Source organism: Triticum urartu, chromosome 4A, assembly GCF_056163025.1.
Source record: "Triticum urartu cultivar PI428250 chromosome 4A, HENAU_Tu73, whole genome shotgun sequence".
NCBI lineage: Eukaryota > Viridiplantae > Streptophyta > Magnoliopsida > Poales > Poaceae > Triticum > Triticum urartu.
The window spans coordinates 121,787,778-121,931,956 of record NC_141876.1 but is presented as its reverse complement, the minus strand read 5'-3'; positions in this window follow the sequence as shown (position 1 = coordinate 121,931,956).

Genomic DNA, 144,179 nt, shown 5'->3' with positions numbered 1-144,179 from the left:
ACACTGGCATCATGAGCTAGGTCTATGCGTAGTTACTATGCACGAGTAGAACACAAAGTAGTTGTGGGCGTCGATATTGTCAATTTGCTTGCCGTTACTAGTCTTATCTTGATTCGAAGGCATCGTGGGATGAAGCGGCCCGGACCAACCTTACACGTACGCTTACGTGAGACCGGTTCCACCGACTAACATGCACTAGTTGCATAAGGTGGCTGGCGGGTGTCTGTCTCTCCCACTTTAATCGGATCGGATTCGATGAACAGGGTCCTTATGAAGGGTAAATAGAAATTGGCAATTCACGTTGTGGTTTTGGTGTAGGTAAGAAACGTTCTTGCTAGAAACATATAGCAGCCACGTAAAAACTTGCAACAACAATTAGAGGACGTCTAACTTGTTTTTGCAGCAAGTGTTTTGTGATGTGATATGGCCAAAGGTTGTGATGAATGATGAATGATATATGTGATGTATGAGATTGATCATGTTCTTGTAATAGGAATCACGACTTGCATGTCGATGAGTATGACAACCGGCAGGAGCCATAGGAGTTGTCTTTATTTATTTATGACCTGCTTGTCAACATAAACATCATGTAATTACTTTACTTTATTGCTAAAGCGTTAGCCATAGTAGTAGAAGTAATAGATGACGAGACAACTTCAAGAAGACACGATGATGGAGATCATGATGATGGAGATCATGGTGTCATGCCGGTGACAACGATGATCATGGAGCCCCGAAGATGGAGATCAAAGGAGCAAATGATATTGGCCATATCATGTCACTATTTGATTGCATGTGATGTTTATCATGTTTTACATCTTATTTGCTTAGAACGACGGTAGCTTAAATGAGATGATCCCTCGTAAAAATTTCAAGAAAGTGTTCCCCCTAACTGTGCACCGTTGCGAAGGTTCGTTGTTTCGAAGCACCACGTGATGATCGGGTGTGATAGATTCTAACGTTCGAATACAACAGGTGTAAGCCAGATTTACACACGCAATACACTTAGGTTGACTTGACGAGCCTAACATGTATAGACATGGCCTCAGAACACAGAAGACCGAAAGGTCGAGCATGAGTCGTATAGAAGATACGATCAACATGAAGATGTTCACCGATGTTGACTAGTCCGTCTCACGTGATGATCGGACACGGCCTAGTTAACTCGGATCATGTTATACTTAGATGACTGGAGGGATGTCTATCTGAGTGGGAGTTCATTGAATAATTTGATTAGATGAACTTAATTATCATGAACTTAGTCTAAAATATTTACAATATGTCTTGTAGATCAAATGGCCCACGTTGTCCTCAACTTCAACGCGTTCCTAGAGAAAACCAAGCTTTAAGACGATGGCAGCAACTATACGGACTGGGTCTGGAACTTGAGGATCATCCTCATAGCTGCCAAGAAAGATTATGTCCTAGAAGCACCGCTAGGTGACGCACCCGTCCCACAGAACCAATACGTTATGAACGCTTGGCAGACACGTGCTGCTGATTACTCCCTCGTTCAGTGCGGCATGCTTTACAGCTTAGAACCGGGGCTCCAAAAGCGTTTTGAGAGACACGGAGCATATGAGATGTTCGAAGAGCTGAAAATGGTTTTTCAAGCTCATGCCCGGGTCGAGAGATATGAAGTCTCCGACAAGTTCTTCAGCTGTAAGATGGAGGAAAATAGTTCTGTAAGTGAGCACATACTCAAAATGTCTGGGTGGCATAACCGCTTGACTGAGCTGGGAGTTAATCTCCCGGATGACGCGGTCATTGACAGAATCCTTCAGTCGCTTCCACCGAGCTACAAGAGCTTTGTGATGAACTTCAATATGCAGGGGATGGAAAAGACCATTCCTGAAGTATTTTCAATGCTGAAATCAGCAGAGGTAGAAGTCAAAAAGGAACATCAAGTGTTGATGGTGAATAAAACCACTAAGTTCAAGAAAGGCAAGGGTAAGAAGAACTTCAAGAAGGACGGCAAGGGAGTTGCCGCACCCGGTAAGCAAGCTGCCAGGAAGAAGCCAAAGAATGGACCCAAGCCCGAGACTGAGTGCTTTTATTGCAAGGGAAGTGGTCACTGGAAGCGGAACTGCCCCAAATACTTAGCGGACAAGAAGGTCGACATCATGAAAGGTATATGTGATATACATGTAATTGATGTGTACCTTACCAGTACTCGTAGTAGCTCCTGGGTATTTGATACCGGTGCGGTTGCTCACATTTGTAACTCAAAGCAGGAGCTGCGGAATAAGCGGAGACTGGCGAAGGACGAGGTGACGATGCGCGTCGGGAATGGTTCCAAGGTCGATGTGATCGCCGTCGACACACTACCTCTACATTTACCCACGGGATTAGTTTTAAACCTCAATAATTGTTATTTAGTGCCAGCTTTGAGCATGAACATTGTATCAGGATCTCGTTTAATACGAGATGGCTACTCATTTAAATCCAAGAATAATGGTTGTTCTATTTATATGAGATATATGTTTTATGGTCATGCTCCGATGGTGAATGGTTTATTCTTGATGAATCTCGAGCGTAATGCTACACATATTCATAGTGTGAATACCAAAAGATGTAAGGTTGATAATGATAGTCCCACATACCTGTGGCACTGCCGCCTTGGTCACATAGGTGTCAAACGCATGAAGAAGCTCCATGCAGATGGACTTTTAGAGTCTCTTGATTACGAATCATTTGACACGTGCGAACCATGCCTCATGGGTAAAATGACCAAGACTCCGTTCTCAGGAACAATGGAGCGAGCAACCAACTTATTGGAAATCATACATACTGATGTGTGCAGTCCAATGAGTGTTGAGGCTCACGGTGGCTATCGTTATGTTCTCACCCTCACTGATGACTTGAGTAGATATGGGTATGTCTACTTAATGAAACACAAGTCTGAGACCTTTGAAAAGTTCAAGGAATTTCAGAGTGAGGTTGAGAATCAACGTGACAAGAAAATCAAGTTCTTGTGATCAGATCGTGGGGGAGAATACTTGAGTCACGAATTTGGCACACACTTAAGAAAATGTCGAATAGTTTCACAACTCACGCCGCTTGGAACACCTCAGCGTAATGGTGTGTCCGAACGTCATAATCGCACTCTATTAGATATGGTGCGATCTATGATGTCTGTTACCGATTTACCTCTATCATTTTGGGGCTATGCTTTAGAGACTGCCGCATTCACTTTAAATAGGGCTCCGTCGAAATCCGTTGAGACGACACCGTATGAATTATGGTTTGGGAAGAAACCTAAGCTGTCGTCTCTAAAAGTTTGGGGATGCGATGCTTATATCAAGAAACTTCAACCTAAAAAGCTCGAACCCAAGTCGGAAAAATGCGTCTTCATAGGATACCCTAAAGAAACTGTTGGGTATACCTTCTACCTCAGATCCGAAGGCAAGATCTTTGTTGCCAAGAATGGGTCCTTTCTAGAGAAAGAGTTTCTCTCGAAAGAAATAAGTGGGAGGAAAGTAGAACTTGATGAAGTATTACCTCTTGAACCGGTAAGTGGCGCAGCTCAAGAAAATGTTCCTGAGGTGCCTGCACCGACTAGAGAGGAAGTTGATGATGATGATCATGAAACTTCAGATCAAGTTGCTACTGAACTTCGTAGGTCCACAAGGACATGTTCCGCACCAGAGTGGTACGGCAACCCTGTCTTGGAAATCATGTTGTTAGACAACGGTGAACCTTCGAACTATGAAGAAGCGATGGCGGGCCCGGATTCCGACAAATGGCTGGAAGCCATGAAATCCGAGATAGGATCCATGTATGAAAACAAAGTATGGACTTTGACTGACTTGCCCGTTGATCGGCGAGCCATAGAAAATAAATGGATCTTTAAGAAGAAGACAGACGCGGATGGTAATGTGACCATCTATAAAGCTCGGCTTGTCGCTAAGGGTTATCGACAAGTTCAAGGGGTTGACTATGATGAGACGTTCTGACCCGTAGCGAAGCTGAAGTCCGTCCGAATCATGTTAGCAATTGCCGCATTCTATGATTATGAGATATGGCAAATGGACGTCAAAACGGTATTCCTTAATGGTTTCCTTAAGGAAGAATTGTATATGATGCAGCCAGAAGGTTTTGTCGATCCTAAGAATGCTGACAAGGTGTGCAAGCTCCAACGCTCGATTTATGGGCTGGTGCAAGCATCTCGGAGTTGGAACATTCGTTTTGATGAGATGATCAAAGCGTTTGGGTTTATGCAGACTTATGGAGAAGCCTGCATTTACAAGAAAGTGAGTGGGAGCTCTGTAGCATTTCTCATATTGTATGTGGATGACATACTGTTGATGGGAAATGATATAGAATTCTTGGAAAGCATAAAGGCCTACTTGAACAAGTGTTTTCAATGAAGGATCTTGGAGAAGCTGCTTATATATTAGGAATCAAGATCTATAGAGATAGATCGAGACGCCTCATTGGTCTTTCACAGAGCACGTACCTTGACAAGATATTGAAGAAGTTCAAAATGGATCAGTCAAAGAAGGGGTTCTTGCCTGTATTGCAAGGTACGAGATTGAGCACGGCTCAATGCCCGACCACGGTAGAAGATAGAGAAAAGATGAGTGTCGTCCCCTATGCCTCGGCCATAGGGTCTATCATGTATGCTATGCTGTGTACCAGACCCGATGTAAACCTTGCCGTAAGTTTGGTAGGAAGGTACCAAAGTAATCCCGGCATGGAACACTGGACAGCGGTCAAGAATATCCTGAAGTACCTGAAAAGGACCAAGGAAATGTTTCTCATTTATGGAGGTGACGAAGAGCTCGTCGTAAAGGGTTACGTCGATGCTAGCTTCGACACAGATCTGGATGACTCTAAGTCACAAACTGGATACGTGTATATTTTGAATGGTGGGGCAGTAAGCTGGTGCAGTTGCAAGCAAAGCGTTGTGGCGGGATCTACATGTGAAGAGAAGTACATGGCAGCCTCGGAGGCAGAACAAGAAGCAGTCTGGGTGAAGGAGTTCATTACCGACCTAGGAGTCATACCCAATGCGTCGGGCCCGATGACTCTCTTCTGTGATAACACTGGAGCTATTGCCCTTGCCAAGGAGCCCAGGTTTCACAGGAAGACCAGGCATATCAAGCGTCGCTTCAACTCCATTCGTGAAAGTGTTCAAAATGGAGACATAGAGATTTGTAAAGTACATACGGACCTGAATGTAGCAGATCCGTTGACTAAACCTCTCCCTAGAGAAAAACATGATCAACACCAAAACTGCATGGGTGTTCGATTCATCACAATGTAACTAGAATATTGACTCTAGTGCAAGTGGGAGACTATTGGAAATATGCCCTAGAGGCAATAATAAAATGGTTATTATTATATTTCTTTGTTCATGATAATTGTCTATTGTTCATGCTATAATTGTGCTATCCGGAAATCGTAATACATGTGTGAATACATAGACCACAACACGTCCCTAGTGAGCCTCTAGTTCACTAGCTCGTTGATCAAAAGATAGTCATGGTTTCCTGACTATGGACATTGGATGTCATTGATAACGGGATCACATCACTAGGAGAATGATGTGATGGACAAGACCCAATCCTAAGCTTAGCTCAAAGATCGTGTAGTTCGTTTGCTGTAGCTTTTCTGAATGTCAAGTATCATTTCCTTAGACCATGAGATTGTGCAACTCCCGGATACCGTAGGAGTGCTTTGGGTGTGCCAAACGTCACAACGTAACTGGGTGACTATAAAGGTACATTACAGGTATCTCCGAAAGTGTCTGTTGGGTTGGCACGAATCGAGACTAGGATTTTTCACTCCGTATGACGGAGAGGTATCTCTGGGCCCACTCGATAATGCATCATCATAATGAGCTCAATGTGATCAAGTGGTTGATCACGGGATCATGCATTACGATACAAGTAAAGTGACTTGCCGGTAACGAGACTGAACAAGGTATTGGGATACCGACGATCGAGTCTCGGGCAAGTAACGTACCGATTGACAAAGGGAATTGTATACGGATTGATTGAATCCTCGACATCGTGGTTCATCCGATGAGATCATTGTGGAGCTTGCGGGAGCCAACATGGGTATCCAGATCCCGCTGTTGGTTATTGACCGGAGAGGCTTCTCGGTCATGTCTACATGTCTCCCGAACCTGTAGGGTCTACACACTTAAGGTTCGGTGACGCTAGGGTTGTAGAGATATTAGCACACGGTAACCCGAAAGTTGTTCGGAGTCCCGGATGAGATCCCGGACGTCACGAGGAGTTCTGGAATGGTCCGGAGGTAAAGATTTATATATAGGAAGTCCAGTTTAGGCCATCGGGAAGGTTTCGGGGTCTCCGGTATTGTACGAGGACCACCGGAAGGGTCCCGGGGGTCCACCGGGTGGGGCCACCTATCCCGGAGGGCCCCATGGGCTGAAGTGGGAGGGGAACCAGTCCCTAGTGGGCTGGTGCGCCCCCCCTTGGGCCTCCCCCTGCGCCTAGGGTTGGAAACCCTAGGGGTGGGGGCGCCACCCTTGCCTTGGGGGGCAAGGCACCCCCTTGGCCGCCCCCCTAGGAGATTGGATCTCCTAGGGCTGCCCCCCTAGGCACCCTATATATAGTGGGGGGGGAGGGAGGGCAGCTGCACCCAAGCCCCTGGCCTCTCCCTCTCCCTCCCGTGACACTCCTCCGTCTCCCAGCGCTTGGCGAAGCCCTGCCGAGATCACCGTTGCTTCCACCACCACGCCGTCGTGCTGCTGGATCTTCATCAACCTCTCCTTCCCCCTTGCTGGATCAAGAAGGAGGATACATCTCCCAACCGCACGTGTGTTGACCGCAGAGGTGCCGTCCGTTCGGCACTAGGTCATCAGTGATTTGAATCACGTCGAGTACGACTCCATCAACCCCGTTCTCTTGAACGCTTCCGCTCGTGATCTACAAGGGTATGTAGATACACTCCTCTCTCCCTCGTTGCTAGATGACTCCATTGATTGATCTTGGTGATGCGTATAATTTTTTTTAAAATTTGCTATGTTCCCCAACAGGAACCTCCAGTGGTTCCGGGCTCGGGCAGGCGGCCTCCTTTTAAGAGGGGCGAGACGCCTGTACCGGTGACCTCTGTCCATCCAGAGGTGCCGGACAATCTGCTGGAAGCGCTTCGCAGCGCTTCCTTCGACGAGGAGCACCGCACTATCATGAGTGCGGTGATCCAGAAGGTTCAGTCCGCCAAGAGCGGATTGACTGAAGCCTGTGCCAGCCTTCTAACAGGCTTTGAGGTAAGTGTTTGAAATATAGGAAAATATTACCGCATAGACAGTAGCCCCTGATGCTCTGTTCGGTGTTCACAAAGAAAAGCCAAACAGAGGATCAAACAACATCGCAGGAGTCTAATATGAGTATGTCAATATGCGTATGCAGGCTTCGCTGCTGGCGTCCGCCGCACTGACTGCGGAGGTCGCCATACTAAAGCAGGACCTCGAGGGGGCCAAGAAAGAGCTCGGCCTTGCCAAGAGGCAGCTCGAGGAGAACAAGGGTAAGTAATACCCTGTATATAGATATGTATATATAAAAGAAGACGCGATTGCAAAATGACAGGATCATCGTATATTTGCTAGGGGCCATGACCGAGGTGGCGACCCTGAAGCAAGCGCTAACTAAGGCCGAAGATAAAGTGGCCAAGGAGCGCACCGAGTGGGAAAAGCAAGAGGCTCGTGTGGGCGAGGTGCAGCAAGAGCTCCAGGCTCTCGTGACGAAGCACGAGGCGTTGGAGCTTGACTCAAAGACGCGAGAGTCTGAGCTTGCCGCTGCCCTCGAGAGCGCAAAAAGTGCCAAGGCTGAAGCCCAAAAGGCCCTCCAGGAGATTGATGCGATGAAGAAAATAGCGGTGGGTAAGGCATTCTATACGCAAAGCAAGCATGTGAAAGTAAATTACCTGTTACTTACCCGAATCCGAAGCTCTCCAGGAGCATTCGCAGATTTGCCCCGCAGCGTGTCGGATGCCGCACAGTTTTACCAGGATGAGGAGGGGAGCTCAACGGAGAAGCTGTTCTGGTCTCAGTATACTGGGACCGAACACCCGGTTCCTATGAGCGACCAGCTGAAGCAGCTGGTCGAGCTACATAACGCAGCCGAACAGGCCATGAAGGGCCTTATAGTCCGGCTGTGGCCTGGCGACGCCCTTCCGAACAGCTACTTCGGCCTGGTGAGGCGGCTTGTGGATGCCCACCCACGGCTGGAGGTTGTCAAGCAGTCCGTCTGCATCGAAGGTGCACGCGGGGCTTTCGCCCGTGTGAAGGTGCAGTGGGCCAAGCTAGACGTTGTGAAGCTGATCAAGGAAGGGCCGCCGCAGGGCAAGGAGCATCGCACCCCCGAAATTTATTATGAGGATGTCCTGAAGGGTGCCCGTCTTGTAGCGGACGAATGTTCAAAGGATGTAATATTTGAGTAAACTTGCTCGTGTGATCCTGTATGATGAAAACTTGTTTCATATGCGCTATGCAACGCTTGTGTGAATCTAAAATATTACCTTCTGTTTGGCTGTTTATCCAATCTGAGAGATAGCTAGTCCTCGGCTTCTGCCCCATGCCACTAGTGCTGGGGTGTTCGGGATAAACCTGAGCACTCTTGTTCCCATGTTTGGGTCCTTCGAGGGAGGTGCTCAGCACAACGAACCAGGCAACCGGACTAATAATGCTTTATCACTCTCACTTAGCCATAGAATTCTATAATTTTAAATTTCGGCGAAGCCCCTGGTATTCGGAAGGCCGAATTCGGGGCGCGATACATGCCTTTAAGCCGGACAGGGCCGGCCCCTCGCTCTAAGCGGCATAAGTCTTTAGGGACTCGAAAACCTCGCCAAACAGCAACCAGTCTCTCGCCTTATCATGACAGTCAGTTTTAGCTTTCTCTACTGAGGTGCTCAGCCCAGCAGAACCGGGGCACAATCGCAGTAGTTCTCCTAGCGCTACCTTAGCCGATAGAGCAGAACGTAAGGTACCAAAACATAGGATTTGGGCAAACCCAACATTTGACGAAAGACATGATTAGGAGCTGATGCATATAATGCTATAAGTTCGGGGTGCCGCACTTGTGAAAGTGTTTGGACTTTTCACACCATATTGTGGGGTACGTAAGCCCCTGGTGTATTGGCCGTACCAAAGTGTACGGTTGCAAGGCATCATTAATGAACACATATATATAACAAGAATGCAATAATAGTCGTAATGTTATGCATTGTTTATTCAAAAAGGTGCGTTGAAGCAGAATGATACAGATGGTGCGATAAGCAAAGAGTAGGGCTATTTCCCTTCCAAGGGCAAGCTGAGGAATAGTATTAAATCAAATATTTCGCTCGTTATTGTAATCCACCTAGGAATTCCGTGGTGTGACGTAGCTTTCTGCCTCCTTGGTTGCTGCATCATGTGTTCGTCAATAGTGCTGCCGGATAGGGTTTCCAGAGATTAAGGTCCTGAAAAAGAGAAAAATAACCAAACGGGAAGCCCCTAGTGCAGTTTAAGCCGCGCCTTTGGGGCGTGCCGCAGTTGTGCCCCCCTCCCCACCTGTGCCCATGGTATTTGTAATACGTAATTATGTACGTGTGGCACAAGTTTCGCCGTTCGGCTAGGACTGGGGTGGGGGCCGCATTGCTACGCGAGCTCAAATCGCGCCAGGCGGTCGAGTTGTCGATTGCTCCGAGCGCGCTTGAAGGTGTTCGGGTCTTGAAATGCCGAACTGGTGGATTGCCTTGAGAGGCTGCTTTGCGCTTCTGCTGCGATGGCTGCGGTGTGCTCCTCTGTTCGGAGAGAGCGCTCTGTGTTTCCATTGACTGTAATAACCCCGCGAGGTCCTGGCATCTTGAGCTTGAGGTATGCATAATGCGGTACTGCATTGAATCTCGCAAATGCGGTTCGCCCGAGCAGTGCATGATAACCACTGCGGAACGGGACTATATCGAAGATTAACTCTTCGCTTCAGAAGTTATCCGGGGATCTGAAGACCACTTCTAGTGTAATTGAGCCTGTGCAATGGGCCTCTACACCTGGAATGACGCCTTGAGGGGTCTATACCCATTTTGCGCACTGTGTCCTGATAAAGCAGGTTCAGGTTGCTGCCGCCATCCACGAGGACTCGAGTGAGGTGAAATCCATCAATGATTGGGTCCAGAACCAGTGCGGTGAATCCGCCATGACGGATACTAGTGGGATGGTCCCTGCGATTGAAAGTGATCGGATAGGAGGACCATGGGTTGAACTTTGGGGCGACTGGCTCCAACGCATATACGTCCCTAAGCGCACGCTTCCGCTCCCTCTTGGGGATGTGGGTTGCGTATATCATGTTCACCATCCGCACTTGTGGGGGAAACCTCTTATGTCCTCCGGTGTGTGGCTGCCGGGGCTCCTCCTCGTCTTCGCTATGTGGCCCCTTGTCCTTGTTTTCGGCAATTAACTTGCCGGCCTGCTTGAACACCCAACAATCCCTGTTGGTGTGATTGGCTGGCTTTTCTGGGGTGCCGTGTATTTGACACGAGCGATCGAGTATACGGTCCAAGCTGGACGGACCCGACATACTTTGTTTGAATGGCTTTTTCCGTTGACCGGGTTTAGAGCCTTTGTATCCGACATTGACTATCGTATCCTCGTTATTATCGCTGTTAATGCGGCGCTTATGTTTGTTGCGACGTGACCTGCTATTGCCATCCTTGGTATCCGAAGTACCATGGTTCTTTGATATGTTATTACTGCGAGCCAGCCAGCTGTCTTCTCCCGCACAAAAGCGGGTCATGAGTCTCATGAGGGATGCCATAGATTTCGGCTAGCCATTCGTCGCGGATGTTGTGTTTGAAAGCCGCTAGGGCCTCTGCATCCGGACAGTCAATGATTTGATTTTTCTTTGTTAAGAACCGAGTCCAGAATCGCCTGGCCAATTCTTCTGGCTGCTGAATTATGTGGCTCAAGTCGTCGGCATCTGGTGGCCGCACATAAGTGCCCTGAAAGTTGTCGAGGAATGCGGCTTCCAGATCTTCCCAACAGCTGATGGACTCTGCTGGCAAGCTGTTAAGCCAATGCCATGCTAGTCCCTTGAGCTTTAGTGGGATGTATTTGATGGCGTGTAAGTCATCACCGTGGGCCATGTGGATGTGGAGGAGGAAATCCTCGATCCATACTGCGGGATCTGTTGTGTCGTCATATGATTCAATATTAACAGGTTTGAAACCTTCTGGGATTTGATGATCCATTACTTCGTCTGTGAAGCATAAGGGGTGTGCGGCGCCTTTGTATTGGGCTATATCGCGACGCAACTCGAATGGGTCTTGCCCGCTGTGTTCGGCCCGGCCGGATTTACTTTTACTATGTCTGGCGTGACGTTTATCGTCTCGCATAGTGGCGCGCCCCCATGATCCGTAGATCGATCTTGCATGCTTTGCTTTGTCCTCCAATATGTCTCGCAGGTCTGGCGTATCTCCCCATGCCTTTTTATTTAAATGGCGTCGGGGTGCGGGCTGAGTTTTTGGCTAGAATGCCTCTCTATCGCGGCCACGAGGTGGCCGATCAGCTGTGTCATACGCTTCTTCCTCCAGTCGGGTAGCAACCTGCACTTTGGGTAACTCTTGGAGGGGTGCTCGAGTTTATATTCCTCGGCCGCGAGGACTTCAGTCCATCTGTCAGCTAGCAGATCTTGATCAGCTTGAAGCTGCTGCTGCTTTTTCTTAAGGCTATTTGCCGTGGCTATAAGCCGGCGTTTGAAGCACTCTTGTTCGACGGGATCCTCTGGCATGGCGAATTCGTCGTCGCCGAGGCTTGCCTCGTCTTCGGAGGGGGGCATGTAATTATCGTCCTCCGTCTCTCCATGTGCCACTCTCTCAGGAGGGTTGGCTCCTCCATCCTCTTGCTCTAAATCTTGCTGGAGGGGATTGTTGTTGTCTTCGGCACTGTCTGGAGTGTTATTATCTCCTGTGCCGGTATCACCACTTTTGCTTTGGCGGGACTTAGAGCGGCGCCGCTGATGTCAGCACTTGGGTTGCTTCTTGGAGGGGTCATCCTCCGCTATCTCGTCGCCATTGCCTTCTTTGGGTGTATCCACCATGTTTATATCGTATGATGAGGTGGCTGTCCAGTGCCCTGTGGGAAGTGGTTCCTCTTCGTCTCCTGCATCGTCGTCCATACCGTCGATGTCTTCGGAGTCGAAGTCAAGCATGTCGGTTAAGTCATCGACAGTGGCTACTAAGTGGGTGGTGGGTGGGCCGCGAATTTCTTCGTCGTCCGCATCCCAGTCCTGCCGGACATAGTTCGGCCAGGATCCTCCTGACAAGGAGAGAGACCTTAATGAGTTCAGTATGTCGCCAAAGGGCGAGTGCTGAAAAATATCCGTGGAGGTAAACTCCATGATCGGTGCCCAACCGGATTCGATAGGAACGGGCGCGGGCGGTTCGGAGTCCGTGGCCGGAGAGGGATCCGGCAGTTTATCAACACGGCTCTCATGCAAGGTAAGGTCGATGTTTGGCTCGATCACCGCTGAGGGTAAGGCCTCCGTGGCAAGGTCCATCCACCCGTCCACGGACGACGCAACTGGCTCCGAATTGAGGGTCGGGGCGGCTGCCTGTGCGGTCTCCTGAACACTGCCCGATGGTAGAGCTAAATCGTACTCATCGTGACGCACAAGGCAGAGGCTCGAATCCGTCGAAGATCAAGTCTCCACGGATATCGGCAGTGTAGTTTAAGCTTCCAAACCTGACTTGGTGGCCAGGGGCGTAACTTTCAATCTGCTCCAGATGGCCAAGCGAATTGGCCCGCAGTGCAAAGCCGCCGAACACGAAGATCTGTCCGGGGAGAAAAGTCTCACCCTGACTGCATCGCTGTCGATGATAATAGGAGCCATCAAGCTTAATGGCGACGACATAGAGGAACTCTCAATGAAAGCACCAATGTCGGTGTCAAAACCGGCGGATCTCGGGTAGGGGGTCCCGAACTATGTGTCTAAGGCGGATGGTAACAGGAGGCAGGGGACATAATGTTTTACCCAGGTTCGGGCCCTCTTGATGGAGGTAAAACCCTATGTCCTGCTTGATTAATATTGATGATATGGGTAGTACAAGAGTAGATCTACCATGAGATCAGAGAGGCTAAACCCTAGAAGCTAGCCTATGGTATGATTGTATGTTGTCCTACGGACTAAAACCCTCCGGTTTATGTAGACACCGGAGAGGGCTAGGGTTACACAAGGTCGGTTACAAAGGAGGAGATACACATATCCGTATTGCCTAGCTTGACTTCCACGCCAAGTAGAGTCCCATCTGGACACGAGACGAAGTCTTCAATCTTGTATCTTCATAGTCCAACAGCCTGGCCAAAGTATATAATCCGGCTGTCCGGAGACCCCCTAATCCAGGACTCCCTCAGGATGACACGGAGCCGGGGAAGACGCGGCAGTGGAAGCCCGCGCAGAGAAGAGTATGAGGGTTCACTGGTTTGGCTGTGGTGTGAGGTTGTCGTCGCCGCAGAATAACAGGGGGTGTGGGTGAGTGGAGGGATGGCCTGGACAGCAGTGGGAGTAGTAGGGGGCGGTGAGGCCTCCGCAGCAGCACAACCGGCCATGGGAGGCAGGAGCAGGTGGCATGACCGGCGCTGCTTTGGGCGGATGGAGCAAGAAGACCAGAGGTTGAAGAAGCACTACGGCCGTTGGATGGACATCGTACGGTCACTGCATCTAGATTGTTTATATTGACTAAGTTGACAAAGCCCTTGGTACGCGTGAACTTAGTAGGCCCACGGGTCAGCCTCCGAAACAGTGCGCCCAGATGTTAGGGGGAGGAATCATTTTTTGGGCGGCCAAAGCTAGAATATCCGAGATTGAAGAAGAAGCACGACATCCGTTGGATAGACATCCAACGACCACTGCTGCTAGAACCGTGTGTTGACTATAATAAGTTGACAAAGCCTTGCATATGTGTCAACTTCTTTTTTAGGGGACGCGTCAACTTTTTAGGCCCACAAGTGTGTGGCAGAGAACTTATAGCCCATTTGCGATTTGTAAGAATGTACAACCCATTTTTGAATTCTAATGGAATTTACTACAGCCCATTTACAGTTTGTTAAAAGTACAGCCCATTTTCTAGCTAGGACAATGATTAATAATTTCAACCAACTGTTCAAGATTTATTCAAAAAAAACCAATCGTTCAAGACAGAATTCAATAAAATTTCTCACATTTTGATGGGATCCGAAATATTTTTATCCCGAGATTTCTAGTCAGATTAACTACAATTTCAATATAAATTTATATTACGTAAAAATCCAACAAAACATTGCGCTCACAACAATTAATGAAATTAAAATTTTCAATATCCAAAAATAATATTTTATAAAGTAATTACGTGTTTGGTGCATTTTTTATAGTTACTGCCTAGTTTTGATAATTACATCCCATTTATTATTTCTTAAAGCCCATTTTCTTGTTAAGCCCAATGCATCCCTCCTAGGAAAGATTTGCAGCCCAGCGGGGCGGAGAATAACAACTTGACCTTGTCTGGGTATTCCTAAAAAAGTATAGCTGGGCTAGCCATTTTTAGCTTGAAAAAAATTAATATCTGGGCTGGATATCTGGCCTGGGCTAGACGGGCCACAGCCCGCCTAGTTAATAATTGCAGCGATGTTTTCGTTGTTGTTCAGAGGAGAAAGATTAATATCTGGGCTAAACATCGCTGAAGAAAAACTTTGCAGTGCTCACACCTCAAAAACACAAATACTACTCGAGCTGCTTGGTCCCAGCTGTCGGCCGCTTCTTGTGCAATTCTCTCGTTTATTGACTACATAGGTTGACAATGGTGTGAGACCGCGATGTCACGAAACCAGGAGGAAGCAAATTTTTTTATAGTTTTATATACTAATAAGGAGGCACTTGCGTACGTGCGGCTATGGCACTGGTGGGTCCCCACTGTCATCCTCTCCAAATAAAGTCATCTCCTCATCCTCATGTCCGTTGACCATCTTGACAACGCAAGACGGCGGCGCCACGGCGAGCGCAACAACCCGAAGGACGACGGAGAGGGCCTCGCGTGCCCTATGGATGGTCTGATATAGCGCCCGCTGCTCATTTGGGAAGCCAGGATCATAGGGCCACATGTCCACGACGGCATTGTCGTTCGCTTATTCACCGGTGCTCGTTGAGGAGACGTAGGTTGCAGCACAGGTCCTCCTGTGGTGGTAGCTCTTCCGCCATTAGGGCGTCGAAGTGTGGCCGCACCTGCTCTATGGTGAACATGGCATGAACCGGCTTGGACGGTGGCGCAGGCTCCTGGTCGGAAGCTACGTCCATCGTCTGATTGTCGTCGCTCAGCTCGGCGAGCTAGCTGGCGAGCCAGCATGTCCGACTGCTGGACCGACCCGCTGCCAAACACGAGTCTGGCTGCCCTGGCCCACCCAGACCGCCTCCCTCGCCCGCACGCGCTTTCCGCCCAAAACGGCCAGCGCCGCCCGCCCCGCTTCCCGGTGTAGGCGATTGCTCCGCCTTCAAACGTCACAAGTGCTGTCCGTCCATCCTTATGCTGCCCACATTAATGATATGCGGTTGCCGAGGAGGCTACTCTCGCGCCACACGTCCATCCCTCCGCCGCCCACCATTGTTATATAAACTGCTACGCCGGCCATAGCCGCAGTCATCTGCATCCGTTCCCTTTCTCCTGTCCACACCACTACTTCCCACCATGGCTTCCTCGCGCTCCAGTGCTCTTCGGGACGGGCGGATGACGGACCACAAGGAGATGGTAGCCATTACTGCCGACTGGCAGGCCGGAAGGCAGCCGGAGGACAACGACGTCCCAATGGAGAAAATGGTAGTCGACGATCCGGCGCCAACCCCCTCCCGCGCGCCATCCTCGCCGGTGCATTGCACCATGACCATCGGCGAGGCCCGTGCCCAATATATGGGCATGGTGAGGCAGAAGCATGAGGAGCAGTTACGGGAGGCGCAGGCCGACGCCGCCTACAACCACAATCTCCTCCAGGAGCACCTACAGGCGGAGGAGCAGATCACCGCGCGGAGCGGGCGGAGCAGGAGGCTCTGATCGACTCGTACCGCTCTGCCCGCGAGGGCTGCCTCGAGCGCTGGCGGTACCGCATGCGGGTGGTGGAGGCTGCGGCAGCCTACAAAGAGGGCGATGAAGCGAGCGAGGCGCTGTTTGGCAAGACTGAGGACGAGGCAGAGGACAATGCCGGCTCCGACGAGTCCCCGCTCCGCCGAGGCCCTGCGGCACCAACAACGAGGCAAAGGACACCGCCAGCTCCACCGAGGCCCCACGGCGCCAACAACGAGGCAGAGGACACCGCCGGCTCTGCCGAGGCCCCACCCTGCCGGCAACGAGGGGGAGGATTTCCCCCGCTCCACTGAGACGCCGCCCGCTGGCAATGAGACAGAGGACATCACCGGCTCCGCCGAGGCCCGGCCCCGCTGCCGACGAGGCCGCGCCACACAGAAAACGAGGAAGAGTAGAACACGATAGGTCGCCACCGCTCGGGTCCAAGTAAGGCCACCGCTGCTACCCTCCGGTTGTTGGCACCGAGTTGTACATCATGGAGCAATTCTATGATTATAGGATGACTGAAGACCGCTCCGTGATTGAGCAAGCTCATGAGATACAGTCATTTGCTAGAGAAGTTGAGCACTTCAGTTGCATGCTACCGGACACAGGTAGGTAGCTTCGGTTAATTAATTATACATCCAACGCACCCCTTTTTAGTTGAAGCATGTATGAAATGTAATGAAATCTGGCATGTTTATATGAAATCCGACCGTGTATGAATGGATTTATTTCGATTAGTTCAAATTCTTGTATCACTGTCATTGGATGAACATGCAAAACAATACATACTAGCATTATTCCCAGGGTGATCACCTCGTTTGCAGCAGTTTCACATGTACTCCCTCCGGTCCTTTCTAGTCTGCATACAAGTTTCGTCTGCAGTCAAAGTATTCTCTACTTTGACCAATATTATAGAAAAAAGTATGCACTTTCACAATGTGTGAAGTAAAAAGGAACAAAAGGAGTACAAAGAGTTTGAGCTGCTTCTTAGTGTTCCTGTACATTGCAATCAAACACACAAGCCTGGAAATTCATTGAGAACATTCAAAATAATCGATGATTATGCATCTCAGTTATTCACATGTCAGAGCCAATATTTACTTCACAACTAAAGAATAAAGAAAAAAAATGGATCGACGCTGCTGACAGCAAAGGGTGTCCCATTCGAAAATATCAAACACATGTCTTCTTGCTAAAATCAATGAGCAAAATTTGACAAGGTTGTACCATTCCAAAATATCAAATGCCTATGATTGTGGAATGGGCAGGGTTTGCCATCAGTTCGGACATTGACATGGCACCTCATGCTAAATAAACCAGTTGTTCTTCTTGTGGAGTTCCACCAAAATCAACCAAATTCGCTCGGCACCTCCTTTCTTGTGGTGGAAATGAATGATTCGATGTATTAATGAACATTTTGTGCAGTTCCCATTGAAACCAAGCTGAGCACCCCTATTTGCACAAATACAAAAAAAGTGATTAGTATAAAGCAAACTGTACTATGAATTGACAGTTTAAACAGGCACCTACATGGTCCATGTAGAGCACACTTTTAGAAAAATGGAACTCACCGGAAAGAATCCTAGAACAACATTGTACTCGCGCATCACAGCAAGAAAATGGAGATGTGTTAGTACTTCTGAGCTGAAGTTAGTTTGGTCTTGTGGGGGGTAATGTAACCATCCTTCAACTGCTCCTTCTGATGAGAAGATAGACAGGGCTTCTTCATCCTGGCATAATCGGAACTAGTCACTTCACGTACTCCATATTCTTCTTCAGAGGAGGATGATCCTGTTGTGCAAAGACAACAAGACAACTAAATGCTAGCATCCCTATTTGCTCGAAAAAAGGAAATGAAATATTTAAAACAACACAGATGAAGCACTTCTTAAGGACAATACCACTTTTTGATGACAGTATCTAAATAGTAGCACAACACCAATAGAGATGACAAAGCTCAATCATATGGACAAAATCAGTGGGCGAGTACCAACCTTTGTCAGGAGGCTTATTGTGTAGAGCATACAGATGAAGCATTTCTCCAGAACCATCTGTTGCTATCTACTGTGGTGGCCATGCTTACTATATACTCCTCGATTAGTTTAATTTTTCCAACATCTTCGTGTGCAGTTCCACTAAAATATATGGTATCTTCAAAGAAGATCCCTGTTTGCACAAGTAGAGATAATTATGTATTACATTAAGAGTGGCATCAAATCAGTGGCAAAACAATTGCTCGTTCTAGCCATAGCAATAAATTAAGATGCAAAACTATATCATTACTTGTGTCACCATAGTTCCAGTGCTTCATTAGAGCACCGGGAGTTGATTTTTGTTTTTCTTTCACTTGTTCTTCCCCTTCATCACTTGGTTCAATAACAGACAAGCTTCGCCTTCAATGTAAGATTTGGCATGTCAATTAGGTTGCACAAGTATAGCACTAAACAATGACATTAATTTTCGGATGAAAGTGGCAAAATACAGGCCAACAGTTGTGAAATATCCTTATCTTTCCTCAATGGGATATTACGGTGCACATATAGATTGGAAGTCTTGTCTCCATTTGTGCAGTTCACTAAAATCAAGCAACATTACCGTACAAGTAGCACAACATATGAAAGCACACTACAGAATCATGTGAAAGAAGGCTAGTACCGACCTCTCATGACACAGAATTCAAACAACTCACAAGAAGAAGATCTAAACCAAATTTGCCAACACGGATAGGAAGTAAGATCTCCTCTTGTGTAGTTCCACTAAGATCAATTAATCAAGCAACATTGTCGGTGTAAAATTTTGGTTGAACTGCACAAAACACTCTTAAAACAAAAGTGTTTTGTGCAGTGCAACAAAAGGTCACAATGGCAACGAGGTGAAGTAGATAGCCCTGTTTACACAGAGGTGCAAAGGAAACAACTAGTGGTCAATAACGGTGGATGACATAGAAGCCAGCAAAAAGAAGCATCTACCTTATCTAAATGAGAAAGAAAGCAAGACAGTAGCATTTCTCAAACGGTGGCATTGATTAATATTAACAGAGAGATTATATTAATAATAAAATTCGTTAAACATGTAATTTGCTTTTAACTGTAGCATTGCATCAATGCCACCATTCCTTTCCTCTTTGAACCATGCCCTAGATTTATGCTATACAACTTTCCCCACTACTTTCCCACATTCCTTTCCACTTTGAACCACGTCTTAGATTCATGTGATACAACTTTCCCCACAACTTTCCCCCTTCCTTTCCTTTTTGAACCACGTCCTAGATTCATGCTATACAACTTTTCCCACTACTTCCCCCCATTCCTTTCCTCTTTGAACCATGTCCTAGATTCATGGTATACAACTTTCCCCACTGCTTTCCTGTTTGATCCAACACCTAGATTCGAGTGCAAAAGCGGAAAAAGCCCACATGCAGCTAGAGCAATGCATGTGGAATAAGTAAATTATACCTTAAGGTTCTTGGGGTGTGGTTTGGTGGGCGACCGGAGGCCGTTCGGCCCACACTATGTACGGTGGCGAAGAAGAAGGGGTCGGAGGCCCTCCCGCGCCGCCGCTGGGTGAAAGTGAATAGCTGCGCCGGTAGTGGATTCCCTCCCTCGCCGACGGTGACAGCGTTAAGCCTCCTTCCCTTCCCGGCGGACGGGTCTCGCCGTCTCTTTGACCAGCAGTGAGGGGGGAGAGAGAGAGGCTAACGAAGTCTTATTTAGATCTGGAGAGGGTGAGAGAGTGTGAAGAGAGCAACTACAAGCAGACCAGCAGTGAGGGGAGAGAGAGAGAGAGGCCAACGAAGTCTTGTTTAGATCTGAAGAGTGTGAGAGAGTGTGAAGAGAGCAACTACAAGTGGTGAGGCTCCAGCGTGTATATATATACTCGAGACAGTGTGAAGAGTGCAAACCCTAGAAAACAATCGTCGAGGCTGCAGTTGATCGTATAGCTCCGTATCCATCCATTTTGAGCAGTCAAAGAATCCTCCTGGCACGAACTATGCTCAAGTGTAGTTATCGAACCTGAGACCTCAAGTTTGATGAGCGAACAGGCTAACCAGCTACACAACCCTCCTGTTATGTTCAACGAGAGGAAAATAACCTTTTATACATTCCTGCATTCGTGTGACAAGCATGCTGTGTTTTTTTTGTGTGGGAGTCATTGGGATTTAAATCATAATCGTGTCATGTGGCTTTGGTGGTAAGACTATCCATAGTGGTGCAGAAATAATGCAGCCTTAGTCACCTTACCTCTCCACATAGTACGTTGGGTCCCACCAGTCAGAGGGTGAAACAAACAAATTAATAAGAAAAATTAAAAGCACCAGCGGTGTATCTTACCTCACACACCTCGCTACTGCTCGGGAACACTGTCCAATTGATCTCTCTGTTCGCTCACGTACTATTTTAAGTCAATCCTTATTATAACATGCACACAATTTTAGGCACTTGTATTCGACCTAAGTCAGTGTGCCACTGTATCTTGTACGACTCCCTCCGTCTAGGTGTAATAAGTCACGTTAGAAGGTGCAGCGGGACCAAGGTACAAGCAGATTGGAGGAGAAGGAGAAACTTGACCTGTCATTCTCACAATCAAATCCCTGATTTCTGTCTCTAAATGCAACAATTAATCCAAACAACTAAGAGATGCCATTTTAGCTACCATGCAGGGCCACGTATTAACTCGCATGCAAGCTGACTTTGATTTCTTGACTGATCAACGCGTAGTTGCGCTCCATGCATTGGGTTTTCGGGGGAGATAACAAGGCAGAGTAAGGAGCGTTTGGTTACATTGCTTAGGCTGGTCATAGTGGTGAGTAACTTGGACTAGTAACATGCATATGTTACTAGTATATGTTACTACTACGCGAAGTTTGCCGTCATAACCGAGCCGATCTGGCTCTCCTGAGCTAGCAAGGTTTTTCTAGCCCACCCAAGCTAGCTGGCCCACAAAAGCTAACATATTTTAACAGTTCCAAATGCCTAACCTTGCCCGGCTATGCTATAAGCTGTTCTTGCTAAGGATCCAAACGCTCCCTAAGTAACAGCGCTCACTAGCAACGAGTCCAGGAGGGGATTGAGATGCGAAGTTAATGGACGACGCCTAAACATTTTGGGAATATCTGATTTCCGTAAGATGACTTAACACCTAGACGGAGGGAGTACTACTCCTTAGACCAGGTTTGATGGAATATTCGTCACCTCTTCACTTCTTGTACGTACTCCATTTGTATCTCACTTCCTGTGGCTTCGCACTCGCACGATTTTCCTATTCTATGAACCTATGTGTGTGTGTGTGTGTTTAACAGCATGTGTGTGTTAGAGAGAGCGACAGATCAATCTACTCCTACAGAGAGATGGTGTGTAGTGTACGATTTTATCCGCGAGAATCGGTGCATCCTCTCGTTTCCGAGCGTCCGGTAGACGGACAGGCGGACAGCTGCCACGCCCGCTCCTGAATAGCCTGGCCCACCCAAAGCCCCTCCATCGCCCGCGTGCGCTTCCCGCCAGGAACGGTCAGTGTCGCTCCACAGAATCGGTGCCGCATTCATGCCCGAGCAGAGCGGACGCGAGCTCTCACTGGCGCCTGCGTTGAAGGGAGAAGCGGATTCAAGAGTGATGGTTGCTTCGTCCGTCCAACTTACTGCTGGGTCTATGTGATTTGACGGCTCATTGGTCATTATTACTAAGGTGGTAGGACTGCTGGATGTCCCACGCTTTTGGCGAAAGGAGGTACAACTAGATTACAATTTTCTCCATTCTTACGGCGGAGGAGTGCAAGAGCAGTGAAAACACGCAGGCTTAGTGATTACATGGCCCACCTCACACTATCACCATATTTTCTGGACACCATACGACACCTAACTCTTTACATAGTACTCCCTCCGTTCCTAAATATATAAGTCTTTGTAGAGATTCCACTAGGTGGACTACATACGGAACAAAATGAATGAATCTACACTTAAAATGCATCTATATACATCTGTATGTGGTTCATGGTGAAATCTCTACAAAGACTTATATTTAGGAATGGAGGAAGTACTAGTATAGTACGTACTGTAATTTATCGGCAAGATAGTACAATGCTATGAAGCTTCCAGCTTCTATTACATGTATCTTGCGTCCAAGGTTGCCCGTTGCAACATTTCATCAAATACAAAGGATACTAACATGCATGCTATTGCATCTCAATGATTGACAGATCATAGCAAATATGTACTCCCTCCGTTCCAAAATAAGTGTCTCAACTTTATGCAGGGGGTGTTTGTTTCCAGGGACTTTTTAGTGTAGGGACTAGAAAAATGTCCCTCTTAGGGACTTTTAACCAAAGAGGAGGGACTACTAGGGACAAAAACTTGCTTTTTGGGACTTAATGAAGACGACTCTCAAGGAGAGTCTTTTTTGGGACTTTTCCAACAATGCCCCTCCCTGCACCCATTGCCCTGCCGCCCCATGGTGTTGTTTGGTTGTTATTTTTCTGTATACTGGGGGTAACATGGTCATTCAATAACCTCTAGGGAGGGACTAGGGACTTTTTAGTCCCTGAAAACAAACAGGGAGGGACTTTTTAAGGAGTTGGGACTATAAAAAAGTCCTAGGACTTATGAACCAAACAGGGCCTCAATGTGGACTACATACAGAGCAAAATGAGTGAATCTACACTCTAAAATACGTTTATATACATCAGTGTTTGAAGCATGTACTAGTAGTTCATATTGAAATCTACTAAAGGACATATATATTCCAAACAATATGATAATATCTCTAACCAAGGTAGTAGGGACGAGGAGTAAATGGAGGGAGTAGTAAATTTTTCTCCTCGTCCTGCGAGCCACCGCGCGCGTGGGCGAGGGAGCGGGCGTAAGGCGTACGATACTTCTACTAGTGAGCAAGCTTCACCTCATCCTGCGAGCCACCGCGCCCGTGGGCGGGGGAGACGGCGTACTAAGCAAGCTTCTCCTCGTTCTATGAGTTGACGGGACACATCAAAAGTACTCCAGTGTATAGAGCCTTTCCTCTAAGGTAGGCCCCACATGGTTTGCCTCTTTTTTAACATAACGCGTCAAGTCGCAATTTGTTTGTTTACCCATGGTAGACGATCCTCCCTCCATCTAGTGGACAACCAGTACACGTGTCAAATTACCACGTGGGCTGCTTTTTCGTACAGAAATGAGCTCCAACGTGTACCCGCGCGGGTGTGGTTGGGAAAGAGACGGGAGTACGTGCGCCATGCATGCACCTCTTCTCTTCGTGCATGTCCCCCACCTACGTGGGTGTGCGTGAGAGATACAAACCTAGAAAAATGGCTTGTGCGTTCGTGAGTGTTTTTTGTTTGGCGGGGGAGGCTGATTTTGTGAATGTATTTGTGGGAATATGTGTCGATGACATCTCAAACAAAATTTTACATGCAATGTGTGTGAAATGGAGGCTTATCCATATCATATATAAAGGGCCGGGCGATCCACGAGAAGAGAGGGAGGGGTCATAGATATCAATAGAGTCGAAGAGAGGATCAAGTAGGTGGGTGCGAGATCGATTATGAGAGCCATCGAAATTGTGTGTGTGTGTGTGTGCAAGTCAAAGATATAGGGCGACTGACCTACCGGAACGTCAGAGGGCACAGGTCAAGTTTGTGTGTGGCAAGGATACATGACTAGAGCGCTCGATGTATCCGTGTGTGTGTGTGAGGGGGGTGGGGGGAGGGGTAGGCAGAGGCCTAACTATAGAGGTAGAACGACTCATGTATGTGTTGAGAAGGAGAGACCCAGCTATGTCTTGAGGGAGATCGGTCGACATCCATACATAACTGAAGGACAGGAAATTGGATGGGACAAAAAGAGAGAGGAGAGAGAGAGGAAGGGAGAGGGGTAGAGTGCTGGATGGGTGATGGAGTTGCTTCTCGAAGATGGTGGGAGAGGCCTACTAGACAAACTAAGGGTGGAACTGCAATATTGTCAATAAGAGTGAGGATGTGTTTCTGTGTGTGCCTGTGCGTGATAGATCTGTCGGGACGCATCCATGGATGATGAAGGGGAACCATGTGTTTGGTAACCAAACCTAACTAGATAGGTAGATCAATTGTTGTTTGTCGGAGGAAGGGAGAGACATAACTAATGAGGTAGATCGATCGACGCGTGGGGAATAACAAGTTATAAGGACCTAGCTAGCTATATGTATAGCGGGAGATCGGTCGGTGTACGTCCATTTGTTAGAGGCAAATAAGGCCCGGCGAGACGGATAGACAAAGAGAATGGAGCTAGGAGGTGGTGTGAGAGGCCCAACTACTAGCTAGATAGGGGGAGGAGTGTGCGGTTGTGAGATCGATGAAAAGAGGGGCGAGAGTTTACATGTGTGTGGGACCGTATGAGAGACACGAGGCAAGGACACATAAAGGAGGAGATTGAAGGTGCGTGTGTATGTTGTAGGCAGACATCGCTGGAGAGGTTTATTGATCGGTGTGTGTCGGAAAGGAGTTGTGGAGACTGTGGGAGAACGACCTAAAGAAAAAAAATGAATGTGCGCGATGGATAGAATGCTGAGGGAGGGGGAGGGCGAGGAGGGCGTGTGCATGCATGAGAGAAAGTTAGTGGTAGTGATGACCCACAAGTATAGGGGATCTACCATAGTCCTTCGATAAGTAAGAGTGTCGAACCCAACGAGGAGCAGAAGGAAATAATAAGCGGTTTTCAGCAAGGTATTCTCTGCAAGCGCAGAAATTATAGGTAACAAATAGTTTTGTGATAAGATAATTGGTAACGAGCAACAAGTAACAAAAGTAAATAAAGTGCAGCAACGTGGCCCAATCCTTTTTGTAGCAAAGGACAAGCCTGGACAAACTCTTATATGATGTAAAGCGCTCCCGAGGACACATGGGAATATCGTCAAGCTAGTTTTCATCACGTTCATATGATTCGCATTCGGTACTTTGATAATTTGGTATGTGGGTGGACCGGTGCTTGGGTGTTGTCCTTACTTGGACAAGCATCCCACTTATGATTAACCTCTATTGCAAGCATCCGCAACTACAACAAAAGTATTAAGGTAAACCTAACCATAGCATGAAACATGTGGATCCAAATCAGCCCCTTACGAAGCAATGCATAAACTAGGGTTTAAGCTTCTGTCACTCTAGCAACCCATCATCTACTTATCACTTCCCAATGCCTTTCTCTAGGCCCAAATAATGGTGAAGTGTCATGTAGTCGACATTCACATAACACCACTAGAGGAGAGACAACATACATCTCATCAAAATATCGAACGAATACCAAATTCACATGACTACTAATAGCAAGACTTCTCTCATGTCCCCAGGAACAAACGTAACTACTCACAAAGCATATTCATGTTCATAATCAGAGGGGTATTAATATGCATATAGGACCTAAACATATGATCTTCCACCAAATAAACCAACTAGCATCAACTATAAGGAGTAATTAACACTACTTGCAACCCACAGGTACCAATCCAAGGCTTAGATACAAGAATTGGATACAAGAGATGAACTAGGGTTTTGAGAGGAGATGGTGCTGGTGAAGATGTTGATGGAGATTGCCCTCTCCCAATGAAAGGAGCATTGGTGATGACGGTGGTGATGATTTCCCCCTCCCGAAGGGAAGTTTCCCCGGTAGAACAGCTCCGCCAGAGCCCTAGATTGGTTCCGCCAAGGTTCCTCCTTGTGGCGGTAGAGTCTCGTCCGGAAAGATGGCTTATATTTTTTTCCTCATCGAAAGACTCCATATAGTGGAAGATGGCCATCGGAGGGCCACCAGGGGGCCCACGAGATAGGGGGGAGCGCCCAAGGGGGTAGGGCGCGCCCCCACCCTCGTTGGCAGGGTGTGGCCCCCCTGGTGAACTTCTTGCGCTCAATATTTTTCATATATTCTAAAAACGTCTTCCGTGAACTTTCAGGACTTTTGGAGCTGTGCAGAATAGGTCTCTAATATTTGCTCCTTTTCCAGCCCAGAATCCCAGCTATCGGCATTCTCCCTCTTTATGTAAACCTTTTAAAATAAGAGAGAATAGGCATAAGTATTGTGACATAATGTGTAATAACAGCCCATAATGCAATAAATATCGATATAAAAGCATGATGCAAAATGGACGTATCAACTCCCCCAAGCTTAGACCTCGCTTGTCCTCAAGCGAAAGCCGAAATCGAAAAATATGTCCACATGTTTAGAGATAGAGGTGTCAATAAAAATAAAATACGGACATGAGGGCATCATGATCATTCTTAGAACAGCAAGTTACATAATTCTTGTCATATGTTCTCTTATGCTAGAGTAATAATTCAATCACAATTTCAAGTATGAATCATAAACTTTATTGAAAACTAACAAACTATAATCTCAGTCATTGAAGCAATTGCAATTTATCATAATATAGGAAAGATTCAATATAAGAGCTTTTCAGCAAGTCCTCATACTCAACTATCATATTGTCTTTCACCATTGCTAACACTCACACAATACTTATGGGTATGGAGTTTTAATCGGACAAAGAGAAAGATAGGGGCTTATAGTTTTGCCTCCCAACGTTTTACCTCAAGGGTAATGTCAACAATAATAGTTCATGAAAACTCACATCCAATTAGCCATATATACCAGGATCCTTCCAACATGTTGTGCTTGCCAAAAGATAAAATGTAAAAAGGAAGGTGATACGTCTCCAACATATCTATAATTTTTGATTGCTCCATGCTATATTATCTACTGTTTTGGACTATATTGGGCTTTATTTTCCACTTTTATATTATTTTTGGGACTAACCTATTAACCAGAGGCCCAGCCCAGAATTGCTGTTTTTTTTCCTATTTCAGTGTTTCGGAGAAACAGAATATCAAACGGAGTCCAAACGGAATAAAATCTTCGGGAACGTGATTTTCTCACCAAATGTGATCCAGGAGACTTGGACCCTACTCCAGGGAGTCAAAGAGGAGGTCACGAGGGTGGGGGTGCGCCCCCTGCCTCGTGGGCCCCTCGGTGCTCCACCGACGTACTCCTTCCTCCTATATATACCTACGTACCCCCAAACGATCAGAACAGGAGCCAAAAACCTAATTCCACCGCCGCAACTTTCTATATCCACGAGATCCCATCTTGGGGCCTGTTCCGGAGCTCCGCCGGAAGAGGGCCGTCATCATGGAGGGCTTCTACATCATCCTAGCCCCTCCGATAAAGTGTGAGTAGTTTACCTCAGACCTTCGGGTCCATAGTTAGTAGCTAGATGGCTTCTTCTCTCTCTTTGAATCTCAATACAAAGTTCTCCCCCTCTCTTGTGGAGATCTATTCGATGTAATCTTCTTTTTGCGGTGTGTTTGTTGAGACCGATGAATTGTGGGTTTATGATCAAGTCTATCTATGAATAATATTTGAATCTTCTCTGAATTCTTTTATGTATGACTGGTTATCTTTGCAAGTCTCTTTGAATTATCCGTTTGGTTTGGCCAACTAGATTGGTAGTTCTTGCCATGGGAGAAGTGCTTAGCTTTGGGTTCGATCTTGCGGTGTCCTTACCCAGTGACAGAAGGGGAAGCAAGGCACGTATTGTATCATTGCCATCCAGGATAACAAGATGGGGTTTATTTCATATTGCATGAATTTATCTCTCTACATCATGTCATCTTGCTTAAGGCATTACTCTGTTTTTAACTTAATACTCTAGATGCATGCTGGATAGCGGTCGATGAGTGGAGTAATAGTAGTAGATGCAGAATCGTTTCGGTCTACTTGTCATGGACGTGATGCCTATATACATGATCATGCCTAGATATTCTCATAACTATGCTCAATTCTCTCAATTGCTCAACAGTAATTTGTTCACCCACCGTAGAATACTTATGCTCTTGATAGAAGCCACTAGTGAAACCTATGGCCCCCGGGTCTATTCTCATCATATCAATCTCCATCACTTTAATCTTGCTTTGCTTTTTTACTTTGCCTTTACTTTTTACTTTGCATCTTTATACCAAAAATATTATATCTATCAGATCTCACTCTCGTAAGTGACCGTGAAGGGATTGACAACCCCTAATCGCATTGGTTGTGAGTAGCTATCGTTTTGTGCAGGTACGAGGGACTTGAGCGTGGCCTCCTACTGGATTGATACCTTGGTTCTCAAAAACTGAGGGAAATACTTACGCTACTCTGCTGCATCATCCCTTCCTCTTCGGGGAAAACCAACACAAGCTCAAGACGTAGCAAGAAGGATTTATGGCGCCATTGCCGGGGAGTCTACACAAAAAGTCAACATACCAAGTACCCATCGCAATCCCTATCTCTCGCATTACATTATTTGCCATTTGCCTCTCGTTTTCCTCTCCCCCACTTCACCCTTGCCTTTTTATTCGCCCTCTCTCTCTCTATCCTCCCTCTGCATTTGCCTCTTTTGCCCGCTTGCCTTTTTGTTTGCTTGTCGCCATGGCTAGTCTCATATCTTCCCCGTTGTCTCCCGAGAGTGAAGTTCTAAATTTTAAACAAAGGGAGGGAGAAAATCTAAAAGATGCTTGGTATAGAATTTGCAATGCTCAAAATAGATCTACCAGGAAGCAATCTACCTTAGTTCTTCCTGCAATTTTTATGTAGGTATTATTCCTTGGTATAGATATATCCTCGATACCATTACCGGAGGGAACTTCTTGGGTAGCCATACTTTTGATTCTTATAATGCTATGCTAAATTTATTTGGCTCACCACCTCTTTTGGTTAATGGAACCACGTTAACTTTGGAGCATGTTATGCAAAGACTTGAAATTATTGAAAATAAAGTTTCTACTATTGAATCAATTGAAAATCTAGATAAAAAGATCCACAATCAAATTACTTAATATGGATCTAAGGTAGGAATGACTCTGAAAGATATTAAGGAAAAGGGACCCATAGTTAATGAGAAGATAAACTTAGATTCTACTAGAATTGATAAACTTGAGGGTATCATTACAAACTTGGGAACCGCTTTTTCTTCCGTAAAGAATACTCCAAGTCCTCCTACTAAAATTGCCAAGCTTATGTATGTTCCTAAAAATAAGGGTGAATCATCCAGTAAGGAAACTGCGGATCTTAAATCTATAAGTATTCATCCTAATCTTTTTGCTATCATTAAGGAACCGATTGCTACAAATGAATTTTTCGATCTTGTGCCTAAAAGTTTGATAATCACTAGAAATAAATAAGTTCCTAAGGGAAATAGATGCCTCATCGAAGAATTGCCTACCAAAGATGGCAATACCTAGATCTATCCTCGCTTTTATGCCTAGCTAGGGGCGTTAAACGATAGCGCTTGTTGGGAGGCAACCCAATTTTATTTTTATTTTTATTCCTTACTTTTTGCTCCTTCTTAGTAATAAATAAATTATTTAGCATCTGTTTTGGTTGTGTTTTTGTGTTTAATTAGTGTTTGTGCCAAGTAGAACCGTTGGGAAGACTTGGGGAAAGTCTTGTTGAACTTGCTGTAAAAAACAGAAACTTTAGCGCTCACGAGAACTGCTGTCATTTTTATTTGAAGAGTGATATTTAGTTAATTATTTTTTAAGATGATTAATAGATAAATTCCTCACGTCCAGAAATTTATTTTAGAATTTTTGGGGTTCCATATTTTGTGCTAGCTACAGATTACTACAGACTGTTCTGTTTTTGACAGATTCTGTTTTTCGTGTGTTGTTTGCTTATTTTGATGAATCTATGGCTAGTAAAATAGTTTATAATCCATAGAGAAGTTGTAATACAGTAGGTTTAACACCAATATAAATAAAGAATGAGTTCATTACAGTACCTTGAAGTGGACTTTTGTTTTCTTTCGCTAACGGAGCTCACGAGTTTTCTATTTTGAGTTTTGTGTTGTGAAGTTTTCAAGTTTTGGGTGAATTCTTTTGATGGATCATGGAACAAGGAGTGGCAAGAGCCTAAGATTGGGGATGCCCATGGCACCCCCAAGATAATCCAAGGACACCAAAAAGTCAAAGCTTGGGGATGCCCCGGAAGGCATCCCCTCTTTCGTCCACTTCCATCGGTAATTTACTTGGAGCTATATTTTTATTCACCAACATGATATGTGTTTTGCTTGCAGCATCTTGTATTATTTGTGTCTTTGTGTCTTAGTATGCCACAATCATCCTTTCTGTACACACCTTTTGAGAGAGCCATACATGAATTAAAATTTGATAGAATACTCTATGTGCTTCACTTATATCTTTTGAGCTAAGTAGTTTTGCTCTATGTGCTTCACTTATATCTTTTGAGCGTTATAATTTTGCTCTATGTGCTTCACTTAGATCTTTTAGAGAACGGTGGTGGATTTGTTTTAAAAAACTATTGATCTCTCATGCTTCACTTAAATTATTTTGAGAGTCTCTTAATAGCATGGTAATTTGCTTAATAATAATATGCTTGGTATTCAAGATTTGTGAAACTTTCTTTTGAGTGTGTTGAATACTAAGAAAAGATTGAAGCATGATAATTGTTTTGAGATATGGAGGTGATAATATTAAAGTCATGCTAGTTGAGTAGTTGTGAATTTAAAGAATACTTGTGTTAAAGTTTGTGATTCCTGTAGCATGCACGTATGGTGAACCGTTATGTGAAGAAGTCGGAGCATGATTTATTTATTGATTGTCTTCCTTATGAGTGGCGGTCGGGGACGAGCGATGGTTTTTTCCTACCAATCTATCCCCCTAGGAGCATGCGCATAATACTTTGCTTTGATAACTTCTAGATCTTTGCAATAAGTATATGAGTTCTTTATGACTAATGTTGAGTCCATGGATTATACGCACTCTCACCCTTCCACCTTTGCTAGCCTCTCTAATACCGCGCACCTTTTGCCGGTATCATACACCTACCATATACCTTCCACAAAACAGCCACCATACCTACCTATTATGGCATTTCCATAGCCATTCTGAGATATATTGCCATGCAACTTTCCACCATCTAGTTCATCATGACACATTCATCATTGTCATATTGCTTAGCATGATCATGTAGTTGACATAGTATTTGTGGCAAAGCCACCGTTCATAATTTCTTCATACTTGTCACGCTTGATTCATTGCATATCCCGGTACACCGCCAGAGGCATCCATATAGAGTCATACTTTGTTTTAGAATCGAGTTGTAAATAAATAAAAGTGTGATGATCATCATTCAATAGAGCATAGTCCCCAAAAAAAGAGAAAGGCCAAAGAAAAAAAAGAAGGCCCAAAAAAAGGGGCAATGCTACTATCTTTTTTTCCACACTTGTGCTTCAAAGTGGCACCATGATATAGCGAGTCTCATATATTGTGCTTCAAAGTAGCACCATGTTCTTCATATAGAGAGTCTCATATGTTGTCACTTTCATATACTAGTGGGAATTTTACATTATAGAACTTGGCTTGTATATTCCAATGATGGGCTTCCTCAAAATTGCCCTAGGTCTTTGTGAGCAAGCAAGTTGGATGCACACCCACTTAGTTTCTTTTTGAGCTTTCATACATTTATAGCTCTGGTGCATCCGTTGCATGGCAATCCCTACTCACTCACATTGATATCTATTGATGGGCATCTCCATAGCCCGTTGATACGCCTAGTTGATGTGAGACTATCTTCTCCTTTTTGTCTTCTCCACAACCACCATTCTATTCCACCTATAGTGCTATATCCATGGCTCACGCTCATGTATTGCGTGAAGATTGAAAAAGTTTTGAAAAAGTTAGAGTATGAAACAATTTCTTGGCTTGTCATCGGGGTTGTGCATGATTTAAATACTTTGTGTGGTGAAGATGGAGCATAGCCAGACTATATGATTTTGTAGGGATAACTTTCTTTGGCCATGTTATTTTGAGAAGACATAATTGCTTTGTTAGTATGCTTGAAGTATTATTATTTTTATGTCAATATAAACTTTTGTCTTGAATCTTTCTAATCTGAATATTCATACCACAATTAAGAAGATTTGCATTGAAATTATGCCAAGTAGCACTCCGCATCAAAAATTCTCTTTTTATCATTTACCTACTCGAGGACGAGCAGGAATTAAGCTTGGGGATGCCTGATACGTCTCTAATGTATCTATAATTTTTGATTGCTCTATGCTATATTATCTACTGTTTTGGACTATATTGGGCTTTATTTTCCACTTTTGTATTATTTTTGGGACTAACCTATTAACTGGAGGCCCAGCCCAGAATTGCTGTTTTTTGCCTATTTCAGTGTTTCGGAGAAACAGAATATCAAACGGAGTCCAAACGGAATAAAATCTTCGGGAATGTGATTTTCTGACCAAATGTGATCCAGGAGACTTGGACCCTACTCCAGGGAGTCAAAGAGGAGGTCACGAGGGTGGGGGACGCGCCCCCCCTAGGGCGCGCTCCCCTGCCTCGTGGGCCCCTCGGTGCTCCACCGACGTACTCCTTCCTCCTATATATACCTATGTACCCCCAAACGATCAGAACAGGAGCCAAAAACCTAATTCCACCGCCGCAACTTTCTGTATCCACGAGATCCCATCTTGGGGCCTGTTCCGGAGCTCCGCCGGAAGAGGGCCGTCATCATGGAGGGCTTCTACATCATCCTAGCCCCTCCGATAAAGTGTGAGTAGTTTACCTCAGACCTTCGGGTCCATAGTTAGTAGCTAGATGGCTTCTTCTCTCTCTTTGAATCTCAATACAAAGTTCTCCCCCTCTCTTGTGGAGATCTATTCGATGTAATCTTCTTTTTGCGGTGTGTTTGTTGAGACCGATGAATTGTGGGTTTATGATCAAGTCTATCTATGAATAATATTTGAATCTTCTCTGAATTCTTTTATGTATGATTGGTTATCTTTGCAAGTATCTTCGAATTATCCGTTTGGTTTGGCCAACTAGATTGGTAGTTCTTGCCATGGGAGAAGTGCTTAGCTTTGGGTTCGATCTTGCGGTGTCCTTACTGAAGGAAATATGCCCTAGAGGCAATAATAAAGCTATTATTTATTTCCTTATATCATGATAAATGTTTATTATTCATGCTAGAATTGTATTAACCGGAAACATAATACATGTGTGAATACATAGACAAACATAGTGTCACTAGTATGCCTCTACTTGACTAGCTCGTTGATCAAAGATGGTTATGTTTCCTAACCATAGACATGAGTTGTCATTTGATTAACGGGATCACATCATTAGGAGAATGATGTGATTGACTTGACCCATTCCGTTAGCATAGCACTTGATCGTTTAGTTTGTTGCTATTGCTTTCTTCATGACTTATACATGTTCCTATGACTATGAGATTATGCAACTCCCGTTTACCAGATTTTGTCACTCCGATTGTCGGAGAGGTATCTCTGGGCCCTCTCGGTAATGCACATCACATAAGCCTTGCAAGCACTGCAACTAATAAGTTAGTCGCAGGATGATGTATTACGGAATGAGTAAAGAGACTTGCCGGTAACGAGATTGAACTAGGTATTGAGATACTGACGATCAAATCTCGGGCAAGTAACATACCGATGACAAAGGGAACAACGTATGTTGTTATGCGGTCTGACCGATAAAAGATCTTCGTAGAATATGTGGGAGCCAATATGAGCATCCAGGTTCCGCTATTGGTTATTGACCGGAGACGTGTCTCGGTCATGTCTACATTGTTCTCGAACCCGTAGGGTCCGCATGCTTAACGCTACGATGACAGTTTCATTATGAGTTTATATATTTTGATGTACCGAAGGTTGTTCGGAGACCCGGATATGATCACGGACATGACGAGGAGTCTCGAAATGGTCGAGACATAAAGATCGATATATTGGACGGCTATATTCGGACACCGGAAGTGTTTTGGGTGATTTCGGAGAAAACCGGAGTGCCGGAAGGGTTACCGGAACCCCCCGGGGAAGTATTGGGCCTTAGTGGGCCTGAGGGGAGAGAGAGAGGGCAGCAGCCCAGGAGGTGGCGCGCCCCCTCCCATGGGGAGTCCGAATTGGACTAGGGGAGGGGGCGCGGCCCCTCTTTCCCTCTCCTTCTCCCTCTCTTTCCTTCCCCCTTCCCTCTTCCTAGTTGGACTAGGAAAGGGGAGTCCTACTCCTACTAGGAGGAGGACTCCCCCCTCCTTGGCGTGCCTCAAGGGCCGGCCGGCCTCCCCCCTTGCTCCTTTATATACAGGGGTAGGGGGCACCTCTAGACACAAGTTGATCTTCGTGATCGTTCTCTTAGCCGTGTGCGGTGCCCCCCTCCACCATAATCCTCGATAATATTGTAGCGGTGCTTAGGCGAAGCCCTGCGACGGTAGAACATCAAGATCGTCACCACGCCGTCGTGCTGATGGAACTCTTCCCCGACACTTTGCTGGATCGGAGTCCGGGGATCGTCATCGAGCTGAACGTGTGCTTGAACTCGGAGGTGCCGTAGTTTCGGTGCTTGATCGGTCGGGCCATGAAGACGTACGACTACATCAACCGCGTTGTGCTAACGCTTCCGCTTCCGGTCTACGAGGGTACGTAGACAACACTCTCCCCTCTCGTTGCTATGCATCACCATGATCTTGCGTGTACGTAGGAATTTTTTTGAAATTACTACGTTCCCCAACAGTGGTATCAGAGCCAGGTTTTATGCGTTGATGTAATATGCACGAGTAGAACACAAGTGAGTTGTGGGCGATATAAATCATACTGCTTACCAGCATGTCATACTTTGGTTCGGCGGTATTGTTGGATGAAGCGGCTCGGACCGACATTACGCGTACGCTTACGCGAGACTGGTTCTACCGACGTGCTTTGCACACAGGTGGCTGGTGGGTGTCAGTTTGTCCAACTTTAGTTGAACCAAGTGTGGCTACGCCCGGTCCTTGCGAAGGTTAAAACAATACCAACTTGACAAACTATCATTGTGGTTTTGATGCATAGGTAAGAACGGTTCTTGCTCAGCCCGTAGCAGCCACGTAAAACTTGCAACAACAAAGTAGATGACGTCTAACTTGTTTTTGCAGGGCATGTTGTGATGTGATATGGTCAAGACGTGATGAGATATAAGTTGTTGTATGAGAGGATCATGTTTTGTTGAAGTTATCGGCAACCGGCAAAAGCCTTATGGTTATCTCTCTATTGCATAAGATGCAAGCGCCAAATAATTGCTTTACTTTATCGCTATGCGATAGCAATAGTTGCAAGAGCAATTGTTGGCGAGACAACCATGTGACGACACATTGATATAGATCAAGATGATGGAGATCATGGTGTCATGCCGGTGACGATGGAGATCATGACGATGCTTTGGAGATGGAGATCAAAGGCACAAGATGATGATGGCCATATCATGTCACATATTATGATTGCATGTGATGTTTATCTTTTATACATCTTATTTTGCTTAGTTCGGCGGTAGCTTTATAAGATAATCTCTCACTAAATTATCAAGGTATAAGTGTTCTCCCTGAGTATGCACCGTTGCGAAAGTTCTTCGTGCTGAGACACCACGTGATGATCGGGTGTGATAGGCTCTACGTTCAAATACAACGGGTGCAAAACAGTTGGACACACGGAATACTCAAGTTAAACTTGACGAGCCTAGCATATAACAGATATGGCCTCGGAACACGGAGACCGAAAGGTCGAGCGTGAATCATATAGTAGATATGATCAACATAGTGATGTTCACCATTGAAACTACTCCATCTCACGTGATGATCAGACATGGTTTAGTTGATATGGATCACGTGATCACTTAGAAGATTAGAGGGATGTCTGTCTAAGTGGGAGTTCTTAAGTAATAAGATTAATTGAACTTTAATTTATCATGAACTTAGTCCTGGTAATATTAGCATATCTATGTTGTAGATCAATAGCTCGCGATATTGCTCCCCTTTTAATTTTCATATGTTCCTAGAGAAAACTAAGTTGAAAAATGTTAGTAGCAATGATGCAGATTGGATCCGTGATCTGAGGATTATCCTCATTGCTGCACAGAAGAATTATGTCCTTGATGCATCGCTAGGTGATAGACCTATTGCAGGAGCAGATGCAGCCGTTCTGAACGTTTGGCTAGCTCAATATGATGACTACTTGATAGTTTAGTGCACCATGCTTAACGGCTTAGAATCGGGACTTCAAAGACGTTTTGAACATCATGGAACATATGAGATGTTCCAGGAGTTGAAGTTAATATTTCGAGCAAATACCCGAGTTGAGAGATATGAAGTCTCCAACAAGTTCTATAGCTAAAAGATGGAGGAGAATAGCTCAAGCAGTGAGCATGTGCTTAGATTGTCTGGGTACTACAATCGCTTGAATCAAGTGGGAGTTAATCTTCCAGATAAAATAGTGATTGACAGAATTCTCTAGTCACCATCACAAGTTAGTAGAACTTAGTGATGAACTATAATATGTAAGGGATGACGAAAACAATTCCCAAGCTCTTCGCAATGCAAAAATCGGCGAAGGTAGAAATCAAGAAAAACACCAAGTGTTGATGGTTGACAAGACCACTAGTTTCAAGAGAAAGGGCAAAGGGAAGAAGGGGAACTTCAAGAAGAACGGCAAACAAGTTGCTGCTCAAGTGAAGAAACCCAAGTCTGGACCTAAGCCTGAGACTAAGTGCTTCTACTACAAAGGGACTGGTCACTAGAACCGGAACTACCCCAAGTATTTGGTGGATAAGAAGGATGACAAAGTGAACAAATCTATATTTGATATACATGTTATTGATGTGTACTTTACTAGTGTTTATAGCAACCCCTCGGTATTTGATACTGGTTCAGTTGCTAAGAGTAGTAACTCGAAACGGGAGTTGCAGAATGAACAGAGACTAGTTAAGGGTGAAGTGACGATGTGTATTGGAAATGGTTCCAAGATTGATATGATCATCATCGCACACTCCCTATACTTTCGGGATTAGTGTTAAACCTAAAATAAATGTTATTTAGTGTTTGCATTGAGCATGAATATGATTGGATCATGTTTATTGCAATACGGTTATTCATGTAAGTTAGAGAATAATTGTTGTTCTGTTTACATGAATAAAACCTTCTATGGTCATACACCCAATGAAAATGGTTTGTTGGATCTCGATCGTGGTGATACACATTTTCATAATATTGAAGCCAAAAGATGCAAAGTTAATAATGATAGTGCAACTTATTTGTGGCACTGTCGTTTGGGTCATATTGGTGTAAAGCACATGAAGAAAATCCATGCTGATGGGCTTTTGGAACCACTTGATTATGAATCAGCTGATGCTTGCGAACCATGCCTCATGGGCAAGATGACTAAGACTCCATTCTCCAGAACAATGGAGCGAGCAACAGATTTGTTGGAAATCATACATACTGATGTATGTGGTCCGATGAATATTGAGGCTCGCGGCAGGTATCATTATTTTCTAACCTTCACAGATGATTTGAGTAGATATGGGTATATCTACTTGATGAAACATAAATCTGAAACATTTGAAAAGTTCAAAGAACTTCAGAGTGAAGTGGAAAATCATTGTGACAAGAAAATAAAGTTTCTACGATCTGATCGCAGAGACAAATATTTAAGTTACGAGTTTGGTCTTCAATTAAAACAATGTGGAATAGTTTCACAAAATCATGCCACCTGGAACACCACAGCATAATGGTGTGTCCGAACGTCATAACCGTACTATTATTGGATATAGTGCAATCTATGATGTTTCTTACCGATTAATCACTATAGTTTTGGGGTTATGCATTAGAGGTAGCTACATTCACGTTAAAAAGGGCACCATCTAAATCCATTGAGGCGACACCGTATGAACTGTGGTTTGGCAAGAAACCAAAGATGTCATTTCTTAAAGTTTGAGGTTGCAATGCTTATGTGAAAAGTTTCAACCTGATAATCTCAAACCCAAATCGGAGAAGTGCGTCTTCATAGGATACCCAAAATAAAAATGTTGGGTACACCTTCTATCACAGATCCAAAGGCAAGTTATTCATTGCTGAGAATGGATCCTTTCTAGAGTATGAGTTTATCTCGAAAGAAGTGAGTGGGAGGAAAGTAGAACTTGATGAGGTAACTGTACCTGCTCCCTTATTGGAAAGTAGTTCATCACAGAAATTTGTTTCTGTGACTCCTACACTAATTAGTGAGGAAGCTAATGATGATGATCATATAACTTCAGATCAAGTTACTACCGAACCTCGTAGGTAAACCAGAGTGAGATCCGCACCAGAGTGGTACGGTAATCCTGTTCTGGAGGTCATGTTACTTGACCATAACGAACCTATGAACTATGAGGAAGCGATGATGAGCCCAGATTCCGCGAAATGGCTTGAGGCCATGAAATCTAAGATGAGATCCATGTATGAGAACAAAGTATGGACTTTGATTGACTTGCCCATTGATCGGTGAGCCATTGAGATTAAATGGATCTTCAAGAGGAAGACGGACGCTGATAGTAGTGTTACTATCTACAAAGCTAGAATTGTCGCAAAAAGGTTTTCGACAAGTTCAAGGTGTTGACTACGATGAGAGTTTCTCACTCGTATCTATGCTTAAGTCTGTCCGAATCATGTTAGCAATTGCCGCATTTTATGAAATCTGGCAAATGGATAAACAAAACCACATTCCTTAATGGATTTATTAAAGAAGAGTTGCATATGATGCAACCAGAAGGTTTTGTCAATCCTAAAGGTACTAACAAAATATGCAAGCTCCAGCGATCCATCTATGGACTGGTGCAAGCATCTCGGAGTTGGAATATATGCTTTGATAAGTTGATCAAAGCATATAGTTTTATACAGACTTGTGGTGAAGCCTGTATTTACAAGAAAGTGAGTGGGAGCACTACAGCATTTCTGATAAGTATATGTGAATGACATATTGTTGATCGGAGATAATGTAGAATTATTCTACAAAGCATAAAGGAATGTTTGAAAGGAGTTTTTCAAAGAAAGACCTCGGTGAAGCTGCTTACATATTGAGCATCAAGATCTATAGAGATAGATTAAGACGCTTGATAAGTTTTTTCAATGAGTACTTACCTTGACAAGATTTTGAAGTAGTTCAAAATGGAACAGTCAAAGAAGGAGTTCTTGCCTGTGTTACAAGGTGTGAAGTTGAGTAAGACTCAAAACCCGACCACGACAGAAGATAGAGAGAGAATGAAAGTCATTCCCTATGCCTAAGCCATAGGTTCTATAAAGTATGACATGTTGTGTACCAGACCTATTGTATACCCTGCCTTGAGTTTGGCAAGGGAGTACAATAGTGATCTAGGAGTAGATCACTGGACATTGGTCAAAATTATCCTTAGTGGAATAAGGATATGTTTCTCGATTATGGAGGTGACAAAAGGTTCGTCGTAAAGGGTTACGTCGATGCAAGTTTTGACACTGATCCAGATGACTCAAAGTCTCAATCTGGATACATATTGAAAGTGGGAGCAATTAGCTAGAGTAGCTCCGTGTAGAGCATTGTTGACATAGAAATTTGCAAAATACATACGGATCTGAATGTGGCAGACCCGTTGACTAAACTTCCCTCACAAGCAAAACATGATCATACCTTAGTACTCTTTGGATATTAATCACATAGCGATGTGAACTAGATTATTGACTCTAGTAAACCCTTTGGGTGTTGGTCACATGACGATGTGAACTATGGGTGTTAATCACATGGTGATGTGAACTATTGATGTTAAATCACATGGCGATGTGAACTAGATTATTGACTCTAGTGCAAAATGGAGACTGAAGGAAATATGCCCTAGAGGCAATAATAAAGTTATTATTTATTTCCTTATATCATGATAAATGTTTATTATTCATGCTAGAATTGTATTAACCGGAAACATAATACATGTGTGAATACATAGACAAACATAGTGTCACTAGTATGCCTCTACTTGACTAGCTCGTTGATTAAAGATGGTTATGTTTCCTAACCATAGACATGATTTGTCATTTGATTAACGGGATCACATCATTAGGAGAATGATGTGATTGACTTGACCCATTCCGTTAGCATAGCACTTGATCGTTTAGTTTGTTGCTATTGCTTTCTTCATGACTTATACATGTTCCTATGACTATGAGATTATGCAACTCCCGTTTACCGGAGGAACACTTTGTGTGCCACCAAACGTCACAACGTAACTGGGTGATTATAAAGGTGCTCTACAGGTGTCTCCGAAGGTACTTGTTGGGTTGGCGTATTTCGAGATTAGGATTTGTCACTCCGATTGTCGGAGAGGTATCTCTGGGCCCTCTCGGTAATGCACATCACATAAGCCTTGCAAGCACTGCAACTAATAAGTTAGTTGCGGGATGATGTATTACGGAACGAGTAAAGAGACTTGCCGGTAACGAGATTGAACTAGGTATTGAGATACCGACGATCAGATCTCGGGCAAGTAACATACCGATGACAAAGGGAACAACGTATGTTGTTATGCGGTCTGACCGATAAAAGATCTTCGTAGAATATGTGGGAGCCAATATGAGCATCCAGGTTCCGCTATTGGTTATTGACCGGAGACATGTCTCGGTCATGTCTACATTGTTCTCGAACCCGTAGGGTCCGCACACTTAATGTTACGATGACAGTTTCATTATGAGTTTATATATTTTGATGTACCGAAGGTTGTTCGGAGTCCCGGATATGATCACGGACATGACGAGGAGTCTCGAAATGGTCGAGACATAAAGATCTATATATTGGACGGCTATATTCGGACACCGAAAGTGTTTCGGGTGATTTCGGAGAAAACCGGAGTGCCGGAAGGGTGACCGGAACCCCCTGAGGAAGTGTTGGGCCTTAGTGGGCCTGAGGGGAGAGAGAGAGGGCAGGAGCCCAGGAGGCGGCGCGCCCCCTCCCATGGGGATTCCGAATTGGACTAGGGGAGGGGGCGCGGCCCCTCTTTCCCTCTCCCTCTCCCTCTCTTTCCTTCCCCCTTCCCTCTTCCTAGTTGGACTAGGAAAGGGGAGTCCTACTCCTACTAGGAGGAGGACTCCCCCCTCCTTGGCGCGCCTCAAGGGCCGGCCGGCCTCCCCCCTTGCTCCTTTATATACAGGGGCAGGGGGGCACCTCTAGACACAATTTGATCTTCGTGATCGTTCTCTTAGCCGTGTGTGGTGCCCCCCTCCACCATAATCCTCGATAATATTGTAGCGGTGCTTAGGCGAAGCCCTGCGACGGTAGAACATCAAGATCGTCACCACGCCGTCGTGCTGATGGAACTCTTCCCCGACACTTTGCTGGATCAGAGTCCGGGGATCGTCATCGAGCTGAACGTGTGCTAGAACTCGGAGGTGCCGTAGTTTCGGTGCTTGATCGGTCGGGCCGTGAAGACGTACGACTACATCAACCGCGTTGTGCTAACACTTCCGCTTCCGGTCTACGAGGGTACGTAGACAACACTCTCCCCTCTCGTTGCTATGCATCACCATGTGTGCGTAGGAATTTTTTTGAAATTACTACGTTCCCCAACAGTGGTATCAGAGCCAGGTTTTATGCATTGATGTAATATGCACGAGTAGAACACAAGTGAGTTGTGGGCGATATAAGTCATACTGCTTACTAGCATGTCATACTTTGGTTCGGCGGTATTGTTGGATGAAGCGGCTCGGACCGACATTATGCGTACGCTTACGCGAGACTGGTTCTACCGACGTGCTTTGGACACAGGTGGCTGGTGGGTGTCAGTTTCTCCAACTTTAGTTGAACCAAGTGTGGCTACGCCTGGTCCTTGCGAAGGTTAAAACAGCACCAACTTGACAAACTATCGTTGTGGTTTTGATGCATAGGTAAGAACGGTTCTTGCTCAGCCCGTAGCAGCCACGTAAAACTTGCAACAACAAAGTAGATGACGTCTAACTTGTTTTTGCAGGGCATGTTGTGATGTGATATGGTCAAGACGTGATGAGATATAAGTTGTTGTATGAGATGATCATGTTTTGTTGAAGTTATCGGCAACCAGCAAAAGCCTTATGGTTATCTCTCTATTGCATAAGATGCAAGCGCCAAATAATTGCTTTACTTTATCTCTATGCGATAGCAATAGTTGCAAGAGCAATTGTTGGCGAGACAACCATGTGACGACACATTGATATAGATCAAGATGATGGAGATCATGGTGTCATGCCGGTGACGATGGAGATCATGACGATGCTTTGGAGATGGAGATCAAAGGCACAAGATGATGATGGCCATATCATGTCACATATTATGATTGCATGTGATGTTTATCTTTTATACATCTTATTTTGCTTAGTTCGGCGGTAGCTTTATAAGATAATCTCTCACTAAATTATCAAGGTATAAGTGTTCTCCCTGAGTATGCACCGTTGCGAAAGTTCTTCGTGCTGAGACACCACGTGATGATCGGGTGTGATAGGCTCTACGTTCAAATACAACGGGTGCAAAACAGTTGCACACGTGGAATACTCAGGTTAAACTTGACGAGCCTAGCATATAACAGATATGGCCTCGGAACACGGAGACCGAAAGGTCGAGCGTGAATCATATAGTAGATATGATCAACATAGTGATGTTCACCATTGAAACTACTCCATCTCACGTGATGATCAGACATGGTTTAGTTGATATGGATCATGTGATCACTTAGAAGATTAGAGGGATGTCTGTCTAAGTGGGAGTTCTTAAGTAATAAGATTAATTGAACTTTAATTTATCATGAACTTAGTCCTGGTAGTATTAGCATATCTATGTTGTAGATCAATAGCTCGCGATATTGCTCCCCTTTTAATTTTCATATGTTCCTAGAGAAAACTAAGTTGAAAAATGTTAGTAGCAATGATGCAGATTGGATCCGTGATCTGAGGATTATCCTCATTGCTGCACAGAAGAATTATGTCCTTGATGCACCGCTAGGTGATAGACCTATTGCAGGAGCAGATGCAGCCGTTCTGAACGTTTGGCTAGCTCAATATGGTGACTACTTGATAGTTTAGTGCACCATGCTTAACGGCTTAGAATCGGGACTTCAAAGACGTTTTGAACATCATGTTCCAGGAGTTGAAGTTAATATTTCAAGCAAATACCCGAGTTGAAAGATATGAAGTCTCCAACAAGTTCTATAGCTAAAAGATGGAGGAGAATAGCTCAAGCAGTGAGCATGTGCTTAGATTGTCTGGGTACTACAATCGCTTGAATCAAGTGGGAGTTAATCTTCTAGATAAAATAGTGATTGACAGAATTCTCTAGTCACCATCACAAGTTAGTAGAACTTAGTGATGAACTATAATATGTAAGGGATGACGAAAACAATTCCCAAGCTCTTCGCAATGCAAAAATCGGCGAAGGTAGAAATCAAGAAAAACACCAAGTGTTGATGGTTGACAAGACCACTAGTTTCAAGAGAAAGGGCAAAGGGAAGAAGGGGAACTTCAAGAAGAACGGCAAACAAGTTGCTGCTCAAGTGAAGAAACCCAAGTCTGGACCTAAGCCTGAGACTAAGTGCTTCTACTACAAAGGGACTGGTCACTAGAACCGGAACTACCCCAAGTATTTGGTGGATAAGAAGGATGACAAAGTGAACAAATCTATATTTGATATACATGTTATTGATGTGTACTTTACTAGTGTTTATAGCAACCCCTCGGTATTTGATACTGGTTCAGTTGCTAAGAGTAGTAACTCGAAACGGGAGTTGCAGAATGAACAGAGACTAATTAAGGGTGAAGTGACGATGTGTATTGGAAATGGTTCCAAGATTGATATGATCATCATCGCACACTCCCTATACTTTCGGGATTAGTGTTAAACCTAAAATAAATGTTATTTAGTGTTTGCATTGAGCATGAATATGATTGGATCATGTTTATTGCAATACGGTTATTCATGTAAGTTAGAGAATAATTGTTGTTCTGTTTACATGAATAAAACCTTCTATGGTCATACACCCAATGAAAATGGTTTGTTGGATCTCGATCGTGGTGATACACATTTTCATAATATTGAAGCCAAAAGATGCAAAGTTAATAATGATAGTGCAACTTATTTGTGGCACTGTCGTTTGGGTCATATTGGTGTAAAGCACATGAAGAAAATCCATGCTGATGGGCATTTGGAATCACTTGATTATGAATCAGCTGATGCTTGCGAACCATGCCTCATGGGCAAGATGACTAAGACTCCATTCTCCGGAACAATGGAGCGAGCAACAGATTTGTTGGAAATCATACATACTGATGTATGTGGTCCGATGAATATTGAGGCTCGCGGCAGGTATCGTTATTTTCTAACCTTCACAGATGATTTGAGTAGATATGGGTATATCTACTTGATGAAACATAAATCTGAAACATTTGAAAAGTTCAAAGAACTTCAGAGTGAAGTGGAAAATCATCGTGACAAGAAAATAAAGTTTCTACGATCTGATCGCAGAGACAAATATTTGAGTTACGAGTTTGGTCTTCAATTAAAACAATGTGGAATAGTTTCAAAAAATCATGCCACCTGGAACACCACAGCATAATGGTGTGTCCGAACGTCATAACCGTACTATTATTGGATATAGTGCAATCTATGATGTTTCTTACCGATTAATCACTATAGTTTTGGGGTTATGCATTAGAGACAGCTACATTCACGTTAAAAAGGGCACCATCTAAATCCGTTGAGGCGACACCGTATGAACTGTGGTTTGGCAAGAAACCAAAGATGTGTTTCTTAAAGTTTGAGGTTGCAATGCTTATGTGAAAAGTTTCAACCTGATAAGCTCAAACCCAAATCGGAGAAGTGCGTCTTCATAGGATACTCAAAATAAAAATGTTGGGTACACCTTCTATCACAGATCCAAAGGCAAGTTATTCATTGCTGAGAATGGATCCTTTCTAGAGTAGGAGTTTCTCTCGAAAGAAGTGAGTGGGAGGAAAGTAGAACTTGATGAGGTAACTGTACCTGCTCCCTTATTGGAAAGTAGTTCATCACAGAAATTTGTTTCTGTGACTCCTACACCAATTAGTGAGGAAGCTAATGATGATGATCATGTAACTTCAGATCAAGTTACTACTGAACCTCGTAGGTAAACCAGAGTGAGATCCGCACCAGAGTGGTACGGTAATCCTGTTCTGGAGGTCATGTTACTTGACCATAACGAACCTATGAACTATGAGGAAGCGATGATGAGCCCAGATTCCGCGAAATGGCTTGAGGCCATGAAATCTGAGATGAGATCCATGTATGAGAACAAAGTATGGACTTTGATTGACTTGCCCATTGATCGGCGAGCCATTGAGATTAAATGGATCTTCAAGAGGAAGACGGACGCTGATAGTAGTGTTACTATCTACAAAGCTAGAATTGTCGCAAAAAGGTTTTCGACAAGTTCAAGGTGTTGACTATGATGAGAGTTTCTCACTCGTGTCTATGCTTAAGTCTATCCGAATCATGTTAGCAATTGCCGCATTTTATGAAATCTGGCAAATGGATAAATAAAACCGCATTCCTTAATGGATTTATTAAAGAAGAGTTGTATATGATGCAACCAGAAGGTTTTGTCAATCCTAAAGGTACTAACAAAATATGCAAGCTCTATTCTCACGGTCTAATAGTAATTTGTTAAAGTGGAGTAATAGTAGTAGATGTAGAATCGTTTCGGTCTACTTGTCATGGACGTAATGCCTATATACATGATCATGCCTAGATATTCTCATAACTATGCTCAATTCTGTCAATTTCTCAACAGTAAGTTGTTCACCCACCGTAGAATACTTATGCTCTTGAGAGAAGCCACTAGTGAAACCTATGGCCCCCGGGTCTATTCTCATCATATCAGTCTCCATCACTTTAATCTTGCTTTGCTTTTTTACTTTGCCTTTACTTTTTACTTTGCATCTTTATACCAAAAATACCAAAAATATTATATCTATCAGATCTCACTCTCGTAAGTGACCATGAAGGGATTGACAACCCCTAATCGCGTTGGTTGCGAGTAGCTATCGTTTTGTGCACGTACGAGGGACTTGAGAGTGGCCTCCTACTGGATTGATACCTTGGTTCTCAAAAACTGAGGGAAATACTTACGCTACTCTGCTGCATCATCCCTTCCTCTTCGGGGAAAACCAACGCAAGCTCAAGACGTAGCAGAAGGGTGAAGATCACCATGACTCTTATGTAAGGTAGGAGATAAAGGTAAAAGATAGGCCCTTCGCAGAGGGAAGCAGAGGTTGTCATGCGCTTTTATGGTTGGATGCACAAAATCTTAATGCGAAAGAACGTCACTTTATATTGCCACTTGTGATATGGACCTTTATTATGCAGTCTGTCACTTTTATTTCTTTGATATCACACGATCGTGTAAAGCTTATTTCCTCCACACCAATCAATCATACATATTTAGAGAGCAATTTTTATTGCTTGCACCGATGACAACTTATTTGAAGGATCTTACTCAATCCATAGGTAGATATGGTGGACTCTCATGGCAAAACTGGTTTAAGGGTGTTTGGAAGCACCAGTAGTATCTCTACTTGGTGCAAAGAATTTGGCTAGCATGAGGGGGAAATGCAAGCTCAATCATGTTGGATGATCCAAGACAATATAATTTATCTCAGATGTAAGAAAACATAACCCATTACATTGTCTTCCTTGTCCAACGTCAACTCTTTCAGCATGTCATATTTTAATGAGTGCTCACAATCATACAAGATGTCCAAGATAGTATATTTATATGTGAAGACCTCTCTTTCTTTATTCTTCCTATTAATTGCAGCAATGACCAAAACTATGTTTGTCAACTCTCAACAACTTTTATTCATCATACTTTTTCTATGTGAGCCCATTACTCTCCATAAGATCCATATGATCTCTTTTATTTCTTTTTATTTCTTTCTCTTTCTTTTTTTCACTTAAGATCATGGAAAAATAATCAAGCCCTTGACTCAACACTAATCTTTATTATATATAGCTCACGGACTCGATTACATAGAAGGATCATAAAGCAAAACTCACAACTAGATCATACTAAGAAAATTTATTCTACTAGATCAAAATATTATCAAAAGGATCGAACTAAGAAAAGCGGTAAAAATAAAGTGATGGTGATACGATACCGGGGCACTCCCCCAAGCTTGGCAGTTGCCAAGGGGAGTGCCCATACCCATGTGATTATGTCTCCTTTGTTGGTGAAGAAGTTGATGGTTTTGTTGATGGCGTAGGCTTGTCGTCTTTCTTCCAAGGCATAGGCTCACCATCATAGAAGGATGATCGAGTCTCCTGAAACCTCAAATCTGCAGCCAAACTCATACTCTTGAGTCTATAATCATACTCACGGTTTTGATTTTGCAGGTCATAGATCTAGGCTTGGAGGTGCTCGATTTTCTCATGAAGCTTGAAGATGGCCTCCCCAATGTCCTTGACGTCCAGCTTGTGGTTGTTGGTGAACTCCGTGATCATAATGTGATTGGAACCGAGTCCACTCTCCACCATCTCCTAACACTTGAAAACTTCTTGCTCCAATGCCTCGAGCCTTGCCTCCGTGCTTCCGATCTTCCTTGGTCCCTCAACGTCACGGATGTGCAACAATCCCTCACGCATCTCAATGGTTTGAGGGTGTTGCAGCACTTCTGCGAGGTAGGGTTGATGACCTTCTCGAAGAACTGGTCCTTGGGGGCACTTGAAGACGACATGACGACCTGGATCTGTCAGAAGAATAGCTAGAAACAAAGACAGGAGATTTTTGCATGATACGGGAGTCAAAACCTTCGGGAGGTTATATAATGAATTTTTACCGACCAAAATACGTGTCGTGTACAAAAACGGAGTCCGGAGAGCACACGAGGTGCCCACGAGGTAGGGGGGCGCGCCCTCCACCCTCGTGGAGCCCTCGTGTCCTTCCCGGACTGCTTCTTATTTTTCTATTTTTCTAAATATTCCAAAACGGAAGAAAATTGCCATTAGAACTGTTTTGGAGTCGGTTTACTTACCGTACCACATGCCTATTCCTTTTTGGAGTCTGGAACGTTATGGAAAGTGTCCCTTATGTATTCCTCCGGGGTTACGGTTTCAATAACATTGGTTTCAACATTTATAGGATTACCTGAGATATAATGTTTAATTCTTTGACCGTTCACCACCTTCGGATTTGTGCCTTCGAAGTTGTTGATTTTTATGGCACCGGAACGATAGACCTCCTCGATAACGTAAGGACCTTCCCATTTAGAGAGAAGTTTTCCTACAAAAAATCTTAAACGAGAGTTGTATAGCAATACATAATCACCTACATTAAACTCACGCTTTTGTATCCTTTTGTCATGCCATCTTTTAACTTTTTCTTTAAGTAATTTGGCATTCTCATAAGCTTGGGTTCTCCATTCATCAAGTGAGGTAATGTCAAATAACCTCTTCTCACCGGCATTTTTGAAATCATAATTGAGCTCTTTAATGGCCCAATATGCCTTATGTTCTAGTTCTAGAGGTAAGTGACATGTTTTTCCATAAACCATTTTATACAGAGACATACCCATAGGATTTTTATATGCAGTTCTATAGGCCCATAATGCATCATCAAGTTTCTTGGACCAATTCTTTCTAGATCTATTAACAGTCTTTTGCAAAATTAATTTGAGTTCTCTGTTGCTCAATTCTACTTGACCACTAGACTGTGGGTGATAAGGAGATGCAATTCTCTGATTAACATCATATTTAGCAAGCATTTTACGGAAAGCACCATGAATAAAATGTGAACCACCATCAGTCATTAAATATCTAGGGACTCCAAACCTTGGAAAAATAACTTCTTTAAGCATCTTAATAGAGGTGTTATGATCAACACTATTAATTGGAATAGCTTTTACCCACTTAGTAACGTAATCAACAACAACTAAAATATGTGTATATCCATTAGAGGCAGGAAAAGGTCCCATATAATCAAAGCCCCAAACATCAAATGGTTCCATAACAAGTGAATAATTCATAGGCATTTCTTGACGTCTACTAATAATACCAATTCTTTGACATTCATCACAAGATAAGACAAACTTACGGGCATCCTTGAAGAGAGTAGGCCAATAAAAACCAGATTGTAATATCTTATGTGCAGTTCTATCTCTAGCGTGGTGTCCTCCATAAGCCTCGGAGTGACACTTGCATAGGATCTGTTCCTATTCATGCTCAGGTACACAACGTCTAATAACACCACCTACTCCTTCTTTATAAAGGCATGGGTCATCCCAAAAGTAATGTCTCAAATCATAGAAGAACTTTTTCTTTTGCTGGTATGTGAAACTAGGTGGTATAAATTTAGCAACAATGTAATTAGCATAATTAGCATACCATGGAGCAGTATGAGAAGCATTTATGACATTTAATTGTTCATCAAGAAAGCTATCATCAATAGGTAGTGGGTCATCAAGAACATTTTCTAACCTAGACAAGTTGTCTGCAACGGGGTTCTCAGCTCTCTTTCTATCAATAATATGCAAATCAAATTCTTGTAGCAAGAGAACCCATCTAATAAGTCTAGGTTTAGCATCTTTCTTTTCCATAAGATATTTAATAGCAGCATGATCCATGTGAATAGTTACTTTAGAATCAACAATATAAGGTCTGAACTTATCACATGCAAATACAACTGCTAAGAATTATTTTTCAGTAGTAGCATAATTTCTCTGAGCATTGTCTAGAGTTTTACTAGCATATTGAATAACATTTAATTTCTTATCAACTCTTTTCCCTAGAATAGCACCTACAGCATAATCACTAGAATCACACATAATTTCAAATGGTAAGTTCCAATCAGGAGGCTGAACAATAGGTGCAGAAATCAAAGCTTTCTTAAGTATTGCAAATGCTTCTACACAATCATCATCAAAGACAAAAGGAACATCTTTTTGTAATAGATTAGTCAGAGGCCGAGAAATTTTGGAGAAGTCCTTAATGAACCTCCTATAAAAACCAGCGTGACCAAGGAAGCTTCTTATACCTTTGATGTCCTTGGGACATGGCATCTTTTCAATAGCATCAACCTTGGCTTTATCAACCTCAATACCTCTTTTAGAAACTTTATGCCCTATGACAATACCTTCATTAATCATAAAGTGACACTTTTCCCAATTCAAGACAAGATTAGTTTCTTCACATCTCTGCAAAACTCGGTCAAGGTTTCTTAAGAAATCATAAAAAGAGGATCCATAGACGGAAAAATCGTCCATGAAAACCTCACAAATCTTTTCACAAAAGTCAGAGAATATAGCCATCATGCATCTTTGAAAGGTAGCAGGTGCATTGCATAAACCAAAAGGCATACGTCTATAAGCAAAAGTACCAAAAGGGCAAGTAAAAGTAGTCTTTGATTGATCATTGGCCGACACAGGTATTTGAGAGAAACCAGAATAACCATCTAGAAAGCAAAAATGTGTATGTTTGGATAATCTTTCTAGCATTTGATCGATAAAAGGTAAGGGGTAATGATCTTTTTAGTAGCTTTATTTAATTTGCGGAAATAAATTACCATCCTATAACCTGTAATAATTCATTGCGGTATCAACTCATCTTTATCATTAGGAATGATAGTAATACCTCCCTTCTTAGGGACACAATGGACAGGACTTACCCACTGACTATCAGCAACGGGATAAATTATACCTGCCTCAAGAAGCTTTAGTATTTCCTTTCTTACCACTTCCTTCATCTTAGGATTCAGTCGTCATTGATGATCACGAACTGGTTTGGCATCTTCCTCCAAATTTATTTTGTGTTGACATAGAGTGGGACTAATGCCCTTAAGATCATCAAGAGTATATCCAATAGCAGCACGGTGCTTCTTTAGAGTTTTCAATAATCTCTCTTCTTCATGCTCTAAAAGGTTAGCACTAATAATAACATGATATATCTTTTTCTCATCATGATAAGCATATTTAAGAGTATCAGGTAACGGTTTAAGCTCAAACATGGGATCACCCTTGGGTGGAGGAGGATCCCCTAGGATTTCAACAGGCAAATTGTGTTTCAGGATGGGTTCCTGTTTAAAGAATACTTCATCTATCTCCCTTCTTTCATTCATAAACATATCATTTTCATGGTCTAGCAAATATTGTTCTAAAGGATCACTAGGAGGTACAGCAATAGAAGCAAGACCAATAATTTCATCTTTACTAGGCAATTCCTCTTCACGGTGTTGTCTAAGAAATTTAGAAAAGTTGAACTCATGAGACATATCACCTAAACCAATAGTAACAACATCCTTTTTGCAGTCTATCTTAGCATTAACAGTGTTCAAGAAGGGTCTACCAAATATAATGGGACAAAAGCTATCTTGTGGAGAACCAAGATCAAGAAAATCAGCAGGATATTTAGTTTTCCCACACAAGACTTCAACATCTCTAACAATTCCCATTGGCGAAATAGTATCCCTATTGGCAAGTTTAATTGTGACATCAATATCTTCTATCTTAGCGGGTGCAATGTCATGCATAATTGCTTTGTATAAGTCAAAAGGTATAGCACTAGCACTATCACCCATATCACATAAGCCATGATAACAATGATCTCCTATTTTAACAGAAATAATAGGCATGCCTACCAAAGATCTAGGCTTATCTTTAGCACATGGTTTAACAATTCTAGCAGTTTCATTACAGAAATAAATAACATGCCCATCAATATTATCAGACAGGAGATCTTTAGCAATAGCAATATTAGGTTCAACTTTAATTTGCTCAGCAGGTGTATAAGTTCTAATATTGCTTTTACAAACCACAGTTGAAGCTTTATCATGATCCTTTATCCTAACAGGAAAAGGTGGTTTCTCAACATAAGCAATAGGAATAATAGGATCATTATAAGTGACAGCCTTTTCTTCAACTTTAACAGGTGCAGCTACTTTTACTACTATGGGAGGATGATATTTAAACCACTTCTCCCTAGGGAGATCAATATGAGTAGCAAAAGATTCATAGAAAGAAGCTACTATCTCAGAGTCAAGTCCATATTTAGTGCTAAATGTACGGAAAACATCAGTATCCATAAAAGATTTAACACAAACAAACTTAGGTGTCATACCTGACTCCTTACCTTCGTCGAGGTCCCAATCTTCAGAGTTGCGTTTAATTCTTTCCAATAAATCCCATTTGAATTCAATAGTCTTCGTCATAAAAGAGCCAGCACAAGAAGTATCGAACATGGTGCGATTGTTATCAGAAAGTCGAGCATATAAATTTTGAATAATCATTTCTCTTGAGAGCTCATGATTAGGGCATGAATATAACATTGATTTAAGCCTCCCCCAAGCTTGAGCGATGCTTTCTCCTTCGCGAGGCCAAAAATTATATATATAATTTCGATCACGATGAACAAGAAGCATAGGATAAAACTTCTGATGAAATTCCAATTTCAATCGTTTGTAGTTCCATGACCCCGTATCATCACATAGCCTATACCATGTCAATGCATCTTCCTTCAAAGATAAAGGGAAGACCTTCTTCTTAATAACATCTCCGAGTACACCTGCAAGCTTAAATAATCCACAAACTTCATCCACATATATTAGATGCTCATCAGGATGAATTGTTCCGTCTCCTGCAAAAGGATTAGCTAGCAGTTTTTCTATCATACCCGAAGGAATTTCAAAGCAAACATTTTCATTTTCAGTAGGTTCAGTAGGTTGAGGAGCAACTCTTTGCTCTACTGACCGGGGTGAAGATACCCCGAACAAGCCCCTCAAAGGATTACTTTCCATAGTAGCAAGTGACAGTAAATTTCAGCACACTATATAAATTTTTCCTTACCAAATTCCACCTACCAAAAGGCACTTCACTCCCCGGCAACGGCCCAGAAAAGATTCTTGGTGACCCACAAGTATAGGGGATCTATGGTAGTCCTTTCGATAAGTAAGAGTGTCAAACCCAACGAGGAGCAGAAGGAAATAATAAGCAGTTTTCAGCAAGGTATTCTCTGCAAGCACTGAAATTATAGGTAACAGATAGTTTTGTGATAAGATAATTGGTAACGAGCAACAAGTAACAAAAGTAAATAAAGTGCAGCAACGTGGCCCAATCCTTTTTGTAGCAAAGGACAAGCCTAGGCAAACTCTTATATGATGTAAAGTGCTCCCGAGGACACATGGGAATATCGTCAAGCTAGTTTTCATCACGTTCATATGATTCGCGTTCGGTACTTTGATAATTTGGTATGTGGGTGGACCGGTGCTTGGGTGCTGTTCTTACTTGGACAAGCATCCCACTTATGATTAACCTCTATTGCAAGCATCCGCAACTACAACAAAAGTATTAAGGTAAACCTAACCATAGCATGAAACATGTGGATCCAAATTAGCCCCTTATGAAGCAACACATAAACTAGGGTTTAAGCTTCTGTCACTCTAGCAACCCATCATCTACTTATCACTTCCCAATGCCTTCCTCTAGGCCCAAATAATGGTGAAGTGTCATGTAGTCGACGTTCACATAACACCACTAGAGGAGAGACAACATACATCTCATCAAAATATCGAACGAATACCAAATTCACATGACTACTAATAGCAAGACTTCTCTCATGTCCTCAGGAACAAACGTAACTACTCACAAAGCATATTCATGTTCATAATCAGAGGGGTATTAATATGCATATAGGATCTGAACATATGATCTTCCACCAAATAAACCAACTAGTATCAACTACAAGGAGTAATTAACACTACTAGCAACCCACAGGTACCAATCCCAGGGTTAGAGACAAGAATTGGATACAAGAGATGAACTAGGGTTTTGAGAGGAGATGGTGCTGGTGAAGATGTTGATGGAGATTGCCCTCTCCCGATGAGAGGAGCATTGGTGATGACGATGGCGATGATTTCCCCCTCCCGGAGGGAAGTTTCCCCGGCAGAACAGCTCCGCCAGAGCCCTAGATTGGTTCCGCCTCGTGGTGGCGGAGTCTCGTCCAGAAAGATGGCTTATAATTTTTTCCTCGTAGAAAGACTCCATATAGCAGAAGATGGCCATCGGAGGGCCACCAGGGGGCCCACGAGGTAGGGGCGCGCCCAGGGGGGTAGGGTGCGCCCCCACCCTCGTGGGCAGGGTGTGGCCCCCCTGGTGAACTTCTTGCACTCAATATTTTTCATATATTCTGAAAACGTCTTCCGTGAAGTTTTAGGACTTTTGGAGCTGTGCAGAATAGGTCTCTAATATTTGCTCCTTTTCCAGCCCAGAATCCCAGCTGCGGGCATTCTCCCTCTTTATGTAAACCTTGTAAAATAAGACGGAATAGGCATAAGTATTGTGACATAATGTGTAATAACATCCCATAATGCAATAAATATCGATATAAAAGCATGATGCAAAATGGACGTATCAGGTAGCTACAAAGGTTAGAGGATTGTGTGGGTGTAAGAGACTAACAAATATCATAATTTGATATGAAAGTGGGATTCATATATTTGAATAGGAATAGTGTTTTAAACATATGCATGCATGAATATTGCGGTGATACGCGTGTTGTGGTTTTGCACATGTTATACCATAATGTGGTAATGCATGGTGTTTGCAACTCACAGCTAAATGTCGAACAATCTAAACCATACTATACATCGAACAATCTCACATTTTATTTGAATTTGTGATAATGTGTGGCATTTGCAGCTTACAACTGAATATCGAACAATCTAAACAATACTATATATCGTACATTCTCACATTTTATTTGAATTTGTGGTAATGTGAGGTGTTTGCAACTCACATCTAAATACTTGTAGGCGTAGGGGGCGGGGCACCATACATAATGTGATAAACACATTATACATATGAGACATGGTTTAGATTATGAAGATCTAGCTAGAGCTTGAAATGTACTATGATTTGAAATCAACATAAAGTGGATTCAAAAAATTTGAGTTCGAGTTCATATAGTACACATAGTTCATATGTAACTCGAGACTAATCATGTGGTGTGCTGTGAAGATAATACACAAATGATGGTTTAACTTGACAATAATGATGATTGTAGATCTTATTAAAACAGAGAAACGAATTCAAATGCTTTGACTTCACAACAATCATTATTGTAGATATTCTTCAAATAGAGAAACGAATTCAAATTTAGTTCATATTGAAGCGGTAGTATATACTTTTGGAATGCACTAAAACGTTCATTTGAGTAGTAGGTTGCATGCATTATACATGTGGCGAAATATTTTAATTGAATATAACATGAATTCAAAGTTTTGAATGACATTTGTAGTGTGAATTGATTTGGTACAGTACACGTTAGGCTTGTCCGGAAATTCAACCCGCGCCTTGTTAGCCCGAAATATTTAAAATATATCTTTGTCTCGTTGTGCTCCGACAGCACCCTCCATCTCAACCTGCGCCTTGCTATTCCAAAATTACAATGCGCGCGAAAACTCCCACCTCCTGTGAAATCCCGACACGCGAAATGCCCGTGATACCCCTGAACCGAAAGAACCACCTCAAATCGGTGGGGTTACTTTCGTAACTTACCCCACATTTCAGACAAGCGCGTCCCTAAGCCATGGTTCCCCACTCCCATCCCATCCGTCCACCCATTCGTACACCGAGGCCGGGAAAACCCGCAAAGCCCCACACCCTCCTCCGTCCGCCACCCAGCTGGAGCCTCTTCCCCGACGATGTCGTCCACAACAACACCTCGACGTCCCTCATCCACCGTACCGGATGAGGATCCGTCATCGATCTGGTCGTCGTGCTGGTTCAGCCACCCCGACCTCCACCTCCAAGGAGCTGCCCTGATGTTCCCCTCGTCTTTTGCACCGCCTCCATTCCCACACCGCCGTCTTCACCTGCACCACCGGAAGAGCATCATCATCACCGTTTCCTCGGATGAAGCTGCGGCCTAATCGGCGCCACCAAAGAGGTTGTACACTAACCGCCGCATTTTCTTCTTGATTCGATCTCACGATGCTGCCGGCACTCGGCCCGAGCCGACACGGCGCGGCTCCATCCACGGCGGCGTCGCCGGCTACTTCCTCCACGGCGTCGCTCCCTCTGCAGCGATGTCCACATCAGTAGGAGCTGCTGCTTTAGCTCTCACTCGTGCTGCTGCTCTGCTCTTGCTCTCGGTCCCCTGCCTTGCCTGCTATCGCTCTTGCTCTTGCTTGCGATGCTGCTCTGATTTAGCTACACTTCAGCCGACTGAATCGACTTTTGGGTCAGTCGATTTTCAGGGGGTGGGGGGGGGGCTCGCCGGAGTTAGGGAAGAACCAGCCACAGCAAGGAGGGGGGCTCGCCGGAGAGGTACCTCACTATCTATCTTAGGGTTCAGGTTGGGGGTGGTGGTCGCCGGCGATGGTGGGGTGGTGGCGCGGGGATTGCCGGAGAAAAAGCTTGGCACAGGGGGCCTAGAGGGATGGCCAGGGCAGCGGCAGACCGGCGGTGGGGATTGTTTTCGGGGCGGGCGGGGCGGCGCACCGCCGGCCACGGGCGGCAGGGACGACTGTTTGGCCGGTGGTGGCTGGCGGCTTAGGGGGGGTGGAGGTTGAAGATGAAATGCAGGCCCTTGATTTCGTATCCAACGGCTGCGAAATTGACTAACCAGAGATGAAAAAGTCAGTCGACTGACGTGTAGGCTCACCTCTAGTGCGTTCAGTTTCGACAGCAAAATTCAGTTTTGACAGCAAAATTCACTTTCGACAGTTAAATTCAGTTTCGACAGTTAAATTCAGTTTCGGTTAAGTTCAGAGATGAGCGGCTGATGTATTTTACATCTAGCACTTTGTAGTTATGTATTTTATGTCATCTATTGGAGATGCTATTAGAATTCCACTCAGGTTAATGTTGTCTTTCTTGTCTTGCTTCAGCCTCGGCATCGTACAACTCACCGGAGCTGCTTCAACGACGAAACCCTCCATCACAGCGGAGCAGTACCTCGGGATCCATCTCCATACGCCTAAGATCTTCTTCCCCTCCTTCGACAACCAAGTCAGCCGAAGCATCCTCACCGGCCAACCCAATCACGCTGAGATCGACATGGCTTCGCCAAAGAGGTTGTACACTTGTTGCATCTCTTTTTTACTCTACATGTTATATATATTGTCCACTGAGCACACGGAGTAACGGGAAATACGATTATTTTATCCTACTATATGACAAGCAGTGAGGTACCAGGAAACTTAGCTATCCGTGATGGACTCTCTTGAACGCCATCATTATTTATCTCTGCGTGTTTGAGCTGTGCATTTGTCAATGGCCCTAGGAGCTGAGCTAGTAGGGCAGTGGCCTGGGTCCAAAGTAATAGAAGTAGCAAAAAACATTTTTAGTGTAGGCTTTTCCTTGCTCAAGCCTGCCTACTAGAATCACCAGTGCTTGAAAGGAAAAGTGAATGAAAAACATAGGAATTGGAAATTTTCCTATGGTACTACTGAAAGTGCGTTATATCGACTAGAGGGGGGGTGAATAGGCGATTTTTATGAAAGTCTTCAAAACGTGGGAGTTATGAAGACAAACGATAGAAATAAACCTACTACCCTGCAGCGGAAGGTAGACTACACTAGGCAAGCCATAGTCAAGTATTCAATAGAGTGAAAGCACAATGACTAATAGCAGCAATGTAGTAAGGATCAGGTAGGAAGATATTGAGAAGCCAGACAGAACACACAATCACTCAGTGAAGACAAAAGATAGTGCAAACATACAATGACTTCACAAGGAGTAACAGTAAGTAAAGGGAAGGGAAGATGAAACCAGTGACTCGTTGAAGACAATGATTTGTTGGACCAGTTCCAGTTGCTGTGACAACTGTACATCTGGTTAGGGCGGCTAGGTATTTAAACCTTGAAGGGTCGACTAGTGGTCATGATTGTCTTCGAGGGATGTTTGGCCCTCGTCATCTTCCCTGCTTCACAGGCACCGCATAAGTGATATTTCTTGAACTTGACGCCCTCGATGCCTATGACATGCTTCTTCTTTGCCAGGGTGTGGAGGTTCCTCATGCCAGCATGCCCAAGCCTCCGATGCCAGAGCCAGCATTCTAAAGCTTTTGCTAGAAGACATACGGCAAGCTGTGGTCCTGCTGAGAAATCTACCACATACAAATCATCTTTTCGATACCCTTCAAATACTAGAGACTTGTCAGATTCCATTAGTACAAGGCAACGATATTTTCCAAATATTATGATCATGTTCAAATCGCAAAGCATTGAGACAGACATTAAGTTGAAGCCAAGGGATTCAACAGATCGTCATGATCCCTTGGCTTCAACTTAATGTCTGTCTCAATGCTTCAACGATATTTTCCAAATATTACGACCATGACTTTATCCATGTGTTGATCCCTTGAGATTGCAACTCTACCTAGACCCAATACCTTACTTTTACCAGTGTCAGCAAATGTGATGTGGCTTTTGTCGGATGGACGTAAGGTTGAGTCCATAAGAAGGCTTCTTTTGCCAGTCATGTGATTTGTACACCCACAATCAATAATCCATTCTAAAGATGCTGGTGTCGTACCCTACAGTGCAGTTAGGGGGATAGGCTTCACTAAGAGCATTGTGAAGCAAAAACATTTGACGAACCAATGGGTTATGAAAGCTTAGATCCAGATTAGGACTAATAGGGAGAGTAGCAAGTGATTCAGGAACGAAGTACATAGTAAGACCATTCGGGCATTTGATCTTGCGCCCTACAAGATGTTTAAGGTCCCCGGCAATAGCGTCAGATGATTTTGGTTTTCTGCTGGAGACCTTTCCCTGCAAAAGAGAGTTAAGCTTTCTTAGCCACCCACATCTTCAAGGGTGGCTTAGAAGCAATAAGTCTAAGTGCAGCATCTGAGAATTTTGGCTTTGGAGCCCTAGCAAACAGTCTTGCAGGCAGACAATAGTACTCATAGGATTAAGCAGAATAGTTCTTGGTCTTATGAACATGGCGGTTTGACGAACCGCTCTCATATTCATATGCCTGAGTATGGTTTCCCTGCAAAACATTTGCGTTAGTGCGACTCAGGTGAGTCCTCTGTCTGTATGAAGCCTTTGGACCGTATGAAGCCTTTGGTCTGAGGTTTGTCTTGTTCACGTGAGGTGTCATGATGACATTCACAGGAAGATTCTCCAGACACCTTTTCGGAACCCAGATCTTCTTCATAGGCGGTCCATTCCTGCAGTTAGTACCAATGTACCTGGCAAATACTTCACCATTCTAATTCTTAAAGAGTATATAGTTTGCATCAAAGGATTCATCAATGATAATGGGGTTAGCACAAGTGAAGCCAGATAGATTGGATGGATCTGCTGAAGGTTCCTTTGCAGCAACCCACATGGTTTTGGGGTACTGGTCAGGTTTCCAATAAGAGCCATCAGCATTCATTTCCTTACGAACCCAACACCCTCTTTCCTCGGGTTTTGGTTCAGAATCTGCTTTTTGAGGACATCACATAGTGTCTGATGCCCTTTAAGACTTTTGTACATCCCTGTTTCAAGCAATGTCTTCAACCTAGCATTCTCATCAGCAATAGAGGTGGTGTCCTCAGCAAAGGGGTTAGTTACCACATCAACAGTTGAAGATATTGCAACAGTAGTAGCAGTAGAACATTCAGCAACAGAAGTAGCATTATCACGCTCAATGCATTTAAGACATGGTGGTTCAAATCCTTCCTGAGCGGAACTGATCTGTTTGGCGCGAAGTGACTCGCTTTCCTTTTGAAGATCTTCATGAGTCGCTCTCAATTTCTCAAGATCTTGCTTCCTTTGAAGATAATCATAGGAAAGCTTTTCATGAGTTGTTGAGAGAGTTTCATGATGACTTTCAAGTTCCTGATACTTAACGTGAAGATTTTTTATGTCTTCAATTAAGGATTCAGATCGAGTCATTTCAGCACCTAACAGATCATCGCTTCTGTCTAACAGTTTTTGAATATGTTCCATAGCTTTCTGTTGTTCAGTTGCAATTTTAGCAAGTGTTTTGTAGCTGGGTTTTGAACCACAATCAGAGTCTTGCCAGATGAGCTCTTCTTGTGTGATGAAGACTTTGAGGAAGACTTGGAAGAAGACTTTGAGTATTTCTTCTTCTTCTTGTCGTCAGAGTCATATTCCTTGCTCTTCTTCTTCTTTTTGTTCTCATTGTCCCACTGTGGACAGTCAGAGATGAAGTGGCCAGGTTTCTTGCACTTGTGACATGTTTTCTTCTTGTAGTCGTGAGCAGAAGCTTCATCATTCCTTGAGCTTGATCGGGAAGACTTTCTGAAACCTTTCTTCTTGGTGAATTTTTGGAACTTCTTCACAAGCATAGCAAGTTCCCTTCCAATGTCTTCAGGATCATCCAAACTACTGTCAGATTCTTCTTCAGATGAGGAGACAGCTTTTGCCTTCAAGGCACGAGTTCGCCCATAGTTTGGACCGTAGATATCTCTTTTCTCAGAAAGCTGAAACTCATGTGTGTTGAGCCTCTCAAGTATGTCAGACGGATCGAGTGTCTTGAAATCAGGACGTTCTTGAATCATCAGGGCTAGGGTGTCAAACAAACTATCAAGTGATCTCAGTAGTGTCTTGACGACTTCATGTTTGGTGATCTTAGTAGCGCCGAGGGCTTGAAGCTCATTTGTGATGTCAGTGAGTCGGTCAAATGTGAGCTGGACATTCTCATTGTCATTTCGCTTGAAGCGGTTGAAGAGGTTGCGAAGGACACTGATTCTCTGATCTCTCTGGGTTGAGACGCCTTCATTGACCTTGGAGAGCCAGTCCCAGACCAGCTTAGATGTTTTTAAAACACTCACACGGCCATACTGTCCTTTGGTCAGATGATCACAGATGATATTCTTGGCAGTAGAGTCCAGTTGAACGAATTTCTTGACATCAGCAGCAGTGACACCTTCTCCAGCCTTGGGAACGCCGTTCTCGATGACATACCATAGGTCGACGTCAATGGCTTCAAGATGCATGCGCATCTTATTCTTCCAGTAGGGATATTCAGTTCCATCAAAGATGGGGCACGCAGCGGAGACTTTAATTATCCCTGTAGTCGACATAGGTAAAACTCCAGGTGGTTAAACCGAATCACACAGAACAAGGGAGCACCTCGCTCTGATACCAATTGAAAGTGTGTTATATCGACTAGAGGGGGGGGGGTGAATAGGCGATTTTTATGAAAGTCTTCAAAACATGGGAGTTATGAAGACAAACGATAGAAATAAACCTACTACCCTGCAGCGGAAGGTAGACTACACTAGGCAAGCCATAGTCAAGTATTCAATAGAGTGAAAGCACAATGACTAATAGCAGCAATATAGTAAGGATCAGGTAGGAAGATATTGAGAAGCCAGATAGAACACGCAGTCACTCAGTGAAGACAAAAGATAGTGCAAACATACAATGACTTCACAAGGAGTAACATCAAGTAAAGGGAAGGGAAGATGAAACCAGTGACTCGTTGAAGACAATGATTTGTTGGACCAGTTCTAGTTGCTGTGACAACTGTACGTATGGTTAGGGCGGCTAGGTATTTAAACCTTAGGACACACAGTCCCAGACACCCAGTCCTGAACACGCAGCTCAGGACACCCAGTCCTCACCGTATTCCCCTTGAGCTAAGGTCACACAGACCTCGCCCAATCACTCTGGTAAGTCTTCAAGGTAGACTCCCAAACCTTCACAGACTTCGTTCACCGGCAATCCACAATGTCTCTTGGATGCTCAGAACGCGATGCCTAACTGGCTGGAGGATGCACAGTCCTCAAGTGTAATAAGTCTTCAGATCACACAGACAAGAAGACTTAAGTGATGCCTAATTCTCTTTGGCTCTGGGTGGTTAGGGCTTTATCCTCGCAAGGAATTCTCTCTCAAAGGCTTCGAGGTGGGTTGCTCTCAAACGACAAAAGCCGTACTCTGAATCTGAGCAGCCAACCATTTATGGTTATAGGGGGTGGGCTATTTATAGCCACTTGGCAACCTGACCTGATTTGTCCGAAATGACCCTGGGTCACTAAGGAACTGACACGTGTTCCAACGGTCAGATTTCAAACTCACACGGCAACTTTACTTGGGCTGCAAGCAAAGCTGACTTATCCGACTCTGGACAAGATTCGCTCTCATAGTCTTCACTCAAAGACATAGGTTTTGGTTAGGCATCACTTCAGTCATTCTGACTGGTTCTCTTGGACCCCACTTAACAGTACAGTGGTTCCTATGACTCAACACAAAAGAAGAAGAACTACGAAAGATCTAAGTCTTCGAGCTCCATAGGCTTCATGTGGTGTCTTCTCTTGTCATAGTCTTCAATGTGAGTATCTTCATATACCACCTTTGACTTCAATGTCTTCATACATTTTTAGGGGTCATCTCTGGTAGGAAAACTGAATCAATGAGGGACTTCTACCTGTGTTATCCTGCAATTCTCACAAACACATTAGTCCCTCAACTAGGTTTGTCGTCAATACTCCAAAACCAACTAGGGGTGGCACTAGATGCACTTACAACTACTTTTCATGAATTTGGTGCAAAAGAATAGAGCAAAGGAAAACTGTAGGATTTGTTCCTTTAGTGTCTCCTTGAAAGAAAAACCATAGGAATTTTAATTTGCACTTGTCCTCCTTTTCAAATTCCTATTCATGAAGCAAAAGACTAAGAGATAGTAGCATAATAGCATTATAACCGTACATTTTCTTGTGGTTTGACTTAATCTCACCATGCTTCTTTGCATCCTGTGTTCTTCCAATTCTTGTGAACCAAACACCCAGATTGGCAAAAATCCTATGTTTTTAAATTCTCTGTTTTGCATGTGCATTCCTATCCTATTCCTGTCTATTTCCTATCCCTGCATTGTTAGAATCCTCAAATTCAAACAAGCCCTTACACAATTACTTCTGTTACAGATATGTGTCAAAGAAAACATTGTGTGGTTTGTCCTTCTCCTATGGTGCTGTGTTCCACCCCAGCTCAGCTGCTCCAATGACAGAAGGGTTCACCACAACAGGGATCCGCTCTCCAGACTGTCTTTCACCGCCTCAGATCTTCTTCCCCGCCGCCGGCAGCCACGACAACTGCACTACCATCATCAACTGAGCAGATGACCTTGAGGACTACACGGGTCCGCAAGAGAGGTCGCACTCTTCCATGTCTGCTTACGTTATGCATCACTTAATATGATGACATGCTACTTTATCGTCATGTTCACCTATTAGACTTCGAGTCAGGTCCAAACTTATGCTGAAACTTGAGTTTTTAAACGGTTGTGGGGTACATAATGGGGCAACAATCAGTACTATCTGTCTACTATCTGGTTAATCTTGGGTGTCTACTATGAGTTTCATGTTGGGTGCAAACAAACATTAAAGGAGCCATTATCTGTATTTTTTAACTAAAGCTATTACCTGGCTGCTATCATTGGTTTTGGGTCCATCTGCAGTTTGCTACCATCACTCTGGATTTGTGCATGCACTCCTTACATAATCTCACTATGTTTTATTGCTATGCATGTCGGTTATTGTACACAATGGAACTGAACATGTAGAGCAAAAGAGATGAGCCTTGCGTGGCAATAAAATTTCATGCAGACATCGCTCCATGGTGGGCGCAAAGGCAGCCCCCCTCCACCCATTTTGGATCGTAATCAAGAGGAAGATAACTGTTATGAGGGGGATTCGGAAGCAGAAGACCACCCCTATTTACCCCATGAGGTCTTCGCTCTAACTTGGCATGCTGATGTTGGTAATATCATGCATGTATATAAATCAAAGATGTCATCTGCTTAGTTTAGACATGCTTTGTGTCAATGCCATCTGTTTAGTTTCTTTATCGTATATGTGAATCATGCAATGCCATCTTGTTTAGCCAGGCATCATATATGTGAATTTTGCAATGCCACCCTAGTTAGCCAGTCATCTTATATGTGAATTATATCATGACATCATTTTTTTATTACCTGTTAAATTTGTCAACAATTTTAGTACATTCAATTACTCTTCCTGTGCATCAGCCATTTGTCACGGTCATGGAAAAAAAATCTGGAGTGGAAACAAGGTCTTCAGAGCAGACAATGCTATCTGACGAAGTGCATGTCTTGCTGGTTACAGATAGCTCCTCAGAGGAGGATTCAGAGACAGATGACCAGTCCTATTCCCCCCCTGAGGTGCATGCTCTAACTTGGCAGAGTTATGTTGCTCATATCGTGCGTATGGTATCTTGCATTGCTATGTCATTTGCTTAGTTTAGACATGCTTTGTGTGAGTGCCACCTGTTTAGTGTCTAATTACCATATATGTGAATTATGCAATGCCATCTTGTTGCAAGACATTATATATGTGAATTATGCAAAGTTATCTTGTTGCAAGGCATTATATATGTGAATTATGCAATGCCATGATGTTTAGCCAAGTGCCATATATGTGAATTATATCATGTCGTCCTTTTTTGTATTTCTCATTGCTTTTGTCGACAATGTTTGTATATTCAACTGCTCTTCCTGTGCATCAGTGTAACATCCCAAATTCCCAATTTGGAATGTTATACATTAGATCATCACTGCATATCATATTTTATTTGCTTTTGATTTGATCCTAGAAATTCTACGCAACTCAAGGACCCTCGGAGAGAGTTGGGGATTTCGTTATTTTCATATTTGAGTTTTCTCAAATTTTGAAAATAGGATCATTTGATTTGATTTATTTTATCTTCAATTATTTCTATCATAAAAATATGAGAGAGGGAATAAAATGACTTTCCCAAAATAAAGAAATATTGAGGATTTAATAATAAAATCAAATAAGATTTTATTTTGGAGTTATTTGCTATTTTATTTGAATTTTGGAAAAATGCGTGTTTTTTCAAAATTGCATTTAGGCCCCAAATAAATGTTCATTCTGTTTGGCTTGATTTTAGAAGTTGGCAAAAATTTATTTCGGGATTTTTGGAGTCCGTTTAGTATTTCTTTTATTTGTTTTTCTGCGCGTTATTATTTAAGAAAAAAACGCAAACCGACTTAGGGCCGGTTTCGGCCAGGACTCTTCGGGCCGACCTTTAAAAGGCGCCGCCCCGAGCCCGTTAAGCCCCAAGCCGTTGCGCCGCCCAACCCTAACCCTAGCCGACCCTAGCCGCCGCCACCGCCCCGCGCCGCCGCACGCTGGAGCCGCCGCCGGACCCCGCCGCCGCCGAGGTTGACCCCGCCGGTTTTCCCCGGAAAACCGTTCGGTTTTCCGTTCGGTTTTTCGTCGGTTTTTTAGATCCGTTTTTTATTTAGATCGGTTTATTTCCGGTTTAGTTTATTTAGCGAGCGTTCGCTCGTTCGTTCATTTTAACGAACGCGTTCACCGTTTAGTTCCAGAAAACAAACGTTCGTTCGTTAATCTGTTCGTCGTTTTTATTTTTCTCGGATTTTCCACGATTATTTCTGATCGCGATTTCTGATCCGATTTTCGTTCTAGTATAACTTTTCGCTCGTTTATCGGAATCAGGCGATTCAAGCGCCTGGAGTTTCGTCTCGAAACCCTCTTTCCGTTTAACCAACTCAAACAAGTTTTTTGCTTCTGTAAAATTTGACCTAGATCAAGATTAGTAAACGAAGTTTGTTTCTTTCGCCGTTTGACTTTCGTTGCTTCGTTCGATTTTATTCTTTTTGCAAACCAGAGTTCTTAAGTTGAACTTTCTGGTTAGTTCTCTTATTTGAGTTTTACTTGTGCATTAGTTGAGTACTTATTGTATGCTTGTTTGTTTGCGATAGAGTTCCCTGAGTGCGCTGCTTGCTACTTTGAATCGCTAGGTTTCGCGGATCATCATCAAGGCAAGTAACACTTTGATCATACCTCCTAATACCCAGTTTTTATTGCATTAGATCAATCCTTAAACATTGCATGCTTAGGATCTAATTAAATTATGGGTTTTGGGAAGTAGATTAGGTAGTACCTATTACCTGTTTTACTATCAAACCTTTGGGAGTTACTTCTACGTTTGCTTATATTGCCATGCTATGCTAGTAGACGTGGATTGGGTGAGTGTATCCATGACAGATGTGAGATTGATAAATTAATGGTTTATTTAAGGTGGAAATTTAAACACACATCTGGGTGGATTGAGGCACCTGGGTATTCCAGCGATTGCCTGTTTTTCTTTATGGACCGCCACCCAGGATCAAAGGGATCATGAGATTATTCATACTAGAAACTTCCGTGTGCAGCCACAAGCTACTACGGGCTCTAGCATAGTTGATTAAGTCGTGCAAACTCTTACAGTGGTAGACTAGCAGATGTAGGGGAAAGTAGGTGTAACGGTCTACCCGTTTGTAAGGTGCTAGCACTTCTGAAAGACTATGTCTCGGTCATCCGTTTCTCAAACACCATGTAGTGCGAGAATCCCAACGGAGGAGATCGAGTCTTGTGGGGAAAAGTGCGCAAACCTCTGCAGAGTGTATAAACTAATCATGGTTAGCCGTGTCCCCGGTTATGGACAACTTGAGTATCTAGTTCTTGGATTATCATGTGAATCTCATCATGTTACTCTAATTAATATTGTTGGGTTTTAAAGATGATGCATAATTGGGATTGAGAGGGTGTCTACACTCTCAATGTTTAACAACTACCATGATAGTTAAATAAAATTTATTCCTTTGCAGTAGGGAAAAATTGGCTTTACGCAAAACTGTAACCATAGAGCTTTCCACCAGCCATATATGCATGTAGTATAGCCTTATTCTTTCATTACTCTCTATGTGTTACTTTGCCAGCATATTCCATCTGCTGACCCGTTTCGGGCTGCAACATTCATGTTGCAGACTTTTCAAATGACGAGTAAGGTGCCTTTTAGGTCGTGGTTCTATACTCAGTGATGCCGTTGGAGTTGATGGACTCACTTATCTTCCAAGCCTTCCGCTGTTATCGTTATTAGATGGCCTTAAGCCATATTTATTGTAATAAGTTCTCTTTTGAGACATTCGATGTACTAAGTGTGTGATTGCTACTCTGTTATAAATCCTTCAAGTATTGTGCGTGTCAGCATTACTGATCCAGGGATGACACTGAAGCACAGAGATCAGCCCGTTCTAGGTCTGGTTGCTACAAGATGGTATCAGAGCACACACTGACTGCAGGACACGACCACTAAGCTAAAGCCCTAGATCACTACTCACTCTTCTCATTTCTGACTTCTCATCTTTTCTACTCTTTTAGGATGGCGGATGCAAGGAACAAGTTTACGCAACCGGATGAAGATACACCCTTTGGACGTCACTTGAAGGAAGTCACTAGATACCTGAACATCGGAGTACCAAGCTTCACCGAAACCTACAACGCCACTTTACCAGAAGAGGAGCGCTGGATGATTCAAGTTCAAGTTCCAGGAAGGACGTTCATGCCAGTCACTGAGCCCATAGAGTTTGCCTTTGATGCACCAACCTGGAGTCTAGGAAAGAGCATGGCAGCTCACATGGCCATGGGACGTATTGGAGAAGTTTACCGCAATGATCTCAAGGATACTATCTACCAGATTTGTGGGCACCGAGATGAGCACTGGGAGATGATTAGCACCAAGAAGGATAGATCAATCACAGCTTTTATCCAGGAGTTAAACCAGCACATTCAACGTCAGGAGAACCAGATGTGCGCAGACATGATAGATTTGGAGAAGGCGAGGACAAGAATCATGAAGCTGGAAGAAGAACTCAAGGCTACACATGAAGATTATATGGAGGAAATCGAAGTATTAGTGGAGAAGAATGACGACCTGATCAAGAAGATTGGAATATTCATGGGAGACCCTACACCAGTAGAAGAAGACGAAGAACCCAAGGAGATTCGCCCGGAAGACTACATCATCATCGACGACACCGACTCGGACCCAGACGATAGCGATGATGACTATGTTGATGAAGCTGGAGCAGATATCATGGAGTCTGCAACCAAAGAATATTTCTAGTAGACCACCCCATCAGTAGTAGTATTCCCCCATGTAAATAGAGTAGTCCGAGCAGTTTTGCGATAGTTAGACCGATTATATGCCCTTGTTTGATTGAATGAAGTGAATTGTTTGCATTTGCCTCATGTGCATATGGGTAGTGTTTTCTCTCTAGACCTCTCTCTATTCTTAAATCTCATCTTTTCTAAACCCATCAAGATGCCTCCGCGACGTGACACGGATTTACCTTCCCACCGGAGCTCACTCAGTTGATCCAGCAGCAGAATACGTTGATGCAGTTGCTAGTCCAGAATCAGAATCAGGGGAACAACAACAACAACAACCCACCACCACCACCTGTTGATCACTTAACCCGTTTTCTTAGGCTGAATCCGCCGGTGTTCTCCAGTATCACCGAGCCTATAGTAGCAGATGATTGGCTCCGCAAGACAGCAATGGAGTTGACCACGGCAGGATGCACGGATGCGGAAAAGGTGAAGTTTGCTGCACATCAGCTTGAAGGACCCGCAGCATCATGGTGGGAGAATTTTACACCCACTTACCCTATCGACACTGTCACATGGGACCAGTTTCAGCAGGCTTTCCGTACTGCCCATGTTTCAGCAGGAGCTATGGCCATGAAGAAGCATGAGTTTCGCAACTTGCGCCAAGGAGGACGGACAGTTGGCCAGCATGTGGATGACTTTAGTAAGTTAGCACGATATGCCCCAGATGACATTGCTACGGATGCAGCTAAGCAGGAGAAGTTTCTGGAAGGACTGAATGATGATTTGAGCATGCAGTTGATGGTAGCAAGCTTCAACAACTACCAGGAGTTGGTAGATCGCGCTCTTATGATTGAAGGGAAGCAGTAGCAGATTGAAAACCGTAAGAGGAAGTATGGACAAGGAAGTACAATTCTGGAGCACAGCAGAAGCCGCGTTTTACCCCTAAACCGGGAGGACCTTTTCAGCATACTCATGGAGGAGGAAGTTCACATAATCATAATGGCCCCAAGAATGGTAATGGGACTGCAGGAAGCAATGGCCAAAACTGCACCAACCCGTCAACCCCAGCCAAGAGAGACTTGAGCCAAGTCACTTGCTTTAAGTGCCAGAAGACCGGACATTACGCCAATGAATGTCCTGAATCCCAAAATGGAAATGGCAATGGATGCTCTGGGAAGAAGCCAAACCCTTTCAATAGGGGACAGGTGAACCACATTAACGTGGAGGAGGTTGAAGAGCAGCCGGATGCAGTAATCGGTAAGTTTTTGGTTAAGTCTTTTATTGCAATCGTTCTTTTTGATACTGGTGCATCACATTCATACATCTCACGGGGATTTGTGGATAAGTATAACCTACCCACTAAGGTTCTTAGAACACATATGCTAGTAAGCTCACCAGGAGCGGACTATATGGCCAGCCGAGGGTGTTTTCAAGTGCCATTGAGTATAGGTAGGCATGTGTTTCCCTCGAATTTGATCATTTTGGAATCACAAGGTTTGGATGTAATTCTGGGTATGGATTGGCTTTCGATGTATGGAGGAAACATCGATTGCGCCAGTAAGTCGATTTTGCTTACCAGCCTAGAAGGAAGAAGGATCAAGTATGTATCCCGACATGTGCCTAAGAGGACTCAAGTAAATTCCCTAACAGGAGTTGTACAGGAGGAAGTACCGGTGGTAAAGGATTTTCCTAATGTATTTCCAGAGGAGTTGCTGAAGGAAATATGCCCTAGAGGCAATAATAAAGTTATTATCTATTTCCTTATTTCATGATAAATGTTTATTATTCATGCTAGAATTGTATTAACCGGAAACATAATACATGTGTGAATACATAGACAAACAAAGTGTCACTAGTATGCCTCTACTTGACTAGCTCGTTAATCAAAGATGGTTATGTTTCCAAACCATGAATAATGAGTTGTTATTTGATTAACGGGATCACATCATTAAGTGAATGATCTGATTGACATGACCCATTCCATTAGCTTAGCACCCGATCGTTTAGTATGTTGCAATTGCTTTCTTCATGACTTATACATGTTCCTATGACTATGAGATTATGCATCTCCCGTTTGCCGGAGGAACACTTTGTGTGCTACCAAACGTCACAACGTAACTGGGTGATTATAAAGGAGCTCTACAGGTGTCGCCAAAGGTAAATGTTGGGTTGGCGTATTTCAAGATTAGGATTTGTCGCTCCGATTGTCGGAGAGGTATCTTTGGGCCCTCTCGGTAATGCACATCACTCAAAGCCTTGCAAGCATTGCAACTAATGAGTTAGTTGCGGGATGATGTATTACAGAACGAGTAAAGAGACTTGCCGGTAACGAGATTGAACTAGGTATTGGAATACCGACGATCGAATCTTGGGCAAGTAACATACCGATGACAAAGGGAACAACGTATGTTGTTATGCGGTCTGACTGATAAAGATCTTCGTAGAATATGTAGGAGCCAATATGGGCATCCAGGTCCCGCTATTGGTTATTGACCGGAGACATGTCTCGGTCATGTCTGCATTGTTCTCGAACCCGTAGGGTCCGCACGCTTAAGGTTACGATGACAGTTATATTATGAGTTTATGCATTTTGATGTACCGAAGGTTGTTCGGAGTCCCGGATGTGATCACGGACATGACGAGGAGCCTCGAAATGGTCGAGACATAAAGATTGATATATTGGAAGCCTATGTTTGGATATCGGAAGTGTTCCGGGTGAAATCGGGATTTTACCGGAGTACCGGGAGGTTACCAGAACCCCCCGGGGAGCTAGATGGGCCTTAATGGGCCTTGGTGGAAAAGAGAAGAGGCAGCCCATAGTGGGCCACGCGCCCCTCCCCTCCCTTGGTCCGAATTGGACAAGGAGAGGGGGCCGGACCCTCTCTCTCTTTTCCCCCCTCCGCGAGTCCTATTCCAACTAGGATTGGGGGGGGGAATCCTACTCCCAGAGGGAGTAGGACTCTCCTGGCGCGCCCTATGTGGCCGGCCAGCCTCCCCCCTTTGGTCCTTTATATACTGAGGCAGAGGCACCCTAGAGACACACAAGTTGATCCACGTGATCTTATTCTTAGCCGTGTGCGGCGCCCCCTGCCACCATAGTCCTCGATAATATTGTAACGGTGCTTAGGCGAAGCCCTGCAGCAGTAGTGCATCAAGATCGTCACCGCACCGTCGTGCTGACGAAACTCTTCCTCGACACTTTGCTGGATAGGAGTCCGGGGATCGTCATCGAGCTGAACGTGTGCCAAGAACTCGGAGGTGCCGGAGTAACGGTGCTTGGATCGGTCGGATCGGGAAGACGTACGACTACTTCCTCTACGTTGCGTCAACGCTTCCGCTTCGGTCTACGAGGGTACGTAGACAACACTCTCCCATCTTGTTGCTATGCATCACCATGATCTTGCGTGTGCGTAGGATTTTTTTTTTTGAAATTACTACGTTCCCCAACAGTGGCATCCGAGCATAGGTTTTATATGTTGATGTTATATGCACGAGTAGAACACAAGTGAGTTGTGGGCGATATAAGTCATACTGCTTACCAGCATGTCATACTTTGGTTCGGCGGTATTGTTGGATGAAGCGGCCCAGACCGACATTACGCGTACGCTTACGCGAGACCGGTTCTCCCGACATGCTTTGCACAGAGGTGGCTTGTGGGTGACAGTTTCTCCAACTTTAGTTGAACCGAGTGTGGCTATGCCCGGTCCTTGCGAAGGTTAAAACAACACCAACTTGACAAACTATCGTTGTGGTTTTTGATGCGTAGGTAAGAACGGTTCTTGCTAAGCCCGTAGCAGCCACGTAAAACTTGCAACAACAAAGTAGAGGACGTCTAACTTGTTTTTGCAGGGCATGTTGTGATGTGATATGGTCAAGACGTGATGAGATATAAGTTGTTGTATGAGATGATCATGTTTTGTTAAAGTTATCGGCAACTGGCAAAAGCCTTATGGTTGTCTCTTTATTGCATAAGATGCAAGCGCCAAATAATTGCTTTACTTTATCGCTATGCGATAGCAATAGTTGCAAGAGCAATAGTTGGCGAGACGACCGTGTGACGACACATTGATATAGATCAAGATGATGGAGATCATGGTGTCATGCCGGTGACGATGGAGATCATGACAGTACTTTGGAGATGGAGATCAAAGGCGCAAGATGATGATGGCCATATCATGTCACATATTTTGATTGCATATGATGTTTATCTTTTATACATCTTATTTTGCTTAGTTTGACGGTAGCATTTTAAGATGATCTCTCACTAATTATCAAGAAGTGTTCTCCCTGAGTATGCACCCTTGCGAAAGTTCTTCGTGCTGAGACACCACGTGATGATCGGGTGTGATAGGCTCTACGTTCAAATACAACGGGTGCAAAACAGTTGCACACGCGGAATACTCAGGTTATACTTGACGAGCCAAGCATATACAGATATGGCCTCAGAACACGGAGACCGAAAGGTCGAGCGTGAATCATATAGTAGATATGATCAACATAGTGATGTTCATCAATGAAACTGCTCCATCTCACGTGATGACTGGACATGGTTTAGTTGATTTGGATCACGTGATCACTTAGAGGATTAGAGGGATGTCTATATAAGTGGGAGTTCTTAAGTAATATGATTAAATTGAACTTAAATTTATCATGAACTTAGTCCTGGTAGTATTTTGCAAATCATGTTGTAGATCAATAGCTCGCGTTGTTGCTTCCCTGTGTTTATTTTGATATGTTCCTAGAGAAAATTGTGTTGAAAGATGTTAGTAGCAAAGATGCGGATTGGATCCGTGATCTGAGGTTTATCCTCATTGCTGCACAGAAGAATTATGTCCTTGATGCACCGCTAGGTTACGGACCTATTGCAGGAGCAGATGCAGACGTTATGAACGTTTGGCTAGCTCAATATGATGGCTACTTGATAGTTTAGTGCACCATGCTTATTGGCTTAGAATCGGGACTTCAAAGACGTTTTGAACGTCATGGAACATATGAGATGTTCCAGGAGTTGAAGTTAATATTTCAAGCAAATACCCGAGTTGAGAGATATGAAGTCTCCAACAAGTTCTATAGCTAAAAGATGGAGGAGAATCGCTCAACTAGTGAGCATGTGCTCAGATTGTCTGAGTACTACAATCGCTTGAATCAAGTGGGAGTTAATCTTCCAGATAAGATAGTGATTGACAGAATTCTCTAGTCACCATCACCAAGTTAGTAGAACTTCGTGATGAACTATGATATGCAAGGGATAACGGAAACGATTCCCAAGCTCTTCGTAATGCGGAAATTGACGAAGGTAGAAATCGAGAAAAACATCAAGTGTTGATGGTAGACAAGACCACTAGTTTCAAGAAAAGGGCAGAGGGAAGAAGGGGAACTTCAAGAAGAACAGCAAGCAAGTTGCTGCTCAAGTGAAGAAGCCCAAGTCTGGTCCTAAGCCTGAGACTAAGTGCTTCTACTGCAAAGGGATTGGTCACTGGAAGCGGAACTACCCCAAGTGATTAGCAGATAAGAAGGATGGCAAAGTGAACATAAGTATATTTGATATACATGTTATTGATGTGTACTTTACTAGTGTTTATAGCAACCCCTCAGTATTTGATACTAGTTCAGTTGCTAAGATTAGTAACTCGAAACGGGAGTTGCAGAATAAACAGAGACTAGTTAAGGGTGAAGTGACGATGTGTGTTGGAAGTGGTTCCAAGATTGATATGATCATCATCGCACACTCCCTATACTTTCGGGATTAGTGTTGAACCTGAATAAGTGTTATTTGGTGTTTGCGTTAAGCATGAATATGATTTGATCATGTTTATTGTAATACGGTTATTCATTTAAGTAAGAGAATAATTGTTGTTCTGTTTACATGAATAAAACCTTATATAGTTACACACCCAATGAAAATAGTTCGTTGGATCTCGATCGTAGTAATACACATAATCATAATATTGAAACCAAACGATGCGAAGTTAATAATGATAGTGCAACTTATTTGTGGCACTACCGTTTAGGTCATATTGGTGTAAAGCGCATGAAGAAACTCCATGCTGATGGGCTTTTGGAATCACTTGATTATGAATCAGTTGATGCTTGCGAACCATGCCTCATGGGCAAGATGACTAAGACTCTGTTCTTCGGAACAATGGAGCGAGCAACAGATTTGTTGGAAATCATACATACTGATGTATGTGGTTCGATAAATATTGAGGCTCGCGACAAGTATCATTATTTTCTGATCTTCACAGATGATTTGAGCAGATATGAGTATATCTACTTGATGAAACATAAGTCTGAAACATTTGAAAAGTTCAAAGAATTTCAGAGTGAAGTGAAAAATCATCGTAACAAGAAAATAAAGTTTCTACGATCTGATCGCGGAGAAAAATATTTGAGTTACGAGTTTGGTCTTCAATTAAAACAATGTGGAATAGTTTCACAAACTCATGCCACATGGAACACCACAGCATAATGGTGTGTCTGAACGTCATAACCGTACTTTATTGGATATAGTGCAATCTATGATGTCTCTTACCGATCTACCACTATCGTTTTGGGGTTATGCATTAGAGACAGCTGCATTCACGTTAATTAGGGCACCATCTAAATCCGTTGAGATGACACCGTATGAACTATGGTTTGGCAAGAAACCAAAGTTGTCGTTTCTTAAAGTTTGGGGTTGCGATGCTTATATGAAAAAGTTTCATCCTGATAAGCTCAAACTCAAATCGGAGAAGTGCGTCTTCATAGGATACCCAAAAGAAAATGTTGGGTACACCTTCTATCACAGATTCGAAGGCAAGACTTTTGTTGCTAAATTCGGAGTTTTTCTAGAGAAGGAGTTTCTCTCGAAAGAAGTGAGTGGGAGGAAAGTAGAACTTGATGAGGTAACTGTACCTGCTCCCTTATTGGAAAGTAGTTCATCACAGAAATCTGTTCCTGTGACTACTACACCAATTAGTGAGGAAGCTAATGATGATGATCATGTAACTTCAGATCAAGTTACTACCAAATCTCGTAGGTAAACCAGAGTGAGATCCGCACCAGAGTGGTATGGTAATCCTGTTTTGGAAGTCATGTTACTAGACCATGACGAACTTGCGAACTATGAGGAAGCGATGATGAGCCCAGATTCCACGAAATGGTTTGAGGCCATGAAATCTGAGATATGATCCATGTACGAGAACAAAGTATGGACTTTGGTTGACTTGCCCAATGATCGGCAAGCCATAGAAAATAAATGGATCTTCAAGAGGAAGACGGACGCTGATAGTAGTGTTACTATCTACAAAGCTCGACTTGTCGCAAAAGGTTTTCGGCAAGTTCAAGGGATTGACTACGATGAGACCTTCTCACCCGTAGCGATGCTTAAGTCTGTTCGAATCATGTTAGCAATTGCCGCATTTTATGATTATGAAATTTGGCAGATGGATGTCAAAACTGCATTCCTGAATGGATTTCTGGAAGAAGAGTTGTATATGATGCAACCAGAAGGTTTTGTCGATCCAAAGGGAGCTAACAAAGTGTGCAAGCTCCAGCGATCCATTTATGGACTGGTGCAAGCATCTCGGAGTTGGAATATACGCTTTGATAAGTTGATCAAAGCATATAGTTTTATGAAGACTTGCGGTGAAGCCTGTATTTACAAGAAAGTGAGTGGGAGCACTACAGCATTTCTGATAAGTATATGTGTATGACATATTCTTGATCGGAAATAATGTAGAATTATTCTGCAAAGCATAAAGGAGTGTTTAAAAGGATTTTTTTTCCAAAGAAAACCTCGGTGAAGCTGCTTACATATTAAGCATCAAAATCTGTAGAGATAGATCAAGACGCTTGATAAGTTTTTTCAATGAGTACATACCTTGACAATATTTTGAAGTAGTTCAAAAATGGAACAGTCAAAGAAAGAGTTCTTGGCTGTGTTACAAGGTATGAAATTGAGTAAGACTCAAAGCCCGACCACGGCAGAAGATAGAAAGAGAATGAAAGTCATTCCCTATGCCTCGGACATAGGTTCTATAAAGTATGCCATGCTGTGTACCAAATCTATTGTATACCCTACACTGTGTTAAGCAAGGAAGTACAATAGTGATCTAAGAGTAGATTAATAGACAGCGGTCAAAATTATCCTTAGTGGAATAAGGAAATATTTCTCAATTATGGAGGTGACAAAAAGGTTCGTCGTAAAAAGTTACGTCGATGCAAGTTTTGACACAGATCTGGATGCCTCTAAGTCTCGATCTAGATACATATTGAAAGTGGGAGCAATTAGCTAGAGTAGCTCCATGCAGAGCATTGTAGACATAGGATTCGCAAAATACTTACGGACCTGTATGTGACAGACCCGTTGACTAATATTATCTCACAAGCAAAACATGATCACACCTTAGTACTCCTTGGGTGTTAATCACATAGCGATGTGAACTAGATTACTGAATCTAGTAAACCCTTTGGGTGTTGGTCACATGGCGATGTGAACTATGGGTGTTAATCACATGATGATGTGAACTATCGATGTTAATCACATGGTGATGTGATCTAGATTATTGACTCTAGTGCAAGTGGGAGACTGAAGGAAATATGCCCTAGAGGCAATAATAAAGTTATTATTTATTTCCTTATTTCATGATAAATGTTTATTATTCATGCTAGAATTGTATTAACCGGAAACATAATACATGTGTGAATACATAGACAAAAAAAGTGTCACTAGTATGCCTCTACTTGACTAGCTCGTTAATCAAAGATGGTTATGTTTCCAAACCATGAATAATGAGTTGTTATTTTATTAACAGGATCACATCATTAAGTGAATGATCTGATTGACATGACCCATTCCATTAGCTTAGCACCCGATCGTTTAGTATGTTGCTATTGCTTTCTTCATGACTTATACATGTTCCTATGACTATGAGATTATGCAACTCCCGTTTGCCGGAGGAACACTTTGTGTGCTACCAAACGTCACAACGTAACTGGGTGATTATAAAGGAGCTCTACAGGTGTCTCGAAAGGTAAATGTTGGGTTGGCGTATTTCGAGATTAGGATTTGTCGCTCCGATTGTCGGAGAGGTATCTCTGGGCCCTCTCGGTAATGCACATCACTCAAAGCCTTGCAAGCATTGCAAATAATGAGTTAGTTGTGGGATGATGTATTACAGAACGAGTAAAGAGACTTGCCGGTAACGAGATTGAACTAGGTATTGGAATACCGACGATCGAATCTCGGGCATGTTGTTGGGTTTCGTAGTAATTTCAAAAAATTTCCTACGCTCACGCAAGATCATGTGATGCATAGCAACGAGGGGAGAGTGTTGTCTACGTACCCAACGCAGACCGACTGCGGAAGCGATGACACGACGTAGAGGAAGTAGTCGTACGTCTTCACGATCCAACCGATCAAGCACCGAAACTACGGCACCTCCGAGTTCGAGCACACGTTCAACTCGATGACGATCCCCGGACTCCGATCTAGCAGAGTGTCGGGGAAGAGTTCCGTCAGCACGACGGCGTGGTGACGATCTTGATGAACTACAGCAGCAGGGCTTCGCCTAAACTCCGCTACAGTATTATCGAGGTATATGGTGGCAGGGGGCACCGCACACGGCTAAGGAATAGATCACGTGGATCAACTTGTGTGTTCTAGGGTGCCTCTACCTCAGTATATAAAGGAGCCAAGGGGGGAGAGGGGCGCCAGCCAGGGAGAGAGGCGTAGGAGGAGTCCTACTCCTTCCGGGAGTAGGACTCCCCCCCAATCCTATTCCAACTAGGATTCCCTGAGGGGAAAGAGGGAGAAGGGTGGCCGGCCACCTCTCCTAGTCCTAATAGGACTAGGGGAAGGGGGGAGGCGCGCAGCCCTTGTGGGCAGCCCTTTCACCTTTCCACTAAGGCCCATGAAGGCCCATATGGCTCCCGGGGGGTTCCGGTAACCTCCCGGTAACCCGGTAAAATCCCGATTTCACCCGGAACACTTCTGATGTCCAAACATAGGCTTCCAATATATCAATCTTTACGTCTCGACCATTTCGAGACTCCTCGTCATGTCCGTGATCACATCCGGGACTCCGAACAACCTTCGGTACATCAAAATGCATAAACTCATAATGAAACTGTCATCGTAACCTTAAGCGTGCGGACCCTACGGGTTCGAGAACAATGTAGACATGACCGAGACACGTCTCCGGTCAATAACCAATAGCGGGACCTGGATGCCCATATTGGCTCCTACATATTCTACGAAGATCTTTATCGGTCAGACCGCATAACAACATACGTTGTTCCCTTTGTCATCGGTATGTTACTTGCCCGAGATTCGATCGTCGGTATCCAATACCTAGTTCAATCTCGTTACCGGCAAGTCTCTTTACTCGTTCCGTAATACATCATCTCACAACTAACATATTAGTTGTAATGCTTGCAAGGCTTATGTGATGTGTATTACCGAGAGGGCCCAGAGATACCTCTCCGACAATCGGAGTGACAAATCCTAATCTCGAAATACGCCAACCCAACATCTACCTTTGGAGACACCTGTAATGCTCCTTTATAATCACCCAGTTACGTTGTGACGTTTGGTAGCACCCAAAGTGTTCCTCCGGTAAACGGGAGTTGCATAATCTCATAGTCATAGGAACATGTATAAGTCATGAAGAAAGCAATAGCAACATACTAAACGATCGGGTGCTAAGCTAATGGAATGGGCCATGTCAATCAGATCATTCAACTAATGATGTGACCTCGTTAATCTAATAACAACTCATTGTTCATGGTTAGGAAACATAACCATCTTTGATTAACGAGCTAGTCAAGTAGAGGCATACTAGTGACACTTTGTTTGTCTATGTATTCACACATGTATTATGTTTCCGGTTAATACAATTCTAGCATGAATAATAAACATTTATCATGATTATAAGGAAATAAATAATAACTTTATTATTGCCTCTAGGGCATATTTCCTTCAGTCTCCCACTTGCACTAGAGTCAATAATCTAGATTACACTGTAATGATTCTAACACCCATGGAGCTTTGGTGCTGATCATGTTTTGCTCGTGGAAGAGGCTTAGTCAACGGGTCTGCAACATTCAGATCCGTATGTATCTTGCAAATCTCTATGTCTCCCACCTGGACTAGATCCCGGATGGAATTGAAGCGTCTCTTGATGTGTTTGGTCCTTTTGTGAAATCTGGATTCCTTTGCCAAGGCAATTGCACCAGTATTGTCACAAAAGATTTTCATTGGACCCGATGCATTAGGTATGACACCTAGATCGGATATGAACTCCTTCATCCAGACTCCTTCGTTTGCTGCTTCCGAAGCAGCTATGTACTCCGCTTCACATGTAGATCCCGCTACGACGCTTTGTTTAGAACTGCACCAACTGACAACTCCACCGTTTAATGTAAACACGTATCCGGTTTGCGATTTAGAATCGTCCGGATCAGTGTCAAAGCTTGCATCAACGTAACCTTTTACGGTGAGCTCTTTGTCACCTCCATATACGAGAAACATATCCTTAGTCCTTTTCAGGTATTTCAGGATGTTCTTGACCGCTGTCTAGTGATCCACTCCTGGATTACTTTGGTACCTCCCTGCTAAACTTATAGCAAGGCACACATCAGGTCTGGTACACAGCATTGCGTACATGATAGATCCTATGGCTGATGCATAGGGAACATCTTTCATATTCTCTCTACCTTCTGCAGTGGTCGGGCATTGAGTCTTACTCAACTTCACACCTTGTAACACAGGCAAGAACCCTTTCTTTGCTTGATCCATTTTGAACTTCTTCAAAATTTTGTCAAGGTATGTGCTTTGTGAAAGTCCAATTAAGCGTCTTGATCTATCTCTATAGATCTTAATGCCTAATATGTAAGCAGCTTCACCGAGGTCTTTCATTGAAAAACTTTTATTCAAGTATCCCTTTATGCTATCCAGAAATTCTATATCATTTCCAATTAGCAATATGTCATCCACATATAATATCAGAAATGCTACAGAGCTCCCACTCACTTTCTTGTAAATACAGGCTTCTCTGAAAGTCTGTATAAAACCAAATGCTTTGATCACACTATCAAAACGTTTATTCCAACTCCGAGAGGCTTGCACCAGTCCATAAATGGATCGCTGGAGCTTGCACACTTTGTTAGCTCCCTTTGGATCGACAAAACCTTCCGGTTGTATCATATACAACTCTTCTTCCAGAAATCCATTCAGGAATGCAGTTTTGACATCCATCTGCCAAATTTCATAATCATAAAATGCGGCAATCGCTAACATGATTCAGACGGACTTAAGCATCGCTACGGGTGAGAAGGTCTCATCGTAGTCAATCCCTTGAACTTGCCGAAAACCTTTTGCGACAAGTCGAGCTTTGTAGACAGTAACATTACCATCAACGTCAGTCTTCTTCTTAAAGATCCATTTATTTTCAATTGCTTGCCGATCATCGGGCAAGTCAACCAAAGTCCATACTTTGTTCTCATACATGGATCCCATCTCAGATTTCATGGCTTCAAGCCACTTTGCGGAATCTGGGCTCACCATCGCTTCTTCATAGTTCGTAGGTTCATCATGATCTAGTATCATGACTTCCAGAACAGGATTACCGTACCACTCTGGTGCGGATCTTACTCTGGTTGATCTACGAGTTTCAGTAGTATCTTGATCTGAAGTTTCATGATCATTATCATTGGCTTCCTCACTAACTGGTGTAGGTGTCACTGAAATAGTTTTCTGTGATGAACTACTTTCCAGTAAGGGAGCAGGTACAGTTACCTCGTCAAGTTCTACTTTCCTCCCACTCACTTCTTTCGAGAGAAACTCCTTCTCTAGAAAGGATCCATTCTTAGCAACGAATGTCTTGCCTTCGGATCTGTGATAGAAGGTGTACCCAACAGTTTCCTTTGGGTTATCCTATGAAGACACATTTCTCCGATTTGGGTTCGAGCTTATCAGGTTGAAGCTTTTTCACATAAGCATCGCAGCCCCAAACTTTAAGAAACGACAACTTTGGTTTCTTGCCAAACCACAGTTCATAAGGCGTCGTCTCAACGGATTTTGATGGTGCCCTATTTAACGTGAATGCGGCCGTCTCTAAAGCATAACCCCAAAACGATAGCGGTAAATCAGTAAGAAACATCATAGATCGCACCATATCTAGTAAAGTACGATTACGACGTTCGGACACACCATTACGCTGTGGTGTTCCGGGTGGCGTGAGTTGCGAAACTATTCCACAATTTTTCAAATGTACACCAAACTCGTAACTCAAATATTCTCCTCCACGATCAGATCGTAGAAACTTTATTTTCTTGTTACGATGATTTTCAACTTCACTCTGAAATTCTTTGAACTTTTCAAATGTTTCAGATTTATGTTTCATTAAGTAGATATACCCATATCTGCTTAAATCATCTGTGAAGGTGAGAAAATAACGATATCCGCCACGAGCCTCAATATTCATCGGACCACATACATCGGTATGTATGATTTCCAACAAATCTGTTGCTCTCTCCACAGTATCGGAGAACGGTGTTTTAGTCATCTTGCCCATGAGGCACGGTTCGCAAGTACCAAGTGATTCATAATCAAGTGGTTCCAAAAGTCCATCAGTATGGAGTTTCTTCATGCGCTTTATACCGATATGACCTAAACAACAGTGCCACAAATAAGTTGCACTTTCATTATCAACTCTGCATCTTTTGGCTTCAACATTATGAATATGTGTATTACTACTATCGAGATTCAATAAGAATAGACCACTCTTCAAGGGTGCATGACCATAAAAGATATTACTCATATAAATAGAACAACCATTATTCTCTGATTTAAATGAATAACCGTCTCGCATTAAACAAGATCCAGATATAATGTTCATGCTCAACGCTGGCACCAAATAACAATTATTTAGGTCTAATATTAATCCCGAAGGTAGATGTAGAGGTAGCGTGCCGACCGCGATCACATCGACTTTGGAACCGTTTCCTACGTGCATCGTCACCTCGTCCTTTGCCAGTGCCCGCTTATTCCGTAGTCCCTGTTTCGAGTTGCAAATATTAGCAACAGAACCAGTATCGAATACCCAGGTGCTACTGCGAGCTCTAGTAAGGTACACATCAATAACATGTATATCACATATACCTTTGTTCACCTTGCCATCCTTCTTATCCGCCAAATACTTGGGGCAGTTCCGCTTCCAGTGACCAGTCTGCTTGCAGTAGAAGCACTCAGTTTCAGGCTTAGGTCCAGACTTGGGTTTCTTCTCCTGAGCAGCAACTTGTTTGCCGTTCTTCTTGAAGTTCCCCTTCTTCTTCCCTTTGCCCTTTTTCTTGAAACTAGTGGTTTTGTTAACCATCAACACTTGATGCTCCTTTTTGATTTCTACCTCCGCAGCTTTCAGCATTGCGAAGAGCTCGGGAATAGTCTTGTTCATCCCTTGCATATTATAGTTCATCACGAAGCTCTTGTAGCTTGGTGGCAGTGATTGGAGAATTCTGTCAATGACGCAATCATCCGGAAGATTAACTCCCAATTGAATCAAGTGATTATTATACCCAGACATTTTGAGTATATGCTCACTGACAGAACTGTTCTCCTCCATCTTGCAGCTATAGAACTTATTGGAGACTTCATATCTCTCAATCCGGGCATTTGCTTGAAATATTAACTTCAACTCTTGGAACATCTCAGATGCTCCATGACGTTCAAAACGTCGTTGAAGTCCCGATTCTAAGCCGTAAAGCATGGCACACTGAACTATCGAGTAGTCATCAGCTTTGCTCTGCCAGACGTTCATAACGTCTGGTGTTGCTCCAGCAGCAGGCCTGGCACCCAGCGGTGCTTCCAGGACGTAATTCTTCTGTGCAGCAATGAGGATAATCCTCAAATTACGGACCCAGTCCGTGTAATTGCTACCATCATCTTTCAACTTTGCTTTCTCAAGGAACGCATTAAAATTCAATGGAACAACAGCACGAGCCATCTATCTACAATCAACATAAACAAGCAAGATACTATCAGGTACTAAGTTCATGATAAATTTAAGTTCAATTAATCATATTACTTAAGAACTCCCACTTAGATAGACATCCCTCTAATCTTCTAAGTGATTACGTGATCCAAATCAACTAAACCATAACCGATCATCACGTGAGATGGAGTAGTTTTCAATGGTGAACATCGTTTATGTTGATCATATCTACTATATGATTCACGCTCGACCTTTCGGTCTCCGTGTTCCGAGGCCATATCTGCATATGCTAGGCTCGTCAAGTTTAACCTGAGTATTCTGCGTGTGCAAAACTGGCTTGCACCCGTTGTAGATGGACGTAGAGCTTATCACACCCGATCATCACGTGGTGTCTGGGCACGACGAACTTTGGCAACGGTGCATACTCAGGGAGAACACTTCTTGATAATTTAGTGAGAGATCATCTTATAATGCTACCGTCAATCAAAGCAAGATAAGATGCATAAAAAGATAAACATCACATGCAATCAATATAAGTGATATGATATGGCCATCATCATCTTGTGCTTGTGATCTCCATCTCCGAAGCACCGTCATGATCACCATCGTCACCGGCGCGACACCTTGATCTCCATCGTAGCATCGTTGTCGTCTCGCCAATCTTATGCTTCCACGACTATCACTACCGTTTAGTAATAAAGTAAAGCATTACATCGCGATTGCATTGCATACAATAAAGCGACAACCATATGGCTCCTGCCAGTTGCCGATAACTCGGTTACAAAACATGATCATCTCATACAATAAAATTCAGCATCATGCCTTGACCATATCACATCACAACATGCCCTGCAAAAACAAGTTAGACGTCCTCTACTTTGTTGTTGCATGTTTTACGTGGCTGCTACGGGCTTAAGTAAGAACCAATCTCACCTACGCATCAAAACCACAACGATAGTTTGTCAAATAGACTCCGTTTTAACCTTCGCAAGGACCGGGCGTAGCCATACTTGGTTCAACTAAAGTTGGAGAGACAGTCGCCCGCAGGCCATCTATGTGCAAAGCACGTCGAGGGAACCGGTCTCGCGTAAGCGTACGCGTAAGGTTGGTCCGGGTCGTCTCGTCCAACAATACCGCCGAATCAAAGTATGACATGCTGGTAGGCAGTATGACTTGTATCGTCCACAAATCACTTGTGTTCTACTCGTGCATATAACATCAACATAAATAACCTAGGCTCGGATGCCACTGTTGGGTTTCGTAGTAATTTCAAAAAATTTCCTACGCTCACGCAAGATCATGTGATGCATAGCAACGAGGGGAGAGTGTTGTCTACGTACCCAACGCAGACCGACTGCGGAAGCGATGACACGACGTAGAGGAAGTAGTCGTACGTCTTCACGATCCAACCGATCAAGCACCGAAACTACGGCACCTCCGAGTTCGAGCACACGTTCAGCTCGATGACGATCCCCGGACTCCGATCCAGTAGAGTGTCAGGGAAGAGTTCTGTCAGCACGACGGCGTGGTGACGATCTTGATGAACTACAGCAGCAGGGCTTCGCCTAAACTCCGCTACAGTATTATCGAGGTATATGGTAGCAGGGGGCACCGCACACGGCTAAGGAATAGATCACGTGGATCAACTTGTGTGTTCTAGGGTGCCTCTACCTCAGTATATAAAGGAGCCAAGGGGGGAGAGGGGCGCCGGCCAGGGAGAGAGGCGTAGGAGGAGTCCTACTCCTTCCGGGAGTAGGACTCCCCCCCAATCCTATTCCAACTAGGATTCCCCGAGGGGAAAGAGGGAGAAGGGTGGCTGGCCACCTCTCCTAGTCCTAATAGGACTAGGGGAAGGGGGAGGCGCGCAGCCCTTGTGGGCAGCCCTTTCACCTTTCCACTAAGGCCCATGAAGGCCCATATGGCTCCCGGGGGGTTCCGGTAACCTCCCGGTAACCCGGTAAAATCCCGATTTCACCCGGAACACTTCCGATGTCCAAACATAGGCTTCCAATATATCAATCTTTACGTCTCGACCATTTCGAGACTCCTCGTCATGTCCGTGATCACATCCGGGACTCCGAACAACCTTCGGTACATCAAAATGCATAAACTCATAATGAAACTGTCATCGTAACCTTAAGCGTGCGGACCCTACGGGTTCGAGAACAATGTAGACATGACCGAGACACGTCTCCGGTCAATAACCAATAGCGGGACCTGGATGCCCATATTGGCTCCTACATATTCTATGAAGATCTTTATCGGTCAGACCACATAATAACATACGTTGTTCCCTTTGTCATCGGTATGTTACTTGCCCGAGATTCGATCGTCGGTATCCAATACCTAGTTCAATCTCGTTACCGGCAAGTCTCTTTACTCGTTCCGTAATACATCATCTCACAACTAACATATTAGTTGTAATGCTTGCAAGGCTTATGTGATGTGTATTACTGAGAGGGCCCAGAGATACCTCTCCGACAATCGGAGTGACAAATCCTAATCTCGAAATACGCCAACCCAACATCTACCTTTGGAGACACCTGTAATGCTCCTTTATAATCACCCAGTTACGTTGTGACGTTTGGTAGCACCCAAAGTGTTCCTCCGGTAAACGGGAGTTGCATAATCTCATAGTCATAGGAACATGTATAAGTCATGAAGAAAGCAATTGCAACATACTAAACGATCGGGTGCTAAGCTAATGGAATGGGTAATGTCAATCAGATCATTCAACTAATGATGTGACCTCGTTAATCAAATAACAACTCATTGTTCATGGTTAGGAAACATAACCATCTTTGATTAACGAGCTAGTCAAGTAGAGGCATACTAGTGACACTTTGTTTGTCTATGTATTCACACATGTATTATGTTTCCGGTTAATACAATTCTAGCATGAATAATAAACATTTATCATGATTATAAGGAAATAAATAATAACTTTATTATTGCCTCTAGGGCATATTTCCTTCAGTCTCCCACTTGCACTAGAGTCAATAATCTAGATTACACTGTAATGATTCTAACACCCATGGAGCTTTGGTGCTGATCATGTTTTGCTCGTGGAAGAGGCTTAGTCAACGGGTCTGCAACATTCAGATCCGTATGTATCTTGCAAATCTCTATGTCTCCCACCTGGACTAGATCCCGGATGGAATTGAAGCGTCTCTTGATGTGTTTGGTCCTTTTGTGAAATCTGGATTCCTTTGCCAAGGCAATTGCACCAGTATTGTCACAAAAGATTTTCATTGGACCCGATGCATTAGGTATGACACCTAGATCGGATATGAACTCCTTCATCCAGACTCCTTCGTTTGCTGCTTCCGAAGCAGCTATGTACTCCGCTTCACATGTAGATCCCGCTACGACGCTTTGCTTAGAACTGCACCAACTGACAACTCCACCGTTTAATGTAAACACGTATCCGGTTTGCGATTTAGAATCGTCCGGATCAGTGTCAAAGCTTGCATCAACGTAACCTTTTACGGTGAGCTCTTTGTCACCTCCATATACGAGAAACATATCCTTAGTCCTTTTCAGGTATTTCAGGATGTTCTTGACCGCTGTCTAGTGATCCACTCCTGGATTACTTTGGTACCTCCCTGCTAAACTTATAGCAAGGCACACATCAGGTCTGGTACACAGCATTGCATACATGATAGATCCTATGGCTGATGCATAGGGAACATCTTTCATATTCTCTCTACCTTCTGCAGTGGTCGGGCATTGAGTCTTACTCAACTTCACACCTTGTAACACAGGCAAGAACCCTTTCTTTGCTTGATCCATTTTGAACTTCTTCAAAATTTTGTCAAGGTATGTGCTTTGTGAAAGTCCAATTAAGCGTCTTGATCTATCTCTATAGATCTTAATGCCTAATATGTAAGCAGCTTCACCGAGGTCTTTCATTGAAAAACTTTTATTCAAGTATCCCTTTATGCTATCCAGAAATTCTATATCATTTCCAATTAGCAATATGTCATCCACATATAATATCAGAAATGCTACAGAGCTCCCACTCACTTTCTTGTAAATACAGGCTTCTCTGAAAGTCTGTATAAAACCAAATGCTTTGATCACACTATCAAAACGTTTATTCCAACTCCGAGAGGCTTGCACCAGTCCATAAATGGATCGCTGGAGCTTGCACACTTTGTTAGCTCCCTTTGGATCGACAAAACCTTCCGGTTGTATCATATACAACTCTTCTTCCAGAAATCCATTCAGGAATGCAGTTTTGACATCCATCTGCCAAATTTCATAATCATAAAATGCGGCAATCGCTAACATGATTCAGACGGACTTAAGCATCGCTACGGGTGAGAAGGTCTCATCGTAGTCAATCCCTTGAACTTGCCGAAAACCTTTTGCGACAAGTCGAGCTTTGTAGACAGTAACATTACCATCAACGTCAGTCTTCTTCTTAAAGATCCATTTATTTTCAATTGCTTGCCGATCATCGGGCAAGTCAACCAAAGTCCATACTTTGTTCTCATACATGGATCCCATCTCAGATTTCATGGCTTCAAGCCACTTTGCGGAATCTGGGCTCACCATCGCTTCTTCATAGTTCGTAGGTTCATCATGATCTAGTATCATGACTTCCAGAACAGGATTACCGTACCACTCTGGTGCGGATCTTACTCTGGTTGATCTACGAGTTTCAGTAGTATCTTGATCTGAAGTTTCATGATCATTATCATTGGCTTCCTCACTAACTGGTGTAGGTGTCACTGAAATAGTTTTCTGTGATGAACTACTTTCCAGTAAGGGAGCAGGTACAGTTACCTCGTCAAGTTCTACTTTCCTCCCACTCACTTCTTTCGAGAGAAACTCCTTCTCTAGAAAGGATCCATTCTTAGCAACGAATGTCTTGCCTTCGGATCTGTGATAGAAGGTGTACCCAACAGTTTCCTTTGGGTTATCCTATGAAGACACATTTCTCCGATTTGGGTTCGAGCTTATCAGGTTGAAGCTTTTTCACATAAGCATCGCAGCCCCAAACTTTAAGAAACGACAACTTTGGTTTCTTGCCAAACCACAGTTCATAAGGCGTCGTCTCAACGGATTTTGATGGTGCCCTATTTAACGTGAATGCGGCCGTCTCTAAAGCATAACCCCAAAACGATAGCGGTAAATCAGTAAGAAACATCATAGATCGCACCATATCTAGTAAAGTACGATTACGACGTTCGGACACACCATTACGCTGTGGTGTTCCGGGTGGCGTGAGTTGCGAAACTATTCCACAATTTTTCAAATGTACACCAAACTCGTAACTCAAATATTCTCCTCCACGATCAGATCGTAGAAACTTTATTTTCTTGTTACGATGATTTTCAACTTCACTCTGAAATTCTTTGAACTTTTCAAATGTTTCAGATTTATGTTTCATTAAGTAGATATACCCATATCTGCTTAAATCATCTGTGAAGGTGAGAAAATAACGATATCCGCCACGAGCCTCAATATTCATCGGACCACATACATCGGTATGTATGATTTCCAACAAATCTGTTGCTCTCTCCACAGTATCGGAGAACGGTGTTTTAGTCATCTTGCCCATGAGGCACGGTTCGCAAGTACCAAGTGATTCATAATCAAGTGGTTCCAAAAGTCCATCAGTATGGAGTTTCTTCATGCGCTTTATACCGATATGACCTAAACAACAGTGCCACAAATAAGTTGCACTTTCATTATCAACTCTGCATCTTTTGGCTTCAACATTATGAATATGTGTATTACTACTATCGAGATTCAATAAGAATAGACCACTCTTCAAGGGTGCATGACCATAAAAGATATTACTCATATAAATAGAACAACCATTTTCTCTGATTTAAATGAATAACCGTCTCGCATTAAACAAGATCCAGATATAATGTTCATGCTCAACGCTGGCACCAAATAACAATTATTTAGGTCTAATATTAATCCCGAAGGTAGATGTAGAGGTAGCGTGCCGACCGCGATCACATCGACTTTGGAACCGTTTCCTACGTGCATCGTCACCTCGTCCTTTGCCAGTGCCCGCTTATTCCGTAGTCCCTGTTTCGAGTTGCAAATATTAGCAACAGAACCAGTATCGAATACCCAGGTGCTACTGCGAGCTCTAGTAAGGTACACATCAATAACATGTATATCACATATACCTTTGTTCACCTTGCCATCCTTCTTATCCGCCAAATACTTGGGGCAGTTCCGCTTCCAGTGACCAGTCTGCTTGCAGTAGAAGCACTCAGTTTCAGGCTTAGGTCCAGACTTGGGTTTCTTCTCCTGAGCAGCAACTTGTTTGCCGTTCTTCTTGAAGTTCCCCTTCTTCTTCCCTTTGCCCTTTTTCTTGAAACTAGTGGTTTTGTTAACCATCAACACTTGATGCTCCTTTTTGATTTCTACCTCCGCAGCTTTCAGCATTGCGAAGAGCTCGGGAATAGTCTTGTTCATCCCTTGCATATTATAGTTCATCACGAAGCTCTTGTAGCTTGGTGGCAGTGATTGGAGAATTCTGTCAATGACGCAATCATCCGGAAGATTAACTCCCAATTGAATCAAGTGATTATTATACCCAGACATTTTGAGTATATGCTCACTGACCGAACTGTTCTCCTCCATCTTGCAGCTATAGAACTTATTGGAGACTTCATATCTCTCAATCCGGGCATTTGCTTGAAATATTAACTTCAACTCTTGGAAGCCTATGTTTGGATATCGGAAGTGTTCCGGGTGAAATCGGGATTTTACCGGAGTACCGGGAGGTTACCAGAACCCCCCGAGGAGCTAGATGGGCCTTAATGGGCCTTGGTGGAAAAGAGAAGAGGCAGCCCATAGTGGGCCGCGCGCCCCTCCCCTCCCTTGGTCCGAATTGGACAAGGAGACGGGGCCGGCCCCTCTCTCTCTTTCCCCCCCTCCGCGAGTCCTATTCCAACTAGGATTGGGGGGGGGAATCCTACTCCCAGAGGGAGTAGGACTCTCCTGGCGCGCCCTATGTGGCCGGCCAGCCTCCCCCCTTTGGTCCTTTATATACTGAGGCAGAGGCACCCTAGAGACACACAAGTTGATCCACGTGATCTTATTATTAGCCGTGTGCGGCGCCCCCTGACACCATAGTCCTCGATAATATTGTAGCGGTGCTTAGGCGAAGCCCTGCAGTAGTAGTGCATCAAGATCGTCATCGCGCCGTCGTGCTAACGGAACTCTTCCCCGACACTTTGCTGGATCGGAGTCCGGGGATCGTCATCGAGCTGAACGTGTGCCAAGAACTCGGAGGTGCCGGAGTAACGGTGCTTGGATCGGTCGGATCAGGAAGACGTACGACTACTTCCTCTACGTTGCGTCAACGCTTCCGCTTCGGTCTACGAGGGTACGTAGACAACACTCTCCCCTCTCGTTGCTACGCATCACCATGATCTTGCGTGTGCGTAGGATTTTTTTTTGAAATTACTACGTTCCCCAACAGTTGCCAGGCATGCCACCGGATAGAGACATTGAGTTTTTGATTGAGCTTTTGCCAGACACAGGGCCAATATCTAAGAGACCATACAGGATGCCCGCAAAGGATTTGGAGGAGATTAAGAAGCAGATTAAAGAGTTACTGGATAAAGGTTATATTCGCCCAAGTTCTTCTCCTTGAGGATCGCCAGTACTTCTAGTGGAGAAAAAGGATGGATCGTTAGGGATGGTTGTTGATTATCGAGGATTGAATGAAGTAACAATCAAGAACAAGTACCCACTACCGATGATGAATGATCTATTTGATCGATTGCAAGGAGCTAAGGTATTTTCCAAGATCGATCTGCGATCAGGATACCATCAGTTGAAGATTCAAGAATAGGATATACCTAAGGCGGCTTTTACCACCAGGTATGGGCTATACAAGTATACCGTTATGTCATTTGGTCTGACTAACGCACCTGCCTATTTTATGAACATGATAAACAAAGTGTTTATGGAGTTTTTGGATAAGTTCGTCGTAGTGTTCATTGATGATATTCTGGTTTACTTGAAGAATGAAGAGGAGCATAAGGAGCATATGCGTTTGGTACTTGAGAAGCTCAGAGAACATCAGTTATATGCCAAGTTTAGCAAATGTGAGTTTTGGTTGAAGGAAGTTGGATTCCTCGGACACATTATATCCGGAGAAGGTATAGCAGTAGATCCCACCAAGGTTGACACTGTGACAAATTGGGAAGCCCCAACAACAGTTGGAGAAATCCGGAGTTTTCTTAGACTTGTAGGATACTACCGGAGATTCATTGAAAATTTCTCGAAGATTGCGAAGCCTATGACGGAGTTGTTGAAGAAGGATACCAAGTACATCTGGACTAAGGAATGTGAGGCCAGTTTCCAGGAGTTGAAGAAACGTTTGGTTACATCGCCAGTGTTGATTTTACCGGATCAGAACAAGGATTATGAGGTGTATTGCGACGCTTCACGTCGAGGACTTGGAGCAGTGCTTATGCAGGAGGGAAGAGTTGTTTCATATGCCTCACGACAGATTAAGCCTCATGAGTTGAATTATGCCATGCATGATTTGGAGTTAGCAGCCGTAGTGCATGCATTAAAGACTTGGAGACATTTTCTCATTGGAAACCATTGTGAAGTGTACACGGATCACAAGATTTTGAAGTACATTTTCACACAGAAGGAGCTAAATCTCAGGCAAAGGAGATGGTTGGAGATCACCAAGGACTACGATATGAGATTGCATTATCATCCCAGAAAGGCTAACGTAGTAGCCGATGTGCGGAGCCGTAAAAGCCATGTCAACACACTAATGACGGGAGATTTACCGAAGGAGTTAGCCGAGGACCTTCGTGAGATATGTTTGGAGATAGTTTCGAGAGGCTATGTAGCAGCATTGGAGATTCAGTCTACTTTGATGGATAAGATCAGAGAAGCTCAGAAGACTGACAAGGCGGTTGCCTCTATAAAGGAGAAGATAAGAAAAGGAAAGGTTAAAGGATTTCGTGAGGATGAGCACAATACCCTATGGTTTGAAGACCGTGTTTATGTGCCCAATGACCCGGAGATCAGGAAGTTAATTCCGCAGGAGGCCCATGATTCACCATATTCGATTCACCCAGGAAATACCAAGATGTATTTGGATTTGAAGGATACTTTCTGGTGGACCGGAATGAAGAAGGATATTGCGGAGTACATAGCAGTTTGTGATGTATGTCAGAGAGTAAAGGCAGAGCATTAGAACCCAGCAGGATTGCTACAGCCTTTGCCAATACCCGAATGGAAGTGGGATAAGCTAGGATTGGATTTTATCACAGGATTGCCCAGAACACGTTCAGGCTATGACTCGATTTGGGTTGTAGTCGATCGTTTGACAAAGGTAGCTCATTTCATCCCAGTGAAGACTACCTACACCAGTGCTAAGTTGGCAAAGATATACATGACCAGGATCGTATGTCTGCATGGACTTTCGAGGAGAATTGTATCAGATAGAGGAACCCCGTTTACCTCAAAGTTATGGAATCAGTTGCACGAAACTTTGGGTACCAGGCTAGAGTTCAGTACAACTTTTCATCCACAGACAGATGGACAGACCGAGAGAGTCAATCAGATTTTGGAGGATATGCTAAGAGCTTGCGCGCTAAATTACGGATCTAGTTGGGATGATAACTTGCCATATGCAGAGTTCTCTTACAACAACAGTTATCAATCCAGTTTGAAGATGGCCCCTTTCGAAGCCTTATACAGAAGGAGGTGCAGGACCCCATTGTCGTGGGATGAAGTTGGAGACCGCCAGTTGTTTGGACCGGATTTGATTAAGGAGTCTGAACATAAAGTGAAATTGATTCGTGATAGGATCAAGGTAGCCCAGTCTAGGCAGAAGAGCTATGCAGATTCTAACCGCAAGGAGACAGTTTACGAAGTCGGAGACCGAGTTTATCTTCGAGTATCTCCACTTCGAGGAGTTAAGCGCTTTGGAGTTAAGGGAAAGTTAGCACCATGTTTTGTAGGACCATATAAGGTTTTGGAGCGTATAGGAGAAGTAGCCTACAAGTTGGAATTGCCCGAAGGATTGTCAGGAGTTCACGATGTATTCCACATTTCCCAGTTGAAGAAGTGCCACACAGAGATGGCTGATATACCGCTGAGAGATACAGTGCCGCTGGAAGCGATTCAGCTGGACAGTGATTTGACCTATGAGGAGAAACCAGTCAAGATTCTTGAATATGCCAGCCGAGTCACCCGCAACAAGGTTATCAAGTTTTGGAAAGTTCAGTGGAGACACCACATGGAGGATGAAGCCACCTAGGAGCGAGAGGAAGATCTGCCGAAGGACCACCCTCACCTATTTTCTAGCCAACCCAAATCTCGATGGCGAGATTCATCTTAAGGGGGGTAGGTTTGTAACATCCCAAATTCCCAATTTGGAATGTTATACATTAGATCATCACTGCATATCATATTTTATTTGCTTTTGGTTTGAACCTAGAAATTCTACGCAACTCAAGGACCCTCGGAGAGAGTTGGGGATTTCATTATTTTCATATTTGAGTTTTCTCAAATTTTGAAAATAGGATCATTTGATTTGATTTATTTTATCTTCAGTTATTTCTATCATAAAAATATGAGAGAGGGAATAAAATGACTTTCCCAAAATAAAGAAATATTGAGGATTTAATAATAAAATCAAATAAGATTTTATTTTGGAGTTATTTGCTATTTTATTTGAATTTAGGAAAAATGCGCGTTTTTCAAAATTGCATTTAGGCCCCAAATAAATGTTCATCCAGTTCGGCTTGATTTTAGAAGTCGGGGAAAATTTATTTCGGGATTTTTGGAGTCCGTTTAGTATTTCTTTTATTTGTTTTTCTACACGTAATTATTTAAAAAAAACGCAAACCGACTTACGGCCGGTTTCGGCCAGGACTCTTCGGGCTGGCCTTTAAAAGGCGCCGCCCCGAGCCCGTTAAGCCCCAAGCCGTCGCGCCGCCCAACCATAACCCTAGCTGACCCTAGCCGCCGCCGCTGCCCCGCGCCGCCGCACGCTGGAGCCGCCGCCTCCGCCGGACCCCGCCGCCGCCGAGGTTGACCCCGCCCGCCGCCGCCAGTTTTCCCCGGAAAACCGTTCGGTTTTCCGTTCGGTTTTTTTAGATCCGTTTTATTTAGATCGGTTTATTTCTGGTTTAGTTTATTTAGCGAGCGTTCGCTCGTTCGTTTGTTTTAAAAAACGCGTTCACCGTTTAGTTCCAGAAACGAATGTTCGTTCATTAATCTGTTCGTCGTTTTTCTTTTTCTCGGATTTTCCGCGATTATTTCTGATCGCGATTTCTGATCTGATTTTCGTTCTAGTATAACTTTTCGCTCGTTCATCGGAATCAGGCGATTCAAGCGCCTGGAGTTTCGTCTCGAAACCCTCTTTCCGTTTAACCAGCTCAAACAAGTTTTTTGCTTCTGTAAAATTTGACCTAGATCCAAATTAGTAAATGAAGTTTGTTTCTTTCGCCGTTTGACTTTCGTTGCTTCGTTCGATTTGATTCTTTTTGCAAACCGGAGTTCTTAAGTTGAACTGTCTGGTTAGTTCTCTTATTTGAGTTTTACCTATGCATTAGTTGAGTACTTATTATATGCTTGTTTGTTTGCGATAAAGTACCCGGAGTGCGCTGCTTGCTACTTTGAATCGCTAGGTTTCGCGGATCATCAGCAAGGCAAGTAACACTTTGATCAACCTCATAATACCCGATTTTTATTGCATTAGATCAATCCTTAAACATTGCATGCTTATGATCTAATTAAATTGTGGGTTTTGGGAAGTAGATGAGGTAGTACCTATTACATGTTTTACTATCAAACCTTTGGGAGTTACTTCTACGTTTGCTTATATTGCCATGCTATGCTAGTAGACGTGGATTGGACGAGTGTATCCATGACAGATGTGAGATTGATAAATTAATGCTTTATTTAAGGTGGCAACTTAAACACACATCTGGGTGGATTGAGACACGTGGGTATTCCAGTGATTGCCTGTTTTTCTTTATGGACCGCCACCCAGGCTCAAAGGGGTCATGAGATTATTCATACTAGAAACTTCCGTGTGCAGCCACAAGCTACTATGGGCTCTAGCATAGTTGATTAAGTCGTGCGAACTCTTACAGTGGTAGACTAGCAGATGTAGGGGAAAGTAGGTGTAACGGTCTACCCGTTCGTAAGGTGCTAGCACTTCTGAAAGACTATGTCTCGGTCATCTATTTCTCAAACACCATGTAGTGCGAAAATCCCAATGGAGGAGATCGAGTCTTGTGGGGAAAAGTCCGCATACCTATGTAGAGTGTATAAACTAATCATGGTTAGCCGTGTCCCCGATTATGGACAGCTTGAGTATCTAGTTCTTGGATTATCATGTGAATCTCATCATGTTACTCTAATTAATATTGTTGGGTTTTAAAGATGATGCATAATTGGGATTGAGAGGGTGTCTACACTCTCAATGTTTAACAACTACCATGATAGTTAAATAAAATTTATTCCTTTGCAGTAGGGAAAAATTGGCTTTACGCAAAACTGTAACCATAGAGCTTTCCACCAGCCATATATGCATGTAGTATAGCCTTATTCTTTCATTACTCTCTATGTGTTACTTTGCTAGGATATTCCATGTGCTGACCCGTTTCGGGCTGCAATGTTCATGTTGCAGACTTTTCAGATGACGAGTAAGGTGCCTTTTATGTCGTTGTTCTATACTCACTGATGCCGTTGGAGTTGATGGACTCACTTATCTTCCAAGCCTTCTGCTGTTATCGTTATTAGATGGCCTTAAGCCATATTTATTGTAATAAGTTCTCTTTTGAGACATTCGATGTACTAAGTGTGTGATCGCTACTCTGTTATAAATCCTTCAAGTACTGTGCGTGTCAGCATTACTGATCCAGGGATGACACTAAAGCACAGAGATCAGACCGTTTGAGGTCTGGTTGCTACAATCAGCCATTTGAATTGGTGATGGAGAAATCTGGAGTGAAAACAAGGTCTTCAGAGCAGACAATGCCACCTACTGAAGCAGATATTTTGCTGGTTACAGATAGCACTTCAGAGGAGGATTCAGAGGCAGATGACTAGTCCTATTATCCCCCTGAGGTGTATGCTCAAACTTGGCAGGGTTATATTACTCATATCATGCATATGTTGTATTGCAATGCTTAGTTTTTACATCATATACACGATATTGAATGCCATCTCCTTAGTAGGCACATCATATATGTGATTGCCCTCTGCTCACTTCCTTAGTATATAAATCATATATTTGAATTATATCATGCCATGATGTTTACATAGACAACATGTATCTGAATTATGGCATGCCAACCCATTTTCTAAAGACATAATATAGTTATATCATCTCATCCTGTTTACATAGTCATCATATTTTGAATTATGTCATTCTATCCGTGAATTATATCATGCCATCATGTTTCCATCGACGGCATGTTTGTGATTTATGGCATGCCAACCACTTTAATAGACACATCGTATAGTTATATCATGTCATCCTGTTTACATAGTCATCATATTTTGAAGTATGTCATTCTATCCTGTTTAGTTAGCCATCATACATGTGAAATTGTGTCATGCTATCCTGTTTAATGAGCCATCATATATGTGAAATTATGTCCTGCTATTCTGTTTGGTTAGACCACATAAATGTGAATTATTTCATGCCCTGTTTTCTTCCCTACTATCCATTGCACCTGTCTATCTTACAATGTCTGTACATTCAAATACTTTTCTTGTTTATCAGCCATTTCAATTGGAGGGGGTGATGGCAGTGTCTGTGGGAGTAAAAACACGGTCTTCAGAAAAGATCGTGCAACCTGTCGATGGAGATAGAACCATGGTTGTACTTGCCCAAGAACCAGCCCCACCACACATAACCCAGACTCACGCAGATTGTACCCCTACCCAGTTGGACAGAGAACCAGCTACACCCCTTCTAACCCCAACCCCAGCAAATAGTAACCCACTTCCCGTTGACACAACACCGTCTCCACCACAGAGCAGCCAAACACGAGCAGTTAGTAAGGCAACTGCAGTGCCCAAAGCACGAGGACCACCACTCCGAACCCCAAGTCAACGCTTAAAGAAGAAGAATTGTTCTCAGGTCAGGTTCCGTAGCTATGGTTCATACTACTTTGCTCTTGCATCATTGTATTTACTCATACCAAGTAATTTAAAATTTGAAGGATGCAATTGAAACTCCAATGACGCAACAGGTATGTTTTAAACCTGTTTCTTTAACGTGTTTTCTATTGTAACTTTCTCTATGTTGATTTTAGTTTCAATTGAATAAACAGTTATGTTCTCATGCCATGCACGCAACAAGTGTAGTTATTGCTGTGTAGTTTCCCACACTTATATTCTGTCTATGTTGTTTTGTCTTAAATAGATATGATTCAAACTGTATCTATCTTGATTTGGCAACATAAACTAGAATGATATAGACCATACAGTGACCATACTACATAGATATATGTTTGTTTCATGCTATTATCCTATCCACCTTACTACTAAACTGGTTTACCAGAATGAGTTTCATATACTACATTGTAAACATGTGATGTGTTTGTTTGTTTCTCTTTTAGAACGCGGATAAAATATTGGAGAAGAGTACCCCGTTATGCAATGGTAAAGGAAGTAATGCAGATAAGGTTCAAGATAGTGAGACATCCCTGTTGGTCTCCAAGAAAGCTGATAAGAACTATATTGCAGACACTGAGACAACCCCCAAGTCCTGTCTTGATGTAGTGTTCGAGTTACTGGCTACTACTGCTCGCACCAGCTCTTCGAACTCGCTGCCTGGATCAGTTCGGCTTCTTGAGTCTCAACTTCAAGTTGAAAGACATCGATCAGATGTTATGCGATAGGAAGCCGAAGGACTGAGGAAGTCCCTGCAGAATTCATATGCATACTTTCTGGTGCAACAACAAGTGCTGGAGGATTTAAGCGCCAAACAAGAGAAAGTTAATAAGCTTGCTAAGCATTTTGCCAGCATTATGGGTACCCAGGATATTCTTTCTTGAGCTCTTCTGAAGTGATTTCAGTTCTGGACTTGTTTTGCTGCGGCGTTTATATGCTGCTTTGTTCCCTATATTTGCACTGTCGGTGAACTTTGATGCCCAGTGGATGTAATATGTGTAATAGCCGTGATAGCCTAGCGTAAGTTGCTTGCTAATTTATTTTCTTATTGTCTTGTTTATTTGTTTTCTTTTAATCAGTGCAGTTCTTTTTCTGCGGCTTGCTAGTGGCCGCAATAACCTAGTTTTTAAAACTAGGCCATAATAACCATGGGCTACATATTTATTGTAGTTAACATGGGGCTCCTATGGTCCGTAGAAACAATGGGCCTTCTACGGGGCGTAGAAACAATGGGCCTTATACGGGCCGTAGACACAATGGGCCTTCTATGGGTCGTATCATCAATGGGCCTTCTCCGGGCCGTATGATCGGCTGGCCAAACATGGGCCAACAACAGACCACATTATGGCCGTAAATGGGCTAGAGTTGAAATCGTCCGTTCATGGACCGACCATAGCGGGCCGTCGTTAATCGGCCGTATTTGATGATGCTATGAAAATGGCCCAACGTATTAACGGGCCACAAACAGGCCGACTGTAACCACGGGCTGAATTTGGCCCACAAGCAGAAAATGACAGTAATGGGCCGTAAGTAAATGAATACTGGAAATGAGCCCAAGAATAAATGGGCCCTAAGAAGGCCGAAAGATAACATGGGCTGGAAACGGCCCAACGGAATAATGGGCCGCTAATGGGTATAAAGTGATACACTGTTCATTACGGGCCAGTTTCACCACGTACCGTTAATGGGCCGAGGGTTACTAAGGGCCTCATATGGGCCGAAAGACATCATGGGCCATACATGGGCCGGAAGTTAAAACGGGCTGGAATTATATTGGACGGCCCACATGAAGCTACTGGGCCTAATTCGGATAAGCCGTAAATGGGCCCTAGGTTAGCAGGCTGTAAATGGGCTATATGCGAACAAGCCGTTAACAGGCTTGCCGTGGGCCGGCCCGCCACCTTTTTACCAAGTCAAACGGGCCAGCCTTTTCATAGGAATGGGCCTTTGTTGGGCCATCCCACGTGTCGACGTATCATATGCGCTTTGGGTCCAATGAGTGGATGACATTTGTCCCAACGGTGAGCCGACACGTCTTTCCTCCAGCCAATGATGATTTTACACGTGGAAAATCCCCATTGGTCGGGGCTGCTAACGGGTTATCGGATCCAAAACCGGACCCAATAGCTTAACGGCGTTTTGTTACGGTGGATGCCAGGTGTCGGTCACCATTGACGAAAGCACTTTTGTGACGCGCGATTTATCGTCATGGAAGTGGACACTTCCATGATGACAATTTTGGCAATGTCATGGAACACTTCTACGACAACACAAGTATGATTCTGTCATAAATTTGTCATGGATGTACATGCATGACAGAAAACGTGACCTACTGTGACAAACATGTATCATCACGGAAGTGTTTTTTTTGTAGTGTATGTTGTCTCCCCTCTAGTGGTGTCATGTGAACGTCGACTACATGCCACATTACCATTGTTTGGGCCTAGAGGAAGGCATTGGGAAGTAATAAGTAGATGATGGGTTGCTAGAGTGACAGAAGCTTAAACCCTAATTTATGAGTTGCTTCGTAAGGGGCTGATTTGGGTCCATATGTTTCATGCTATGGTTAGGTTTACCTTAATACTTCTTTTGTAGTTGCGGATTCTTGCTATAGGGGTTAATCATAAGTGGGATGCTTGTCCAAGGAAGGGCAGTACCCAAGCACCGGTCCACCCACATATCAAATTATCAAAGTACCGAACGTGAATCATATGAGCGTGATGAAAACTAGCTTGATGATAATTCCCATGTGTCCTTAGGAGCGCTTTCCTTTATATAAGAGTTTGTCTAGGCTTGTCCTTTGATACAAAAAGGATTGGGCCATCTTGTTGCATGCTACCTCTTGAGCAGTGCGTTGGTTTTCCCTTGAAGAGGAAAGGGTGGTGCAGTAAAGCAGCGTAAGTATTTCCCTCAGTTTTTGAGAACCAAGGTATCAATCCAGTAGGAGACCACGCGCGAGTCACCTCGTACCTACACAAACAAATAAGAACCTCACAACCGACGCGATAAAGGGGTTGTCAATCCCTTCACGGCCACATTGCAAGAGTGAGATCTGATAGAGATGATAATAATAAGATAAGTATATTTGGTATTTTTATGATATAGATTGAAAGTAAAGATTGCAAAATAAAATAGATTGGAAACTTGTATGATGGAAAATAGACCCGGGGGCCATAGGTTTCACTAGTGGCTTCTCTCAAGATAGCATAAGTATTACAGTGGGTGAACAAATTACTGTCGAGCAATTGATAGAAAAGCGAATAATTATGAGAATATCTAGGTATGATAATGTATATAGGCATCACGTCCGTGACAAGTAGACTGACTCCTGCCTGCATCTACTACTATTACTCCACACATCGACTGCTATCCAGCATGCATCTACAGTATTAAGTTCATAAGAACAGAGTAACGCCTAAAGCAAGATGACATGATGTAGAGGGATAAACTCATGCAATATGATATAAAACCCGTCTTTTTATCCTTGATGGCAACAGTACAATATGTGTCGTTTCCCTTTCTGTCACTGGGATCGAGCACTGCAAGATTGAACCCAAAGCTAAGCACTTCTCCCATTGCAAGAAAGATCAATCTAGTAGGCCAAACCAAACTGATAATTCGAAGAGACTTGCAAAGATAAATCAATCATACATAAAAGAATTCAGAGAAGATTCAAATATTGTTCATGGATAATCTGGATCATAAACCCACAATTCATCGGATCTCGACAAACACACCACAAAAAGAAGAGTTACATCAAATAGATCTCCAATAGAATCAAGGAGAACTTTGTATTGAGATCCAAAAAGAGATAAGATGCCATCTAGCTACTAGCTATGGATCCGTGGGTCTGAGGTAATCTACTCACACATCATCGGAGGGGCCATGGAGTTGATGTAGAGGCCCTCTGTGATCAATGTCCCCTCCGACGGAGCTCCGGAAAAGGCCCCAAGATGGGATGTCTTGGGTACAGAAGGTTGCGGCAGTGGAAATAGGGTTTCGTGGTGCTCCTGGATGTTTGCGGGGTATGTGAACATATATAGGAGGAAGGAGTAGGTCGGTGGAGCTATGAGGGGCCCACGAGGGGGAGGGCGTGCCCAGGGGGTAGGCGCGCCCCTGCCTCGTGGCTGCCTCGTTGATTGCATGGCGTCCACGCCAAGTCCTCTGGATAACGTTTGGTCCAAAAATCATGTTCCCGAAGGTTTCATTCCGTTTGGACTCCGTTTGATATTCCGTTTCCATGAAACAGTGAAATAGGCAAAAAACAACAATTTGGGTTGGGCCTCCGGTTAATAGGTTAGTCCCAAAAATAATATAAAAGTGTAAAATAAAGCCCATTAACATCCAAAACAGATAATATAATAGCATGGAACAATCAAAAATTATAGATACGTTGGAGACGTATCAGCATCCCCAAGCTTAATTCCTGCTCGACCTCGAGTAGGTAAATGATAAAAACAGAATTTTTGATGTGGAATGCTTTCTAGAATATTCTTCAATGTATTTTTCTCTATTGTGGCATGAATGTTCAGATCCGAAAGATTCAAGACAAAAGTTTATTGTTGACATAAAAATAGTAATACTTCAAGTATGCTAATCAAGCAATTATGTCTTATCAAAATACCATAGCCAAAGAAAACTTATCCCAACAAAGTCATATATTTTGGCCATGCTTCATTTTCGTCACACAAAATGCTCTCACCATGCACAACCCCGATGACAAGCCAAGCAATTGTTTCATACTTAGCCTTTTGAAACTCTTTCAACTTTTACGCAATATATATGAGCGCGAGCCGTGGACATAGCACTATGGGTGGAATAGAATATGATGATTGGTGTTGTGTGAGAAGACAAAAAGGGAGAAAGTCTCACATTGACGCGTATAATCGATGGGCTATGGAGATGCCCACCGATTGATGTCAATGCAAGGAGTAGGGATTGCCATGCAACGGATGCACTAGAGCTAAAATATATGAAAGCTCATCAATGAAACTAAGTGGGTGTGCATCCAACTTGCTTGCTCACGAAGACCTAGGGCATTTGAGGAAGCCCATCATTGGAATATACAAGCCAAGTTCTATAATGAAAATTTCTCACTAGTATATGAAAGTGACAAAATAAGAGACTCTCTATCATGAAGATCATGGTGCTACTTTGAAGCACAAGTGTGGAAAAAGGATAGTAACATTGTCCCTTCTCTCTTTTTCTCTCATTTATTTATTATTATTTTCTTTTTTATTTGGGCCTTCTTTTTTTTCTTTTGGCCTCTTTTCTTTCTTTTTTTTCTTGTTTTTTTCGTCCGGAGTCTCATCCCGACTTGTGGGGGAATCATAGTCTCCATCATCCTTTCCTCGCATGGGACAATGGTCTAATGATGATCATCACACTTTTATTTTCTTACAACTCAAGAATTACAACTTGATACTTAGAACAAAATATGACTCTATGTGAATGCCTTCGGCGGTGTACCGGGGTTGCGATGAATCAAGAGTGACATGTATGCAAAAATTATGAACGGTGGCTTTGCCACAAATACGATGTCAACTACATGATCATGCAAAGCAATATGACAATGATGATGCGTGTCATAATAAATGGAATGGTGGAAAGTTGCATGGCAATATATCTCGGAATGGCTATGGAAATGCCATAATAGGTAGGTATGGTGGCTGTTTTGAGGAAGATATAAGGAGGCTTATGTGTGATAGAGCGTATCATATCATGGGGTTTGGATGCACCGGCGAAGTTTGCACCAACTCTCAAGGTGAGAAAGGGCAATGCACGGTACCGAAGAAGCTAGCAATGATGGAAGGTTGAGAGTGCGTATAATCCATGGACTCAACATTAGTCATAAAGAACTCACATACTAATTGCAAAAATCTACAAGTCATCAAAACCAAGCACTACGCGCATGCTCCTAGGGGGATAGATTGGTAGGAAAAGACCATCGCTCGTCCCCGACCACCACTCATAAGGAAAGCAATCAAAGAACACCCCATGCTTCAAATTTGTCACATAATGTTCACCATACGTGCATGCGACGGGACTTGCCAACTTCAACACAAGTATTCATCAATTCCACAATTACTCAACTAGCACACTTCTAATATTACCACCTTTGTATCTCAAAACCATCTATCAAGCATCCAACTTCTCTTAGCATTTGAAATTTATAACCAAAGTGAATTAGCATGCTGTTCTAAAGGACTCTCAAAATGATATAAGTGAATCATGAGAGATCAATTATTTCTATAAAGTAGAACCACCGCCGTGCTCTAAAAGATATAAGCGAAGCACTAAAGCAAAAACCTATATAGCTCAAAAGATATAAGTGAAGCACATAGAGTATTCTAATAAATTCCAATTCATGTGTATCTCTCAAAAAAGGTGTGTACAGCAAGGATGATTTTGGTAAACTAGAAAGCAAAGACTCAAATCATACAAGACGCTCCAAGCAAAACACATATCATGTGGCGAATAAAAATATAGCTCCAAGTAAAGTTACCGATAGACAAAGACGAAAGAGGGGATGCCTTCTGGGGCATCCCCAAGCTTAGGCTTTTTTGTGTCCTTGGATTTTACCTTGGGGTGCCTTGGGCATCCCCAAGCTTAGGCTCTTGTGACTCCTTGTTCCATAATCCATCAAATCCTTACCCAAATCTTGAAAACTTCACAACACAACTTAAAAGAAAATCTTCGTGAGCTCCGTTAGTAAAAGAAAACAAACCACCACTTCAAGGTACTGTAATGAACTCGTTCTTGATTTATATTGGTGTTAAACCTACTGTACTACAACTTTTCTATGGTTCATAAACTCTATTACTAGCCATAGATTCATCAAAATAAGCAAACAACACAGAAAAACAGAACAGTCTGTAGTAATCTGTAGGTTTCGAATACTTCTAGAACCCCGAAAATTCTTAAATAAATTGATGGACGTGAGTAATTTATCTATCAATCATCTGCAAAAAGAATTAACTAAAGAGCACTCTCCAATAAAAAATGGCAGCAATTCTCGCGAGCGCTAAAGTTTCTGTTTTTTACAGCAGGATCAAAAAGACTTTCCCCAAGTCTTCCCAACGGTTCTACTTGGAACAAACACTAATTAAACACAAAAAACACAACGAAAACAGAGGCTAGATAAATTATTTATTACTAAACAGGATCAAAAATCAAGTAATAAAAATAAAATTGTGTTGCCTCCCAACAAGCGCTATCGTTTAACGCCCTTAGCTAGGCATAAAAGCAAGGATAGATCTAGGTATTGTCATCTTTGGTATGCAATTCTTCAATAAGACACCTATAACCCCTAGGAGTCTCTTTATTTTTATTAATTATCAAACTCCTAGGCAAAAAAAATCAAGAAAATCATTTGTAGCAAAAGGTTCCTTAAGGATAGCAAGAAAGTTGGGGTGAACACTTATGGATTTGAGGTCCGCATTTCCCTTACTAGAAGTTTCACCCTTAATTTTAGGAACATACATCAATTTGGCAATCTTAGCATTAGAAGGAGTGTTTTTCACGAAAGAAAAGGCAGATCCTAGGTTGGTAATAATATCCTCAATTTTATCAATTCTAGTGGAATCTTGATCTATCTTTTCATTTACCATAGGTTCCTTTTCTTTAAAAAAATTAAGAGCCACTCCTACCTTAGATCCGTATTGGGTAACTTGGTTGTGGATATTTCTATCCAAATTTTCAATCAACTCTATGGTAGCAACTTTATTTTAATAATTTCAAGCCTTTGCATCACATGTTCCAAAGTTAAAGTAGTTCCATTAACCAAAAGAGGTGGTGGGACAAACAAATCAATCATAGCATTATAAGAATCAAAAGTATGGCTACCCAAGAAATTTCCTCCGGTAATGGTATCAAGAATATATCTATTCCAAGGCGTGATGCCTGCATAAAAATTGCGAAGAAGAACGGAAGTAGATTGCTTCCTAATAGATCTATTTTGCGCATTGCAAATTCTGTACCAAGCATCTTTTAGATTTTCTCCCTCCCTTTGTTTAAAATTAATAACTTCATTCTCGGGAGACAAGGGAGTAGATAAAGGACTAGACATACCGACAAGGCAAGCGAAAAAGAGGCGAACGAAAAAGAGAGGGCAAATAAAATGGCAAGGGTGAAGTGGGGGAGAGGAAAACGAGAGGCAAATGGCAAATAATGTAATGCGAAGGATAAGAGTTGTGATGGGTACTTCATATATCTTGACTTGGCATAGATCTCCTCGGCAACGGTGCCAGAAATCCTTCTTGCTACCTCTTGAGCACTGTGTTGGTTTTCCCTTGAAGAGGAAAGGGTGGTGCAGTAAAGCAGCGTAAGTATTTCCCTCAGTGTTTGAGAACCAAGGTATCAATCTAGCAGGAGACCACGCGCGAGTCACCTCGTACCTACACAAACAAATAATAACCTCGCAACCAACGCGATAAAGGGGTTGTCAATCCCTTCACGGCTACTTGCAAGAGTGAGATCTGATAGACATGATAATAATAAGATAAGTATTTTTGGTATTTTTATGATATAGATTGAAAGTAAAGATAGCAAAATAAAATAGATTAGAAACTTGTATGATGGAAAATAGACCCGGGGTCCATAGGTTTCACTAGTGGATTCTCTCAAGATAGCATAAGTATTACGGTGGGTGAACAAATTACTGTCGAGCTATTGATAGAAAATCGAATAATTATGAGAATATCTAGGTATGATCATGTATATAGGCATCACGTCCGTGGCAAGTAGACCGAATCCTGCCTGCATCTACTACTATTACTCCACACATCGACCGCTACCCAGCATGCATCTAGAGTATTAAGTTCATAAGAACAGTGTAACGCCTTAAGCAAGATGACATGATGTAGAGGGATAAACTCATGCAATATGATATAAACCCCATCTTTTTATCCTCAATCGCAACAATACAATACGTGTCGTTTCCCTTTTTGTCACTGGGATCGAGCACCGCAAGATTGAACCCAAAGCTAAGCACTTCTCCCATTGCAAGAAAGATCAATCTAGTAGGCCAAACCAAACTGATAATTCGAAGAGACTTGCAAAGATAAACCAATCATACATAAAATAATTCAGAGAAGATTCAAATATTGTTCATAGATAATCTGGATCATAAACCCACAATTCATCGAATCTCGACAAACACACGCAAAAAGAAGAGTTACATCGAATAGATCTCTAATAGAATCGAGGAGAACTTTGTATTGAGATCCAAAGAGAGAGAAGAAGCCATCTAGCTACTAGCTATGGACCCGTGGGTCTGAGGTAAACTACTCACACATCATCGGAGGGGCCATGGAGTTGATGTAGAGGCCCTCCGTGATCAATGGCCCCGCTGGCAGAGCTCCGAAAAAGGCCCCAAGATGGGATCTCTTGGGTACAGAAGGTTGCGGCGGTGGAAATAGGGTTCCGTGGTGATCCTGGATGTTTGCGTGGTATGTGAACATATATAGGAGGAAGAAGTAGGTCGGTGGAGCTACAAGGGGGGAGGGCGCGCCCAGGGGGTAGGCGCGCCCTCTGCCTCGTGGTCGCCTCGTTGATTGCTTGACGTCCACTCCAAGTCCTCTGGGTCACATTTGTTCCAAAAATCACGTTCCCTAAGGTTTCATTTTGTTTGGACTCCGTTTGATATTCCTTTTCTACAAAACAGTGAAATAGGCAAAAAACAACAATTTGGGCTGGGCCTCCGGTTAATAGGTTAGTCCCAAAAATAATATAAGTGTAAAATAAAGCCCATTATGATCCAAAACAGATAATATAATAGCATGGAACAATCAAAAATTATAGATACGTTGGAGACGTATCACTGCACCTTATTTACTTTTATTACTTGTTACCCGTTACAAATTACCTTATCACAAAACTCTCTGTTACCGATAATTTCAGTGCTTGCAGAGAATACCTTGCTGAAAACCGCTTATCATTTCCTTCTGCTCCTCGTTGGGTTCGACACTCTTATTTATCGAAAAGGCAACTATAGATCCCCTACACTTGTGGGTCTTCACGGTTCCGCGGAGTTGTCATGCGCGTGATTGCACACTGTCAAGCTCTTCTGGAAGAGGACCAGTAGCCCCAAGAGCCTCCCAGCGCCAGCAGCTCCGTTGGCAGAGGCGGGTCGGGACACTTGGAGTGAACGGACGCAAGGGTGCTATGATGATCATGGAGTCCGAGAAGACCATCGTCGGAAGGCCGCCGACTAAGCCTTTTAGCTTATATTTGATTATAATTGTATGCATATGTAGGTCCTGAGTGTTCTGGGCCTTGCCGCATGTGGCACTTTAGATTATCCTGAATATGTAAGACAATTATTAAGAATTATTAACCATTTCCATTGTAAATTTGCCTTGATGGCGAGCAGAGTGCGCGCAGGGACGCCAGAGCGGAGCGCACCGCGGCCGCCTCAATGGCGAGCAAAACACGCGGACGGACATGAGCAGAGCGCGCCGCCGCAGCCTCAATGGCGAGCAACCAACTGTTCAACCTTCTGCCATCAATAAGTTTTGACCTTGTTTCTCATCACATTGCAGATTACAACGCAATAAGTAATTGCAAATATGTTCACACCTATCAGACTAATATGTGTTCACACTGAGCACCGGGCTATAAAATTACCCACTCAAAAATTACTTCACAGTTCCTCTCCTCATCACCCACAAAACTGGTCTTTCCTATCAAGTCGTCCCGCCATGATCGGTAGGAGGAGTTTAGGGTGGACATATAGCCATGCAGCAAAGACCAAGGCCACATAAGCACTATAGGGGTCCCGCCATGAAGCCGCAGCCGCAGCAGAGATGTCCCGGTGCACCGCGGAGCCCTCGAAGAAGCTCTCACGGGCACGCGAGGGCTCTCACAAGGGAATTCGTGGTGTCGACCATCGCGACGAGCCGGCGTTCCTGAAGTCCTTCGCCAGCAACGACGACATTCTCGCTGGCGTCGGTACGCAGCAGGAGCTGGTCGACGGCTTGATGAAGCTGCTCAAGATCAGCGATGCCTTGGTTTACAAGGTGATCAGCCTTGTCGAGCAACTCATGGGTGACAATGCGAAGCTCCTCAAGGCGCTCGCCGAGAAGGAGGAGGAGGTCGCCGATTGGAAGATGGTGCATGAGTGATACGTCCATTTTGCATCATGCTTTTATATCGATATTTATTGCATTATGGGCTGTTATTACACATTATGTCACAATACTATGCCTATTCTCTCCTATTTTACAAGGTTTACAGGAAGAGGGAGAATGCCGGCAGCTGAAATTCTGGGCTAGAAAAGGAGCAAATATTAGAGACCTATTATGCGCAACTCCAAAAATCCTAAAACTTCACGGGAGCAAGTTTCAGAATATATAAAAAATATTGGGAAAAAAAGTATGACAGGGGGCCACCCACCATCCACGAGGGTGGGGGGGCGCGCCCCCTGCCTCGTGGGCCTCCTGGCAGCCCTCTGATGCCCATCTTTGGCTATATGAAGTCTTTTGTCGAGGAAAAAATCATAAGCTAGCTCACGGGATGAAACTCCGCCGCCACGAGGTGGAACCTTGGCGGAACCAATCTAGGGTCCGGCGGAGCTGTTCTGCCGGGGAAACTTCCCTCCGGGAGGGGGAAATCATCACCGACGTCATCACCATCGATCCTCTCATCGGGAGGGGGTCAATCTCCATCAACATCTTCACCAGCACCATCTCCTCTCAAACCCTAGTTCATCTCTTGTATCCAATCTTTGCCCCAAAGCCTCAGATTGGTACCTGTGGGTTGCTAGTAGTGTTGATTACTCCTTGTAGTTGATGCTAGTTGGTTTACTTGGTGGAAGATCATATGTTCAGATCCATTATGCATATTAATACCCCTCTGATTACGAACATGAATATTATTTGTGAGTAGTTACGTTTGTTCTTGAGGACATGGGAGAAGTCTTGCTATAAGTAGTCATGTGAATTTGGCATTCGTTCGATATTTTGATGAGATGTACGTTGTCTTTCCTCTAGTGGTGTCATGTGAACGTCGACTACATGACACTTCACCATTGTTTGGGCCTAGATGGAGGCATTGGGAAGTAATAAGTAGATGATGGGTTGCTAGAGTTACCGAAGCTTAAACCCTAGTTTATGCGTTGCTTCGTAAGGGGCTGATTTGGATCCATATGTTTCATGCTATGGTTAGGTTTACCTTAATACTTCTGTTGTAGTGGCGGATTCTTGTAATAGGGGTTAATCATAAGTGGTATGCCTGTCCAAGGAAGGACAGTACCCAAGCACCGGTCCACCCACATATCAAATTATCAAAGTACCGAACGTGAATCATATGAGCGTGATGAAAACTAGCTTGACGACAATTCCCATGTGTCCTCGGGAGCGCTTTCCTTTATATAAGAGTTTGTCCAGGCTTGTCCTTTGCTACAAAAAGGATTGGGCCATCTTGTTGCACCTTATTTACTTTTACTATTTGTTACCCGTTACAAATTACCTTATCACAAAACTATCTGTTACCGATAATTTCAGTGCTTGCAGAGAATACCTTGCTGAAAACTGCTTATCAGCCGACAGCGGTCGTCGAGGAACTGATGGGTGACTTGAGGAAGCTCCGGATCAAGCGCGAGCAGGAGGCGGAGGAATCTGTCGCTGCTTTCAAGCAAAGTCGTGAGAAATCAAAGAAGGAGCTGGATGTCGTCGCCTGGCGATCCATCAATGAGTAGAGACAATAGCAACCTAGATCATTGTCTGCAATTTCCTTCTTCTCTTCCCCCATGTCTTCGGGCTTTACCGCATGTGGCATTTTAAATTATCCAGAATATGTAACACAATTATTATCTGCGCCATTGTAAATTTGTCGTCATATTATCCGTTGCCATTTTATTTGTGGTCATATTATCCGTTGCCCTAGCCCTATGTGGCAATTTAAATTAGAGCAGAATACAAGTTGAAAACACAAACAAATAAAATGCTGCCATGGGATCACAAGCAAACACCCTCCGCCCAGGTGCTTTAATTAACCCATTAATGGAGAAGTTGTGAGCGAGGCGGGCGGCGGCTGGTTGATGTCTACTACACAACCTTCTTCTTGTAGACCTTGTTGGGCCTCCAAGTGCAGAGATTTGTAGGATAGTAGCAAATTTCCCTCAAGTGGATGACCTAAGGTTTATCAATCGGTAGGAGGCGTAGGATGAAGATGGTCTCTCTCAAGCAACCCTGCAACCAAATAACAAAGAGTCTCTTGTGTCCCCAACACACCCAATACAATGGTAAATTGTATAGGTGCACTAGTTCGTCGAAGAGATGGTGATACAAGTGGTATATGGATGGTAGATAAAGGTTTTTGTAATCTGAAAATATAAAAACAGCAAGGTAACTAATGATAAAAGTGAGCGTACGCGGTATTGCAATGCGTTGAAACAAGGCCTAGGGTTCATACTTTCACTAGTGCAAGTCCTCTCAACAATAATAACATAATTGGATCATATAACTATCCCTCAACATGCAACAAAGAGTCACTCCAAAGTCACTAATAGCGGAGAACAAACGAAGAGATTATGGTAGGGTACGAAACCACCTCAAAGTTATCCTTTCTTATCGATCTATTCAAGAGTCCGTAGTAAAATAACATGAAGCTATTCTTTCCGTTCAATCTATCATAGAGTTCGTACTATAATAACACCTTAAGACACAAATCAACCAAAACCCTAATGTCACCTAGATACTCCAATGTCACCTCAAGTATCCGTGGGTATGATTATACGATATGCATCACACGATCTCAGATTCATCTATTCAACCAACACAAAGAACTTCAAAGAGTGCCCCAAAGTTTCTACCGGAGAGTCAAGACGAAAACGTGTGCCAACCCCTATGCATAGGTTCATGGGCAGAACCCGCAAGTTGATCACCAAAACATACATCAAGTGGATCAATAGAATACCCCATTGTCACCACGGGTATCCCACGCAAGACATACATCAAGTGTTCTCAAATCCTTAAAGACTCAATCTGATAAGATAACTTCAAAGGGAAAACTCAAACCATTACAAGAGAGTAGAGGGGGGAGAAAACATCATAAGATCCAACTATAATAGCAAAGCTCGCGATACATCAAGATCGTACCACCTCAAGAACACGAGAGAGAGAGAGATCAAACACATAGCTACTGGTACATACCCTCAGCCTCGAGGGAGAACTACTCCCTCCTCGTCATGGAGAGCACCAGGATGATGAAGATGGCCACCGGAGAGGGATTTCCCCCCTCCGGCAGGGTGCCGGAACGGGTCTAGATTGGTTTTCGGTGGCTACGGAGGCTTCTGGCGGCGGTACTCCCAATATATTGTGTTCCCCAAAGTTTTTAGGGTATATGGGTATATATGGGAGGAAAAAGTACGTCAGTGGACCTCCGGGCTGTCCACGAGGCAGGGGGGCGCGCCCACGGGGGTGGGCGTGCCCCCCACCCTCGTGGGCAGCCCGGGACTCTCCTGGTCCAACTCCGATACTCTGTGGGCTTCTTCTGGTCCAAAAATAAGTTCCGTGAAGTTTCAGGTCAATTGGACTCCGTTTGATTTTCCTTTTCTGCGATACTCTAAAACAAGGAAAAAATAGAAACTCGCACTGGGCTCTAGGTTAATAGGTTAGTCCCAAAAATCATATAAAATAGCATATAAATGCATATAAAACATCCAAGGTTGATAATATAATAGCATGTTACAATCAAAAATTCTAGATACGCTGGAGACGTATCACTAGTGCATGGAGGTCAAAGAGCTCGCTTCCCGGTGAGCATGAGCGGCCTTGCTGCTCGCACGTGTCCGGTCGAGCCTGCGAGGTGGACAGGATGCATGCATCCTGTCGAGCCCGTGCGGCGGACTGCTCGCACGCGTCCCGTCGAGCCTGCACAGCGGACTTCTCGCGCTCGTCCTGTCTAATCAAACAGCTACACGCATGCCACCGAGTATGGTTAAATTTCGACATAGTTAATGTAATACAACCATTTGCGATACTAACGTGTCAGCTTTTTGTTTCAAAAAAGGACTTCGTTGGCTACTAATGTGTGTGCCTCTTCTCAAACTAGACGATTTTTTAACCATGGCATATATGTGCCATGTCATGAAACCATGCCAAGTTTCATGTTTTTTGGGTGAGTTTTTGATTTACTGGGATTTAAAAACCGAGATTCTAAATGTTTCAGGATGACTACAAGTTTGTAATTCATTCCCATTCCTTAAATGAGACCTAAACATGCACCCAATGACACATGTACGATTTCCCACCCATTTTGCTTCACTGGAGCATGTGCTTGTAGTTCAAATTTGAATTATGGACTACATTAAATGTATAGAAAACTTAGTAATTAGTAATATATACAATGGCCAAGCGAACCCTGAACTGTTTCAAATTTCAGCCCGACACTCCTGTTATTCTATGTTGCCTGTAGAAAACAAAGTTCAAGGCGAGAAGAGGCAGCGATTATCGTTTCGCCCACAAGAGGGGCATGTTTCCCTACCGAAACCACGAGGGTTGCGACAGGCTCTGGTTTGTAAGAGGCTTGTAATATAGCTTCACCCAAATTGGACAATTATATGTACCATGTAGTGACACCATGCCAAGTTTCATGATTTCTTGGTCAGTTTTGGATTTACAGAGATTTAAAAACCGAGATTCGCAATGTTTGTGGCCAAGCCAGGATGGCGAGACAGTTGAATTCATTCCCATTCATTCCATGGGACCTAAACATGCACCCCAAGGACGCATGTACATTTTTTCTAGCCATTTTGGTGCACTCGAGCATGTATTTGTAGTTCGGATTTGAATTATGGACATTAAATGCCTAGAAAACTCAATTAATGAATAAAAGGGTCAAACGAACCCTGCATAATTTCAAAGTTCAGTGCGAATCTCCCATTGTTCCGTGTTGCGTGTAGAATAAAATACAAGGCTAGAAGAGGGAGCGATTATCGTTTGGCCCACAAGGGGACACGTTTCCCTATTGAAACCACGAGGGTTCTTGTGACAAGCTCCGGTTTGTAAGAGGTTTGTAATAAAGCTTGGCCCAAATGACGTGACACCATGCCACCTTTGATGACTTTTCTAGTGAGTTTTGGATTTATGGGGATTTAAAAACCGAGAGTCGAAATGTTTGAGGACGAGCCAGGACACCAGTACGGTTGTAATTCGTTACCATTCCTAGCATGGGACCTAAACATGCACCCAAGGACACATGTATAATTTTTCTAGCCATTTTGGTGAACTAGAGCATGTATTTGTAGTTCAGATTTGAATTATGGACATTAAATGCCTAGGAAACTCAATTAGTTTATAAAAGGCCAAACGAACCCAGAATAAGTTTAAATTTCAGCACGGATATCATGTCGTTCCATGTTGCCCGTGGAAGAAAATACAAGGCGAAAAGAGGCACTGATTACATTTCGCCCAGAAGGGGAACACATTTCCCTGTCGGGACCATGATGCTTCTTTGAGAGAAGCTCCAGTTTGTAAGAGGTTTGTAATAAAGCTTGGACCAAATTGGACAATGTTTTTACCAACACATATATGTGCCATGACGTGACACCATGCCACCTTTGATGACTTTCTGGTGAGTTTAGGATTTACGAGGATTTAAAAACTGAGATTCCAAATGTTTGAGGACGAGCCAGGATGCAGGTACGGTTGTAATTCATTCCCATCCTGGCATGGGACCTAAACATGCACCCATGGACACATGTATATATTTTCTAGCCATTTTGGTGAACTGGAGCATGTATTTAAAGTTCAGATTTGAATTATGGACATTAAATGCCTAGGAAACTCAATTAGTGTATAAAAAGGCCAAATGAACCCTGAATAAGTTTAAATTTCAGCATGGATATCCTGTCGTTCCATGTTGCCCGTAGAATAAAATACAAGGCAAAAGAGTCAGTGATTACATTTCGCCCACAAGGGGGACGCATTTCCCTATCGGAACCACAAGGCTTCTTTGAGAGAAGCTCCGGTTTGTAAGAGGCTTGTAATAAAACTTGTGCCAAAATGGACAAAAAAATTCCTCAACATATATGTGCCATGTCGTGACACCATGCCAGGTTTCACGATTTTCGAGTGAGTTTTGGATTTACGGGGATTTAAAAACCGAGATTCTTCTCACGAAATGTTTTCAAATAGCACACAGTTCACTCACGAAAGCCGTGTAACTACCAAACCATGGCCAATGCCCCCTCCCCCCTCCTGCGCGCGCGATATGAGTCATGCGTTCTGATTGGCCAGAATCCAAACCCACGGATCGTACATGTGCACCGTTGGATGCACCCAGATTGAAGGGCAGCCCTCAGCCCTTTTGATGGCACATGCAATACATGGGTAAGCACTGTGCGCATGCGTCGTGCTAGCTCATGCTTCCTTCTCTACTTTGTTTCCTAAACAGGCTACCATTTCCTGCCACTCCTCTCATCGGTTTCCCGCCTCTTCTCCCATCGTTTTCCTGCTACCAGTGTCAGTGCTCATTGAAGGCCAGCAGCGACACAACGGCTGTCGGTGTCAAAACCGGCGGATCTCGGGTAGGGGGTCCTGAACTGTGCGTCTAGGCGGATGGTAACAGGAGACAGGGGACACGATGTTTTACCCAGGTTCGGGCCCTCTTGATGGAGTTAATACCCTACATCCTGCTTGATTGTCCTTGATAATATGAGTAGTACAAGAGTTGATCTACCACGAGACCGAAGAGGCTAAACCCTAGAAGCTAGCCTATGGTATGATTGTTGTTGGTCCTACGGACTAAACCCTTCGATTTATATAGACACCGAAGGGGGCTAGGGTTACACAGAGTCGGTTACAAGGAAGGAGTCTACATATCCGTACTGCCAAGCTTGCCTTCCACGGCAAGGAGAGTCCCATCCGGACACGGGACGAAGTCTTCAATCTTGTATCTTCATAGTCCAATAGTCCGGCCAAAGGATATAATCCGGCTGTCCGGATACCCCCTAATCCAGGACTCCCACAGTAGCCCCTGAACCAGGCTTCAATGACGATGAGTCCGGCCCACAGATTGTCTTCTACATTGCAAGGCGGGTTCCTTGTCCATATACTTCATAGAAGATTTTGAACACGAGGATCGTGTCCGACTCTGCAAAACAAGTTCCACATACAACCGTAGAGAGAATAATATTTTCACAAATCTAATCTGCCGACGCATTCCACAGTGTGACATCACACCACAGCCAGGTCACCATTCAAATCGTTTTTCACAACCAACCTCAGCGTGTTTCGCGAGGCGGTTTCCTTGGCACGTCTTGTCGAGGCAAAGATCGTGTCCCCTTATTACGGGATTCCCATCAATACAGAGGTGGATAACCCAACCGCGCCATCAATTTCGGCGCTTGGGGGATAAGCGAGTTTTACCAGGCTAGTGGGGGCGCATAGTTTCGTCCGCCCTTATAAAGGGATAAGGGTTCACCTTTTTCTACCCATGCCTTCTTCCTCCTTGCTCATCCATACTCGCGCACTCGAGCTCCAACGCCCAAGTCCACATCCTTCTCCTCAACCCTCTCCAAACATGTCCGGAGCGGGAGGCAAGTGGATGGCCTCCTCCGTTACGGAGGGAGACATCAAAAAACTGCGCGGGGCCGGATACTTAGCCGCAGATATTGCGCACCGGCTGCCAGCCGCAGGGCAGATCGTCCCTACCCCAGAACCTTACGAAAGGGTGGTTTTCCTCACCCACTTCGTCCGTGGACTGGGGTTTCCCCTCCATCCATTCGTCCGCGGCCTTATGTTCTATTATGGCTGGACTTCCATGATCTAGCTCCGAATTTCATCCTCAACATCTCGGCGTTCATCGTCGTGTGCGAGGCTTTCCTCCGCATCAGGCCCCACTTCAGCCCGTGGCTAAAGACTTTCAATGTCAAACCGAAGGTAGTAGGCGGCCAACAAGCGGAATGAGGCGGAGCCATGGTGGGAAAAATGCCCAACGTTACATGGCTCGAGGGCTCCTACGTGGAGACCATAAAGGGATGGCCATCGGGGTGGTTCTACATCACCGAGCCGCGCGACACCCACTGGGTAGCGGCCCCCGAGTTTCGATCTGGAATCCCCACATGGCTCACTTCCTGGAAGGAGAAGGGCCTGTCCTGGGGCTCATCGGTGGAGCTGGACGGACTCCAGAAGTGTATCCGGAAAATGATAGGCAAGAAACTCAAGCTTGTCAACATAGTCCAGGTCATGCTCTTCCGCTGGATCCTCCCGTGTCAACAACGGGCTTTCAACTTATGGGAGTTCGACCCGGCCCAGCACCAGACTCTACGCGAGCTCTTCGACACGACGCATAAGGACGTCTGGAAGGTGTTGTTCAAGGGCGCCGAGGTCCCCCCTCCCCTTACCAAGGACCGCAGACTAAGCGCGACGCGCCCTGCGAATCCGGTAAGTTTTGTACATCTCGTAGGGTATTTATTTTCCATAGTTTAACCATATGTGGGGTCTGAGCTCCCATGCCTTTGATAGGACTGGGTGGAGACATCGGAGCAGATTAACTGTCCGGCCCCTTTGCCCGAAGACCCTGCAGACGCTCTCCTGACGGAGATGCGGACTCCGACTCCTTATGAGGTGCTGGAGAAGAGGATCAAGAAGAAGGCCACGGGAACCCGAAAGAGTTCCCAACGCCAGGTGGTATCGGACTCATCGTCCGATAACTCCGAGACGCACTCCTCCCATGAAAACGAGGAGAAGGAAGATGACGGTTCTCCCCCTCTAGTCGGGGGAGAGAGGAAAAGGAAGGCTGCCCCAACCGGGGAGGCCAGAGGGTCCAAGAAGGGAAGGACTCTCCTTCCGGACTGTTCCACCACCGCCGCCAACAGCGAAGACGAGTGGTTACTCAGGGCCAAGCCCCTAGCGAAGTCGTAAGTATTCGGATACCAGAGTAACTCATAGCATACTTTTATTGCACTGCTTCTCCTAACGTCGAATATGATCATGCAGTCCGCCCCGAGCCTGCATCAACGTATCCTCGTCGGACGGTTCCTTGGACTCGTCGGATATGAATAGCGAGTCACTTCCAACCGCCTCCTCTCCTCGCCCTACGGACAATGTCGAGGTATTTTCTCAAGGGGCACCGAGCCGAGGGGAGGTAGCCCTGGAGGCGCCTCAAGGAGACCTTCCAGACTCCAGGCGCAAAGGGAGCAAGACTCCCAAGGGCTCCAGGTTCGGCCCTCAGCCGAACACCCCGCCGGAACCTCCAATGGTTCCTGACTCCGGCGGGCGGCCCCCTTCCAAGAGGGGCAAGCCGCCCGTGCCAGTGACCTCTGTCCATCCAGAGGCACCGGACAACCTGCTGGGAGCGCTTCCCGGCGCTTCCATCGACGAAGAGCACTGCACTATTATGAGTGCGGTGATCAAGAAGGTTCAGTCCGCCAAGAGCGGACTGACTGAAGCCTGTGCCAGCCTTCTAATAGGATTTGAGGTAAATATTTAAAATATAGGAAAATATTACCGCATAGACAGTAGCCCCTGATGCTCTGTTTGGTGTTCACAAAGAAAAGCCGAATAGAGGATCAAATAATATCTGCAGGAGTCTAATATAAGTATGTCTGTATGCATATGCAGGCTTCGCTGCTGACCTCTGCCGCACTGAAGCAGAACCTCGAGCAGTCCGAGAAAGAGCTCAGCCTTGCCAAGAGGCAGCTCGAGGAGAACAAAGGTAAGTGATACCTTGTCTATATATATATAAAAAGATGTGGTTGCAAAATGATAGGATCATCATGGATGTACCAGGGGCCACGACCGAAGTGGCGACCCTGAAGCAAGCGCTGTCCGAGGCCGAAAACAAAGCGGCCAAGGAGCACACCGAGCGGGAGAAACAGGAGGCACGGGTGGGCGAGGTGCAGCAAGAGCTCCAAGCTGTCGTGAAGAAGCACGAGACTTTGGAGCTTGACTCGAAGACGCGAGAGTCCGAGCTTGCCTCGGCCCTCGAGAGCACAAAGCGTGCCAAGGCTAAAGCCCAAAAGGCCCTCTAGGAAATTGAGGCGATGAGGAAGATAGCGGTGGGTAAGGCATTCATTATGCAAAGCAAGCATGTGGAAGTAAATTACTTGTTACTTACTCGAGTCTGGAGCTCTCTAGGAGCATTCGTAGATTTGCCCCGCAGCGTGTCAGATGCCGCAAAGTACTACCAGGCCAAGGAGGGAAGATCAACGGAGAAGTTGTTCTGGTCTCAGTATACTAGGACCGAACACCCGATGCCTGTGAGCGACCAGCTAAAGCAACTGGTCGAGCTGCACAAGGCAGCCGAACAGGCCATGAGGGGCCTTATAGTCCAGATGTGGCCTGGCGACTCCCTTCCCAACAGCTACTTCGGCCTAGTGAGGCGGCTTGTGGATGCCTGCCCACGGCTGGAAGTCATAAAGCGGTCCGTCTGTATCGAAGGTGCACACCGGGCTTTTGCTCGTGTGAAGGTGCACTGGGCCAAGATGGACACCGAGAAGCTGGTGAAGGAGGGGCCACCGAAGGGCAACGAGCATCGCCACCCTGAAATGTATTATGAGGGTGTCCTGAAGGGTGCCCGTCTTGTGGCGGACAAGTGTGCGAAGGATGTAATTTTTGAATGAACTTGCTCGTGTGATCCTGTATTATGAAAACGTGTCCATGTGCGCTATGCAATGCTTGTTTGAATTTAAAATATTACCTTCTGTGCGGCTGTTTATCAAATCTGAGAGATGGCCAGTCGTCGGCTTCTGCCCCCATGCCACGAGTGCTGGGGTGTTCGGGATAAATCTGAGCACTCTTTTCCCCATTGTTGGGTCCTTCGAGGGAGGTGCTCAGCGCAATGAACAAGGCAATCATACTATAATGCTTTATCACTCTCACATAGCCATAGAAGTCTACAATTTTAAATTTTGGCGAAGCCCCTAGTATTCGGAAGGCCGAATTCGGGGCGCTATACACGCCTAAGCCGGACAAAGCCGACTCCTCGCCCTAAGCAGCATAAGTCTTTAGGGACTCGAGACCTCTCGAACAGCGACCAACTCTCGCCTTATCATGACAGTCAGTTTTAGCTTTCTCTACTGAGGTGCTTGCCCAGATGAACCGGGGCACAATCACAGTAGTTCTCCCAGTGCTACCTTAGCCGATATAGCGGAACGTAAGGTACCAAAACATGGGAGCCGGGAAAACCCAAGTATTGACCCAAGACATGATTCGGAGCTGATGCATATAATGCTATAAGTTCGGGGTGCCGCACTGTCGAAAGTGTTCGGACTTCTCACGCCGTATTATGGGGTACGCTTAAGCCCCTGGCGTATTGGCCGTACCAGAGTGTACGGGTGCTGAATGTCATGAATGAACACACACACATATATATATAAAAGAATAGAGAATGCGGTAATAGTCTAGTGCATAGAGGGGGCTAGGGTTACACAGAGTCGGTTACAAGGAAGGAGTCTACATATCCGTACTGCCAAGCTTGCCTTCCACGGCAAGGAGAGTCCCATCCGGACACGGGACGAAGTCTTCAATCTTGTATCTTCATAGTCCAACAGTCCGGCCAAAGGATATAATCCGGCTGTCCGGATACCCCCTAATCCAGGACTCCCACACTGGGCATATAAATATCACACACAGTTTCTAAAAGCACAAATGTGTGCGATAGGAGGGAGTAGGTCCCATAGGGTGATCAGCGTTAAATGCCTTAATGGCAAGGAGGAAATTCCTATCAGCAAGGGGCGGCTTCCCATCCGCTAGCCTAGTCGAATAGAACGCAGAAGTTAAGCGTGCTCGGGCTGGAGTAGTCCAAGGATGGGTGACCTGGTGGGGTCCTTGTTTTGCTAATTTGTAGACTATGTTTTTATGGGTTATTTTTTTGTTCTAAAAAATTAAAGAATGATTGACTTGACTTGTCATGGCAATTATGTAAACCTACTATGTTTTTATGGGTTATTTTTTGCTCTAAAAATTAAAGAAGGATTGACTTGACCTGTCATGGCGATTATATAAACCTTTTTTAGGTTGCATGCGGGGTATAGGGGGTAGGGTGTACTTCTCGAGCATGTCTCCCTTGTGCGGCTTATAGACGTGACACATATCTGTGGGCTCCCCAAGGTATATATACTATCCTTTACCGACAATTAGGGGGCCCACACAATCTATCCCTTTGTAACGCCCCGTGACCGATGTGCCAGGTGTCATCTAGTTATTCGCTGTTGTTGTGTTGTCATTGCTTGCGTGTCATGCATTGCATATCATGTCATCATGTGCATTTCATTTGCATACGTGTTCGTCTCATGCATCCGAGCATTTTCCCCGTTGTCCGTTTTGCATTCCGGCGTTCCGTTCTCCTCCGGTGGTCTTTTCTACCTTTCTTTCATGTGTGGGGATTAAGCATTTCCGGATTGGACCGAGACTTGCCATGCGGCCTTGGTTTACTACCGGTAGACCGCCTGTCAAGTTTCGTACCATTTGGACTTCGTTTGATACTCCAACGGTTAACCGAGGGACTGAAAAGGCCTCATGTGTGTTGCAGCCCAACATCCCTCCAATTTGGCCCAAAACCCACCTAAACCTCTTCCATCATCTAGAGCATTCGATCACGATCGCGTGGCCGAAAACCGCACCTCATTTGGACTCTCCTAGCTCCCTCTACCTATATATATGTGCAACCCTCCCGAAATTCGCGGATGAACCCTAGATTCGCTCCTCTCCGCGAAGTCGGACAAATCTCGCACCGCCCGGACATGTCCAACTGCCGCCTTCGACGAATCCGCCGCCGCCATGTGTCGCCCGCGCCTCCCTCTCTCTCCTCGGCCCCGCCGTCGGCCCGCGGGACCCAGATCGGGCCCGCGCGAGCCCGCACCGCCGCCGTCGTCCGCCTGCTTCGGCCCACCGCCTCCACACCGGACCTGCGCCACCTCCCGCCAGCGGCCGAGCCCTTCGCCACCCCGGGCGCCATCGCTGGCGCGCCTCCCGCCGCCCGACTGCACCGCTGGCCGCCGCCGCTTCTCCGCCACCGGCCGCGCGCCGCCGCCCTTCGCCAGCCCCGCCGCCGTCCTCGCGCCGCCTCCTGCCTCGCCGGTGAACGCCGTCCGACCGTCGCCTCGGTCTCGCCTCGCCGGAGCCCGCCATCGTCGGAGCTCGCCGCCCTCTTCGCCGGAGTTCGGTCCGGCCGGATCCGAAGGAGAAGATGGATCAGATCCACCCGCGCGTTCATCCAAACACCACGCCCACGCCTGGACCGCTCCGTCCCGCTCCACCTCGTCCGCCGTTGACTTTTTCCGCGGGGTAAATTCCTCTAAGTCCCCGAAATTGCCAGATTCATATGCCTATGTTCGTCATGCCGTAACTTTGCATCCATAGCTCCGATTCATGCATATAGCATATCAAAATGTTCGTCTCAGAGAGAACGCCATTTCATTCCATTGCATCATTTTCATTTGAGTTCATCTTGATGCCCGAAATGCTGTTAGAAGAGTGCTACTTGAGATAATTGTCAGATCTGCTACTCCATTTAGCTTTTTGTCATTTTTGCCATGATTATTGTGTGCATGATATGCCCTGATGCTCTACATATGTTTTGTTAAGGGTTTTGTCATCTTTCCAGAGGTGCAACCCATATATTTTTGTGCTGTGTGTGGTGACTAGCACGAGCTTGCCAAGTGAGGCACTTGGTAATTTTGATTTCAGGGACTTAGCATTTCCACTAAGTCCTTGATCTGTTTATCTCATGATGCCATATGTTCATGTTGTTTCCTAGTGATCCGTGCCTCTTTTGAGGATGATCAGTAAGGATGTTTTGTTAATATTGTAGTGCTCTATCCATCCATGTCTTTGTTTGAAATTATGGAGCACCCTAGCTTGAGTCAATCGAGCTCTACTTTTGCTACTTTTTGAATCTGGGCAGATTGTCAACTTGTTTGCAATTTTGCCGATGATGTTGTAGTTGATCCGTGCATGCTATGTTATTGTTCTTGCCATGTATAGCTTGCATTTTGTGTGTTCTTGTTGGGTGTATGCTTATATTGCCATGACTTGCACCGTAGTGAGTGCATCGAGCTCGTAAACATGCCTACTTGAGTTATGTTTCAGCATGTGCCAGTTTTCACTAAGTCTGAAAACTGACGATGTTTTTGCCATGTTCACATGCTTGCAATTGTTTTTTATGATCCCTTTTGGCTCAAGGTCACTAAGGGACTTGTGTTAAGCTCTTTGAGTAGCTCCATGCCATGCTTTACTTTGCCATGTTCAGGTCCTGTAGCATGTAGTTTTGTTGCTCCGAAGAGTGCTATCTGATCTGAAATTCCTGACAAGTGTTAATTTCACAAAGTTTGAAATCTGTTTACCATATGCATTTTTGCCATGCTTGTTTGAACCTGTTAATGGATGATTTAGCCGTAGCTCAGTGCTAGACTTTTGTTAAGCATCTTGTATGCATCCCTAACATGTATCTTGATGCCATGTTTGAGTGTTTTAGCATGTTCATCTCATTGCATTTAGATGGCTACTTGCTGTAAATCGCAGACCGGTGTCATATTTGAATCGCTTGCCATTTCCAAACCGTAACTCCGATTCCGCGATCTTTATATCGTTTTCAAGCGATTTCATCTCACCTTTCCAGTGGCATAATTGGATTTCCATGTTGATTCCAGGTTAAATCATTCCTTGTCAAATCATGCATATGCATCGCATACCGCATCCCGCATATCATACCATGTTCTTGTGTTGGTTGTTTACTATGTTGTGTGCTTCTTTCCGGTGTTTGCTTCTTCGGGTTGGTTCCGGTAACGTCGCGCTTGTGAGGACCCGTTCGTCTATGTTCCGTTTGTCTTCTTCATGGACTCATTCTTCTTCCTTGCGGGATTTCAGGCAAGATGATCATACCCTCGAAATCACTACTATCTTTGCTTTGCTAGATGCTCGCTCTTTTGCTATGCCTATGCTGCGATACCTACCACTTGCTTTTCATGCCTCCTATATTGTTGAACCAAGCCTCTAACCCACCTTGTACTAGCAAACCGTTGATTGGCTATGTTACCGCTTTGCTCAGCCCCTCTTATAGCATTGTTAGTTGTAGGTGAAGATTGAAGTTTGTTCCTTGTTGGAACATGGAGATGTTGTTCCTTGTTGGAACATGTTTACTTGTTGGGATATCACAATATATCTTATTTAATTAATGCATCTATATACTTGGTAAAGGGTGGAAGGCTCGGCCTTATGCCTGGTGTTTTGTTCGACTCTTGCCGCCCTAGTTTCCGTCATATCGGTGTTATGTTCCCGGATTTTGCGTTCCTTACGCGGTTGGGCTATTATGGGAACCCCTTGACAGTTCGCCTTAAGTAAAGCTCTTCCAGCAATGCCCAACATTGGTTTTACCATTTGCACTAACAACCTACCACCTTCCCTTGGGTTCTGCAGACTCAAGGGTCATCTTTATTCTAACCCCCCTGGGCCAGTGCTCCTCTGAGTGTTGGTCCGAACTGAGCTGCCTGCGGGGCCACCTCGGGGAAACTTGAGGGTTGGTTTTACTCGTAGCTAGTCTCATCTGAGTGTGCCCTGAGAAAGAGATATGTGCAGCTCCTATCGAGATTTGTCGGCACATTCGTGCGGTGTTGCTGGTTTAGTTTTACCCTGTCGAAATGTCTTGTTGTACCGGGATACCGAGTCTAATCAGAATGTCTCGGGAGGAGGTCTATTCCTTCGTTGACCATGAGAGCTTGTCATGGGCTAAGTTGGGACACCCCTACAGGGATTGAACTTTCGAAAGTCGTGCCCGCGGTTATGGGCAGATGGGAATTTGTTAACGTCCGGTTGTAGATAACTTGAACCTTAACTTAATTAAAATGAGTCAACTGCGTGTGTAACCGTGATTGTCTCTTTTCGGCGGAGTCCGGGAAGTGAACACGGTTGTTGGAGTTATGCTTGACGTAGGTTGTTTTAGGATCACTTCTTGATTATACTTTTATCGAACGTGCTTTGCCTTCTCTTCTCGCTCTCATTTGCGTATGTTAGCCACCATATATGCTAGTCGCTTGCTACAGCTCCACCTCATACTTTTACCTTACTCATAAGCGTAAATAGTCTTGATCGCGAGGGTGCGAGATTGCTGAGTCCCCGTGGCTCACAGTTACTTCCAAAACCAGCTTGCAGGTGCCGATGATGCCATTCCAGGTGACGCAACCAAGCTCAGGAGGAGCTCGATGAATATCTTGTCCTTTATGTCGTTTCGTTCTAGTTGATCAGTAGTGGTGCCCTGTTGGGGGTGATTGGGACCGTGTCGCATGTTGGGTTATCTTTTATTTTGGCGCCATAGTCGGGCCATGAGTGTTTGGATGATGTAATGTTATTTATGTACTTGATTGACGTGGCAAGTGTAAGCCAACTATGTTATCTCCCCTTTATGATTTATATTACATGGGATGTTGTGAAGATTGCCTAACTTGCGACATATGCCTTCAATGCGATTATGCCTCTAAGTCATGCCTCGACACGTGGGAGATATAGTCGCATCGAGGGTGTTACAAGTTGGTAATCAGAGCCTTCCCCGACCTTAGGAGCCCCATTGCTTAATCGTTTTTAGCGGCCGAGTTGTGCCTAGAAAAATGTTTTGAGTCTTTTAGGAATTATATATTGGAGAGTTAGGAATTCTTTTTACTTCCCAGTCTCCTCATCACTCTAGTAAGGCATCCTGACGTAGAGTTTTGACTCTTCTCTTCTCAAATTTCACTAAATTTTTTTTAGGATCACGCGGGTATCTTGGAATCGTTCCGATGGTTTTATGATGAGAACATTGTCTTGGTGCCTCCTGTCAGGGGTTTTGTGGAAGTGTCCCGGGGAGTTGAGCTCTCAGGTGTTGTCATCATAATTTTATCGTTGCAGTTCTGGAATACCTGAGTTTAGTACGCCGACATCGAAAATCTCTTTTATGCAGTTCGTTGGTGAGATAACCTCGACGCCACCCAGTACTGGGGCGGGAGTTCGGGAGTATCGCCATAACTCGTATAACGGATGCTTTTCGAAGGTTGAGGTAGATGATTTCCGAAGGTTTCTTGGTTATGTGTTGAAGGATGGATACAGCTGGATGTAGGATTTGCTAGTTTGGGTGAGATTTTATGCTTCCCCTGTATCCCCAACACCTGATTGCATAACCGGAAAATTTCGGGAGTTTCATAGCTGGGAATTCAAGTAGCTCTTAGGATATCTTTCGAACAGATGTATGATATGAAATTGGGGTTCAACGTCTAGTGGTCCGCCTATTCACGGTCGGTTTTACAGTGGTCTCGTTGTGTCTTAAAGAGTCCTTGGCTATGCCGACTCGGGGACGCTTCGTATGTCATGTGCACTGCCTTGTACATGATGGTGCTGTACGATCGAGCCCGTGTAGGCCCCACCACAAAAACTTCGGACAAAATCTCTATCATATGTTTGTTCTGGCTTATTCTGCAAGCCAATCCTTTGTCTTTGTTTTGAGTTGTGGTATTCGAGTTGCTTCGAAGTCAAATGTGGATTCCATACCTGTCCCAAATGGTGTTCGCATACTCCGATGTGGATACCAATCCTTCTTGATCATCAAGATTGTTTTGTCAATCCTTTTTCACCGGTGTGTCTCTCTTCAAGTGGATCCGATCACTTCAACACTCGCAAGATCAATTATCAGTTCTTCTCAGCGGTGTTGTTTCATTCGTCTCCATGTTGCCTTTGTTTTTCCCGCCCTCCCACCCTTGTTTTTCTATAAGGACTAAGATTTCTTAATCAAGTATCCATCTTATTGATGTGAATCCTCTCCATTCTTTTCTATCAATATCCTTATCCGGTGATTCTCAAGAAGATTCTAATGGAGCTTCAAGTTCGTCACTCTTCACTCGTTCTCTTCTCCGGTGGATTCAAAGCAAGCTTTTGGGGTTTGATCATATTCTTTTCCTTATTTCAAATGTCTTCTCTTGCCGGTGCACCTCTCAATCATTAACTTTTCGTTATTCATTTGTTCCGGAGTGCTCAAGATATCTCGAAGACTCGTGTTTTCCACTCTGCATTCGTTCAAGATTGTCACGACCGGGTTTTCTAGACATAAATTTCCAGAAAAAGACCGTCGTGCTCATCAGCCCCAGGATTACTGTTAGCTGATGAGGCTCCACTTGATACAGAAATTCCAAGCAAAATACAACATATGTAGTACAAGACCATTCTGGCTTGTGAATACAACAATTGGGTTTCTAGTGGTCGATGGCGGAAGCGGTTTGTGAGACATCAGTGTCTATGGGACTCCATTTCCCACAGGAACAGCTGACCAGGATAACTCCTATCTTCGCAAGGCTGCTATCACCGTTGCTTAGGTCCTGAGGCTGTCATCGCCACGCTCCTCTCCAAGCAAGCAATCTGGCCAAGACAATAACCAGGGACAAGCCAGTGAGTACTTTGAATGTACTCGCAAACATTAAGAACACAGGTATAATATAATTGATAATCATGCACTAAAAAAAATTTCATGTTCACATCGTCAGTCATAAATAAAACATCTTTTATGCATGCAAGCAGGTTATTTTCATGCAACATGAATGAGCGGTAATAGAGTGGGAATAAAATGCCGCAGTCGGGTGTCTGAGCGACACCACATAAAGGGCTTTAAAAGAAATGCCACAGTCAGGCGTCTAAGCGACACTACATAAAGGGCTTTAAAAGAAATGCCACAGTCGGGCGTCTGAGCGACACCACATAAAGGGCTTTAAAAGAAATGCCACAGTCGGGCGTCTGAGCGACACCACATAAAGGGCTTTAAAAGAAATGCCACAGTCGGGCGTCTCGGCGACACCACATAAAGGGCTTTAAAAGAAATGCCACAGTCGGGCGTCTGAGCGACACCACATAAAGGGCTTAAAAGATAAATAATCACAATGAATATCCAGGAGGTAGAACCGTCCAGGGATACACGATAATATAAATAATGCAACGGGTTAGTCCATCACAAGATAATAATCATAAACTTCACAAGTCACAAGTCACCGTCCAAGTTCTGGTTTAACAATCTCTCCTCCGAAGACCGACACTAAGACCAACACTTGACCCATCCCAGACTGTAATCCTTAACCATGGACACGGCTATTCGAATAGGTTTAATCTCTGCAGAGGGTGTACTCTTTACCCACGAGTAACGGATTCCTTTAGTCCATCGGGACTAATTCCGTCTACGGTCTTTTAGTAGAAAACACGCCTAACTTGCACACACCAGCCTAACTCATTGGTGTCTGGAATCACCCACGACACTTGTTAAGCAAAACTCTAAGTGGGGAGGCTACAACCTCGCGTAGCATGGGATCAAATTTATATCGCGCGCTCTAAGGGGTGGCCTCCCCTCTCGGTCTCAACCGGAAACACCCATGCCCCCGGACCAGGTGGCCTGCCTACCAGCTACAACCGGTATCTTCCACCATGGCCTCTCTGTACGGTGTGTTCTTGAAAGGGGTTGACGACTTACTGAACCATACCCTACCTGCGGCAGGGACAAGTGGTAGTACATAGCAAGTATGGGGGTTACTGGAACAAGACTCGGTCTACGGTCGACTTAGGAGGTTTATAAGTTCCTTGCATGACAAGTAAAGAAATATATTTCAATCAACAAAATCACCACTCAATATACCTTACCATGCCATACCGGACATAACCGTCCCAACGGGGACCGGCGACAAGCTCACTCCTACCCAAGGCAGAGGCTTTCCCGGATTCCTTTCCGGCATGCATGCAAGGCACATGAGGGTGATTACCATCACAGGTATATTCATTTCCAACAGCAAGGAAATCACTAATATGCCTCATGCAAATGATCATATCACATGAAATAACAAGCTCTCCAATATAAGGTGGTGTTATAAACGTGTCAACTAACACACCAAAAATATTATTCCGGGGTTCAGAATGCTTGCCTTTAATGGTGTGGGGGTGCTCTCCAATTTTTTTGAAAGCTTCCTTCTCTCCCAAAAATCCTATTTCCAAAAATATGCAAATAACACATATTTCAAAAACAGTACAAAAAAGTTGTTTGGAAAATTTTCAAATAAATCTTAAAATAAACTAGACAATATTTGAGAGATGTAGGGAAAAGAATCAATTCATTTGGAGTTATATTTAAAAATTTATAGGCAGTCAAAGTTGTGGTTAAAATCTGTTATTTAAAATAAAACAGAAAAGAAAACGTTTCGAATAAACACGTACACGTCGAAAGCGTATTTTGGAAATGCGCTTCCACTTAACCCACGTGGACCGGCGCTGGGTCACTGACGGTGGGCCCGCCTGGCCCACTGGTCAGGTTTGACCAGTCGCTCGCGTCTTCTCCCTCCTCTGCACGAGCGGGGCGGGGCTCCAGCGAGGCTCACCGGCGAATGACGGCACCATTCGGGGAACGGAGGCCATCGGCGTGCTCAGGGGATCAAGACGGTCACTCCGGTGGTCGATATGGTCTCGGGGATGGACGGAGCTGCCGGCGGCGAGCTTCGCGGCGGATGGAGACCGTCGGGCAAGGTGATTTTTCTCCCGCGGTGTGTCCCGATCAAAATTGAGTAGTGGGAATGGTTCTCGGGAGGATGAGGAAGCTCTTGGTGGAGAGAACGGAGAGGGGGAGGTACTAGAGGTGCCGGATTGGCCGGGGCGGTGGTGGCGGCAGGAGTTGCCGGAGATGACGAAGGAGGCCTCCCCGGGTCGAATGCGAGCTAGGGGAGTGCCATTGGGGTGGCCTGAGGTTGCCTGCATGCTCGGGGGAGCTCGAGGCCTCCTTTTATAGACGTGGCAAGGCGGTTCTGCGGCGGCCGTGGATAAGCTCTCCGGCGACCGCCATTCTGTAGCTGCAGGGCATCGTGGCGAGGCTGGGGATGGCGGCAGGAGCTAGCGGACGAGCGGCTACTGCTCCAAGGGCGAGCTGGCGAGCGGAGGTGGCTTGGGCGGTGCTGGCCAGCGCAGGAGCTGTCGGGCGGCGGATGCGGCCGCGGGCATGCCGCCAAGCGGCTCTGACGGTAGTGCTGCAGGGCACCAGGGCCTGCTTGGCGTGTTGCGGTGAGAGGGGGAGTGCGTGGCGCGGCTCTCTGGTGCGGGAAAAATCTAGGGGCACGACGTGGCGACTCGGGCGCGGCACGTGCAATACACGCGCTCTGGGCGCGGCCAGATCATGCACGGAAGCTGTTCGACGAAATGCTAAAGCATGCTAGAGGTCGCGGTTGAGGTTGGGAACAACAGGGCTAGGTTAGGGATAGTGGGGCGATCAAGGGACAAGGTGGTTAGGTCTGGAGACCAGGTTCACAGTGCAAACCAAAAATTCATGCCAAAACAGATCATGCCCATAAGGTGTTTGACAAAATGCCAAGGGCACTTAGGCAAGTCTTGGAGTGGTCAAAAACTCCAGATCAGTGTCTCCTTAGATGCAAGAGAGAGTGGTAGGGTTAGTTTGGCAAAAGGAGAAACTTGTTAGTGCAAGTTTTACAAAACTTCAATTCTGGACAGGAAATAAATGGCATCATTTCATGAACCAAAAATGACCCAAAGGGTGCATGCTCCTGGACTTAAGGGTTTAACATGGAGGACTATAAGTAGGAGAAAGAATTAAGGGCTAAAGAGCAAGCAAAAATATGGTTTCTGTACAATCCATCATGTTGGACCAGAATGAAGATGAGGTTGAATCACTTAAAATTTGCAAAGAACAACACCAGGTTTTTGCATAAAGTGGAATCATAGGCTATTACCAATATCCCATGATTTTGGGTGGAGGATAGAAATAATTATTTAAATGGGTTGTAGTGCAAATTGCACTCTGGACCAGAGAAGGAAAATTGAGTGTAGAGCTCAAAATGTAACATGAATAAAAGATATTTTTGTACAAAAGTGATTTAAAAACATCTCATGACATCTCCAAATTTTGGTTGGAATTTTAAGTGAATTTATCAAATGGTTGTAGTTCAAATATGGCCATTTAACCTAGAAAAACCATTTTCAAGAAAGTAAAGATCGAGCAACTTAATTATTTAATTAGTTATATTAAATAAGGGAAAGTTTCTCTTGACAGATTAAATAAGTCCAATGACATATTTGAAAAGTTTTCTCTTTGGGAAAAACTCATCATAACAGGGAAGGAAATGATTTAAAAATCAAAATGGAGCTCAGAAATTCAAAGTTTTAATTCCTGGCAAATTTTTTAATTCATTAAAACAAGGCCAAATTTTTGGGGTGTCACAACACTACCCCCCTTAAGAAAAATCTCGTCCTCGAGATTTGTTAAAAGCTGTTTTAAGAAGAACAATAAGCAGTAAAAATGTGGCTACAGTGAGAGGGCAATAAGTGGTGAAAAACCACAGTGTGAAAACTGGTGCCGCGTGGAAAATTCTACGGTTCGGGACAAAATCATGAGATTTCTACGCTGGATATAAATTTAGACTAACTTCTAAATTTAAATATACGCTGGTCGTACCCGAGAGCACAGTGCTCCCTCTGGCTGACAGGTGGACCTGGGGTCCACTGTCAGTCTCTTCTTCTCCCTCTGGTTCTCTCTTCTTCCTCTCTCCCGTGCGCTTTCCCGCGCTTTCTCCACCGGCGATGTCTAGCGCGTAGGGCATCTAGGCCGTACCGCGGTAGTGCGCGGCGTGCTAGCTGCCGGTGCAGCGTGCACTCACCTCGCGGGCCAGCGCGCTGTCGGCACTGCTCGCGGATTCGACTCCGAACACCGGCGATCGGCGACGAGCGGCGTTGGTGGACTTCGCCCACCGTACACCGAGCTCGAGCTATAAAACAGCCGGGGTGCCCCTCTCTTCTTCCTCACACCTAGCCTCACTTCTCCTCCTCCTCCTTCTTCCTCCATTACTGCTTGCAAAGGCTCGGGTTAGGCTCTAATGGCGGAGGCGATGCCGGACTGGTTTGCGATCCTGATATGCATAGGGCTGGCGACACTGCTGGGGCTCTCCGTGCTCCTGTGCACGATGATCCTCGACGAGCGTCGCGACGCTGCTGCTCGGGTGTTGGCTCTCCGCGGTGGTGGTGATCACGAGGAGTAGGTGAGGTGTGCCGGGTGCTAACCGTTGTTAGGGGGTGATTAGCTGGATGCAACACTGTTGCAAAGTTTTGCAAACAGTGTATGTGTCCGAATGATTATGGTTGTGAGTCTGCTGCCGTGGTGCTATGTGAAATTAATAAATCCACGCCGTGAGAAAGTGTAGATGTAGCAACTCAGGGAAAAGAAATCTCACTCCAGAATTTTGAGAGGGAAAAAAACAGTTAATTTAAAGGAGCATAAACCACAACAAAACTATACCCATTAGTAGAAACCAAATAATTGACTCGTCGTACAAACTCAGGGTGTCACGCATAAGTCACACACATAAATAAATGTTGCAATAATGAACACCGCAGCGACGTCTAAAATGGAAACGGTAACTGGACGGGGTCCCTAGAAAACGTATCTGGTACTGGGATACACTCCTCTTCTATCGGGGGAAGTGGATTGACCAGTCGATGCACGTGTCTCTCCTGGTCGGGCCTTAGTGCTCTGCCGATGGCAATCTGAGGATTTAAATCTGCGAGGCTCTAGAGATAACCCATCACACGTTGGGTTAAATGCTCTTGAGCGATGACGTACTGGACAAGGTTGGCCAGGACTGGGTCCCTCTCAATTCGTCCATCGGGAAAAGATGTCACTCCTCCAGGTGCTGCACGGCTCGGGAAGTAATAATACCCTCGTTCGCTGGCATAGGGTACCGCGAATCGAAGGCGAGCAAGCGCTTCATATGCAACAGCTTCTATGGCCATCTGTGAGGTTGGCATAGATTTCCCCACGAAGGAGACTTCCGTTGGATCTTGGTTCGAGTTTACGGGAGGGATGTGTACTGCTGCCCAATATCTTGAGGTGGAAGGGGTAATTCTTGATTTGAACAGCTCGTACTGGGGTGGCTGGGTAGCGCCCATGGTACTGCAGGTAAAATCCCGCAATATCTTGACAAAACTTCCTGGGGTTGCATCTGGGGTTCTCAGATAAATGCTAGGGCTCGGCATGGCTAGGAAATGGTTGTGAGGATGGTGCACAAGATGAGGGTTGCTTGGCAAGGTCACGCGGTGGCCTTTTATAGCACTGGAGCTGGGTCATTTTTACCGTGGTGAATGGTAAAGAAAATTTTCAGCTCTGTTCCAAGGGTCGAGGTCAAGCCACAGATTCACACATTTCACTATAGTGATGTGTTACTGTGGGGGTTGTCGAGGAGGTTTTTGGTAACTGTGCCTGGGATAGAAATCTTATACTGCATACTGGCGCATCCAGGCAAGGCTACTATTAAAACAGAGGCACGACAACAGGCGGCGCTTACTTACAAGGTCACACGATAACAAAGTGAGGGTACACTAGGACTCGACACTACTCGAGTGACTTAGTCTACCTCGTTTATATCCAAGCGGGCGTGCCTTGTGGATGTCGAGGCTTCTCTTCGGGTCTCGTCGTCGGAATTAGCTGGAGTGGGTTGAGGGGCTGCAGGCTCGGGGTAGCGATGAGGACCATCTCGGGGATTGTTGGCCACAATCCCGTTGGAGTGTGCTCCCAATATGCGACGAAGCACTTCTGGGGTTATCGCAGCACCTTGGCCGATGGCTGGGGCAGGCCTCAGGGACTCGATCGGGTGTCCAAACAGCACGACTGGGTTGTCGGCGTTGGGCTCGTTTTCTTCTCTCGCCGGGGCTCGACGAACCAGCTCTCCACGAGCTGCGATTAAATCAATAGTTTCTTCTCTCGCCGGGGCTCGACGAACCAGCTCTCCACGAGCTGCGATTAAATCAATAGTGATTTGATCGCACAGTTCCTCTAGTGCACTTACATAGCGCACCAGGTGCAACAATGCAGGATCCATCTCGTGATCTCCGTTGGCAACTTGGGTGGTCTACCATACCCTTCACGTCTGGGGTAGTAGTGGAACGAGCGACAGTTAACTCTGGGCGACAAGTGCCGGAGATGAACTATAGCTTCTCGAGCAGCTAGTTGGACGGCTTGTGGCTCAAAGGAAGTTGTTCTTCCAGTGAACCTATAGGGGCGCTCGGGCTCTAGACCCCTACCGTAGATGTGTACAGTGGCCCAGAATTGACGGTTCTCACCGCTCATGGGTCCTTGGTACACAACATATTCTGGGGGCTCTTCTAACGCATAGGCACGACGGGTGAGGTTTGCGAGTATGGTCACAAAGCCTCCAAGATTGGTTGCTGTGGTCTCATTGTGCACGACAGGGCCAGGCATTGTAGCTTGGTTTGGGGTAGAGGCTGTGCTGTGCTGTGTTGGGGCTAGCGTGCCCCTTTTTATAGGAAAAAGAGGATGGAGTCTTCCTTTACACGCTTGCGAGAAAGGGCTATTTAAGATTCGATCACTGGCGCATGAGCGACAGGTTAGGTTGATAGGTTGGGCACCGACTGCCAAAAGGTGTTGGGTCACTGTGTGGCTATCTTGCACGAGAAGCTTGGCTGGGGTGTGGTTATGGTTTGGTGGGTTGGTTTGCCTAAGTTTATAGACCCGGCTAAGATAGGATTAGCCAATGGTCAGCCTGGCGCTGATACCAAGTCTGTCACGACCGGGTTTTCCAGACATAAATTTCCAGAAAAAGACCGTCGTGCTCATTAGCCCCAGGATTACTGTTAGCTGATGAGGCTCCACTTGATACAGAAATTCCAAGCAAAATACAACATATGTAGTACAAGACCATTCTGCCCTGTGAGTACAACAATAGGGTTTCTAGTGGTCGATGGCGGAAGCGGTTTGTGAGACATCAGTGTCTATGGGACTCCATTTCCCACAGGAACAGCTGACCAGGATAACTCCTATCTTCGCGAGGCTGCTATCACCGTTGCTTAGGTCCCGAGGCTGTCATCGCCACGCTCCTCTCCAAGCAAGCAATCTGGCCAAGACAATAGCCAGGGACAAGCCAGTGAGTAGTTTGAATGTACTCGCAAACATTAAGAACACAGGTATAATATAATTGATAATCATGCACTAAAAAAAATTCCATGTTCACATCGTCAGTCATAAATAAAACATCTTTTATGCATGCAAGCAGGTTATTTTCATGCAACATGAATGAGCGGTAATAGAGTGGGAATAAAATGCCGCAGTCGGGCGTCTGAGCGACACCACATAAAGGGCTTTAAAAGAAATGCCACAGTCGGGCGTCTAAGCGACACCACATAAAGGGCTTTAAAAGAAATGCCACAGTCGGGCGTCTGAGCGACACCACATAAAGGGCTTTAAAAGAAATGCCACAGTCGGGCGTCTGAGCGACACCACATAAAGGGCTTTAAAAGAAATGCCACAGTCGGGCGTCTGAGCGACACCACATAAAGGGCTTTAAAAAAAATGCCACAGTCGGGCGTCTCGGCGACACCACATAAAGGGCTTTAAAAGAAATGCCACAGTCGGGCGTCTGAGCGACACCACATAAAGGGCTTAAAAGATAAATAATCACAATGAATATCCAGGAGGTAGAACCGTCCAGGGATACACGATAATATAAATAATGCAACGGGTTAGTCCATCACAAGATAATAATCATAAACTTCACAAGTCACAAGTCACCGTCCAAGTTCTGGTTTAACAATCTCTCCTCCGAAGACCGACACTAAGACCAACACTTGACCCATCCCAGACTGTAATCCTTAACCATGGACACGGCTATTCGAATAGGTTTAATCTCTGCAGAGGGTGTACTCTTTACCCACGAGTAACGGATTCCTTTAGTCCATCGGGACTAATTCCGTCTACGGTCTTTTAGTAGAAAACACGCCTAACTTGCACACACCAGCCTAACTCATCGGTGTCTGGAATCACCCACGACACTTGTTAAGCAAAACTCTAAGTGGGGAGGCTACAACCTCGCGTAGCATGGGATCAAATTTATATCGCGCACTCTAAGGGGTGGCCTCCCCTCTCGGTCTCAACCGGAAACACCCATGCCCCCGGACCAGGTGGCCTACCTACCAGCTACAACCGGTATCTTCCACCATGGCCTCTCTGTACGGTGTGTGCTTGAAAGGGGTTGACGACTTACTGAACCATACCCTACCTGCGGCAGGGACAAGTGGTAGTACATAGCAAGTATGGGGGTTACTGGAACAAGACTCGGTCTACGGTCGACTCAGGAGGTTTATAAGTTCCCTGCATGACAAGTAAACAAATATATTTCAATCAACAAAATCACCACTCAATATACCTTACCATGCCATACCGGACATAACCGTCCCAACGGGGACCGGCGACAAGCTCACTCCTACCCAAGGCAGAGGCTTTCCCGGATTCCTTTTCGGCATGCATGCAAGGCACATGAGGGTGATTACCATCACAGGTATATTCATTTCCAACAGCAAGGAAATCACTAATATGCCTCATGCAAATGATCATATCACATGAAATAACAAGCTCTCCGATATAAGGTGGTGTTATAAACGTGTCAACTAACACACCAAAAATATTATTCCGGGGATCAGAATGCTTGCCTTTAATGGTGTGGGGGTGCTCTCCAAATTTTTTGAAAGCTTCCTTCTCTCCCAAAAATCCTATTTCCAAAAATATGCAAATAACACATATTTCAAAAACAGTACAAAAAAGTTGTTTGGAAAATTTTCAAATAAATCTTAAAATAAACTAGACAATATTTGAGAGATCTAGGGAAAAGAATCAATTCATTTGGAGTTATATTTAAAAAGTTATAGGCAGTCAAAGTTGCGGTCAAAATCTGTTATTTAAAATAAAACAGAAAAGAAAACGTTTCGAATAAACACGTACACGTCGAAAGCGTATTTTGGAAATGCGCTTCCACTTAACCCACGTGGACCGGCGCTGGGTCACTGACGGTGCCCACTGGTCAGGTTTGACCAGTCGCCCGCGTCTTCTCCCTCCTCTGCCCGAGCGGGGCGGGGCTCCGGCGAGGCTCACCAGCGAATGACGGCACCGTTCGGGGAACGGAGGCCATCGGCGTGCTCAGGGGATCAAGACGGTCACTCCGGTGGTCGATATGGTCTCGGGGATGGACGGAGCTGTCGGCGGCGAGCTTCGCGGCGGATGGAGACCGTCGGGCAAGGTGATTTTTCTCCCACGGTGTGTCCAGATCAAAATTGAGTAGTGGGAATGGTTCTCGGGAGGATGAGGAAGCTCTTGGTGGAGAGAACGGAGAGGGGGAGGTACTAGAGGTGCCGGATTGGCGGGGGCGGTGGTGGCGGCAGGAGTTGCCGGAGATGAGGAAGGAGGCCTCCCCGGGTCGAATGCGAGCTAGGGGAGTGCCATTGGGGTGGCCTGAGGTTGCCTGCGTGCTCGGGGGAGCTCGGGGCCTCCTTTTATAGGCGTGGCAAGGCGGTTCCGCAGCGGCCGTGGATAAGCTCTCCGGCGACCGCCATTCTGTAGCTGCAGGGCATCATGGCAAGGCTGGGGATGGCGGCAGGAGCTAGCGGACGAGCGGCTACTGCTCCAAGGGCGAGCTGGCGAGTGGAGGTGGCTTGGGCGGTGCTGGCCAGCACAGGAGGTGTCGGGCGGCGGATGCGGCCGCGGGCATGCCGCCAAGCGGCTCCGACGGCGGTGCTGCAGGGCACCAGGGCCTGCTTGGTGTCTTGCGGTGAGAGGGGGAGTGCGTGGCGCGGCTCTCTGGTGCGGGAAAAATCTAGGGGCACGACGTGGCGACTCGGGCGCGGCACGTGCAATACGCGCGCTCTGGGCGCGGCCAGAGCACGCACGGAAGCTGTTCGACGAAATGCTAAAGCATGCTAGAGGTCGCGGTTGAGGTTGGGAACAACAGGGCTAGGTTAGGGATAGTGGGGCGATCAAGGGACAAGGTGGTTAGGTCTGGAGACCAGGTTCACAGTGCAAACCAAAAATTCATGCCAAAACAGATCATGCCCATAAGGTGTTTGACAAAATGCCAAGGGCACTTAGGCAAGTCTTGGAGTGGTCAAAAACTCCAGATCAGTGTCTCCTTAGATGCAAGAGAGAGTGGTAGGGTTAGTTTGGCAAAAGGAGAAACTTGTTAGTGCAAGTTTTACAAAACTTCAATTCTGGACAGGAAATAAATGGCATCATTTCATGAACCAAAAATGACCCAAAGGGTGCATGCTCCTGGACTTAAGGGTTTAACATGGAGGACTATAAGTAGGAGAAAGAATTAAGGGCTAAAGAGCAAGCAAAAATATGGTTTCTGTACAATCCATCATGTTGGACCAGAATGAAGATGAGGTTGAATCACTTAAAATTTGCAAAGAACAACACCAGGTTTTTGCATAAAGTGGAATCATAGGCTATTACCAATATCCCATGATTTTGGGTGGAGGCTAGAAATAATTATTTAAATGGGTTGTAGTGCAAATTGCACTCTGGACCAGAGAAGGAAAATTGAGTGTAGAGCTCAAAATGTAACATGAATAAAAGATATTTTTGTACAAAAGTGATTTAAAAACATCTCATGACATCTCCAAATTTTGGTTGGAATTTTAAGTGAATTTATCAAATGGTTGTAGTTCAAATATGGCCATTTAACCTAGAAAAACCATTTTCAAGAAAGTAAAGATCAAGCAACTTAATTATTTAATTAGTTATATTAAATAAGGGAAAGTTTCTCTTGACAGATTAAATAAGTCCAATGACATATTTGAAAAGTTTTCTCTTTGGGAAAAACTCATCATAACAGGGAAGGAAATGATTTAAAAATCAAAATGGAGCTCAGAAATTCAAAGTTTTAATTCCTGGCAAATTTTTTAATTCATTAAAACAAGGCCAAATTTTTGGGGTGTCACAAAGATCTTTCGAGGATGTTCTCTCTTTCAAGCCATTTATTCCAACTGGTGCAATCTCTCCTTCAAATCATTCAACGGTGTTTTCTTTTGAGTGGGCCCTAACCCACAGGTCTTTTCCCAGGATCTTACCTGACTCTTCTTATTTTTCCGGAGCTTCTCAAATTCTTTTCTAAAGTTTGACGTAAGAATGAATTGTCATCAGTCATATGTCTTCCTCCAAGATCTTTCAAATTCTTTTCACCATTGGCTCAACCTTTCTATTCGTCATCCCGGAGTATCTCAACAAGTCTTGGTGGTGTTTCTCGTCGTCATTCTCGGATTTTGAGGACTGAAGAAGAGTTTTACCTCCTTATCTTATCCGTTCTCTCAGAGATTCGTGATTCCAGTCAAGCCATCCTCTTATATTTGTTTTCAATTGTCAGAATTCTTTTCACCTATCCTGAGCAATTCAAGAGACTTTTTCAGCTTGTTATCCGGAGTCCATCATCTCAAAATTTATTCATTCTCAGTCTTCAGTTATAATTCTCCAATCTTACCGGTGCTTCGTTCAAGCGATCTTTAATCAGTTCGTGATCTCTTCGTTCTCAGGTATCTAAATTCTCTCAAGCATCTTCATTCATTTGCAATTTCTTCCCGGTTGTTTCGTTATCTTTTATTCGTTCATTTCCAATTGTACGGTGGTTCGTTCAAGATTTTCTTCCATGGTCATCATATCTATTTGTTCGTTGTTTCAACCCGACCGGTGGTTCATGGAAGACCTTTCAAAATTGACGCTATATCTATCTTAATCCTTTCTACGAGAATAAGTAGTATGCCAATTCCATTGCTTGTCATCAATTTAATCGGTGAAGTATACGCATAATGTAATTCTTATTCTTGTTTCATCCAAATGATTCAATTCCTTATTCCGGAGGCCCTTCAAATTCTTGATCTCATTTGTTCATCTTTCTTTTCCGGAGTTCCAAGTTTTTCTGCATTATATCGTCACGAAGCTCCATCTAAATCATTGCAAGGCTTCACCTTGTGTTTTCAACTACCCTTTCGTTCCGTTTGATCATTCTTTTGTTTACCTGAGTTCTCATGAAGGTTCTACATCATGGTTAATCAAAGATTTATATTCCCTCTCAAAACGTTCATCAACTTTCTTTTCAGAGGAGCTCAAGCTTTCTTCATATTGTAATCCAGAGTGCATTTCTGTCTACCGTATCATTGGAGGTGGTATTATGTCATTCTTGATAATTTGAGTTCATGTTTTCATGATTCACATGTTGTCAAGATTGGGATATTTTAAATCCATCAATCTCATCATTGGAGCTATCTTGGGTTATATTTCACCTAAAGCCTTCCCTAAGGATTCTTGTTAATTATGGTGCTTATAAATGACCCAAGTTCTTCATTTATCCTCCCGGTGAAATAAGTTTCTCATCTCCTTGTTGTTATCAATTCAATCTATCATTTTCCGTTAGTGGCAGATTTTCACCTCTTGGCTTTGAGATGTTTCCCATAAGCCCACTTCAAGCTTATCTTTTCGTTGTTGTGTTTCCAACAACTCCGTTCGACCCTTCTCCTAAGGATGCCTTCTCAAGCTCTTTTATGACAGAAGTTGGCATTTTCTTCTCCATTCTTTTATTTCATTTACCTATCTTCTATTCTTTCGTTCCGGAGGCATTGTGATGTTGCTCTCTTCAACCCTTCTTCTTGTTCTCGTCAGGACCTTGTTCTTTTCGTGCTTATCCACTTAACCGGAGTGTGTGCCGCTGCTCAAGTTCTTTCAGTTCATCAAGCCTCGCATATCTTTCCAACCGGAGTGCTGTTCGAATTTGTTTCTTCCTGGTTCCTCTTTTCTAACGGAGTGTTTTCAACTTTGTTCATCTCCGTTGTATTCTTTTCTTGAAATGGCTTAACCTTTTCATGGTTCTTTGGTTTCACTCGCTTGTCAAAGAAGCAACTTAGTTTTACCTCTTCTCTTTCTCTTCCGTTTTCCCTCCGGTGCCATTCTAGATCTCGGGACGAGATCCTCTCGTAGTGGTGGAGTGTTGTAACGCCCCGTGACCGATGTGCCAGGTGTCGTCTAGTTATTCACTGCTGTTGCGTTGTCATTGCTTGTGTGTCATGCATTGCATATCATGTCATCATGTGCATTTCATTTGCATATGTGTTCGTCTCATGCATCCGAGCATTTTCCCCGTTGTCCGTTTTGCATTCCGGCGTTCCGTTCTCCTCCGGTGGTCTTTTCTACCTTTCTTTCATGTGTGGGGATTAAACATTTCCGAATTGGACCGAGACTTTCCATGCGGCCTTGGTTTACTACCGGTAGACCGCCTGTCAAGTTTCGTACCATTTGGACTTCGTTTGATACTCCAACGGTTAACCGAGGGACCGAAAAGGCCTCGTGTGTGTTGCAGCCCAACACCCCTCCAATTTGGCCCAAAACCCACCTAAACCTCTTCCATCATCTAGAGCGTTTGATCACGATCGCGTGGCCGAAAACCGCACCCCATTTGGATTCTCCTAGCTCCCTCTACCTATATATATGTGCAACCCTCCCGAAATTCGCGGATGAACCCTAGATCCGCTCCTCTCCGCGAAGCCGGACAAATCTCACACCGCCCGGACATGTCCAACCGCCGCCTCCGACGAATCCGCCGCCGCCATGTGTCGCCCGCGCCTCCCTCTCTCTCCCCGGCCCCGCCGCCGGCCCGCGGGACCTAGATCGGGCCCGCGCGAGCCCGCACCGTCGCCGTCGTCCGCCTGCTTCGGCCCACCGCCTCCTCACCGGACCTGCGCCGCCTCCCGCTCGCGGCCGAGCCCTTCGCCGCCCCGGGCACCATCGCCGGCGCGCCTCCCGCCGCCCGACTGCACCGCTAGCCGCCGCCGCTTCTCCGCCACTGGCCGCGCGCCGCCGCCCTTCGCCAGCCCCGCCGCCGTCCTCGCGCCGCCTCCTACCTCGCCGGCGAACGTCGTCCGGCCGTCGCCTCGGTCTCGCCTCGCCGGAGCCCGCCATCGTCGGAGCTCGCCGCCCTCTTCGCCGGAGTTCGGTCCGGCCGGATGCGAAGGAGAAGATGGATCAGATCCACCCATGCGTCCATCCAAACACCACGCCCGTGCCTGGACCGCTCCGTCCCGCTTCACCTCGTCCGCCATTGACTTTTTCCGCGGGGTAAATTCCTCTAAGTCCCCAAAATTGCCAGATTCATATGCCTATGTTCGTCATGCCGTAACTTTGCATCCATAGCTCCGATTCATGCATATAGCATATCAAAATGTTCATCTCAGAGAGTACATCATTTCATTCCATTTCATCATTTTCATTTGAGTTCATCTTGATGCCCGAAATGCTGTTAGAAGAGTGCTACTTGAGATAATTGTCAGATCTGCTACTCCATTTAGCTTTTTGTCATTTTTTCCATGATTATTGTGTGCATGATATGCCCTGATGATCTACATATGTTTTGTTAAGGGTTTTGTCATCTTTCCAGAGGTGCAACCCATGTATTTTTGTGATGTGTGTGGTGACTAGCACAAGCTTGCCAAGTGAGGCACTTGGTAATTCTGATTTCAGGGACTTAGCATTTCCACTATGTAGTTGATCCGTGCATGCTATGTTATTGTTCTTGCCATGTCTAGCTTTCATTTTGTGTGTTCTTGTTGGGTGTATTCTTAGCTTGCCATGACTTGCACCATAGTAAGTGCATCGAGCTCGTAAACATGCCTACTTGAGTTATGTTTCAGCATGTGCCAGTTTTCACTAAGTCTGAAAACTGACGATGTTTTTGCCATGTTCACATGCTTGCAATTGTTTTTTTCTGATCCCTTTTGGCTCAAGGTCACTAAGGGACTTATGTTAAGCTCTTTGAGTAGCTCCATGCCATGCTTTACTTTGCCATGTTCAGGTCCTGTAGCATGTAGTTTTGTTGCTCCGAAGAGTGCTATCTGATCTAAAATTCCAGACAAGTGTTAATTTCACTAAGTCTGAAATCTGTTTACCATATGCATTTTTGCCATGCTTGTTTGAACCTGTTAATGGATGATTTAGCCGTAGCTCAGTGCTAGACTTTTGTTAAGCATCTTGTATGCATCCCTGCCATGTATTTTGATGCCATGTTTGAGTGCTGTAGCATGTTCATCTCATTGCATTTAGATGGCTACTTGCTGTAAATCGCAGACCGGTGTCATATTTGAATCGCTTGCCATTTCCAAACCGTAACTCCGATTCCGGCGATCTTTATATCGTTTTCAAGCGATTTCATCTCACCTTTATAGTGGCACAATTGGATTTCCATGTTGAGGCCAGGTTAAATCATTCCTTGTCAAATCATGCATATGCATCGCATACCGCATCCCGCATATCATACCATGTTCTTGTGTTGGTTGTTTACTATGTTGTGTGCTTCTTTCCGGTGTTTGCTTCTTCGGGTTGGTTACGGTAACGTAGCATTTGTGAGGACCCGTTCGTCTACATTCCGTTTGTCTTCTTCATGGACTCGTTCTTCTTCCTTGCGGGATTTCAGGCAAGATGATCATACCCTCGAAATCACTACTATCTTTGCTTTGCTAGATGCTCGCTCTTTTGCTATGCCTATGCTGTGATACCCACCACTTGATTTTCATGCCTCCTATATTGTTGAACCAAGCCTCTAACCCACCTTGTCCAAGCAAACCGTTGATTGGCTATGTTACCGCTTTGCTCAGCCCCTCTTATAGCGTTGTTAGTTGCAGGTGAAGATTGAAGTTTGTTCCTTGTTGGAACATGGAGATGTTGTTCCTTGTTGGAACATGTTTACTTGTTCGGATATCACAATATATCTTATTTAATTAATGCATCTATATACTTGGTAAAGGGTGGAAGGCTCGGCCTTATGCCTGGTGTTTTGTTCCACTCTTGCCGCCCTAGTTTCCGTCATATCGGTGTTATGTTCCCGGATTTTGCGTTCCTTACGCGGTTGGGCTATTATGGGAACCCCTTGACGGTTCGCCTTAAGTAAAGCTCTTCCAGCAATGCCCAACATTGGTTTTACCATTTGCACTAACAACCTACCACCTTCCCTTGGGTTCTGCAGACTCAAGGGTCATCTTTATTCTAACCCCCCCGGGCCAGTGCTCCTCTGAGTGTTGGTCCGAACTGAGCTACCTGCGGGGCCACCTCGGGGAAACTTGAGGGTTGGTTTTACTCGTAGCTAGTCTCATCTGAGTGTGCCCTGAGAAAAAGATATGTGCAGCTCGTATCGGGATTTGTCGGCACATTCGGGCGGTGTTGCTGGTTTAGTTTTACCCTGTCAAAATGTCTTGTTGTACCAAGATACCGAGTCTGATCGAAATGTCTCGGGAGGAGGTCTATTCCTTCGTTGACTGTGAGAGCTTGTCATGGGCTAAGTTGGGACACCCCTACAGGGATTGAACTTTTGAAAGCCGTGCCCGCGGTTATGGGCAGATGGGAATTTGTTAACGTCCGGTTGTAGATAACTTGAACCTTAACTTAATTAAAATGAGTTAACTGCGTGTGTAACCGTGATGGTCTCTTTCCGGCAGAGTCCGGGAAGTGAACACGGTTGTTGGAGTTATGCTTGACGTAGGTTGTTTTAGGATCACTTCTTGATCATACTTTTATCGAACGTGCTTTGCCTTCTCTTCTCGCTCTCATTTGCGTATGTTAGCCACCATATATGCTAGTCGCTTGCTGCAGCTCCACCTCATACTTTTACCTTACCCATAAGCTTAAATAGTCTTGATCGCGAGGGTGCGAGATTGCTGAGTCCCCGTGGCTCACAGTTACTTCCAAAACCAGCTTGCAGGTGCCGATGATGCCATTCCAGGTGACGCAACCAAGCTCAGGAGGAGCTCGATGAAGATCTTGTCCTTTATGTCGTTTCGTTCTAGTTGATCGGTAGTGGTGCCCTGTTGGGGGTGATTGGGACCGTGTCGCATGTTGGGTTATCTTTTATTTTGGCGCTGTAGTCAGGCCATGAGTGTTTGGATGATGTAATGTTATTTATGTACTTGATTGACGTGGCGAGTGTAAGACAACTATGTTATCTCCCCTTTATGATTTATATTACATGGGATGTTGTGAAGATTGCCTAACTTGCGACATATGCCTTCAATGCGATTATGCCTCTAAGTCGTGCCTCGACACGTGGGAGATATAGTCGCATCGAGGGTGTTACACCCTTTGACCCAACAACGAGAAGGGTTTGACCATGATGGTTTCCTATTGATACTAGTAAGGTACTGATAACCCACAAGTATAGGGGATCGCAACAGTTTTCAATAAGTAAGAGTGTCGAACCCAACGAGGAGCTAAAGGCAGAACAAATATTCCCTCAAGTTCTATCGACCACTGATACAACTCTACGCACGCTTGACGTTCGCTTTACCTAGAACAAGTTTGAAACAAGAAGTACTTTGTAGGTGTTGTTGGATAGGTTTGCAAGATAATAAAGATTACGTAAATAAAAAGTAGGGGCTGTTTAGATAAAGACACAACTATGTTAGGTTTAGTAAAGATCTTGTTGTTACAAGAAAGTTATTTGTCCCTAGGCAATCGATAACTAGACCGGTAATCACTATTGCAATTTTACTTGAGGGAGAGGCATAAG